The sequence below is a fragment of the Orbicella faveolata genome, unplaced genomic scaffold (genome assembly GCF_042242905.1).
Source record: "Orbicella faveolata isolate gen_17 unplaced genomic scaffold, um_ofav_v1 contig_1, whole genome shotgun sequence".
NCBI lineage: Eukaryota > Metazoa > Cnidaria > Anthozoa > Scleractinia > Merulinidae > Orbicella > Orbicella faveolata.
This window is the reverse complement of record NW_028301536.1, coordinates 39,946,319-40,087,623: the sequence shown is the minus strand read 5'-3', so window position 1 is coordinate 40,087,623 and position 141,305 is coordinate 39,946,319.

Here is a 141,305-nt window from a genome sequence, read left to right as displayed (position 1 = left end):
TGGCTAGTCTTTCAGTCTTAAAGTGAAGTGGGGCTCTATTTCGCCGCGGAAGCTCCAAAGTGAGCGCTGCAGAAAATTTGCTGTGTCCATTTCACTGCAAACCAAGGCCATCAGGAGTTAGTTTAGAGTCCCCGGGACTGCAATATATTCCCAAGTTCCGGAAACTCCAGAAGACGTTGGTCAAAATCACGATGCGCGCAAGACGGTCTTGGCTAGTCTTTCAGTCTTAAAGTGAAGTGGCGCTATATTTCGGCCCAGAAGCTCAAAAGTGACCTTCAAAAAGTTTTGCTGTATCCATTTCAATGCAAACGAAGGCCATCAGGGGTTACTCAAGAGTCTTCGGGACTGGAAAATATCGCCCAAGTTCAGGGAAATTTAGCCGAAGTTGCTCAAAATCACGGTGCGCGTTAGGCGGTCTCGCTTACTGTTTCAGTCTTAAAGTGAAGTGAGGCTTTATTCCTGCCCAGGAGCTTGAAAGTGAGCGTTCAAAAAGTTTGCCTGTGTTTATTTGACTGCAAACCAAAGCCATCAGGAGCTAGTTTAGAGTCACCGGGACTGGAAAATATCCCCCAACTTCCGGGAAATCGAGCCGAGGTTGGTCAAAATCACGATTTGCGTAAGGTAGTGTCGGCTACTCTTTCAGTCTTAGAGTGAAGTGGGGCTATATTTCAGGCGAGAAGCCCGAAAGTGAGCGTTCAAAAAGTTTTGCTGTCTTCATTTCACTGCAAACCAAGGCCATCAGGAGTTAGTTTAGCGTCCCCGGGACAAGAAAATATGCCCCAAGGTCCGGGAAATTGAGCCGAGGTTGGTCAAAATCACGATGCCCCTAAAGTGGTCTCGGCTACTCTTTCTGTCTTAAAGTGAAGTGGGGCTATATTTCGGGCCAGAAGCCCGAAAGTGAGCGTTCAAAAAGTTTTGCTGTGTCCATTTCACTGCAAACCAAGGCCATCACGGGTTAGTTTAGAGTCCCCGGGACTGAAAAATATTGCCCAAGTTCCGGGAATCGAGGCGAAGTTGATCAAAATCACGATGCGCGAAATGAGGTATCGGCTACTCTTTCAGTCTTAAAGTGAAGTGTGGCTATATTTCGGCCCACAAGCTCGATAGTGAGGCTTCAAAAAGTTTTGCTGTGTCCATTTCACTGGAAAACAAGGCCTTCAGGACTTAGTTTAGCGTCCAAGGGACTGGAAAATGTTTCCCAAGTTCCGGGAGATCCACCCAAAGTTTGTCAAAATCACAATGCGCGTAAGGTGGTCTCGCTTACTCTTTAAGTCTTAAAGTAAAGTGGGGCTTTATTTCGATCAGGAAGCTCGAAGGAGAGCGTTCAAAAAGTTTTGCTCTGTCCATTTCACTGCAAACCAAGGCCATGAGGAGTTAGTTTAGAGTTCCTAGGACTGGAAGATATCCCCCAAGTTCCGGAATATCGACCGGAAGTTTGTCAAACTCACGATGCGAGCAAGGCGGTCTCGGCTACTCTTTCAGTCTTAAGCGAAGTGGGGCTATATTTCGGCCCAGAATCTCGAAAGTGTGCGTTCAAAAAATTGTGCTGTGTCCATTTCAATGCAAACCAAGGCTATCAGGAGTTAGTTTAGAGTCCCCGGGACTGGAACATATCCCCCAAGTCCCGGGAATTGGAGCCGAAGTTGATCAAATTCATGATGCGCGTAACGTGGTGTCGGCTACTGTTTCAGTCTTAAAGTCAAGTGTGCCTATATTTCGGCCCACAAGCTCGAAAGTGAGCGTTCAAAAGGTTTTGCTCTGTCCATTTCAATGCAAAGCAAGGCGATCAGGAGTTAGTTTAGAGTCCCCGGGACTGGAAAATATCCCCAAGTTCCGAGAAATTGATCCGAAAATGGTCAAAATCACGATGCGCGTAAGGCGATCTCGGCTACTCTTTCAGTCTTAAAGTGAAGTGGGGCTATATTTCGGCCCAGAAGCTCCAAAGTGGGCGTTCAAAAATTTATGCTGTGCGCATTTCAGTGCAAACCAAGGCCATCCGGAGTTAGTTTAGAGTCCGCCGGACTGGAAAATATCCCAAAAGTTGCGTGAAATCGAGCTGAACTTGGTCTAACTCACGATGCGCGTGAGGCGATCTCGGCTACTATTTCAGTCTGAAAGTGAAGTGGGATTCTATTTCGGCCCAGAAGCTACAAAGCGAGTGCTCAAAAAGCTTTCCTTTTTCCATTTCACTGAAAACCAAGGCCATCAGGAGTTAGTTTAGAGCCCGCGGAAATGGAATATATCCCCCAAGCTCCGGGAAACCGATTCGAAGTCGGTCAAAATCACGATTTGCGCAAGACGGTCTCGACTACTCTTTCAGTCTTAAGGTAAAGTGGGGCGATATTTCGGTCCAGAAGCTCGAGAGTGAGCGTTCAAAAAGTTTCGCTGTGTCCATTTCACTGAAAACCAAGACAATCAGGAGTTAGTTTAGAGTCCCCGAGACTAGAAAATATCCCCCAAGTTCCGGCAAATCGAGCCGAAGTTGTTCAAAATCACGGTGCGCTTAAGGCGGTGTCATATAAGGGGTAAGTTAAGAGTCTTCGTTGGAGAATATCCCCCAAGTTGCGGTAAATCCAGCCGAAGTTGGTCAAAATCACGATGTCCGTAAGGTGGTCCCGGCTACTCCTTCAGTCTTAAAGTGAAGTGGGGCTATATTTCGGCCCAGAAGCTCGAAAGTGAGTGTTTAAAAAGTTTTGCTCTGTGACTTTCAGTGCAAACAAAGGCCATCAGAAGTTAGTTTAGAGTCCCCGGCACTGGAGAATATCTCCCAAGTCCCGGGAAATCCAGCCGAAGTTGATCAAATTCATGATGCGCGTAACGTGGTTTCGACTACTGTGTCAGTCCTAAAGTCAAGTGTGGCTATATTTCGGCCAACAAGCTAGAACGTGAGCGTTCAAAAAGTTTTGTTGTGTCCATTTGACTTCAAAACAAGGCCATCAGGACTTAGTTTAGCGTCCAAGGGACTGCAAAATATCCCCCAAGTTCCGGGAAATCCATTGGAAGTTCGTCAAAATTACGATGCGCGTAAGGCGGTCTCATCTACTGTTTCAGTCTTAAAGTAAAGTGGGGCTATATTTCTGCCCAGAAGCTCCTAAGTTGTGCTCTGTCCATTTCACTGAAAACCAAGGCCGTCAGCAGTTACTGTAGAGTCCCTTTGACTGGAATATATCCCCCAAGTCTCGGGAAATAAACGCGAAATTGCTCAAAATCACGATTCGCTCAAGACGGTCTTGCCTACTCTTTCAGTCTTAAAGTAAAATGGGGCTCTATTTCGGCCCAGAAGCTCGAGAGTGAGCGTTCAAAAACTTTCGCTGTGTCCATTTCACTGCAAACCAAGACAAGCAGGAGTTAGTTGAGAGTCCCCGGGACTGGAAAATATCCCCCAATTTCCGGGAAATCAACCCGAAGTTTGTCAAAATCACGATGCACGTAAGGCGGTGTCGGCCACTCTTTCAGTGTTAAAGTAATGGGTGGCTATATTTTGCCCCAGAAGCTCGACATTGAGCGTTCAAAAAGTTTTGCTGGGTCTATTTTACTGCAAACCAAGGCCATCAGGAATTAGTTTAGGGTCCTCAGAACTGGAATATATCTCCTTAGTTCCGGCAAATCGAGCCGAAGTTGCTCAAAATCACGATGCACGTAAGGCGGTCTCGGTTACTCTTTCAGTCTTCAAGTGAAGTGGGGTTCTATTTCGGTCCAGAAGCTCGAAAGTATGCGTTCAAAATCTTTTTCTGTTTCCGTTTCACTGCAAACCAAGACCAGCACGAGTTAGTTTAGAGTGCCCGGGACTGCAAAATGTTTCGCAAGCTCCGGGAAATCGAGCCGAAGTTGATCAAAATCACGATGCGCGAAACGTGGTCTCGGCTACTGTTTGAGTCTTAAAGTGAAGTATGGCTATATTTCGGCCCACAAGCTCGAAAGTGAGCGTTCAAAAAGCTTTGCTGTGTCCATTTCACTGCAAAACAAGGCCATCGGCACCTAGTTTAGCGTCCAAGGGACTGGAAAATATCCCTCAAGCTCCGGGAAATCCACCCGAAGTTTGTCAAAATCACGATGCACGTAAGGCGGTCTCGGCTACCTTTTCAGTATTAAAGTACGGTGGGCATATTTCGGCCCAGAAGCTTGAAGGTGAGCGTTCAAAAAGTTTTGCTGTCTCCATTTCACTGCAAACCAAGGCCATCAAGAGTTAGTTTAGAGTCCCTGGGACTGGAAAATATCCCCCAAGTTAAGGAATATCGACCCGAAGTTGGTCAAAATCACGATGCGCGCACGCCGGTCTCGGCTACTCTTTAAGTCGTAAGTGATGTGGGACTATATTTCGGCCTGAAAGCTCGAAAGTGTTCGTTCAAAAACTTGTGCTGTGTGAATTTCACTGCAAACCATGGCCATCAGGAGTTAGTTTAGAGTCCCCGGGACTGGAAAATATTCCCCAAGTTCCAGGAAAGCGAGCAGAAGTTGCTCAAAATCACGAAGCGCCTAACGCGGTCTCGGCTACTGTTTCAGTCTTAAGGTGAAGTGTGGCTATATTTAGGCCCACAAGCTCGAAAGTGAGCGTTCAAAAAGCTTTGCTGTGTCCATTTCACTGCAAACCAAGGCAATCAGGAGTTAGTTTAGAGTCCCTGCAACTGGAAAATATTCTCCAAGCTCCAGGAAATGGCGCCGAAGTTGATGAAAGTTACGATCCGCGTAACGGGCTCTCGGTTATTCTTTCAGTCTTAAATTTAAGTAGGGCTATATTGTGGCACTGAAGCTCGAAGGTGAGCGTTCAGAATGTTTTGCTGTGTTCATTAAACTGCAAACCAAGGTCATCGGGAGTTAGTTTAGCGTCCCCGGGACTTTAAATTATTCGCCAACTTGCGGGAAATCGAGCAAAAGTGGCCCAAAATCACGATGCGCGTAAGGCTGTCTCGGCTACTCTTTCAGTCTTAATATTAAGGGGGCCTATATTTCGACCTACAAGCTCGAGACCGGGCGTGCGCTAATTTTACCTGTGCCCATTTCACTAACATCTTAGGCCATCAGGAGTTAGTTTAGAGTCCTTGGGACTGGAAAATATTCCCCGACTTCCGGCAAATCGAGCCAAAGATACTCAAAATCACGATGCGCCTAAGGCGGTCTCGGCTACTCGTTTACTCCGAAAATGAAGTGGGGCTATATTTCGGTTCTACAAGCTCGACACCGAGCGTGCTCTCCTTTTACCTGTGTCCGTTTCACTAAGAACTAAGTCCATCAGGAGATAGTTTAGAATCCTCGAGACTGGAAGCTATCCTCCAAGTTTCGGCAAATTGAGCCATACTTTCTTAAAATTAGGATAGGCGTACGGCAGTTTCGTTTACTCTTTCAGTCTTAAAATGAACTGGGGCTACATTTCGGCCTAGAAGCTCGACACCGAGCGTGCCCTCCTGTTACCTGTGACCATTTTACTGAAAACTAAGGCCATCAAGAGTTAGGGTAGAGTCCCCGGGACTGGAAAATATCCCCCAAGTTTTGGCATATCGAGCCATAGTGGCTAAAAATTTCGATGCGCTTAAGGCGGTTTCGTGTACACTTTCAGTCTTAAAATAAAGTGGGGCTATATTTCGGCCTACAACCTGGTAACCGAGCGTGCGCTCCTTTTACCTGTGTCCATTTCACTAAAAACCAAGGCATTTAGGAGTTAGTTTAGAGCTTCCGGGACTGGAAAATATCCCCCAAGTCCCAGGAAATCAAGCCGAAGTTCGACAAAATTACCATGCGCGTAAGGCGGTGCCGGCTACTCTTTCAGTCTTAAAGTGAAGTGGGGCTATATTTCGGCCCAGAAGCTCGAAAGTAAAGGTTCAAAAAGTTTGGCTGTGTCCATTTCACTGAAAACCAAGGCCATCAGGAATTAGTTTAGAGTGCCCGGGACTGGCAATTATCTCCCAAGTTCCGGGAAATCGAGCCCAAGTAGCTCAAAATCACGATGCGCGTAAGGCGGTCTCGGCTAGTCTTTCAGTCTTAAAGTGAAGAAGGGCTATGCTTCGGCCCAGAAGCTCAAAAGTGAGCGTTCAAAAAGTTGTGCAGCGTCCATTTCACCGGAAACCGAGGAAATCAGGAGTTAGTTTAGAGTCCCCGGTACCGGAAAATATTCCCCATTTCCCGGGAAATCGAGCCAAAGTTGGTCAAAATCACGATGCGCGTAAGGCGGTCCCGGTTACTCTTTCATTCTTAAAGTGAACTGGGGCAATATTTCGCCCCAGAAGCTCGAAAGTGAGCCTTCAAAAAGTTGTCCTGTGTCCATTTCACTCCAGAGCAAGGCCATCAGGAGTTACTTTAGAGTCCGCGGGACTGGAAAATATCCCCCAAGTTGCGGGAAATCGAGCCGAAGTTGGTCAAAATTACGATGTGCGTAAGGCGGTCTCCGCTATTCTTTCACTCTTAAAGTGAAGTGGAGCTATATTTCGGCCCAGAAGCTCAAAAGTGAGCGTTCAAAAAGTTTTGCTGTGTCCATTTTACTGCAGACCAAGGACGTCGGGGCTCAGTTTAGAGTCCCCGGGACTGGAAAATATCCCCCAAGTTCCGGGAAATTTAATCGAAATTGGTCAAAATCACGATTCGCGTAAGACGGTCTCGGCTACTCTTTCAGTCTTAAAGTAAAGTGGGGCTATATTTCGGCCCCGAAGCTCGAAAGTGAACCTTTAAAAAGTTACGCTTTGTGCTTTTAACTACATACCAAGGCCATCAGGAGTTAGTTTAAAGTCCCCTGGACTGGAAAATATCCCCCAAGTTCCCGGAAATCGAGCTGAACTGGGTCAAAATCACGATGCTCGTAAGGAGGTCTCGGCTACTATTTCAGTCTTAAAGTAAAGTACGGTTGTATTTCGGCCAAGAAGCTCGAAACTGAGCGTTCAAAAAGTTTTCCTGCGTCCATTTCACATCAAACCAAGGCAATCAGGAGTTACTTTAGAGTCCCCGGGACTTGAAAATATCGCCAAAATTCTAGAAAATCGAGCGGAAGTTGCTCAAAATCACGATTCGCGTAAGGCGGTCTCGCCTACTCTTTCAGTCTTAAAGTGAAGTGGGACTATATTTCATCCCAGAAGCTCGAAAATAAGCGTTCAGAAAGTGTTACCTTGTTCATTTCACTGCAAACCAAGGCCATTAGGAGTTAGTTTAGACTGCTCGGGACTGGAAAATATCGCCCAAGTTCGGGGAAATCGAGCCGAATTTTGTCAAAATCACGATGCGCGTAAGGCGGTCTCGGCTACTCTTTGATTCTTAAAGTGAACTGGGGCTATATTTCCGCCGAGAAGCTAGAAAGTGAAAGTTCAAAAAGTTTTGCTGTGTTCATTTCACTGCAAACCAAGGCCATCAGGAGTTAGTTTAGACTCCTCGGGACTGGAAAATATCGCCCAAGTTAGGGGAAATCGAGCCGAATTTTGTCAAAATCACGATGCGCGTAAGGCGGTCTCGGCTATTCTTTCATTCTTAAAGTGAACTCGGGCTATATTTCGGCCGAGAAGCTCGAAAGTGAAAGTTCAAAAAGTTTTGCTGTGTCCATTTCACCGCGAACCAAGCCACATCAGCAGATAGTTTACAGTCTCCGGGACATCAAAATATCCCCCAAGTTCCGGGAAATCGAGTCGAAGTTTCTGAAAATCACGATTCGCGTAAAGCAGTCTCGGCTACTCTTTTAGTCTTAAAGTGACGTGGCTGTATATTTTGGCCCAGAAGCTCGAAAGTGAGCGTTCAAAAAGTTATGCTGTGCCCATTTCACTGCAAAGCAAGGCCCTCAGGAAGTAGTTTACAGTCCCCGGAACTGGAAAATATCCTCCAAGTTCCGCCAAATCGAGACGAAGTTGGTCAAAATAACGATTCGCGTAAGGCGGTCTCGGCTACTCTTTCAGTCTGAAAGTGAAGTAGGGCTATATTTCGGTCCAGAAGCTCGAAAGTGAGCGTTGAAAAAGTTTTGCTCTCTCAATTTCACTGAAAACCAAGGCCATCATGAGTTAGTTTAGAGTCCCCGGGAGTGGAAAATATCTTTTAAGTTCTGGCAACTCAAGCCGCAGTTGGTCAAAATCACGATGCGTCTAAGGCGGTCTCCGCTACTCTTTTTTAGTCTTAACGTGAAGTGGGGCTATATTTCGGCCCAGAATTTCAAAAGTAAGCCTTCAAAAAAATTTGCTGTGTCCATTTCACTGCAGACCAAGGCCATGAGGGGTTAGTTTAGGGTCCTTGGAACTTGAATATATATCCGACGTTTCGGGAAATCCAGCCGAAGTTGATCAAAATCACGATGCGCGTAAGACGGTCTCGGCTACTCTTTCAGTCTTAAACTGAAGTGGGGCTATATTTCGGCTCAGAAGCCCGAAGGGGAGCGTTGAAAAAGTTTTCCTCTCTCCATTTCAACGGAAACCAAGGCAATCAGGAGTTACTTTAGAGTCCCCGGTACCGGAAAATATTCCCCATTTCCTGGGAAATCGAGCCAAAGTTGGTCAAAATCACGTTGCGCGTAAGGCGGTCTCGGCTATTCTTTCATTTTTAAAGTGAACTCGGGCTATATTTTGGCCAAGAAGCTCGAAAGTGAAAGTTCAAAAAGTTTTGCTGTGTCCATTTCACCGCGAACTAAGCCACATCAGGAGATAGTTTACAGTCTCCGGGACATCAAAATATCCTCCAAGTTCCGGGAAATCGAGCCGAAGTTTGTCAAAATCACGATGCGCGTAAAGCAGTCTCGGCTACTCTTTTAGTCTTAAAGTGACGTGGCTGTATATTTTGGCCCAGAAGCTCGAAAATGAGCGTTCAAAAAGTTATGCAGTGCCCATTTCACTGCAAAGCAAGGCCCTCAGGAAGTAGTTTACAGTCCCCGGAACTGGAAAATATCCTCCCAGTTCCGCGAAATCGAGACGAAGTTGGTCAAAATAACGATGCGCGTAAGGCGGTCTCGGCTACTCTTTCAGTCTGAAAGTGAAGTAGGGCTATATTTCGGTCCAGAAGCTCGAAAGTGAGCGTTGAAAAAGTTTTGCTCTCTCAATTTCACTGAAAACCAAGGCCATCATGAGTTAGTTTAGAGTCCCCGGGAGTGGAAAATATCTTTTAAGTTCTGGCAACTCAAGCCGAAGTTGGTCGAAATCACGATGCGCCTAAGGCGGCCTCGGCTACTCTTTCAGTCTTAAAGTGAAGTGGGGCTCTATTTCGCCGCGGAAGCTCCAAAGTGAGCGCTGCAGAAAATTTGCTGTGTCCATTTCACTGCAAACCAAGGCCATCAGGAGTTAGTTTAGAGTCCCCGGGACTGCAATATATTTCCCAAGTTCCGGAAAATCGAGAAGACGTTGCTCAAAATCACGATGCGCGCAAGACGGTCTTGGCTAGTCTTTCAGTCTTAAAGTGAAGTGGCGCTATATTTCGGCCCAGAAGCTCAAAAGTGAGCTTCAAAAAGTTTTGCTGTATCCATTTCAATGCAAACGAAGGCCATCAGAGGTTACTTAAGAGTCTTCGGGACTGGAAAATATCGCCCAAGTTCAGGGAAATTTAGCCAAAGTTGGTCAAAATCACGGTGCGCGTTAGGCGGTCTCGCTTACTGTTTCAGTCTTAAAGTGAAGTGAGGCTTTATTCCTGCCCAGGAGCTTGAAAGTGAGCGTTCGAAAAGTTTACCTGTGTTTATTTGACTGCAAACCAAAGCCATCAGGAGCTTGTTTAGAGTCCCCGGGACTGGAAAATATCCCCCAACTTCCGGGAAATCGAGCCGAAGTTGGTCAAAATCACGATTTGTGTAAGGTAGTGTCGGCTACTCTTTCAGTCTTAGAGTGAAGTGACGCTATATTTCGGGTGAGAAGCCCGAAAGTGAGCGTTCAACAAGTTTTGCTGTGTTCATTTTACTGCAAACCAAGACAAGCAGGAGTTATTTGAGAGTCCCCGGGACTGGAAAATATCCCCCAAGGTCCGGGAAATCAACCCGAAGTTTGTCAAAATCACGATGCACGTAAGGCGGTCTCGGCTACTCTTTCAGTGTTGAAATAATGGGGGGCTATATTTTGGCCCAGAAGCTCGACATTGAGCGTTCAAAAAGTTTTGCTGGGTCTATTTTACTGCAAACCAAGGCCATCAGGAATTAGTTTAGAGGTCCAGAACTGGAATATATCCCCTTAGTTCCGGCAAATCGAGCCGAAGTTGCTCAAAATCACGATGCACGTAAGGCGGTCTCGGCTACTCTTTCAGTCTTCAAGTGAAGTGGGGTTCTATTTCGGTCCAGAAGCTCGAAAGTATGCGTTCAAAAACTTTTTCTGTTTCCGTTTCACTGCAAACCAAGACCAGCACGAGTTAGTTTAGAGTCCCCGGGACTGCAAAATATTTCGCAAGTTCCGGGAAATCGAGCCGAAGTTGATCAAAATCACGATGCGCGAAACGTGGTCTCGGCTACTGTTTGAGTCTTAAAGTGAAGTATGGCTATATTTCGGCCCAAAAGCTCGAAAGTGAGCGTTCAAAAAGCTTTGCTGTCTCCATTTCACTGCAAACCAAGGCCATCAAGAGTTAGTTTAGAGTCCCTGGGACAGGAAAATATCCCCCAAGTCCGGAATATCGACCCGAAGTTTGTCAAAATCACGATGCGCGCACACCAGTCTCGGCTACTCTTTAAGTCGTAAGTGATGTGGGACTATATTTTGTCCTAAAAGCTCGAAAGTGTTCGTTCAAAAACTTGTGCTGTGTGAATTTCACTGCAAACCATGGCCATCAGGAGTTAGTTTAGAGTCCCCGGGACTGGAAAATATTCCCCAAGTTCCAGGAAAGCGAGCAGAAGTTGCTCAAAATCACGATGCGCGTAACGCGGTCTCGGCTACTGTTTCAGTCTTAAGGTGAAGTGTGGCTATATTTAGGCCCACAAGCTCGAAAGTGAGCATTCAAAAAGTTTTGCTGTGTCCATTTCACTGCAAACCAAGTCAATCAGGAGTTAGTTTAGAGTCCCCGCAACTGGAAAATATTCTCCAAGCTCCAGGAAATGGCGCCGAAGTTGATGAAAATTACGATGCGCGTAACGGGCTCTCGGCTATTCTTTCAGTCTTAAATTTAAGTAGGGCTATATTGCGGCACTGAAGCTCGAAGGTGAGCGTTCAGAATGTTTTGCTGTGTTCATTAAACTGCAAACCAAGGTCATCGGGAGTTAGTTTAGCGTCCCCGGGACTTTAAATTATTCGCCAACTTGCGGGAAATCGAGCAAAAGTGGCCCAAAATCACGATGCGCGTAAGGCGGTCTCGGCTACTCTTTCAGTCTTAAAATTAAGGGGGGCTATATTTCGACCTAGAAGCTCGAGACCGGGCGTGCGCTTATTTTACCTGTGTCCATTTCACTGACATCTTAGGCCATCAGGAGTTAGTTTAGAGTCCTTGGGACTGGAAAATATTTCCCAACTTCTGGCATATCGAGCCAAAGTTGCTCAAAATCACGATGCGCGTAAGGCGGTCTCGGCTACTCTTTCATTCTTAAAATAAAGTGGGGCTATATTTCAGCCGAGAAGCTCAACACTGAGCGTGCGCTCCTTTTGCCTGTGTACATATCACTGAAAACTAAGTTCATCAGGAGTTAACATAGAGTCCTCGGGACTGGAAAATATTCCCCGAATTCCGGCAAATCGAGCCAAAGATACTCAAAATCACGATACGCGTAAGGCGGTCTCGGCTACTCGTTTACTCCGAAAATGAAGTGGGGCTATATTTCGGTTCTACAAGCTCGACACCGAGCGTGCTGTCCTTTTACCTGTGTCCGTTTCACTAAGAACTAAGTCCATCAGGAGATAGTTTAGAATCCTCGAGACTGGAAGCTATCCTCCAAGTTTCGGCAAATTGAGCCATACTTTCTTAAAATTAGGATAGGCGTACGGCAGTTTCGTTTACTCTTTCAGTCTTAAAATGAACTGGGGCTACATTTCGGCCTAGAAGCTCGACACCGAGCGTGCGCTCCTGTTACCTGTGACCATTTTACTGAAAACTAAGGCCATCAAGAGTTAGGGTAGAGTCCCCGGGACTGGAAAATATCCCCCAAGTTTTGGCATATCGAGCCATAGTGGCTAAAAATTTCGATGCGCTTAAGGCGGTTTCGTGTACACTTTCAGTCTTAAAATAAAGTGGGGCTATATTTCGGCCTACAACCTGGAAACCGAGCGTGAGCTCCTTTTACCTGTGTCCATTTCACTAAAAACCAAGGCATTCAGGAGTTAGTTTAGAGCTTCCGGGACTGGAAAATATCCCCCAAGTCCCAGGAAATCAAGCCGAAGTTCGACAAAATTACCATGCGCGTAAGGCGGTGCCGGCTACTCTTTTAGTCTTAAAGTGAAGTGGGGCTATATTTCGGCCCAGAAGCTCGAAAGTGAAGGTTCAAAAAGTTTGGCTGTGTCCATTTCACTGAAAACCAAGGCCATCAGGAACTAGTTTAGAGTGCCTGGGACTGGGAATTATCTCCCAAGTTCCGGGAAATCGAGCCCAAGTAGCCCAAAATCACGATGCGCGTAAGGCGGTCTCGGCTAGTCTTTCAGTCTTAAAGTGAAGTAGGGCTATGCTTCGGCCCAGAACATCAAACGTGAGCGTTCAAAAAGTTGTGCTGTGTCCATTTCACTGCAATCCGAGGAAATCAGGAGTTAGTTTAGAGTCCCCGGTACCGGAAAATATCCCCCATTTCCCGGGAAATCGAGCCAAAGTTGGTCAAAATCACGATGCGCGTAAGGCGGTCCCGGTTACTCTTTCATTCTTAAAGTGAACTGGGGCAATATTTCGCCCCAGAAGCTCGAAAGTGAGCCTTCAAAAAGTTGTGCTGTGTCCATTTGACTCCAGAGCAAGGCAACCAGGAGTTACGTTAGAGTCCGCGGGACTGGAAAATATCCCCCAAGTTGCGGGAAATCGAGCCGAAGTTGGTCAAAATTACGATGGGCGTAAGGCGGTCTCGGCTATTCTTTCACTCTTAAAGTGAAGTGGAGCTATATTTCGGCCCAGAAGCTCAAAAGTGAGCGTTCAAAAAGTTTTGCTGTGTCCATTTTACTGCAGACCAAGGACGTCGGGGCTCAGTTTAGAGTTCCCGGGACTGGAAAATATCCCAGAAGCTCCGGGAAATTTAACCAAAGTTGGTCAAAATCACGACGCGCGTAGGGCGGTCTCGGCTACTCTTTCAGTCTTAAAGTGAATTGGGGCAATATTTCGGCCCAGAGGGTTGAAACCGAGTGTTTAAAAAGTTTTTCTGTGTCCATTTCAGTGCAAAACAAGGCCATCACGACTTAGTTTAGCGTCAAAGGAACTGGAAATATCCCCCAAGTTACGGGAAATCCACCCGAAGTTAATCAAAATCACCATGCGCTTAAGGGGGTCTCGGCTACTCTTTCAGTCTTAAGGTAAAGTGGGCTTAGATTTAACTCCAGAAGCTCAAAAGTAAGGGTTGAAAAAATTTTGTCTATTTCACTCACATCTTAGACAATCAGGAGTGAGTTTAGAGACTTTGGGACTGGAAAATATCTCCCAAGTTTCGCCAGATCGAGCCAAAGATCCTCAAAATCACAATGCGCGTAAGACGGTCTCGGCTACTCTCTCAGTCTTAAAGTAAAGTAGGGCTATATTTCGGCCGAGAAGCTCGAAAGTGAGCGTTCAAAAAATGTGCTGTGTCCTTTTCACTGCAAACCAAGGCCATCAGCAGTTAGTTTAGAGTCCCCGGGACTGGAATATATCCCCGAAGTTCCGGAAAATCCAACGGAAGTTGGTCAAAATCGCGATGCGCGTAAGACGGTCTCGGCTACTCTTTCAGTCTTAAAGTAAAGTGGGGCTATATTTCGGCCCAGAAGCTCGAAAGTGAACGTTTAAAAAGTTACGCTTTGTGCATTTAATTGCAAACCAAGGCCATCAGGAGTTAGTTTAAAGTCCCCCGGACTGGAAAATATCCCCGAAGTCCCCGGAAATCCAGCCGAAGTTTGTCAAAATCACGATGCGCGTAAAGCAGTCTCGGCTACTCTTTTAGTCTTAAAGTGACGTGGGTGTATATTTCGGCCCAGAAGCTCGAAAGTGAGCGTTCAAAAAGTTGTGCTCTCTCAATTTAACTGAAAACCAAGGCCATCATGAGTTAGTTTAGAGTCCGCGAGACGAAAAAATATCCCTTAAGTTCTGGCAACTCAAGCCGAAGTTGGTCAAAATCACGATGCGTCTAAGGCGGTCTCGGCTACTATTTCAGTCTTAAAGTTAAGTGGGGCTATATTTCGGCCCAGAATTTCGAAAGTAAGCGTTCAAAAAAATTTGCTGTGTCCATTTCACTGCAGACCAAGGCCATCAGGTTTAGTTTAGAGTCCTTGAAACTTGAATATATCCCCGAAGTTTCGGGACATCCAACCGAAGTTGGTCAAAATCACGATGCGCGTAAGGCGGTCTCGGCTACTCTTTCAGTCTTAAACTGAAGTGGGGCTATATTTCGGCTCAGAAGCCCGAAGGGGAGCGTTGAAAAAGTTTTGCTGTGTCCATTTCACCGCGAACCAAGCCACATCAGGAGATAGTTTACAGTCTCCGGGACATCAAAATATCCCCCAAGTTCCGGGAAATCGAGCCGAAGTTTGTCAAAATCACGATGCGCGTAAAGCAGTCTCGGCTACTCTTTTAGTCTTAAAGTGACGTGGCTGTATGTTTTGGCCCAGAAGCTCGAAAGTGAGCGTTCAAAAAGTTATGCTGTGCCTATTGCACTGCAAAGCAAGGCCCTCAGGAAGTAGTTTACAGTCCCCGGAACTGGAAAATATCCTCCAAGTTCCGCCAAATCGAGACGAAGTTGGTCAAAATAACGATGCGCGTAAGGCGGTCTCGGCTACTCTTTCAGTCTGAAAGTGAAGTAGGGCTATATTTCGGTCCAGAAGTTCGAAAGTGAGCGTTCAAAAAGTTTTGCTGTATCCATTTCAATGCAAACCAAGGCCATCAGGGGTTAGTTAAGAGTCCTAGGGACTGGAAAATATCCCCCAAGTTCCGGTAAATCCAGCCGAAGTTGGTCAAAATCACGATGTGCGTAAGGTGGTCTCGGCTACTCTTTCAGTCTTAAGGTTAAGTGGGGCTCTATTTCGGCCCAGAAGCTCGAAAGTGAGTGTTTAAAACGTTTTGCTCTGTCACTTTCAGTGCAAACCAAGGCCATCAGAAGTTAGTTTAGAGTCCCTGGGACTGGAGAATATCCCCCAAGTCCCGGGAAATCCAGCCGAACTTGATCAAATTCATTATACGCGTAACGTGGTCTCGGCTACTGTGTCAGTCCTAAAGTCAAGTGTGGCTATATTTCGGCCAACAAGCTAGAACGTGAGCGTTCAAAAAGTTTTGTTGTGTCCATTTGACTTCAAAACAAGGCCATCAGGACCTAGTTTAGCGTCCAAGGGACTGCAAAATATCCCCCAAGTTCCGGGAAATCCATTGGAAGTTCGTCAAAATTACGATGCGCGTAAGGCGGTCTCATCTACTATTTCAGTCTTAAAGTAAAGTGGGGCTATATTTCTGCCCAGAAGCTCCAAATTTGTGCTCTGTCCATTTCACTGAAAACCAAGGCCATCAGGATTGACTGTAGAGTCCCTTTGACTGGAATATATCCCCCAAGTCTCGGGAAATAAACGCGAAATTGCTCAAAATCACGATTCGCTCAAGACGGTCCCGCCTACTCTTTCAGTCTTAAAGTAAAATTGGGCTCTATTTCGGCCCAGAAGCTCGAGAGTGAGCGTTCAAAAACTTTCGCTGTGTCCATTTCACTGCAAACCAAGACAAGCAGGAGTTAGTTGAGAGTCCCCGGGACTGGAAAATATCCCCCAATTTCCGGGAAATCCAGCCGAAGTTTGTCAAAATCACGATGCACGTAAGGCGGTCTCGGCTACTCTTTCAGTCTTCAAGTGAAGTGGGGTTCTATTTCGGTCCAGAAGCTCGAAAGTATGCGTTCAATAACTTTTTCTGTGTCCGTTTCACTGCAAACCAAGACCAGCAGGAGTTAGTTTAGAGTCCCCGGGACTGCAAAATATTTCGCAAGTTCCGGGAAATCGAGCCGAAGTTGATCAAAATCACGATGCGCGAAACGTGGTCTCGGCTACTGTTTGAGTCTTAAAGTGAAGTATGGCTATATTTCGGCCCAAAAGTTCGAAAGTGAGCGTTCAAAAAGCTTTGCTGTCTCCATTTCACTGCAAAACAAGGCCATCGGCACCTAGTTTAGCGTCCAAGGAACTGGAAAATATCCCCCAGGTTCCGCGAAATCCACCCGAAGTTTGTCAAAATCACGATGCGCGTAAGGTGGTCTCGGCTACTTTTTCAAAACTAAAGTAAAGTGGGCTATATTTCCGCCCAGAAACTTGAAGGTGGGCGTTCAAAAAGTTTTGCTGTCTCCATTTCACTGCAAACCAAGGCCATCAAGAGTTAGTTTAGAGTCCCTGGGACTGGAAAATATTCCCCAAGTTCCGGAATATCGATCCGAAGTTGGTCAAAATCACGATGCGCGTAACGCGGTCTCGGCTACTGTTTCAGTCTTAAAGTAAAGTGTGGCTATATTTAGGCCCACAAGCTCGAAAGTGAGCGTTCAAAAAGTTTTGCTGTGTCCATTTCACTGCAAACCAAGGCAATCAGGAGTTAGTTTAGAGTCCCCGGAACTGGAAAATATTCTCCAAGCTCCAGGAAATGGCGCCGAAGTTGATGAAAATTACGATGCGCGTAACGGGCGGTCTCGGCTACTTTTTCAGTCTTAAAATGAAGTGGGGCTATATTTCGGCCGAGGAGCTCAACACCGAGCGTGCGCTCCTTTCGCCTGTGTACATATCACTGAAAACTAAGTTCATCAGGAGTTAACATAGAGTCCTCGGGACTGGAAAATATTCCCCGAATTCCGGCAAATGGAGACAAAGCTGCTCAAAATCACGATGCGCCTAAGGCGGTCTCGGCTACTCGTTTACTCCGAAAATGAAGTGGGGCTATATTTCGGTTCTACAAGCTCGACACCGAGCGTGCTGTCCTTTTACCTGTGTCCGTTTCACTAAGAACTAAGTCCATCAGGAGATAGTTTAGAATCCTCGAGACTGGAAGCTATCCTCCAAGTTTCGGCAAATTGAGCCATACTTTCTTAAAATTACGATAGGCGTACGGCAGTTTCGTTTACTCTTTCAGTCTTAAAATGAACTGGGGCTACATTTCGGCCTAGAAGCTCGACACCGAGCGTGCGCTCCTGTTACCTGTGACCATTTTACTGAAAACTAAGGCCATCAAGAGTTAGGGTAGAGTCCCCGGGACTGGAAAATATCCCCCAAGTTTTGGCATATCGAGCCATAGTGGCTAAAAATTTCGATGCGCTTAAGGCGGTTTCGTGTACACTTTCAGTCTTAAAATAAAGTGGGGCTATATTTCGGCCTACAACCTGGAAACCGAGCGTGAGCTCCTTTTACCTGTGTCCATTTCACTAAAAACCAAGGCATTCAGGAGTTAGTTTAGAGCTTCCGGGACTGGAAAATATCCCCCAAGTCCCAGGAAATCAAGCCGAAGTTCGACAAAATTACCATGCGCGTAAGGCGGTCCCGGCTATTCTTTCAGTGTTAAAGTGAAGTGGGGTTATATTTCGGCCCAGAAGCTCGAAAGTGAACGTTCAAAAAGTTTGGCTGTGTCCATTTCACTGAAAACCAAGGCCATGAGGAATTAGTTTAGAGTGCCAGGGACTGGGAATTATCTCCCAAGTTCCGGGAAATCGAGCCGAAGTAGCCCAAAATCACGATGCGCGTAAGGCGGTCTCGGCTAGGCTTTTAGTCTTAAAGTGAAGTAGGGCTATGCTTCGGCCCAGAAGCTCAAAAGTGAGCGTTCAAAAAGTTGTGCTGTGTCCATTTCACTGGAAACCGAGAAAGTCAGGAGTTAGTTTAGAGTCCCCGGTACCGGAAAATATCCCCCATTTCCCGGGAAATCGAGCCAAAGTTGGTCAAAATCACAATGCGCGTAAGGCGGTCCCGGTTACTCTTTCATTCTTAAAGTGAAGTGGGGCAATATTTCCCCCCAGAAGCTCGAGAGTGAGCGTTCAAAAAGTTGTGCTGTGTCCATTTGACTCCAGAGCAAGGCCACCAGGAGTTACTTTAGAGTCCGCGGGACTGGAAAATTTCCCCAAGTTCCGGGAAATCGAGGCGAAGTTGGTCAAAATTACGATGGGCGTAAGGCGGTCTCGGCTACTCTTTTAGTCTTAAAGTTAAGTGGAGCTATATTTCGGCCCAGAAGCTCAAAAGTGAGCGTTCAAAAAGTTTTGCTGTGTCCATTTTATTGCAGACAGAGGACGTCGGGGGTCAGTTTAGAGTCCCCGGGACTGGAAAATATCCCCCAAGTTCCGGGAAATTTAATCGAAATTGGTCAAAATCAGGACGCGCGTACGGCGGTCTCGGCTACTCTTTCAGTATTAAAGTGAATTGGGGGAGTATTTCGGCCCAGAAGCTCGAAACTGAGTGTTTAAAAAGTTTTCCTGTGTCCATTTCACTGCAAAACAAGGCCATCACGACTTAGTTTAGCGTCAAAGGAACTGGAAATATCTCCCAAGTTACGGCAAATCCACCCGAAGTTAGTCAAAATCACCATGCGCTTAAGGGAGTCTCGGCTACTCTTTCAGTCTTAAGGTAAAGTGGGCTTAGATTTAACTCCAGAAGCTCGAAAGTAAGGCTTCAAAAATTTTTGTGTCTATATCACTCACATCTTAGACAATCAGGAGTGAGTTTAGAGACTTTGGGACTGGAAAATATCTCCCAAGTTTCGCCAGATCGAGCCGAAGATCCTCAAAATCACAATGCGCGTAAGGCGCTCCCGGCTACTCTTTCAGTCTTAAAAAGAAGTAGGGCTTGTTTCGGTCAGCAAGCTCGAAAGTGCGCGTTCAAAAAGTGTTCCTGTGTCCATTTCACTGCAAACCAAGGCCATCAGGAGTTAGTTTAGAGTCCCCGGGACTGGAAAATATCCCCCTATTTCCGGGAAATCGAGCCGAAGTATCCCAAAATCACGATGCGCGTAAGGCGGTCTCGGCTACTCTTTCAGTCTTAAAGTTAAGTGGGGCTATATTTCGAGCCATAAGCTCGAAAGTGAGCGTTCAAAAAGTTTTGCTGTGTCCATTTAACTGAAAACTAAGGCCTTCGGAAGTTAGTTTAGCTTCCCCGGGAATTAAAAATATTCGCCAAGTTCCGGGAAATCGAGCCGAAGTTGGTCAAAATCACGATGCGCGTAAGACGGTCTCGGCTACTCTTTCAGTCTTAAAGTAAAGTGGGGCTATATTTCGGCCCCGAAGCTCGAAAGTGAACCTTTAAAAAGTTACGCTTTGTGCATTTAACTGCAAACCAAGGCCATCAGGAGTTAGTTTAAAGTCCCCCGGACTGGAAAACATCACCCAAGTTCCGTGATATCGAGCTGAACTGGGCCAAAATCACGATGCTCGTAAGGAGGTCTCGGCTACTATTTCAGTCTTAAAGTGAAGTACGGTTGTATTTCGGCCCAGAAGCTCGAAACTGAGCGTTCAAAAAGTTTTCCTGCGTCCATTTCACATCAAACCAAGGCAATCAGGAGTTACTTTAGAGTATCTGGGACTTGAAAATATGGCCAAAATTCTAGAAAATCGAGCGAAAGTTGCTCAAAATCACGATGCGCGTAAGGCGGTCTCGCCTACTCTTTCAGTGTTAAAGTGAAGTGGGGCTATATTTCATCCCAGAAGCTCGAAAATAAGCGTTCAAAAAGTGTTACCTTGTTCATTTCACTGCAAACCAAGGCCATCAGGAGTTAGTTTACATTGCTCGGGACTGGAAAATATCGCCCAAGTTCGGGGAAATCGAGCCGAATTTTGTCAAAATCACGATGCGCGTAAGGCGGTCTCGGCTACTCTTTGATTCTTAAAGTGAACTGGGGCTATATTTCGGCCGAGAAGTTAGAAAGTGAAAGTTCAAAAAGTTTTGCTGTGTTCATTTCACTGCAAACCAAGGCCATCAGGTGTTAGTTTAGACTCCTCGGGACTGGAAAATATCGCCCAAGTTCGGGGAAATCGAGCCCAATTTTGTCAAAATCACGATGCGCGTAAGGCGGTCTCGGCTACTCTTTGATTCTTGAAGTGAACTGGGGCTATATTTCGGCCCAGAAGCTCGAAAGTGAAAGTTCAAAAAGTTTTGCTGTGTCCATTTCACCGCAAACCAAGCCACATCAGCAGATTGTTTACAGTGTCCGGGAATTCAAAATATCCCCCTAATCCTAGGAAATCAAGCCGAAGTGTGTCAAAATCACGATGCGCGTAAAGCAGTCTCGGCTACTCTTTTAGTCTTAAAGTGACGTGGCTGTATATTTCGGCCCAGAAGCTCGAAAGTGAGCGTTCAAAAAGTTTTGCTCTGTCAATTTAACCGAAAACCAAGGCCATCATGAGTTAGCATTATATTTCCCAAGTTCTGCAAAATCGAGAAGACGTTGGTCAAAATCACGATGCGCGCAAGACGGTCTTGGCTAGTCTTTCAGTCTTTAAGTGAAGTGGGGCTATATTTCGGCTCAGAAGCTGAAAAGTGAGCTTCAAAAAGTTTTGCTGTATCCATTTCAATGCAAACGAAGGCCATCACGGGTTACTTAAGAGTCTTCGGGACTGGAATATATCCCGCCAAGTTCAGGGAAATTTAGTCGAAGTTGGTCAAAATCACGGTGCGCGTTAGGCGGTCTCGCTTACTGTTTCAGTTTATAAGTGAAGTGAGGCTTTACTCCTGCCCAGGAGCTTGAAAGTGAGCGTTCGAAAAGTTTGCCTGTGTTTATTTGACTGCAAACCAAAGCCATCAGGAGCTAGTTTACAGTCCCCGGGACTGGAAAATATCCCCCAACTTCCGGGAAATCGAACCGAAGTTGGTCAAAATCACGATTTGCGTAAGGTAGGGTTGGCTACTCTTTCAGTCTTAGAGTGAAGTGAGGCTATATTTCGGGCGAGAAGCCCGAAAGTGAGCGTTCAAAAAGTTTTGCTGTGTTCTTTGACTGAAAAACAAGGCCATCACGAGTTAGTTTAGCGTCCCTGGGACTGGAAAATATTCCCCAAGTTCCGGTAAATCGAGCTGAAATTGGTCAAAATCACGATGCTCCCAAAGCGGTCTCGGCTACCCTTTCAGTCTTAAAGTCAAGTGGGGCTATATTTCTGTCCAGAAGCTCGAAAGTGAGCGTTCAAAAAGTTTTGCTGTGTGCATTTCACTGCAAACCAAAGCTATCAAAAGTTAGTTTAGGGTCCCCGGGACTGGAAAATATTCCCTAAGTTCCGGGAAAGCGAGCCGAAGTTGATCAAAATCACGGTGCGCGAAATGTGGTCTCGGCTACTGTTTGAGACTTAAAGTAAAGTGTGGCTATATTTCGGCCCACAAGCTCGAAAGTGAGCGTTAAAAAATTTTTGCTGTGTCCATTTCACTGGAAAACAAGGCCTTCAGGACTTAGTTTAGCGTCCAAGGGACTGGAAAATGTTCCCCAAGTTCCGGGAGATCGACCCGAAGTTTGTCAAAATCACAATGCGCGTAAGGTGGTCTCGGTTACTCTTTAAGTCTTAAAGTAAAGTGGGGCTTTATTTCGGCCAGGAAGCTGGAAGGTGAGCGTTAAAAAAGTTTTGCTCTGTCCATTTCACTGCAAACCAAGGCCATGAGGAGTTAGTTTAGAGTTCCTGGGACTGGAAAATATCCCCCAAGTTCCGGAATATCGACCGGAAGTTTGTCAAACTCACGATGCGAGCAAGGCGGTCTCGGCTAGTCTTTCAGTCTTAAGTGAAGTGGGGCTATATTTCGGCCCAGAATCTCGAAAGTGTGCGTTCAAAAAGTTGTGCTGTGTCTATTTCAATGCAAACCAAGGCCATCAGGAGTTAGTTTAGAGTCCCCGGGACTGGAACATATCCCCCAAGTCCCGGGAATTGGAGCCAAAGTTGATCAAATTCATGATGTGCGTAACGTGGTGTCGGCTACTGTTTCAGTCTTAAAGTCAAGTGTGCCTATATTTCGGCCCACAAGCTAGAAAGTGAGCGTTCAAAAACTTTTGCTGTGTCCGTTTCACTTCAAAACAAGGCCATCAGGACTTAGTTTAGGGTCCCCGGGACTGGAAAATATTCCCCAAGTTCCGGGAAAGCGAGCCGAAGTCGATCAAAATCTCGATGCGCGAAATGCGGTCTCGGCTACTGTTTCAGTCTTAATGTAAAGTGTGGCTATATTTCGGCCCACAAGCTAGGAAGTGAGCGTTCAAAAAGTTTTGCTGTGTCCATTTCAATGCAAAGCAAGGCGATCAGGAGTTAGTTTAGAGTCCCCGGGACAGGAAAATATCCCCCAAGTTCCGAGAAATCGATCCGAAAATGGTCAAAATCACGATGCGCGTAAGGCGATCTCGACTACTCTTTCAGTCTTAAAGTGAAGTGTGGCTATATTTCGGCCCACAAGCTCCAAAGTGGGCGTTCAAAAATTTATGCTGTGCGCATTTCAGTGCAAACCAAGGCCATCCGGAGTTAGGTTAGAGTCTCCGGGACTGGAAAATATCCCAAAAGTTGCGTGAAATCGAGCTGAACTTGGGCTAACTCACGATGCGCGTGAGGCGGTCTCGGCTACTATTTCAGTCTGAAAGTGAAGTGGGATTCTTATTACGGCCCAGAAGCTACAAAGAGAGTGTTCAAAAAGCTTTCCTTTGTCCATTTCACTCAAAACCAAGGCCATCAGGAGTTAGCTTAGAGCCCGCGGAAATGGAATATATCCGCGAAGTTCCGGGAAATCGACCCGAAGTTGGTCAAAATCACGATTTGCGCAAGACGGTCTCGGCTACTCTTTCTGTCATAAAGTAAAGTGGGGCTATATTTCGGTCCAGAAGCTCGAGAGAGAGCGTTCAAAAAGTTTCGCTGTTTCCATTTCACTGAAACCCAAGACGATCAGGAGTTAGTTTAGAGTCCCAGAGACTGGAAAATATCCCCCAAGTTCGGGCAAATCGAGCCGAAGTTGGTAAAAATCACGGTGCGCTTAAGGCGGTGTCGGGTACTCCTTCAGTCTTAAAGTGAAGTGGGGCTTTATTTCGGCCCACAAGCTCACAGCTCAAAAAAAATTACTGTGTCTATTTCACTGCAAACCAAGCCTATCAGTAGTTAGTTTACAGTCCCTGGGAGTGGAATGTATTTCCCAAGTTCCGAAAAATCGAGAAGACGTTGGTCAAAATCACGATGCGCGTAAGACGCTCTCGGCTACTCTTTCAGTCTTAAAGTGAAGTGGGGCTATATTTCGGCCCAGAAGCTCAAAAGTGAGCGTTCAAAAAGTTTTGCTGTATCCATTTCAATGCAAACCAAGGCAATCAGGGGTTACTTAAGAGATCTCGGGACTGGAAAATATCCCCCAAGTTCCGGTAAATCCAGCCGAAGTTGGTCAAAATCACGATGTGCGTAAGGTGGTATCGCCTACTCTTTCAGTCTTAAAGTGAAGTGGGGCTATATTTCGGCCCAGAAGCTCGAAAGTGAGTGTTTAAAACGTTTTGCTCTGTCACTTTCAGTGCAAACCAAGGCCATCAGAAGTTAGTTTAGAGTCCCTGGGACTGGAGAATATCCCCCAAGTCCCGGGAAATCCAGCCGAACTTGATCAAATTCACGATGCGCGTAACATGGTCTCGGCTACTGTGTCAGTCCTAAAGTGTAGTGTGACTATATTTCGGCCCACAAGCTAGAAAGTGAGCGTTCAAAAAGTTTTGTTGTGTCCATTTGACTTCAAAACAAGGCCATCAGGACTTAGTTTAGCGTCCAAGGGACTGCAAAATATCCCCCAAGTTCCGGGAAATCCATTGGAAGTTCGTCAAAATTACGATGCGCGTAAGGCGGTCTCATCTACTCTTTCAGTCTTAAAGTAAAGTGGGGCTATATTTCTGCCCAGAAGCTCCAAAGTTATGCTCTGTCCATTTCACTGAAAACCAAGGCCATCAGGAGTTTCTGTAGAGTCCCTTTGACTGGAATATATCCGCCAAGTCTCGGGAAATAAACGCGAAATTGGTCAAAATCACGATTCGCTCAAGACGGTCTCGCCTACTCTTTCAGTCTTAAAGTAAAATGGAGCTCTATTTCGGCCCAGAAGCTCGAGAGTGAGCGTTCAAAAACTTTCGCTGTGTCAATTTCACTGCAAACCAAGACAAGCAGGAGTTAGTTGAGAGTCCCCGGGACTGGAAAATATCCCCCAATTTCCGGGAAATCAACCCGAGGTTTGTCAAAATCACGATGCACGTAAGGCGGTCTCGGCTACTCTTTCAGTGTTAAAGTAATGGGGGGCTATATTTTGACCCAGAAGCTCGACATTGAGCGTTCAAAACGTTTTGCTGGGTCCATTTTACTGCAAACCAAGGCCATCAGGAATTAGTTTAGAGTCCTCAGAACTGGAATATATCCCCTTAGTCTCGGCAAATCGATCCGAAGTTGCTCAAAATCACGATGCACGTAAGGCGGTCTCGGCTACTATTTCAGTGTTAAAGTAATGGGGGGCTATATTTTGGCCCAGAAGCTCGACATTGAGCGTTCAAAACGTTTTGCTGGGTCCATTTTACTGCAAACCAAGGCCATCAGGAATTAGTTTAGAGTCCTCAGAACTGGAATATATCCCCTTAGTCTCGGCAAGTCGAGCCGAAGTTGCTCAAAATCACGATGCACGTAAGGCGGTCTCGGCTACTCTTTCAGTCTTCAAGTGAAGTGGGGTTCTATTTCGGTCCAGAAGCTCGAAAGTATGCGTTCAAAAACTTTTTCTGTTTCCGTTTCACTGCAAACCAAGACCAGCACGAGTTAGTTTAGAGTCCCCGAGACTGCAAAATATTTCGCAAGTTCCGGGAAATCGAGCCGAAGTTGATCAAAATCACGATGCGCGAAAGGTGGTCTCGGCTACTGTTTGAGTCTTCAAGTGAAGTATGGCTATATTTCGGCCCACAACCTCGAAAGAGAGCGTTCAAAAAGCTTTGCTGTGTCCATTTCACTGCAAAACAAGGCCATCGGCACCTAGTTTAGCGTCCAAGGGACTGAAAAATATCCCCCAAGTTCCGTGAAATCCACCCGAAGTTTGTCAAAATCACGATGCGCGTAAGGCGGTCTCGGCTACTTTTTCAGTATTAAAGTAAAGTGGGCTATATTTCGGCCCAGAAGCTTGAAGGTGAGCGTTGAAGAGTTTTGCTGTCTCCATTTCACTGCAAACCAAGGCCATCAAGAGTTAGTTTAGAGTCCCTGGGACTGGAAAATATTCCCCAAGTTCCGGAATATCGAACCGAAGTTGGTCAAAATCACGATGCGCGCACGCCAGTCTCGGCTACTCTTTAAGTCGTAAGTGATGTGGGACTATATTTCGGCCTAAAAGCTCGAAATTGTCGTTCAAAACCTTGTGCGGTGTGAATTTCACTGCAAACCATGGTCATCAGGAGTTAGTTTAGAGTCCCCGGGACTGGAAAATATTCTCCAAGCTCCAGGAAAGCGAGCAGAAGTTGCTCAAAATCACGATGCGCGTAACGCGGTGTCGGCTACTGTTTCAGTCTTAAAGTGAAGTGTGGCTTTATTTAAGGCCACAAGCTCGAAAGTGAGCGTTCAAAAAGCTTTGCTGTGTCCATTTCACTGCAAACCAAGTCAATGAGGAGTTAGTTTAGAGTCCCCGCAACTGGAAAATCTTCTCCAAGCTCCAGGAAATGGCGCCGAAGTTGATGAAAATTACGATGCGCGTAACGGGCTCTCGGCTATTCTTTCAGTCTTAAATTTAAGTAGGGCTATATTGCGGCACTGAAGCTCGAAGGTGAGCGTTCAGAATGTTTTGCTGTGTTCATTAAACTGCAAACCAAGGTCATCGGGAGTTAGTTTAGCGTCCCCGGGACTTTAAATTATTCGCCAACTTGCGGGAAATCGAGCAAAAGTGGCCCAAAATCACGATGCGCGTAAGGCGGTCTCGGCTACTCTTTCAGTCTTAAAATTAAGGGGGGCTATATTTCGACCTAGAAGCTCGAGACCGGGCGTGCGCTTATTTTACCTGTGTCCATTTCACTGACATCTTAGGCCATCAGGAGTTAGTTTAGAGTCCTTGGGACTGGAAAATATTTCCCAAATTCTGGCAGATCGAGCCAAAGTTGCTCAAAATCACGATGCGCGTAAGGCGGTCTCGGCTACTCTTTCAGTCTTAAAATGAAGTGGGGCTGTATTTCGCCCGAGAAGCTCAACACCGAGCGTTCGCTCCTTTTGCCTGTGTACATATCACTGAAAACTAAGTTCATCAGGAGTTAACATAGCGTCCTCGGGACTGGAAAATATTCCCCGAATTCCGGCAAATCGAGCCAAAGATGCTCAAAATCACGATACGCCTAAGGCGGTCTCGGCTACTCGTTTACTCCGAAAATGAAGTGGGGCTATATTTCGGTTCTACAAGCTCGACACCGAGCGTGCTGTCCTTTTACCTGTGTCCGTTTCACTAAGAACTAAGTCCATCAGGAGATAGTTTAGAATCCTCGAGACTGGAAGCTATCCTCCAAGTTTCGGCAAATTGAGCCATACTTTCTTAAAATTAGGATAGGCGTACGGCAGTTTCGTTTACTCTTTCAGTCTTAAAATGAACTGGGGCTACATTTCGGCCTAGAAGCTCGACACCGAGCGTGCGCTCCTGTTACCTGTGACCTTTTTACTGAAAACTAAGGCCATCAAGAGTTAGGGTAGAGTCCCCGGGACTGGAAAATATCCCCCAAGTTTTGGCATATCGAGCCATAGTGGCTAAAAATTTCGATGCGCTTAAGGCGGTTTCGTGTACACTTTCAGTCTTAAAATAAAGTGGGGCTATATTTCGACCTACAACCTGGAAACCGAGCGTGCGCTCCTTTTACCTAAAAACCAAGGCATTCAGGAGTTAGTTTAGAGCTTCCGGGACTGGAAAATATCCCCCAAGTCCCAGGAAATCAAGCCGAAAGTCGACAAAATTACCATGCGCGTAAGGCGGTGCCGGCTACTCTTTCAGTCTTAAAGTGAAGTGGGGCTATATTTCGGCCCAGAAGCTCGAAAGTCAACGTTCAAAAAGTTTGGCTGTGTCCATTTCACTGAAAACCAAGGCCATGAGGAATTAGTTTAGAGTGCCCGGGACTGGCAATTATCTCCCAAGTTCCGGGAAATCGAGCCCAAGTAGCCCAAAATCACGATGGCCTTAAGGCGGTCTCGGCTAGTCTTTCAGTCTTAAAGTGAAGTAGGGCTCTGCTTTGGCCCAGAAGCTCAAAAGTGAGCGTTCAAAAAGTTGTGCTGTGTCCATTTCACTGGAAACCAAGGAAATCAGGAGTTAGTTTAGAGTCCCCGGTACCGGAAAATATCCCCCATTTCCAGGGAAATCGAGCCAAAGTTGGTCAAAATCACGATGCGCGTAAGGGGATCCCGGTTACTCTTTCATTCCTAACGTCAACTGGGGCAGTATTTCCCCCCAGAAGCTCGAAAGTGAGCGTTCAAAAAGTTGTGCTGTGTCCATTTCACTCCAGAGCAAGGCCACCAGGGGTTACTTTAGAGTCCGCGTGACTGGAAAATATCCCCCAATTTCCAGGAAATCGAGGCGAAGTTGGTCAAAATTACGATGGGCGTAAGGCGGTCTCGGCTACTCTTTCACTCTTAAAGTGAAGTGGAGCTATATTTTGGCCCAGAAGCTTAAAAGTGAGTGTTCAAAAAGTTTTGCTGTGTCCATTTTACTGCAGACCAAGGACGTCGGGGCTCAGTTTAGAGTCCCCGGGACTGGAAAATATCCCCCAAGTTGCAGGAAATTTAACCGAAGTTGGTCAAAATCACGACGCGCGTACGGCGCTTTCGGCTACTCTTTCAGTCTTAAAGTGAATTGGGGCAATATTTCGGCCCAGAAGCTCGAAACTGAGTGTTTAAAAAGTTTTCCTGTGTCCATATCACTCCAAAACAAGGCCATCACGACTTAGTTTAGCGTCAAAGGAACTGGAAATATCCCCCAAGTTACGGGAAATCCACCCGAAGTTAGTCAAAATCACCATGCGCTTAAGGGGGTCTCGGCTACTCTTTCAGTCTTAAGGTAAAGTGGGCTTAGATTTAACTCCAGAAGCTCGAAAGTAAGGCTTCAAAAATTTTTGTGTCTATTTCACTCACATCTTAGACAATCAGGAGTGAGTTTAGAGACTTTGGGACTGGAAAATATCTTCCAAGTTTCGCTAGATCGAGCCGAAGATCCTCAAAATCACAATGCGCGTAAGGCGCTCCCGCCTACTCTTTCAGTCTTAAAAAGAAGTAGGGCTATATTTCGGCCAGCAAGCTCGAAAGTGCGCGTTCAAAAAGTGTTCCTGTGTCCATTTCACTAGAAACCAAGGCCATCAGAAGTTAGTTTAGAGTCCCCGGGACTGGAAAATATCCCCGTATTTCCGGGAAATCGAAACGAAGTATCCCAAAATCACGATGCCCGTAAGGCGGTCTTGGCTACTCTTTCAGTCTTAAAGTTAAGTCGGGCTATATTTCGAGCCATAAGCTCGAAAGTGAATGTTCAAAAAGTTTTGCTGTGTCCATTTAACTGCAAACTAAGGCCATCGGAAGTTAGTTTATCTTCCCCGGGAATTGACAATATTCGCCAACTTCCGGGAAATCGAGCCGAAGTTGGTCAAAATTACCATGCGCGTAAGGCGATCTCGGCTAGTCTTTCAGTCTTAAAGTGAAGTAGGGCTATATTTCGGCCGAGAAGCTCGAAAGTGAGCGTTCAAAGAAATGCGCTGTGTCTATTTCACTGCAAACCAAGGCCATCAGCAGTTAGTTTAGAGTCCCCGGGACTGGAATATATACCCGAAGTTCCGGGAAATCTAACGGAAGTTGGTCAAAATCACGATGCTCGTAAGACGGTCTCGGCTACTCTTTCAGTCTTAAAGTAAAGTGGGGCTATATTTCGGCCCAGAAGCTCGAAAGTGAACCTTTAAAAAGTTACGCTTTGTGCATTTAACTGCAAACCAAGGCCATCAGGAGTTAGTTTAAAGGCCCCCGGAGTGGAAAATATACCCCAAGTTCCGGGAAATCGAGCTAAACTGAGTCAAAATCACGATGCTCGTAAGGAGGTCTCGGCTACTATTTCAGTCTTAAAGTGAAGTACCGTTGTATTTCGGCCCAGAAGCTCGAAACTGAGCGTTCAAAAAATTTTCCTGCGTCCATTTCACATCAAACCAAGGCCATCAGGAGTTAGTTTAGAGTCCCCTGGACTTGAAAATATCGCCGAAATTGAAGAAAATCGAGCGGAAGTTAATCAAAATCACGATGCGCGTAAGGCGGTCTCGGCTACTCTTTGATTCTTAAAGTGAACTGGGGCTATACTTCGGCCGAGAAGCTAGAAAGTGAAAGTTCAAAAAGTTTTGCTGTGTTCATTTTACTGCAAACCAAGGCCATCAGGAGTTAGTTTAGACTCCTCGGGACTGGAAAATATCGCCCAAGTTCGGGGAAATCGAGCCGAATTTTGTCAAAATCACGATGCGCGTAAGGCGGTCTCGGCTACTCTTTGATTCTTAAAGTGAACTGGGGCTATTTTCGGCCCAGAAGCTCGAAAGTGAAAGTTCAAAAAGTTTTGCTGTGTCCATTTCACCGCAAACCAAGCCACATCAGCAGATTGTTTACAGTGTCCGGGACATCAAAATATCCCCCAAATCCTGGGAAATCCAGCCGAAGTTTGTCAAAATCACGATGCGCGTAAAGTAGTGTCGGCTACTCTTTTAGTCTTAAAGTGACGTGGCTGTATATTTCGGCCCAGAAGCTCGAAAGTGAGCGTTCAAAAAGTTTTGCTCTCTCAATTTAACTCAAAACGAAGGCCATCATGAGTTAGTTTAGAGTCCGTGGGACTAAAAAATATCCCTTAAGTTCCGGCAACTCAAGCCGAAGTTGGTCAAAATCACGATGCGTCTAAGGCGGTCTCGGCTACTATTTCAGTCTTAAAGTGAAGTGGGGCTATATTTCGGCACAGAATTTCGAAAGTAAGCGTTCAAAAAAATTTGCTGTGTCCATTTCACTGCAAACCAAGGCCATCAGGGGTTAGTTTAGAGTCCTTGCAACTTGAATATATCCCCTAAGTTTCGGGAAATCCACCCAAAGTTGGTCAAAATCACGATGCGCGTAAGACGGTCTCGGCTACTCTTTCAGTGTTAAACTGAAGTGGGGCTATATTTCGGCTCAGAAGCCCGAAGGGGAGCGTTGAAAAAGTTTTGCTCTCTCCATTTCAATGCAAACCAAGGCAATCAGGAGTTACTTTAGAGTCCCCAGTACCGGAAAATATTCCCCATTTCCTGGGAAATCGAGCCAAACTTGGTCAAAATCACGATGCGCGTAAGGCGGTCTCGGCTATTCTTTCATTCTTAAAGTGAACTCGGGCTATATTTAGACCGAGAGGCTCGAAAGTGAAATTTCAAAAAGTTTTACTGTGGCCATTTCACCGCGAACGAAGCCACATCAGGAGATAGTTTACAGTCTCCGGGACATCAAAATATCCCCCAAGTTCCGGGAAATCGAGCCGAAGTTTGTCAAAATCACGATGCGCGTAAAGCAGTCTCGGCTACTCTTTTAGTCTTAAAGTGACGTGGCTGTATATTTTGGCCCAGAAGCTCGAAAGTGAGCGTTCAAAAAGTTATGCAGTGCCCATTTCACTGCAAAGCAAGGCCCTCAGGAAGTAGTTTACAGTCCCCGGAACTGGAAAATATCCTCCAAGTTCCGCCAAATCGAGACGAAGTTGGTCAAAATAACGATTCGCGTAAGGCCGTCTCCGCTAATCTTTCAGTCTTAAAGTGAAGTAGGGCTGTATTTCGGCCCAGAAGCTCCAAAGTGAGCGCTGCAAAAAATTTGCTGTGTCCATTTCACTGCAAACCAAGGCCATCAGGAGTTAGCTCGAAAGTGAGCGTTCAAAAAGGTTTCCTCTCTCAATTTCACTGAAAACCAAGGCCATCATGAGTTAGTTTAGAGTCCCCGGGAGTGGAAAATATCTTTTAAGTTCTGGCAACTCAAGCCGAAGTTGGTCAAAATCACGATGCGCCTAAGGCGGCCTCGGCTACTCCTTCAGGCTTTAAGTGAAGTGGGGCTATATTTCGGCCCAGAAGCTCGAAAGTGGCCGTTCAAAAATTTATGCTGTGCGCATTTCAGTGCAAATTAAGGCCATCAGGAGTTAGTTTAGAGTCCCCCGGACTGGAAAATATCCCAAAAGTTGCGTGAAATCGAGCTGAACTTCGTCTAACTCACGATGTGCGTGAGGCGGTCACGGCTACTATTTCAGTCTGAAAGTGAAGTGGGATTCTATTTCGGCCCAGAAGCTACAAAGAGAGTGTTCAAAAAGCTTTCCTTTGTCCATTTCACTGAAAACCAAGGCCATCAGGAGTTAGTTTAGAGGCCGCGGAAATGGAATATATCCCACAAGTTCCGGGAAATCGACCCGAAGTTGGTCAAAATCACGATTTGCGCAAGACGGTCTCGGCTACTCTTTCAGTCTTAAAGTAAAGTGGGGCTATATTTCGGTCCAGAAGCTCGAGAGTGAGCGTTCAAAAAGTTTCGCTGTGTCCATTTCACTGAAAACCAAGAAAATCAGGAGTTAGTTTAGAGTCCCCGGGACTGGAAAAGATCCCCCAAGCTCCGGCAAATCGAGCCGAAGTTGGTCAAAATGACGGTGCGCTGAAGGCGGTGTCGGCTACTCCTTCAGTCTTAAAGTGAAGTGGGGCGCTATTTCGGCCCAGAAACTCGAAGCTCAAAACAATTACTGTGTCTGTTTCCCTGCAAACGAAGGCTATCAGTAGTTAGTTTACAGTCCCCGGGAGTGGAATGTATTTCCGAAGTTCCGGAAAATCGAGAAGACGTTGGTCAAAGTCACGATTCGCGTAAGATGGTCTCGCCTACTCTTTCAGTCTTAAAGTAAAATGGGGCTCTATTTCGGCCCAGAAGCTCGAGAGTGAGCGTTCAAAAACTTTCGCTGTGTCCATTTCACTGCAAACCAAGACAAGCAGGAGTTAGTTGAGAGTCCCTGGGACTGGAAAATATTCCCCAAGTTCCGGGAAATCAACCCGAAGTTTGTCAAAATCACGATGCACGTAAGGCGGTCTCGGCTACTCTTTCAGTGTTAAAGTAATGGGGGGCTATATTTTGGCCCAGAAGCTCGAAATTGAGCGTTCAAAAAGTTTTGCTGGGTCTATTTTACTGCAAACCAAGGCCATCAGGAGTTAGTTTAGAGTCCTCAGAACTGAAATATATCCCTTAGTTCCGGCAAATGGAGCCGAAGTTGCTCAAAATCACAATGCACGTAAGGCGGTCTCGGCTACTCTTTCAGTCTTCACGTGAAGTGGGGTTCTATTTCGGTCCAGAAGCTCGAAAGTATGCGTTCAAAAAGTTTTTCTGTTTCCGTTTCACTGCAAACCAAGACTAGCACGAGTTAGTTTAGAGTGCCCGGGACTGCAAAATATTTCGCAAGTTCCGGGAAATCGAGCCGAAGTTGATCAAAATCACGATGCGCGAAACGTGGTCTCGGCTACTATTTGAGTCTTAAAGTGAAGGATGGCTATATTTCGGCCCACAAGCTCGAAAGTGAGCGTTCAAAAAGTTTTGCTGTGTCCATTTCACTGCAAACCAAGGCAATCAGGAGTTAGTTTAGAGTCCCCGCAACTGGAAAATATTCTCCAAGTTCCAGGAAATGGAACCGAAGTTGATGAAAATTACGATGCGCGTAACGGGCTCTCGGTTATTCTTTCAGTCTTAAATTTAAGTAGGGCTATATTGGGGCACTGAAGCTCGAAGGTGAGCGTTCAGAATGTTTTGCTGTGTTCATTGAACTACAAACCAAGGTCATCGGGAGTTAGTTTAGCGTCCCCGGGACTTTAAATTATTCGCTAACTTCCGGGAAATCGAGCAAAAGTGGCCCAAAATCACGATGCGCGTAAGGCGGTCTCGGCTACTCTTTCAGTCTTAAAATTAAGGGGTCTATATTTCGACCTAGAAGCTCGAGACCGGGCGTGCGCTAATTTTACCTGTGTCCATTTCACTGATATCTTAGGCCATCAGGAGTTAGTTTAGAGTCCTTGGGACTGGAAAATATTTCCCAAATTCTGGCAGATCGAGCCAAAGTTGCTCAAAATCACCATGCGCGTAAGGCGATCTCGGCTACTCTTTCAGTCTTAAAATAAGGTGGGGCTATATTTCGGCCGAGAAGCTCAACACCGAGCGTGCGCTCCTTTTGCCTGCGTACATATCACTGAAAACTAAGTTCATCAGGAGTTAACATAGCGTCCTCGGGACTGGAAAATATTCCCCGAATTACGGCAAATCGAGCCAAAGATGCTCAAAATCACGATGCGCCTAAGGCGGTCTCGGCTACTCGTTTACTCCGAAAATGAAGTGGGGCTATATTTCGGTTCTACAAGCTCGACACCGAGCGTGCTCTCCTTTTACCTGTGTCCATTTCACTAAGAACTAAGTCCATCAGGAGATAGTTTAGAATCCTCGAGACTGGAAGCTATCCTCCAAGTTTCGGCAAATTGAACCATACTTTCTTAAAATTAGGATAGGCGTACGGCAGTTTCGTTTACTCTTTCAGTCTTAAAATGAACTGGGGCTACATTTCGGCCTAGAAGCTCGACACCGAGCGTGCGCTCCTGTTACCTGTGACCATTTTACTGAAAACTAAGGCCATCAAGAGTTAGGGTAGAGTCCCCGGGACTGGAAAATATCCCCCAAGTTTTGGCATATCGAGCCATAGTGGCTAAAACTTTCGATGCGCTTAAGGCGGTTTCGTGTACTCTTTCAGTCTTAAAGTGAAGTGGGGCTATATTTCGGCCCAGAAGCTTGAAAGTGAACGTTCAAAAAGTTTGGCTGTGTCCATTTCACTGTAAACCAAGGCCATCAGGAATTAGTTTAGAGTGCCCGGGACTGGCAATTATCTCCCAAGTTCCGGGAAATCGAGCCGAAGTAGCCCAAAGTCACGATACGCGTAAGGCGGTCTCGGCTAGTCTTTCAGTCTTAAAGTGAAGTAGGGCTATGCTTCGGCCCAGAAGCTCAAAAGAGAGCGTTCAAAAAGTTGTGCTTTGTCCATTTCACTGCAAACTTAGGAAATCAGGAGTTAGTTTAGAGTCTTCGGTACCGGAAAATATCCCCCATTTCCCGGGAAATCGTGCCAAAGTTGGTCAAAATCACGATGCGCGTAAGGCGGTCCCGGTTACTCTTTCATTCTTAAAGTGAACTGGGGCAATATTTCCCCCCAGAAGCTCGAAAGTGAGCGTTCAAAAAGTTGTGCTCTGTCCAGTTGACGCCAGAGCAAGGCCACCAGGAGTTACTTTAGAGTCCGCGGGACTGGAAAATATCCCCCAAGTTCCGGGAAATCGAGGCGAAGTTGGTCAAAATTACGATGGGCGTAAGGCGGTCTCGGCTACTCTTGCACTCTTAAAGTGAAGTGGAGCTATATTTCGGCCCAGAAGCTCAAAAGTGAGCGTTCAAAAAGTTTTGCTGTGTCCATTTTACTGCAGACCAAGGACGTCGGGGGTCAGTTTAGAGTCCCCGGGACTGGAAAATATCCCCCAAGTTGCAGGAAATTTAACCGAAGTTGGTCAAAATCACGACGCGCGTACGGCTCTTTCGGCTACTCTTTCAGTCGTAAAGTGAATTGGGGCAATATTTCGGCCTAGAAGCTCGAAACAGAGTGTTTAAAAAGTTTTGCTGTCTCCATTTCACTGCAAAACAAGGCCATCACGACTTAGTTTAGCGTCAAAGGAACTGGAAATATCTCCCAAGTTACGGCAAATCCACCCGAAGTTAGTCAAAATCACCATGCGCTTAAGGGGGTCTCGGCTACTCTTTCAGTCTTAAGGTAAAGTGGGCTTAGATTTAACTCCAGAAGCTCGAAAGTAAGGGTTGAAAAATTTTTGTGTCTATTTCACTCACATCTTAGACAATCAGGAGTGAGTTTAGAGACTTTGGGACTGGAAAATATCTCCCAAGTTTCGCCAGATCGAGCCGAAGATCCTCAAAATCACAATGCGCGTAAGGCGCTCCCGCCTACTCTTTCAGTCTTAAAAAGAAGTAGGGCTATATTTCGGCCAGCAAGCTCGAAAGTGCGCGTTCAAAAAGTGCTCCTGTGTCCATTTCACTGGAAACCAAGCCCATCAGCAGTCAGTTTAGAGTCCCCGGGACTGGAAAATATGCCCCTATTTCCGGGAAATCGAGCCGAAGTATCCCAAAATCACTTTGCGCGTAAGGCGGTCTCGGTTACTCTTTCAGTCTTAAAGTCAAGTGGGGCTATATTTCGAGCCATAAGCTCGAAAGTGAGCGTTCAAAAAGTTTTGCTGTGTCTACTTAACTGCAAACTAAGGCCATCGGAAGTTAGTTTAGCTTCCCCGGTAATTGAAAACAGTCGCCAACTTCCGGGAAATTCAGCCGAAGTTGGTCAAAATTACGATGCGGGTAAGGCGGTCTCGGCTACTCTATAAGTCTTAAAGTAAAGTGGGGCTATATTTCGGCCGAGAAGCTCGAAAGTGAGCGTTCAAAAAAATGTGCTGTGTCCATTTCACTGCAAACCAAGGCCATCAGGAGTTAGTTTAAAGTCCCCCGGACTGGAAAATATCCCCCAAGTTCCGGGAAATCGAGCTGAACTGGGTCAAAATCACGATGTGCGTAAGGAGGTCTCGGCTACTATTTCAGTCTTAAAGTGAAGTACGGTTGTATTTCGGCCCAGAAGCTCGAAACTGAGCGTTCAAAAAATTTTCCTGCGTCCATTTCCCATCAAACCAAGGCCATCAGGAGTTAGTTTAGAGTCCTCGGGACTTGAAAATATCGCCAAAATTCTAGAAAATCAAGTGGAAGTTGCTCAAAATCACGATGCGCGTAAGGCGGTCTCGCCTACTCTTTCAGTGTTAAAGTGAAGTGGGGCTATATTTCATCCCAGAAGCTCGAAAATAAGCGTTCAAAAAGTGTTACCTTGTTCATTTCACTGCAAACCAAGGCCATCAGGAGTTAGTTTAGACTGCTCGGGACTGGAAAATATCGCCCAAGTTCGGGGAAATCGAGCCGAATTTTGTCAAAATCACGATGCGCGTAAGGCGGTGTCGGCTACTCTTTGATTCTTAAAGTGAACTGGGGCTATATTTCGGCCCAGAAGCTCGAAAGTGAAAGTTCAAAAAGTTTTGCTGTGTCCATTTCACCGCAAACCAAGCCACATCAGCATATTGTTTAATGTGCCCGGGACATCAAAATATCCCCCAAGTTCCGGGAAATCGAGCTGAAGTTTGTCAAAATCACGATGCGCGTAAAGCAGTCTCAGCTACTTTTTTAGTCTTAAACTGACGTGGCTGTATATTTCGGCCCAGAAGCTCGAAAGTGAGCCTTCAAAAAGTTATGCTGTGCCCATTTCACTGCAAAGCGAGGCCTTCAGGAAGTAGTTTACAGTCCCCGGAACTGGAAAATGTCCTCCAAGTTCCGCGAAATCGACACGAAGTTGGTCAAAATAACGATTCGCGTAAGGCCGTCTCGGCTACTCTTTCAGTCTGAAAGTGAAGTAGGGCTATATTTCGGTCCAGAAGCTCGAAAGTGAGCGTTGAAAAAGTTTTGCTCTCTCAATTTCACTGAAAACCAAGGCCATCATGAGTTAGTTTAGAGTCCCCGGGAGTGGAAAATATCTTTTAAGTTCTGGCAACTCAAGCCGCAGTTGGTCAAAATCACGATGCGCGTGAGTCGGCCTCGGCTACTCTTTCAGTCTTAAAGTGAAGTGGGGCTCTATTTCGGCCCAGAAGCTCCAAAGTGAGCGCTGCAAAAAAATTGCTGTGTCCATTTCACTGCAAACCAAGGCCATCAGGAGTTAGTTTAGAGTCCTCGGGACTGCAATATATTTCCCAAGTTCCGGAAACTCCAGAAGACGTTGGTCAAAATCACGATGCGCGCAAGACGGTCTTGGCTAGTCTTTCAGTCTTAAAGCGAAGTGGGGCTATATTTCGGCCCAGAAGCTCAAAAGTGAGCTTCAAAAAGTTTTGCTGTTTCCATTTCAATGCAAACGAAGGCCATCAGGGGTTACTTAAGAGTCTTCGGGACTGGAAAATATTCCCCCAAGTTCAGGGAAATTTAGCCGAAGTTGGTCAAAATCACGGTGCGCGTGAGGCGGTCTCGCTTACTGTTTCAGTCTTAAAGTGAAGTGAGGCTTTATTCCTGGCCAGGAGCTTGAAAGTGAGCGTTCAAAAAGTTTGCCTGTGTTTATTTGACTGCAAACCAAAGCCATCAGGAGCTAGTTTAGAGTCCCTGGGACTGGAAAATATCGCCCAACTTCCGGGAAATCGAGCCGAAGTTGGTCAAAATCACGATTTGCGTAAGGTAGTGTTGGCTACTCTTTCAGTCTTAGAGTGAAGTGGGGCTATATTTCGGGCGAGAAGCCCGAAAGTGAGCGTTCAAAAAGTTTTGCTGTCTTTATTTCACTGCAAACCAAGGCCATCAGGAGTTAGCTTAGCGTCCCCGGGAAAAGAAAATATGCCCCAAGGTCCGGGAAATTGAGCCGAGGTTCGTCAAAATCACGATTTCCCTAAAGTGGTCTCGGCTACTCTTTCTGTCTTAAAGTGAAGTGGGGCTCTATTTCGGGCCAGAAGCCCGAAAGTGAGCGTTCAAAAAGTTTTGCTGTGTCCATTTCACTGCAAACCAAGGCCATCAGGGGTTAGTTTAGAGTCCGCGGGACTGAAAAATATTGCCCAAGTTCCGGGGAATCGAACCGAAGTTGATCAAAATCACGATGGGCGAAATGCGGTATCGGCTACTCTTTCAGTCTTAAAGTGAAGTGGGGCTATATTTCGTCCCAGAAGCCCGAAAGTCAACGTTCAAAAAGTTTTGCTGTGTTCTTTGACTGAAAAACAAGGCCATCACGAGTTAGTTTAGCGACCAAGGGACTGGAAAATATTCCCCAAGTTCCGGTAAATCGAGCTGAAGTTGGTCAAAATCACGATGCTCCCAAAGCGGTCTCGGCTACCCTTTCAGTCTTAAAGTGAAGTGGGGCTATATTTCTGTCAAGAAGCTCGAAAGTGAGCGTTCAAAAAGTTTTGCTGTGTGCATTTCACTGCAAACCAAAGCTATCAAAAGTTAGTTTTGGGTCCCCGGGACTGGAAAATATTCCCTATGTTCCGGGAAAGCGAGCGCAAGTTGATTAAAATCACGATGCGCGAAATGCGGTCTCGGCTACTGTTTCAGTCTTAAAGTCAAGTGTGGCTATATTTCGGCATACAAGCTCGAAAGTGAGCGTTCAAAAAGTTTTGCTGTGTCCATTTCACTGCAAAACAAGGCCATGAGGACTTAGCTTAGGGTTCCCGGGACTGGAAAATATTCCCCAAGTTCCGGGAAAGCGAGCCGAAATTTCTCAAAATCACGATGCGCGAAATGCGGTCTCGGCTACTGTTTCAGTCTTAAAGTAAAGTGTGGCTATATTTCGGCCCACAAGCTCGAAAGTGAGCGTTCAAAAAGTTTTGCTGTGTCCATTTCAATGCAAAGCAAGGCGATCAGGAGTTAGCTTAGAGTCCCCGTGACTGGAAAATATCCCCCAAGTTCCGAGAAATCGATCCGAAAATGGTCAAAATGACGATGCGCGTAAGGCGATCTCGGCTACTCTTTCAGTCTTAAAGTGAAGTGTGGCTATATTTCGGCCCACAAGCTCCAAAGTGGGCGTTCAAAAATTTATGCTGTGCGCATTTCAGTGCAAACCAAGGCCATCCGGAATTAGTTTAGAGTCCCCCGGACTGGAAAATATCCCAAAAGTTGCGTGAAATCGAGCTGAACTTGGTCTAACTCACGATGCGCGTGAGGCGGTCTCGGCTACTATTTCAGTCTGAAAGTGAAGTGGGATTCTATTTCGGCCCAGAAGCTACAAAGAGAGTGTTCAAAAAGCTTTCCTTTGTCCATTTGACTGAAAACCAAGGCCATCAGGAGTTAGTTTAGAGCCCGCGGAAATGGAATATATCCCCCAAGTTTCGGGAAACCGACCCGAAGTTGGTCAAAATCACGATTTGCGCAAGACGGTCTCGGCTACTCTTTCAGTCTTAAAGTAAAGTGGGGCTATATTTCGGTCCAGAAGCTCGAGAGTGAGCGTTCAAAAAGTTTCGCTGTGTCCATTTTACTGAAAACCAAGACAATCAGGAGTTAGTTTAGAGTCCCCGGGACTAGAAAATATCCCCCAAGTTGCGGCAAATCGAGCCGAAGTTGGTCAAAATCACGGTGCGCTTAAGACGGTGTCGGCTACTCCTTTAGTCTTAAAGTGAAGTGGGGCTCTATTTCGGCCCAGAAGCTCGAAAGTGAGTGTTTAAAAAGTTTTGCTCTGTTACTTTCAGTGCAAACCAAGGCCATCAGAAGTTAGTTTAGAGTCCCCGGCACTGGAGAATATCCCCCAAGTCCCGGGAAATCCAGCCGAAGTTGATCAAATTGATGATGCGCGTAACGTGGTCTCGGCTACTGTGTCAGTCCTAAAGTGAAGTGTGGCTATATTTCGGCCCACAACCTAGAAAGTGAGCGTTCAAAAAGTTTTCTTGTGTCCATTTTACTTCAAAACAAGGCCATCAGGACTTAGTTTAGCGTCCAAGGGACTGCAAAATGTCCCCCAAGTTCCGGGAAATCCATTCGAAGCTCTTCAAAATTATGATGCGCGTAAGGCGGTCACATCTATTCTTTCAGTCTTAAAGTAAAGTGGGGCTATATTTCTGCCCAGAAGCTCCAAAGTTGAGCTCTGTCCATTTCACTGAAAGCCAAGGCCATCAGAAGTTACTGTAGAGTCCCTTTGACTGGAATATATCCCCCAAGTCTCGGGAAATAAACGCGAAATTGCTCAAAATCACGATTCGCTCAAGACGGTCTCGCCTACTCTTTCAGTCTTAAAGTAAAATGGGGCTTTATTTCGGCCCAGGAGCTCGCGAGTGAGCGTTCAAAAACTTTCGCTGTGTCCATTTCACTGCAAACCGAGACAAGCAGGAGTTAGTTGAGAGTCCCCGGGACTGGAAAATATCCCCCAAGTTCCGGGAAATCAACCCGAAGTTTGTCAAAATCATGATGCACGTAAGGTGGTCTCGGCCACTCTTTCAGTGTTAAAGTAATGGGGGGCTATATTTTGGCCCAGAAGCTCGAAATTGAGCGTTCAAAAAGTTTTGCCGGGTCCATTTTACTGCAAACCAAGGCCATCAGGAATTAGTTTAGAGTCCTCAGAACTGGAATATATCTCCTTAGTTCCGGCAAATCGAGCCGAAGTTGCTCAAAATCACGATGCACGTAAGGCGGTCTCGGCTACTCTTTCAGTCTTCAAGTGAGGTGGGGTTCTATTTCGGTCCAGAAGCTCGAAAGTACGCGTTCAAAAACTTTTTCTGTTTCCGTTTCACTGCAAACCAAGACCAGCACGAGTTAGTTTAGAGTCCCTGGGACTGCAAAATATTTCGCAAGTTCCGGGAAATCGAGCCGAAGTTGATCAAAATCACGATTCGCGAAACGTGGTCTCGGCTACTGTTTGAGTCTTAAAGTGAAGTATGGCTATATTTCGGCCCACAACCTCGAAAGTGAGCGTTCAAAAAGCTTTGCTGTGTCCATTTCACTGCAAAACAAGGCCATCGGCACCTAGTTTAGCGTCCAAGGGACTGGAAAATATCCCCCAAGTTCCGGGAAATCCATTCGAAGCTCGTCAAAATTACGATGCGCGTAAGGCGGTCTCATCTACTCTTTCAGTCTTAAAGTAAAGTGGGGCTATATTTCTGCCCAGAAGCTCCAAAGTTGTGCTCTGTCCATTTCACCGAAAACCAAGGCCATCAGGAGTTACTTTAGAGTCCCTTTGACTGGAATATATCCCCCAAGTTTCGGGAAATAAACGCGAAATTGCTCAAAATCACGATTCGCTCAAGACGGTCTCGTCTACTCTTTCAGTCTTAAAGTAAAAGGGGGCTCTATTTCGGCCCAGAAGCTCGAGAGTGAGCGTTCAAAAACCTTCGTTGTGTCAATTTCACTGCAAACCAAGACAAGCAGGACTTCGTTGAGAATCCCCGGGATTGGAAAATATCCCCCAATTTCCGAGAAATCAACCCGAAGTTTGTCAAAATCACGATGCACGTAAGGCGGTCTCGGCTACTCTTTCAGTGTTAAAGTAATGGGGGGCTATATTTTGGCCCAGAAGCTCGAAATTGAGCGTTCAAAAAGTTTTGCTGGGTCCATTTTACTGCAAACCAAGGCCATCAGGAGTTAGTTTAGAGTCCTCAGAACTGGAATATATCCCCTTAGTTCCGGCAAATCGAGCCGAAGTTGCTCAAAATCACGATGCACGTAAGGCGGTCTCGGCTACTCTTTCAGTCTTCACGTGAAGTGGGGTTCTATTTCGGTCCAGAAGCTCGAAAGTATGCCTTCAAAAACTTTGTCTGTTTCCATTTCACTGCGAACCAAGACTAGCACGAGTTGGTTTAGAGTCCCCGGGACTGGAAAATATTTCGCAAGTTCCGGGAAATCGAACCGAAGTTGCTCAAAATCACGATGCGCGTAACGCGGTCTCGGCTACTGTTTCAGTCTTAAAGTGAAGTGTGGCTATATTTAAGCCCGCAAGCTCGAAAGTGAGCGTTCAAAAAGCTTTGCTGTGTCCATTTCACTGCAAACCAAGGCAATCAGGAGTTAGTTTAGAGTCCCCGGAACTGAAAAATATTCTCCAAGCTCCAGGAAATGGCGCCGAAGTTGATGAAAATTACGATGCGCGTAACGGGCTCTCGGTTATTCTTTTAGTCTTAAATTTAAGTAGGGCTATATTGCGGCACTGAAGCGCGAAGGTGAGCGTTCAGAATGTTTTGTTGTGTTCATTAAACTGGAAATCAAGGTCATCGGGAGTTAGTTTAGCGTCCCCGGGACTTTAAATTATTCGCCAACTTTCGGGAAATCGAGCAAAAGTGGCCCAAAATCACGATGCGCGTAAGGCGGTCTCGGCTACTCTTTCAGTCTTAAAATTAAGGGGGGCTATATTTCGACCTAGAAGCTCGAGACCGGGCGTGCGCTAAGTTTACCTGTGTCCATTTCACTGACATCTTAGGCCATCAGGAGTTAGTTTAGAGTCCTTGGGACTGGAAAATATTTCCCAAATTCTGGCAGATCGAGCCAAAGTTGCTCAAAATCACCATGCGCGTAAGGCGGTCTCGGCTACTCTTTCAGTCTTAAATTGAAGTGGGGCTATATTTCGGCCGACAAGCTCAACACCGAGCGTGCGCTCCTTTTGCCTGTGTACATATCACTGAAAACTAAGTTCATCAGGAGTTAACATAGAGCCCTCGGGACTGGAAAATATTCCCCGAATTCCGGCAAATCGAGCCAAAGATGCTCAAAATCACGATGCGCCTAAGGCGGTCTCGGCTACTCGTTTACTACGAAAATGAAGTGGGGCTATATTTCGGTTCTACAAGCTCGACACCGAGCGTGCTCTCCTTTTACCTGTGTCCGTTTCACTAAGAACTAAGTCCATCAGGAGATAGTTTAGAATCCTCGAGACTGGAAGCTATCCTCCAAGTTTCGGCAAATTGAGCCATACTTTCTTAAAATTACGATAGGCGTACGGCAGTTTGGTTTACTCTTTCAGTCTTAAAATGAACTGGGGCTACAATTCGGCCTAGAAGCTCGACACCGAGCGTGCGCTCCTGTTACCTGTGACCATTTTACTGAAAACTAAGGCCATCAAGAGTTAGGGTAGAGTCCCCGGGACTGGAAAATATCCCCCAAGTTTTGGCATATCGAGCCATAGTGGCTAAAACTTTCGATGCGCTTAAGGCGGTTTCGTGTACACTTTCAGTCTTAAAATAAAGTGGGGCTATATTTCGATTACAACCTGGAAACCGAGCGTGCGCTCCTTTTACCTGTGTCCATTTCACTAAAAACCAAGGCATTCAGGAGTTAGTTTGGAGCTTCCGGGACTGGAAATTATACTCCAAGTCCCAGGAAATCAAGCCGAAGTTCGACAAAATTACCATGCGCGTAAGGCGGTGCCGGCTACTCTTTCAGTCTTAAAGTGAAGTGGGGCTATATTTCGGCCCAGAAGCCCGAAAGTCAACGATCAAAAAGTTTTGCTGTGTTCTTTGAGTGAAAAACAAGGCCATCACGAGTTAGTTTAGCGTCCCTGGGACTGGAAAATATTCCCCAAGTTCCGGTTAATCGAGCTGAAGTTGGTCAAAATCACGATGCTCCCAAAGCGGTCTCCGCTACCGTTTCAGTCTTAAAGTGAAGTGGGGCTATATTTCTGTCAAGAAGCTCGAAAGTGAGCGTTCAAAAAGTTTTGCTCTGTCCATTTCAATGCAAAGCAAGGGGATCAGGAGTTAGTTTAGAGTCCCCGGGACTGGAAAATATCCCGCAAGTTCCGAGAAATCGATCAGAAAATGGTCAAAATCACGGTGCGCGTAAGGCGATCTCGGCTACTCTTTCAGTCTTAAAGTGAAGTGGGGCTATATTTCGGCCCACAAGCTCCAAAGTGGGCGTTCAAAAATTTATGCTGTGCGCATTTCAGTGCAAACCAAGGCAATCCGGAGTTAGTTTAGAGTCCCCCGGACTGGAAAATATCCCAAAAGTTGCGTGAAATCGAGCTGAACTTGGTCTAACTCACGATGCGCGTGAGGCAGTCTCGGCTACTATTTCAGTGTTAAAGTAATGGGGGGCTATATTTTGGCCCAGAAGCTCGAAATTGAGCCTTCGAAAAGTTTTGCTGGGTCCATTTTACCGCAAACCAAGGCCATCAGGAATTAGTTTAGAGTCCTCAGAACTGAAATATATCCCCTTAGTTCCGGCAAATCGGGCCGAAGTTGCTCAAAATCACGATGCACGTAAGGCGGTCTCGGCTACTCTTTCAGTCTTCAAGTGAAGTGGGGTTCTATTTCGGTCCAGAAGCTCGAAAGGATGCGTTCAAAAACTTTTTATGTTTCCGTTTCACTGCAAACCAAGACCAGCACGAGTTAGTTTAGAGTCCCTGGGACTGCAAAATATTTCGCAAGTTCCGGGAAATCGAGCCCAAGTTGATCAAAATCACGATGCGCGAAACGTGGTCTCGGCTACTGTTTCAGCCTTAATGTGAAGTATGGCTATATTTCGGCCCACAAGCTCGAAAGTGAGCCTTCAAAAAGCTTTGCTGTGTCTATTTCACTGCAAAACTAGGCCATCGGTACCTAGTTTAGCGTCCAAGGGACTGGAAAATATCCCCCAAGCTCCGGGAAATCCACCCGAAGTTTGTCAAAATCACGATGCGCGTAAGGCGGTCTCGGCTACTTTTTAAGTCGTAAGTGATGTGGGACTATATTTCGGCCTAAAAGCTCGAAAGTGTTCGTTAAAAAACTTGTGCTGTGTGAATTTCACTTCAAACCATGGCCATAGGGAGTTAGTTTAGAGTCCCCGGGACTAGAAAATATTCCCCAAGTTCCAGGAAAGCGAGCAGAAGTTGCTCAAAATCACGATGCGCGTAACGCGGTCTCGGCTACTGTTTCAGTCTTAAAGTGAAGTGTGGCTATATTTAGGCCCACAAGCTCGAAAGTGAGCGTTCAAAAAGATTCGCTGTGTCCATTTCACTGCAAACCAAGGCAATCAGGAGTTAGTTTAGAGTCCCCGGAACTGGAAAATATTCTCCAAGTTCCAGGAAATGGCGCCGATGTTGATGAAAACTACGATGCGCGTAACGCGCTCTTGGTTATTCTTTTAGTCTTAAATTTAAGTAGGGCTATATTGCGGCACTGAAGCTCGAAGGTGAGCGTTCGGAATGTTTTGCTGTGTTCATTAAACTGCAAACCAAGGTCATCGGGAGTTAGTTTAGCGTCCCCGGGACTTTAAATTATTCGCCAACTTGCGGGAAATCGAACAAAAGTGGCCCAAAATCACGATGCGCGTAAGGCGGTCTCGGCTACTCTTTCAGTCTTAAAATTAAGGGGGGCTATATTTCGACCTAGAAGCACGAGACCGGGCGTGCGCTAAGTTTACCTGTGTCCATTTCACTGACATCTTAGGCCATCAGGAGTTAGCTTAGAGTCCTTGGGACTGGAAAATATTTCCCAAATTCTGGCAGATCGAGCCAAAGTTGCTCAAAATCACGATGCGCGTAAGGCGGTCTCGGCTACTCTTTCAGTCTTAAATTGAAGTGGGGCTATATTTCGGCCGACAAGCTCAACACCGAGCGTGCGCTCCTTTTGCCTGTGTACATATCACTGAAAACTATGTTCATTAGGAGTTAACATAGAGTCCTCACGACTGGAAAATATTCCCCGAATTCTGGCAGATCGAGCCAAAGTTGCTCAAAATCACGATGCGCGTAAGGCGGTCTCGGCTACTCTTTTAGTCTTAAAATGAAGTGGGGCTATATTTCGGCCGACAAGCTCAACACCGAGCGTGCGCTCCTTTTGCCTGTGTACATATCACTGAAAACTAAGTTCATCAGGAGTTAACATAGAGTCCTCGGGACTGCAAAATATTCCCCGAATTGCGGCAAATCGAGCCAAAGATGCTCAAAATCACGATGCGCGTAAGGCGGTCTCGGCTACTCGTTTACTCCGAAAATGAAGTGGGGCTATATTTCGGTTCTACAAGCTCGACACCGAGCGTGCTGTCCTTATACCTGTGTCCGTTTCACTAAGAACTATGGCCATCAGGAGATAGTTTAGAATCCTCGAGACTGGAAGCTATCCTCCAAGTTTCGGCAAATTGAGCCATACTTTCTTAAAATTAGGATAGACGTACGGGAGTTTCGTTTACTCTTTCAGTCTTAAAATGAACTGGGGCTACATTTCGGCCTAGAAGCTCGACACCGAGCGTGCGCTCCTGTTACCTGTGACCATTTTACTGAAAACTAAGGCCATCAAGAGTTAGGGTAGAGTCCCCGGGACTGGAAAATATCCCCCAAGTTTTGGCATATCGAGCCATAGTGGCTAAAACTTTCGATGCGCTTAAGGCGGTTTCGTGTACACTTTCAGTCTTAAAATAAAGTGGGGCTATATTTCGATTACAACCTGGAAACCGAGCGTGCGCTCCTTTTACCTGTGTCCATTTCACTAAAAACCAAGGCATTCAGGAGTTAGTTTGGAGCTTCCGGGACTGGAAAATATCCCCCAAGTCCCAGGAAATCAAGCCGAAGTTCGACAAAATTACCAGGCGCGTAAGGCGGTGCCGGCTACTCTTTCAGTCTTAACGTGAAGTGGGGCTATTTTTCGGCCCAGAAGCTCGAAAGTGAACGTTCAAAAAGTTTCGCTGTGTCCATTTCACTGAAAACCAAGGCCATCAGGAATTAGTTTAGAGTGCCCGGGACTGGCAATTATCTCCCAAGTTCCGGGAAATCGAGCCGAAGTTGGCCAAAATCACCATGCGCGTAAGGCGGTCTCGGCTAGTCTTTCAGTCTTAAAGTGAAGTAGGGCTATGCTTCGGCCCAGAAGCTCAAAAGTGAGCGTTCAAAAAGTTGTGCTGTGTCCATTTCACTGCAAACCGAGGAAATCAGGAGTTAGTTTAGAGTCCCCGGTACCGGAAAATATCCCCCATTTCCCGGGAAATCGAGCCAAAGTTGGTCAAAATCACGATGCGCGTAAGGCGGTCGCGGTTACTCTTTCATTCCTAAAGTGAACTGGGGCAATATTTCCCCCCAGAAGCTCGAAAGTGAGCGTTCAAAAAGTTGTGCTGTGTCCATTTCACTCCAGAGCAAGGCCATCAGGAGTTACTTTAGAGTCCGCGGAACGGGAAAATATCCCCCAAGTTCCGGGAAATCGATTCGAAGTTGGTCAAAATCACGATGGGCGTAAGGCGGTCTCGGTTACTCTTTCACTCTTAAAGTGAAGTGGAGCTATATTTCGGCCCAGAAGCTCAAAAGTGAGCGTTCAAAAAGTTTTGCTGTGTCCATTTTACTGCAGACCAAGGACGTCGGGGGTCAGTTTAGAGTCCCTGGAATGGAAAATATCCCTCAAGTTCCGGGAAATTTAACCGAAGTTGGTCAAAATCACGACGCGCGTACGGTGGTCTCGGCTACTCCTTCATTCTTAAAGTGAATTGGGGCAATATTTCGGCCCAGAACCTCGAAACTGAGTGTTTAAAAAGTTTTGATGTGTCCATTTTACTGCAAAACAAGGCCATCACGACTTAGTTTAGCGTCAAAGGAACTGGAAATATCCCCCAAGTTACGGGAAATCCACCCGAAGTTAGTCAAAATCACCATGCGCTTAAGGGGGTCTCGGCTACTCTTTCAGTCTTAATGTAAAGTGGGTTTAGATTTAACTCCAGGAGCTCGAAAGTAAGGGTTGAAAAATTTTTGTGTCTATTTCACTCACATCTTAGACAATCAGGAGTGAGTTTAGAGACTTTGGGACTGGAAAATATCTCCCAAGTTTCGCCAGATCGAGCCGAAGATCCTCAAAATCACAATGCGCGTAAGGCGCTCCCGCCTACTCTTTCAGTCTTAAAAAGAAGTAGGGCTTGTTTCGGCCACCAAGCTCGAAAGTGCGCGTTCAAAGAGTGTTCCTATGTCCATTTCACTGGAAACCAAGGCCATCAGGAGTTAGTTTAGAGTCCCCGGAACTGGAAAATATCCCCCTATTTCCGGGAAATCGAGCCGAAGTATCCCAAAATCACGATGCGCCTAAGGCGATCTCGGCTACTCTTTCAGTCTTAAAGTTAAGTGGGGCTATATTTCGAGCCATAAGCTCGAAAGTGAGCGTTCAAAAGGTTTTGCTGTGTCCACCTAACTGCAAACTAAGGCCATCGGAAGTTAGTTTAGCTTCCCCGGGAATTGAAAATATTCGCCAACTTCCGGGAAATCGAGCCGAAGTTGGTCAAAATTACGATGCGGGTAAGGCGGCCTCGGCTACTCTTTCAGTCTTAAAGTGAAGTAGGGCTATATTTCGGCCGAGAAGCTCGAAAGTGAGCGTTCAAAGAAATGTGCTGTGTCCATTTCACTGCAAACCAAGGCCATCAGCAGTTAGTTTAGAGTCCCCGGGACTGGAATATATCCCCGAATTTCCGGGAAATCGAACGGAATTGGTCAAAATCACGATGCGCGTAAGACGGTGTCGGCTACTCTTTCAGTCTTAAAGTAAAGTGGGGCTATATTTCGGCCCAGAAGCTCGAAAGTGAACCTTTAAAAAGTTACGCTTTGTGCATTTAACTGCAAACCAAGGCCATCAGGAGTTAGTTTAAAGTCCCCCGGACTGGAAAATATCCCCCAAGTTCCGGAAAATCGAGCTGAACTGGGTCAAAATCACGATGCTCGTAAGGAGGTCTCGGCTACTATTTCAGTCTTAAAGTGAAGTACGGTTGTATTTCGGCCCAGAAGCTCGAAACTGAGCGTTCAAAAAGTTTTCCTGCGTCCATTTCACATTAAACCAAGGCAATCAGGAGTTACTTTGGAGTTCCGGGACTTGAAAATATCGCCAAAATTGTAGAAAATCGAGCGGAAGTTGCTCAAAATCACGATGCGCGTAAGGCGGTCTCGCCTACTCTTTCAGTCTTAAAGTGAAGTGGGGCTATATTTCTTCCCAGAAGCTCGAAAATAAGCGTTCAAAAAGTGTTACCTTGTTCATTTCACTGCAAACCAAGGCCATTAGGAGTTAGTTTAGACTGCTCGGGAGTGGAAAATATCGCCCAAGTTCGGGGAAATCGAGCCGAATATTGTCAAAATCACGATGCGGGTAAGGCGGTCTCGGCTACTCTTTGATTCTTAAAGTGAACTGGGGCTATAGTTCGGCCGAGAAGCTAGAAAGTGAAAGTTCAAAAAGTTTTGCTGTGTTCATTTCACTGCAAACCAAGGCCATCAGGAGTTAGTTTAGACTCCTCGGGACTGGAAAATATCGGCCAAGTTCGGGGAAATCGAGCCGAATTTTGTCAAAATCACGATGCGGGTAAGGCGGTCTCGGCTACTCTTTGATTCTTAAAGTGAACTAGGGCTATAGTTCGGCCGAGAAGCTAGAAAGTGAAAGTTCAAAAAGTTTTGCTGTGTTCATTTCACTGCAAACCAAGGCCATCAGGAGTTAGTTTAGACTCCTCGCGACTGGAAAATATCGGCCAAGTTCGGGGAAATCGAGCCCAATTTTGTCAAAATCACGATGCGGGTAAAGCGGTTTCGGCTACTCTTTGATTCTTAAAGTGAACTGGGGCTATGTTACTGCCCAGAAGCTCGAAAGTGAAAGTTCAAAAAGTTTTGCTGTGTCCATTTCACCGCAAACCAAGCCACATCAGCATATTGTTCACAGTGCCCGGGACATCAAAATATCCCCCAAGTCCCGGGAAATCGAGCCGAAGTTTGTCAAAATCACGATGCGCGTAAAGCAGTCTCGGCTACTCTTTTAGTCTTAAAGTGACGTGGCTGTATATTTCGGCCCAGAAGCTCGAAAGTTAGCGTTTAAAAAGTTTTGCTCTGTCAATTTAACTGAAAACCAAGGCCATCATGAGTTAGTTTAGAGTCCACGGGACTAAAAAATATCCCTTAAGTTCTGGCAACTCAAGCCGAAGTTGGTCAAAATCACGATGCGTCTAAGGCGGTCTCGGCTACTATTTCAGTCTTAAAGTGAAGTGGGGCTATATTTCGGCCAAGAATTTCGAAAGTAAGCGTTGAAAAAAATTTGCTGTGTCCATTTCACTGCAGACCAAGGCCATCAGGGGTTAGTTTAGAGTCCTTGGAACTTGAATATATCCCCGAAGTTTCGGGAAATCGAGGCGAAGTTGGTCAAAATCACGATGCGCGTAAGACGGTCTCGGCTACTCTTTCAGTCTTAAACTGAAGTGGGGCTATATTTCGGCTCAGAAGCCCGAAGGGGAGCGTTGAAAAAGTTTTGCTCTCTCCATTTCAATGCAAACCAAGGCAATCAGGAGTTACTTTAGAGTCCCCGGTACCGGAAAATATTCCCCATTTCCTGGGAAATCGAGCCAAAGATGGTCAAAATCACGATGCCCGTAAGGCGGTCTCGGCTATTCTTTCATTCTTAAAGTGAACTCGGGCTATATTTCGGCCCAGAAGCTCGAAAGTGAAAGTTCGAAAAGTTCTGCTGTGTCCATTTCACCGCGAACCAAACCACATCAGCAGATAGTTTACAGTCTCCGGGACATCAAAATATCCCCTAATTTCCGGGAAATCGAGCCGAAGTTTGCGAAAATCACGATGCGCGTAAAGCAGTCTCGGCTACTCTTTTAGTCTTAAAGTGACGTGGCTGTATATTTCGGCACAGAAGCTCGAAAGTGAGCGTTCAAAAAGTTATGCTGTGCCCATTTCACTGCAAAGCAAGGCCATCAGGAAGTAGTTTACAGTCCCCGGAACTGGAAAATATCCTCCAAGTTCCGCGAAATCGACACGAAGTTGGTCAAAATAACGATTCGCGTAGGGCCGTCTCGGCTACTCTTTCAGTCTGAAAGTGTAGTAGGGCTATATTTCGGTCCAGAAGCTCGAAAGTAAGCGTTGAAAAAGTTTTGCTCTCTCAATTTCACTGAAAACCAAGGCCATCATGAGTTAGTTTAGAGTCCCCGGGAGTGGAAAATATCTTTTAAGTTCTGGCAACTCAAGCCGAAGTTGGTCAAAATCACGATGCGCGTGAGTCGGCCTCGGCTACTCTTTCAGTCTTAAAGTGAAGTGGGGCTCTATTTCGGCCCAGAAGCTCCAAAGTGAGCGCTGCAAAAAATTTGCTGTGTCCATTTCACTGCAAACCAAGGCCATCAGGAGTTAGTTTAGAGTCCCCGGGACTGCAATATATTTCCCAAGTTCCGGAAAATCGAGAAGACGTTGGTCAAAATCACGATGCGCGCAAGACGGTCTTGGCTAGTCTTTCAGTCTTAAAGTGAAGTGGGGCTATATTTCGGCCCAGAAGCTCAAAAGTGAGCGTTGAAAAAGTTTTGCTGTATCCATTTCAATGCAAACGAAGGCCATCAGGGGTTACTTAAGAGTCTTCGGGACTGGAAAATATCTCCCCAAGTTCAGGGAAATTTAGCCGAAGTTGGTCAAAATCACGGTGCGCGTTAGGCGGTCTCGCTTACTGTTTCAGTCTTAAAGTGAAGTGAGGCTTTATTCCTGCCCAGGAGCTTGAAAGTGAGCGTTCAAAAAGTTTCCCTGTGTTTATTTGAATGCAAACCAAAGCCATATTGAGCTAGTTTAGAGTCCCCGGGACTGGAAAATATCGCCCAACTTCCGGGAAATCGAGCCGAAGTTTGCCAAATCAGGATTTGCGTAAGGTAGTGTCGGCTACTCTTTCAGTCTTAGAGTGAGGTGGGGCTATATTTCGGGCGAGAAGCCCGAAAGTGAGCGTTCAAAAAGTTTTGCTGTGTTCATTTCACTGCAAACCAAGACCATCAGGAGTTAGCTTAGCGTCCCCGGGACAAGAAAATATGCCCCAAGGTCCGGGAAATTGAGCCGAGGTTGGTCAAAATCACGATGCCCCTAAAGTGGTGTCGGCTACTCTTTCTGTCTTAAAGTGAAGTGGGGCTATATTTCGGGCCAGAAGCCCGAAAGTGAGCGTTCAAAAAGTTTTGCTGTGTCCATTTCACTGCAAATCAAGGCCATCAGGGGTTAGTTCAGAGTCCCCGTGACTGAAAAATATTGCCCAAGTTCCGGGGAATCGAACCGAAGTTGATACATACATCAAAATCACGATGCGCGAAATGCGGTATCGGCTACTGTTTCAGTCTTAAAGTAAAGTGTGGCTATATTTCGGCCCACAAGCTCGAAAGTGAGCGTTCAAAAAGTTTAGCTGTGTCCATTTCACTGCAAAACAAGGCCATCAGGACTTAGTTTAGCGTCCAAGAGACTGGAAAATGTTCCCCAAGTTCCGGGAGATTCGCCCGAAGTTTGTCAAAATCACAATGCGCGTAAGGTGGTCTCGGTTACTCTTTAAGTCTTAAAGTAAAGTGGGGCTTTACTTCGGCCAGGAAGCTCGAAGGTGAGCGTTCAAAAAGTCTTGCTCTGTCCATTTCACTGCAAACCAAGGCCATGAGGAGTTAGTTTAGAGCTCCTGGGACTAGAAAATATCCCCCAAGTTCCGGAATATCGACCGGAACTTTGTCAAACTCACGATGCGAGCAAGGCGGTCTCGGCTACTCTTTCAGTCTTAAGTGAAGTGGGGCTATATTTCGGCCCAGAATCTCGAAAGTGTGCGTTCAAAAAATTGTGGTGTGTCCATTTCAATGCAAACCAAGGCCATCAGGAGTTAGTTTAGAGTCCCTGGAACTGGAACATATCCCCCAAGTCGCGGGAATCGGAGCCGAAGTTGATCAAATTCATGATGCGCGTAACGTTGTGTCGGCTACTGTTTCAGTCTTAAAGTCAAGTGTGCCTATATTTCGGCCCACAAGCTAGAAAGTTAGCGTTCAAAAAGTTTTGCTGTGTCCATTTCACTTCAAAACAAGGGCATCAGGACTTAGTTTAGGGTCCCCGGGACTAGAAAATATTCCCCAAGTTCCGGGAAAGCGAGCCGAAGTTTCTCAAAATCACGATGCGCGAAATGTGGTCTCGGCTACTGTTTCAGTCTTAAAGTAAAGTGTGGCTATATTTCGGCCCACAAGCTCGAAAGTCAGCGCTCAAAAAGTTTTGCTCTGTCCATTTCAATGCAAAGCAAGGCGATCAGGAGTTAGTTTAGAGTCCCCGGGACTGGAAAATATCGCCCAAGTTCCGAGAAATCGATCCGAAAATGGTCAAAATCACGATGCGCGTAAGGCGATCTCGGCTACTCTTTCAGTCTTAAAGTGAAGTGGGGCTATATTTCGGCCCACAAGCTCCAAAGTGGGCGTTCAAAAATTTATGCTGTGCGCATTTCAGTGCAAACCAAGGCCATCCGGAGTTAGTTTAGAGTCCCCTGGACTGGAAAATATCCCAAAAGTTGCGTGAAATCGAGCTGAACTTGGTCTAACTCACGATGCGCGTGAGGCGGTCTCGGCTACTATTTCAGTCTGAAAGTGAAGTGGGGCTCTATTTCGGCCCAGAAACTACAAAGAGAGTGTTCAAAAAGCTTTCCTTTGTCCATTTCACTGAAAACCAAGGCCATCAGGAGTTAGTTTAGAGCCCGCGGAAATGGAATATATCCCCCAAGTTCCGGGAAACCGACCCGAAGTTGGTCAAAATCACGATTTGCGCAAGACGGTCTCGGCTACTCTTTCAGTCTTAAAGTAAATTGGGGCTATATTTCGGTCCAGAAGCTCGAGAGTGAGCGTTCAAAAAGTTTCGCTGTGTCCATTTCACTGAAAACCAAGACAATCAGGAGTTAGTTTAGGGTCCCCGGGACTGGAAAATATCCCCCAAGTTCCGGCAAATCGAGCCCAAGTTGGTCAAAATCACGGTGCGCTTAAGGCGGTGTCGGCTACTCCTTCAGTGTAAAAGTGAAGTGGGGCTCTATTTCGGCCCACAAGCTCAAAGCTCAAAAAAAATTACTGTGTCTATTTCACTGCAAACCAAGGCTATCAGTAGTTAGTTTACAGTCCCCGGGAGTAGAATGTATTTTCGAAGTTCCGGAAAATCGAGAAGACGTTGGTCAAAATCACGATGCGCGTAAGACGGTCTCGGCTACTCTTTCAGTGTTAAAGTGAAGTGGGGCTATATTTCGGCCCAGAAGCTCAAAAGTGAGCGTTCAAAAAGTTTTGCTGTATCCATTTCAATGCAAACCAAGGCCATCAGGGGTTACTTAAGAGTCCCCGGGACTGGAAAATATCCCCCAAGTTCCGGTAAATCCAGCCGAAGTTGGTCAAAATCACGATGTGCGTAGGGTGGTCTCGGCTACTCTTTCAGTCTTAAAGTGAAGTGGGGCTATATTTCGGCCCAGAAGCTCGAAAGTGAGTGCTTAAAAAGTTATGCTCTGTCACTTTCAGTGCAAACCAAGGCCATCAGAAGTTAGTTTAGAGTCCACGGGACTGGAGGATATCCCCCAAGTCCCGGGAAATCCAGCCGAAGTTGATCAAAATTCACGATGCGCGTAACATGGTCTCGGCTACTGTGTCAGTCCTAAAGTGTAGTGTGGCTATATTTCCGCCCACAAGCTCGAAAGTGAGCGTTCAAAAAGTTTTTTTGTGTCCATTTGACTTCAAAACAAGGTCATCAGGACTTAGTTTAGCGTCCAAGGGGCTGCAAAATATCCCCCAAGTTCCGGGAAATCCATTGGAAGTTCGTCAAAATTACGATGCGCGTAAGGCGGTCTCATCTACTCTTTCAGTCTTAAAGTAAAGTGGGGCTATATTTCTGCCCAGAAGCTCCAAAGTTATGCTCTGTTCATTTCACTGAAAACCAAGGCCATCAGCAGTTACTGTAGAGTCCCTTTGACTGGAATATATCCGCCAAGTCTCGGGAAATAAACGCGAAATTGCTCAAAATCACGATTCGCTCAAGACGGTCTCGCCTACTCTTTCAGTCTTAAAGTAAAATGGGGCTGTATTTCGCCCCAGAAGCTCGAGAGTGAGCGTTCAAAAACTTTCGCTGTGTCCATTTCACTGCAAACCAAGACAAGCAGGAGTTAGTTGAGAGTCCCCGGGACTGGAAAATATCCCCCAAGTTCCGGAAAATCAACCCGAAGTTTGTCAAAATCACGATGCACGTAAGGCGGTCTCGGCTACTCTTTCAGTGTTAAAGTAATGGGGGGCTATATTTTGGCCCAGAAGCTCGAAATTGAGCGTTCAAAAAGTTTTGCTGGGTCCATTTTACTGCAAACCAAGGCCATCAGGAATTAGTTTAGAGTCCTCAGAACTGGAATATATCCCCTTAGTTCCGGCAAATCGAGCCGAAGTTGCTCAAAATCACGATGCACGTAAGGCGGTCTCGGCTACTCTTTCAGTCTTCAAGTGAGGTGGGGTTCTATTTCGGTCCAGAAGCTCGAAAGTATGCCTTCAAAAACTTTTTCTGTTTCCGTTTCACTGAAAACCAAGACCAGCACGAGTTAGTTTAGAGTCCCCGGGACTGGAAAATATTTCGGAAGTTCCGGGAAATCGAGCCGAAGTTGATCAAAGTCACGATGCGCGAAACGTGGTCTCGGCTACTGTTCGAGCCTTAAAGTGACGTGTGGCTATATTTCGGCCCACAACCTCAGAAGTGAGCGTTCAAAAAGTTTTGCTGTGTTAATTTCACTGCAAACCAAGGCAATCGGGAGTTAGTTTAGAGTCCCCGGAACTGGAAAATATTCTCCAAGTTCCAGGAAATGGCGCCGAAGTTGATGAAAATTACGATGCGCGTAACGGGCTCTCGGTTATTCTTTCAGTCTTAAATTTAAGTAGGGCTATATTGCGGCACTGAAGCTCGAAGATGAGCGTTCAGAATGTTTTGCTGTGTTCATTGAACTGCAAACCCAGGCCATCGGGAGTTAGTTTAGCGTCCCCGGGACTTTAAATTATTCGCCAACTTCCGGGAAATCGAGCAAAAGTGGCCCAAAATCACGATGCGCGTAAGGCGGTCTCGGGTACTCTTTCAGTCTTAAAATAAGGTGGGGGTATATTTCGGCCGAGAAGCTCAACACCAAGCGTGCCCTCCTTTTGCCTGCGTACATATCACTGAAAACTAAGTTCATCAGGAGTTAATTTAGAGTCCTCAGGACTGGAAAATATTCCCCGAATTCCGGCAAATCGAGCCAAAGATGCTCAAAATCACGATGCGCCTAAGGCGGTCTCGGCTACTCGTTTACTCCGAAAATGAAGTGGGGCTATATTTCGGTTCTACAAGCTCGACACCGAGCGTGCTGTCCTTATACCTGTGTCCATTTCACTAAGAACTAAGTCCACCAGGAGATAGTTTAGAATCCTCGAGACTGGAAGCTATCCTCCAAGTTTCGGCAAATTGAGCCATACTTTCTTAAAATTACGATAGGCGTACGGCAGTTTCGTTTACTCTTTCAGTCTTAAAATGAACTGGGGCTACATTTCGGCCTAGAAGCTCGTCACCGAGCGTGCGCTCCTGTTACCTGTGACCATTTTACTGAAAACTAAGGCCATCAAGAGTTAGGGTAGAGTCCCCGGGACTGGAAAATATCCCCCAAGTTTTGGCATATCGAGCCATAGTGGCTAAAACTTTCGATGCGCTTAAGGCGGTTCCATGTACACTTAAAATAAAGTGGGACTATATTTCGGCCTACAACCTGGAAACCGAGCGTGCGCTCCTTTTACCTGTGTCCATTTCACTAAAAACCAAGGCATTCAGGAGTTAGTTTAGAGCTTCCGGGACTGGAAAAGATCCCCCAAGTCCCAGGAAACCAAGCCGAAGTTCGACAAAATTACCATGCGCGTAAGGCGGTGCCGGCTACTCTTTCAGTCTTAAAGTGAAGTGGGGCTATATTTCGGCCCAGAAGCTCGAAAGTGAACGTTCAAAAAGTTTCGCTGTGTCCATTCTACTGAGAACCAAGGCCATCAGGAATTAGTTTAGAGTGCCCGGGACTGGCAATTATCTGCCAAGTTCCGGGAAATCGAGCCGAAGTTGGCCAAAATCACCATGCGCGTAAGGCGGTCTCGGCTAGTCTTTCAGTCTAAAAGTGAAGTAGGGCTATGCTTCGGCCCAGAAGCTCAAAAGTGAGCGTTCAAAAAGTTGTGCTGTGTCCATTTCACTGCAAACCGAGGAAATTAGGAGTTAGTTTAGAGTCCCCGGTACCGGAAAATATCCCCCATTTCCCGGGAAATCGAGCCAAAGTTGGTCAAAATCACGATGCGCGTAAGGCGGTCCCGGTTACTCTTTCATTCTTAAAGTGAACTGGGGCAATATTTCCCCCCAGAAGCTCGAAAGTGAGCGTTCAAAAAGTTGTGCTGTGTCCATTTCACTCCAGAGCAAGGCCATCAGGAGTTACTTTAGAGTCCGCGGGACGGGAAAATATCCCCCATGTTCCGGGAAATCGAGCCGAAGTTGGTCAAAGTTACGATGGGCGTAAGGTGGTGTCGGCTACTCTTGCACTCTTAAAGTGAAGTGGAGCTATATTTCGGCCCAGAAGCTCAAAAGTGAGCGTTCAAAAAGTTTTGCTGTGTCCATTTTACTGCAGACCAAGGACGTCGGGGCTCAGTTTAGAGTCCCCGGGACTGGAAAATATCCCCCAAGTTCCGGGAAATTAAACCGAAGTTGGTCAAAATCACGACGCGCGTACGGCGGTCTCGGCTACTCTTTCAGTCTTAAAGTGAATTGGGGCAATATTTCGGCCCAGAAGCTCGAGTGTTTAAAAACTTTTGCTGTGTCCATTTCACTGCAAAACAAGGCCATCACGACTTAGTTTAGCGTCAAAGGAACTGGAAATATCTCCCAAGTTACGGGAAATCCACCCGAAGTTAGTCAAAATCACGATGCGCTTAAGGGGGTCTCGGCTACTCTTTCAGTCTTAAGGTAAAGTGGGCTTAGATTTAACTCCAGAAGCTCGAAAGTAAGGGTTGAAAAATTTTCGTGTCTATTTCACTCACATCTTAGACAATCAGGAGTGAGTTTAGAGACTTTGGGACTGGAAAATATCTCCCAAGTTTCGCCAGATCGAGCCGAAGATCCTCAAAATCACAATGCGCGTAAGGCGCTCCCGCCTACTCTTTCAGTCTTAAAAAGAAGTAGGGCTATATTTCGGCCACCAAGCTCGAAAGTGCGCGTTCAAAAAGTGTGCCTGTGTCCATTTTACTGGAAACCAAGGCCATCAGCAGTTAGTTTAGAGTCCCGGTGACTGGAAAATATCCCCCTATTTCCGGGAAATGGAGCCGAAGTATCCCAAAATCACGATGCGCGTAAGGCGGTCTCGGCTACTCTTTCAGTCTTAAAGTTAAGTGGGGCTATATTTCGAGCAATAAGCTCGAAAGTGAGCGTTCAAAAAGTTTTGCTGTGTCCATTTAACTGCAAACTAAGGCCATCGGAAGTTAGTTTAGCTTCCCCGGTAATTAAAAATAATCGCCAACTTCCGGAAAATCGAGCGGAAGTTGGTCAAAATTACGATGCGCGTAAGGCGGTCTCGGCTACTCTTTCAGTCTTAAAGTAAAGTAGGGCTATATTTCGGCCGAGAAGCTCGAAAGTGAGCGTTCAAAGAAATGTGCTGTGTCCATTTCACTGCAAACCAAGGCCATCAGCAGTTAGTTTAGAGTCCCCGGGACTGGAATATATCCCCGAAGTTCCGGGAAATCCAATGGCAGTTGGTCAAAATCACGATGCGCGTAAGACGGTCTCGGCTACTCTTTCAGTCTTAAAGTAAAGTGGGGCTATATTTCGGCCCAGAAGCTCGAAAGTGAACCTTTAAAAAGTTACGCTTTGTGCATTTAACTGCAAACCAAGGCCATCAGGAGTTAGTTTAAAGTCCCCCGGACTGGAAAATATCCCCCAAGTTCCGGAAAATCGAGCTGAACTGGGTCAAAATCACGATGCTCGTAAGGAGGTCTCGGCTACTATTTCAGTCTTAAAGTGAAGTACGGTTGTATTTCGGCCCAGAAGCTCGAAACTGAGCCTTCAAAAAGCTTTCCTGCGTCCATTTCACATCAAAGCAAGGCAATCAGGAGTTAGTTTAGAGTCCCCGGGACTTGAAAATATCGCCAAAATTGTAGAAAATCGAGCGGAAGTTGCTCAAAATCACGATGCGCGTAAGGCGGTCTCGCCTACTCTTTCAGTCTTAAAGTGAAGTGGGGCTATATTTCATCCCAGAAGCTCGAAAATAAGCGTTCTAAAAGTGTTACCTTGTTCATTTCAGTGCAAACCAAGGCCATCAGGTGTTAGTTTAGACTTCTCGGGTCTGGAAAATATCGCCCAAGTGCGGGGAAATCGAGCCGAATTTTGTCAAAATCACGATGCGCGTAAGGCGGTCTCTTCTACTCTTTGATTCTTGAAGTGAACTGGGGCTATATTTCGGCCGAGAAGCTAGAAAATGAAAGTTCAAAAAGTTTTGCTGTGTTCATTTCACTGCAAACCAAGGCCATCAGGAGTTAGTTTAGACTGCTCGGGACTGGAAAATATCGGCCAAGTTCGGGGAAATCGAGCCCAATTTTGTCAAAATCACGATGCGCGTAAGGCGGTCTCGGCTACTCTTTGATTCTTAAAGTGAACTGGGGCTATATTTCGGCCCAGAAGCTCGAAAGTGAAAGTTCACAAAGTTTTGCTGTGTCCATTTCACCGCAAACCAAGCCACATCAGCAGATTGTTTACAGTGTCCGGGACATCAAAATATCCCCGAAGTCCCGGGAAATCGAGCCGAAGTTTGTCAAAATCACGATGCGCGTAAAGCAGTCTCGGCTACTGTTTTAGTCTTAAAGTGACGTGGCTGTATATTTCGGCCCAGAAGCTCGAAAGTGAGCGTTTAAAAAGTTGTGCTCTCTCAATTTAACTGAAAACCAAGGCCATCATGAGTTAGTTTAGAGTCCCCGGGACTAAAAAATATCCCTTAAGTTCTGGCAACTCAAGCCGAAGTTGGTCAAAATCACGATGCGTCTAAGGCGGTCTCGGCTACTATTTCAGTCTTAAAGTGAAGTGGGGCTATATTTCGGCCAAGAATTTCGAAAGTAAGCGTTGAAAAAAATTTGCTGTGTCCATTTCACTGCAGACCAAGGCCATCAGGGGTTAGTTTAGAGTCCTTGGAACTTGAATATATCCCCGAAGTTTCGGGAAATCGAGCCGAAGTTGGTCAAAATCACGATGCGCGTAAGACGGTCTCGGCTACTCTTTCAGTCTTAAACTGAAGTGGGGCTATATTTCGGCTCAGAAGCCCGAAGGGGAGCGTTGAAAAAGTTTTGCTCTCTCCATTTCAATGCAAACCAAGGCAATCAGGAGTTACTTTAGAGTCCCCAGTACCAAAAAATATTCCCCATTTCCTGGGAAATCGAGCCAAAGTTGGTGAAAATCACGATGCGCGTAAGGCGGTCTCGGCTATTCTTTCATTCTTAAAGTGAACTCGGGCTATATTTCGGCCCAGAAGCTCGAAAGTGAAAGTTCAAGAAGTTTTGCTGTGTCTATTTCACCGCAAACCAAGCCACATCAGGAGATAGTTTACAGTCTCCGGGACATCAAAATATCCCCCAATTTCCGGGAAATCGAGCCGAAGTTTCTGAAAATCACGATGCGCGTAAAGCAGTCTCGACTACTCGTTTAGTCTTAAAGTGACGTGGCTGTATATTTTGGCCCAGAAGCTCGAAAGTGAGCGTTCAAAAAGTTATGCTGTGCCCATTTCACTGCAAAGCAAGGCCCTCAGGAAGTAGTTTACAATCCCCGGAACTGGAAAATATCCTCCAAGTTCCGCGAAATCGAGACAAAGTTGGTCAAAATAACGATTCGCGTAAGGCCGTCTCGGCTACTCTTTCAGTCTGAAAGTGAAGTAGGGCTATAGTTCGGTCCAGACGCTCGAAAGTGAGCGTTGAAAAAGTTTTCCTCTCTCAAGTTCACTGAAAACCAAGGCCATCATGAGTTAGTTTAGAGTCCCCGGGAGTGGAAAATATCTTTTAAGTTCTGGCAACTCAAGCCGAAGTTGGTCAAAATCACGATGCGCCTAAGGCGGCCTCGACTACCCTTTCAGTCTTAAAGTGAAGTGGGGCTCTATTTCGGCCCAGAAGCTCCAAAGTGAGCGCTGCAAAAAATTTGCTTTGTCCATTTCACTGCAAACCAAGGCCATCAGGAGTTAGTTTAGAGTCCCCGGGACTGCAATATATTTCCCAGGTTCCGGAAAATCGAGAAGACGTTGGTCAAAATCACGATGCGCGCAAGACGGTCTTGGCTAGTCTTTCAGTCTTAAAGTGAAGTGGGGCTATATTTCGGCCCAGAAGCTCAAAAGTGAGCGTTGAAAAAGTTTTGCTGTATCCATTTCAATGCAAACGAAGGCCATCAGGGGTTACTTAAGAGACTTCGGGACTGGAAAATATCCCCCCAAGTTCAGGGAAATTTAGCCGAAGTTGGTCAAAATCACGGTGCGCGTGAGGCAGTCTCGCTTACTGTTTCAGTCTTAAAGTGAAGCGAGGCTTTATTCCTGCCCAGGAGCTTGAAAGTGAGCGTTCAAAAAGTTTCCCTGTGTTTATTTGACTGCAAACCAAAGCCATCAGGACCTAGTTTAGAGTCCGTGGGACTAGAAAATATCCCCCAACTTCCGGGAAATCGAGCCGAAGTTGGTCAAAATCACGATTTGCGTAAGGTAGTGTCGGCTACTCTTTCAGTCTTAGAGTGAGGTGGGGCTATATTTCGGGCGAGAAGCCCGAAAGTGAGCGTTCAAAAAGTTTTGCTGTGTTCATTTCACTTAAAACCAAGGCCATTAGGAGTTAGTTTAGCCTCCCCGGGACAAGAAAATATGCCCCAAGGTCCGGGAAATTGAGCCGAGGTTGGTCAAAATCACGATGCCCCTAAAGTGGTCTCGGCTACTCTTTATGTCTTAAATTAAAATGGGGCTACATTTCGGGCCCGAAGCCCGAAAGTGAGCGTTCAAAAAGTTTTGCTGTGTCCATTTCACTGCAAACCAAGGCCATCAGGGGTTAGTTTAGGGTCCCTGGGACTGAAAAATATTGCCCAAGTTCCGAGGAATCGAACCGAAGTTGATCAAAATCACGATGCGCGAAATGCGGTATCGGCTACTCTTTCAGTCTTAAAGTGAAGTGGGGCTATATTTCGGCCCAGAAGCCCGAAAGTGAGGCTTCAAAAAGTTTTGCTGTGTTCTTTGACTGAAAAACAAGGCCATCACCAGTTAGTTTAGCGTCCCTGGGACTGGAAAATATTCCCCAAGTTCCGGTAAATCGAGCTGAAGTTGGTCAAAATCACGATGCTCCCAAAGCGGTCTCGGCTACCCTTTCAGTCTTAAAGTCAAGTGGGGCTATATTTCTGTCCAGAAGCTCGAAAGTGAGCGTTCAAAAAGTTTTGCTGTGTGCATTTCACTGCAAACCAAAGCTATCAAAAGTTAGTTTAGGGTCCCCGGGACTGGAAAATATTCCCCAAGTTCCGGGAAAGCGAGCCGAAGTTGTTCAAAATCACGATGCGCGAAGTGCGGTCTCGGCTACTGTTTCAGTCTTAAAGTAAAGTGTGGCTATATTTCGGTCCACAAGCTCGAAAGTGAGCGTTCAAAAAGGTTTTGCTGTGTGCGTTTCACTGCAAAACAAGGCCATCAGGACTTAGTTTAGCGTCCAAGGGACTGGAAAATGTTCCCCAAGTTCCGGGAGATCCACCCGAAGTTTGTCAAAATCACAATGCGCGTAAGGTGGTCTCGGTTACTCTTTAAGTCTTAAAGTAAAGTGGGGCTTTATTTCGGCCAGGAAGCTCGAAGGTGAGCGTTCAAAAAGTTTTGCTGTGTTCTTTGACTGAAAAGCAAGGGCATCACGAGTTAGTTTAGCGTCCCTGCGACTGGAAAATATTCCCAAAGTTCCGGTAAATCTAGCTGAAGTTGGTCAAAATTACGATGCTCCCAAAGCGGTCTCGGCTACTCTTTCAGTCTTAAAGTGAAGTGGGGCTTTATTTCGGCTAGGAGGCTCGAAGGTGAGCGTTCAAAAAGTCTTGCTCTGTCCATTTCACTGCAAACCAAGGCCATGAGGAGTTAGTTTAGAGTTCCTGGGACTGGAAAATATCCCCCAAGTTCCGGAATATCGACCGGAAGTTTGTCAAACTCACGATGCGAGCAAGGCGGTCTCGGCTACTCTTTCAGTCTTAAGTGAAGTGGGGCTATATTTCGGCCCAGAATCTCGAAAGTGTGCGTTCAAAAAATTGTGTTGTGTCCATTTCAATGCAAACCAAGGCCATCAGGAGTTAGTTTAGAGTCCCCGGGACTGGAACATATCCCCCAAGTCCCGGGAATCGGAGACGAAGTTGATCAAATTCATGATACGCGTAAGGTGGTTTCGGCTACTGTTTCAGTCTTAAAGTCACGTGTGCCTATATTTCGGCCCACAAGCTAGAAAGTGAGCGTTCAAAAAGTTTTGCTGTGTCCATTTCACTTCAAAATAAGGGCATCAGGACTTAGTTTAGGGTCCCCGGGACTGGAAAATATTCCCCAAGTTCCGGGAAAGCGAGCCGAAGTTTCTCAAAATCACGATGCGCGAAATGTGGTCTCGGCTACTGTTTCAGTCTTAAAGTAAAGTGGGCCTATATTTCGGCCCACAAGCTCGAAAGTGAGCGTTCAAAAAGTTTTGCTCTGTCCATTTCAATGCAAAGCAAGGCGATCAGGAGTTAGTTTAGAGTCCCCGGGACTGGAAAATATCGCCCAAGTTCCGAGAAATCGATCCGAAAATGGTCAAAATGACGATGCGCGTAAGGCGATCTCGGCTACTCTTTTAGTCTTAAAGTGAAGTGGGGCTATATTTCGGCCCACAAGCTCCAAAGTGGGCGTTCGAAAATTTATGCTGTGCGCATTTCAGTGCAAACCAAGGCCATCCGGAGTTAGTTTAGAGTCCCCTGGACTGGAAAATATCCCAAAAGTTGCGTGAAATCGAGCTGAACTTGGTCTGACTCACGATGCGCGTGAGGCGGTCTCGGCTACTATTTCAGTGTGAGAGTGAAGTGGGATTCTATTTCGCCCCAGAAGCGACAAAGAGAATGTTCAAAAAGCTTTCCTTTGTCCATTTCACTGAAAAGCAAGGCCATCAGGAGTTAGTTTAGAGCCCGCGGAAATGGAATATATTCCCCAAGTTCCGGGAAACCGACCCGAAGTTGGTCAAAATCACGATTTGCGCAAGTCGGTCACGGCTACTCTTTCAGTTTTAAAGTAAAGTGGGGCTATATTTCGGTCCAGAAGCTCGAGAGTGAGCGTTCAAAAAGTTTCGCTGTGTCCATTTCACTGAAAACCAAGACAATCAGGAGTTAGTTTAGAGTCCCCGAGACTGGAAAATATCCCCCAAGTTCCGGCAAATCGAGCCCAAGTTGGTCAAAATCACGGTACGCTTAAGGCGGTGTCGGCTACTCCTTCAGTCTTAAAGTGAAGTGGGGCTCTATTTCGGCCCACAAGCTCAAAGCTCAAAAAAATTACTGTGTCTATTTCACTGCAAACCAAGGCTATCAGTAGTTTGTTTAGAGTCCCCGGGAGTGGAATGTATTTCCCAGGTTCCGGAAAATCGAGAAGACGTTGGTCAAAATCACGATGCGCGTAAGACGGTCTCGGCTACTCATTCAGTCTTAAAGTGAAGTGGGGCTATATTTCGGCCCAGAAGCTCAAAAGTGAGCGTTCAAAAAGTTTTGCTGTATCCATTTCAATGCAAACCAAGGCATATCACGGGTAACTTAAGAGTCCTCGGGACTGGAAAATATCCCCCAAGTTCCGGTAAATCCAGCCGAAGTTGGTCAAAATCACGATGTGCGTAAGGTGGTCTCGGCTACTTTTTCAGTCTTAAAGTGAAGTGGGGCTATATTTCGGCCCAGAAGCTCGAAAGTGAGTGTTGAAAACGTTTTGCTCTGTCCCTTTCAGTGCAAACCAAGGCCATCAGAAGTTAGTTTAGAGTCCCTGGGACTGGAGAATATCCCCCAAGTCCCGGGAAATCCAGCCGAAGTTGATCAAATTCATGACGCGCGTAACGTGTTCTCGGCTACTGTGTGAGTCCAAAAGTGAAGTGTGGCTATATCTCGGCCCACAAGCTAGAACGTGAGCGTTCAAAAAGTTTTGTTGTGTCCATTTGACTTCAAAACAAGGCCATCAGGACTTAGTTTAGCGTTCTAGGGACTGCAAAATATCCCCCAAGTTCCGGGAAATCCATTGGAAGTTCGTCAAAATTACGATGCGCGTAAGGCGGTCTCATCTACTCTTTCAGTCTTAAAGTAAAGTGGGGCTATATTTCTGCCCAGAAGCTCCAAAGTTGTGCTCTGTCCATTTCACTGAAAACCAAGGCCATCAGCAGTTACTGTAGAGTCCCTTTGACTGGAATATATCCCCCAAGTTTCGGGAAATAAACGCGAAATTGCTCAAAATCACGATTCGCTCAAGACGGTCTTGCCTACTCTTTCAGTCTTAAAGTAAAAGGGGGCTCTATTTCGGCCCAGCAGCTCGAGAGTGAGCGTTCAAAAACTTTCGCTGTGTCCATTTCACTGCAAACCAAGACAAGCAGGAGTTAGTTGAGAGTCCCCGGGACTGGAAAATATTCCCCAAGTTCCGGGAAATCAACCCGAAGTTTGTCAAAATCACCATACACGTAAGGCGGTCTCGGCTTCTCTTTCAGTGTTAAAGTAATGGGGGGCTATATTTTGGCCCAGGAGCTCGAAATTGAGCGTTCAAAACGTTTTGCTGGGTCCATTTTACTGCAAACCAAGGCCATCAGGAATTAGTTTAGAGTCCTCAGAACTGGAATATATGCCCTTAGTTCCGGCAAATCGAGCCGAAGTTGCTCAAAATCACGATGCACGTAAGGCGGTCTCGGCTACTCTTTCAGTCTTCAAGTAAAGTGGGGTTCTATTTCGGTCCAGAAGCTCGAAAGTATGCGTTCAAAAACTTTTTCTGTTTCCGTTTCACTGCAAACCAAGACCAGCACGAGTTAGTTTAGAGTCACCGGGACTGGAAAATATTTCGCAAGTTCCGGGAAATCGAGTCGAAGTTGACCAAAATCACGATGCGCGAAACGTGGTCTCGGCTACTGTTTCAGTCTTAAAGTGAAGTATGGCTATATGTCGGCCCAAAAGCTCGAAAGTGAGCGTTCAAAAAGCTTTGCTGTGTATATTTCACTGCAAAACAAGGCCATCGGCACCTAGTTTAGCGTCCAAGGGACTGGAAAATATCCCCGAAGTTCTGGCAAGCCCACCCGAAGTTTGTCAAAATCACTATGCGCGTAAGGCGGTCTCGGCTACTTTTTCAGTATTAAAGTAAAGTGGGCTATATTTCGGCCCAGAAGCTTGAAGGTGAGCGTTCAAAAAGTTTTGCTGTCTCCATTTCACTGCAAACCAAGGCCATCAAGAGTTAGTTTAGAGTCCCTGGGACTGGAAAATATCCCCCAAGCTCCGGAATATCGACCCGAAGTTGGTCAAAATCACGATGCGCGCACGCCGGTCTCGGCTACTCTTTAAGTCGTAAGTGATGTGGGACCATATTTCGGCCTAAAAGCTCGAAAGTGTTCATTCAAAAACTTGTCCTGTATGAATTTCACTGCAAACCATGGCCATCAGGAGTTAGTTTAGAGTCCCCGGGACTGGAAATTATTCCCCAAGTTCCAGGAAAATAAGCAGAAGTTGCTCAAAATCACGACGCGGGTAACGCGGTCTCGGCTACTGTTTCAGTCTTAAAGTGAAGTGCGGCTATATTTAGGCCCACAAGCTCGAAAGTGAGCGTTCAAAAAGTCTTGCTGTGTCCATTTCACTGCAAACCAAGGCAATCAGGAGTTAGTTTAGAGTCCCCGGAACTGGAAAATATTCTCCAAGCTTCAGGAAATGGCGCCGAAGTTGATGAAAATTACGATGCGCGTAACGGGCTCTCGGTTATTCTTTCAGTCTTAAATTTAAGTAGGGCTATATTGGGGCACTGAAGCTCGAAGGTGAGCGTTCAGAATGTTTTGCTGTGTTCATTAAACTGCAAACCAAGGTCATCGGGAGTTAGTTTAGCGTCCCCGGGACTTTAAATTATTCGCCAACTTGCGGGAAATCCAGCAAAAGTGGCCCAAAAGCACGATGCGCGTAAGGCGGTCTCGGCTACTCTTTCAGTCTTAAAATTAAGGGGGACTATATTTCGACCTAGAAGCTCGAGACCGGGCGTGCGCTAAGTTTACCTGTGTCCATTTCACTGACATCTTAGGCCATCAGGAGTTAGTTTAGAGTCCTTGGGACTGGAAAATATTTCCCAAATTCTGGCAGATCGAGCCAAAGTTGCTCAAAATGACGATGCGCGTAAGGCGGTCTCGGCTACTCTTTCAGTCTTAAAATGAAGTGGGGCTATATTTCGGCCGAGAAACTCAACACCGAGCTTGCGGTCCTTTTGCCTGTGTACATATCACTGAGAACTAAGTTCATCAGGAGTTAACATAGAATCCTCGGGACTGAAAAATACTGCCCGAATTCCGGCAAATCGAGCCAAAGATGCTTAAAATCACGATGCGCGTAAGGCGGTCTCGGCTACTCGTTTACTACGAAAATGAAGTGGGGCTATATTTCGGTTCTACAAGCTCGACACCGAGCGTGCTCTCCTTTTACCTGTTTTCATTTCACTAAGAACTAAGTCCATAGAATCCTCGAGACTGGAAGCTATCCTCCAAGTTTCGGCAAATTGAGCCATACTTTCTTAAAATTACGATATGCGTACGGCAGTTTGGTTTACTCTTTCAGTCTTAAAATGAACTGGGGCTACATTTCGGCCTAGAAGCTCGATACCGAGCGTGCGCTCCTGTTACCTGTGACCATTTTACTGAAAAGTAAGGCCATCAAGAGTTAGGGTAGAGTCCCCGGGACTGGAAAATATCCCCCAAGTTTTGGCATATCGAGCCATAGTGGCTAAAAATTTCGACGCGCTTAAGGCGCTTTCGTGTACACTTTCTGTCTTAAAATAAAGTGGGGCTATATTCCGGCCTACAACCTGGAAACCGAGCGTGCGCTCCTTTTACCTGTGTCCATTTCACTAAAAACCAAGGCATTCAGGAGTTAGTTTAGAGCTTCCGGAACTGGAAAATATCTCCCAAGTCCCAGGAAATCAAGCCGAAGTTCGACAAAATTACCATTACCAAAATTACTCTTTCAGTCTTAAAGTGAAGTGGGGCTATATGTGAAATGTTCAAAAAGTTTGGCTGTGTCCATTTCTCTGAAAACCAAGGCCATCAGGAATTAGTTTAGAGTGCCCGGGACTGGCAATTATCTCCCAAGTTCCGGAAAATCGAGCCGAAGTAGCCCAAAATCACGATGCGCGTAAGGCGGTCACGGCTAGTCTTTCAGTGTTAAAGTGAAGTAGGGCTATGCTTCAGCCCAGAAGCTTAAAAGTGAGCGTTCAAAAAGTTGTGCTGTGTCCATTTCACTCCAGAGCAAGGCCATCAGGAGTTAGTTTAGAGGCCCCGGTATCGGAAAATATCCCCCATTTCCCGGGAAATCGAGCCAAAGTTGATCAAAATCACGATGCGCGTAAGCCGGTCCCGGTTACTCTTTCATTCTTAAAGTCAACTGGGGCAATATTTCCCCCCAGAAGCTCGAAAGTGAGCGTTCAAAAAGTTATGCTGTGTCCATTTCACTCCAGAGCAAGGCCATCAGGAGTTACTTTAGAGTCCGCGGGACTGGAAAATATCCCCCAATTTCCGCGAAATCGAGCCGAAGATGGTCAAAATTACGATGGGCGTAAGGCGGTCTCGGCTACTATTTCACTCTTAAAGTGAAGTGGAGCTATATTTCGGCCCAGAAGCTCAAAAGTGAGCGTTCAAAAAGTTTTGCTGTGTCCATTTTACTGCAGACCAAGGACGTCGGGGGTCAGTTTAGAGTCCCCGGAACTGGAAAATATCCCTCAAGTTCCGGGAAATTTAACCGAAGTTGGTCAAAATCACGACGCGCGTACGGCGGTCTCGGCTACTCTTTTAGTCTTAAAGTGACGTGAGGCTATATTTCGGCCCAGAATTTCGAAACTAAGCGTTCAAAAAAATTTGCTGTGTCCATTTCACTGCAGACCAAGGCCATCAGGGGTTAGTTTAGAGTCCTTGGAACTTGAATATATCCCCGAAGTTTCGGGAAATCCAGCCGAAGTTGGTCAAAATCACGATGCGCGTAAGACGGTCTCGGCTACTCTTTCAGTCTTAAACTGAAGTGGGGCTATATTTCTGCTCAGAAGCCCGAAGGGGAGCGTTGAAAAAGTTTTGCTCTCTCCATTTCAATGCAAACCAAGGCAATCAGTAGTTACTTTAGAGTCCCCGGTACCGGAAAATATTTTCCATTTCCTGGGGAATGGAGCAAAAGTTGGTCAAAATCACGATGCGCGTAAGGTGGTCTCGGCTATTCTTTCATTCTTAAAGTGAACTCGGGCTATATTTCGGCCTAGAAGCTCGAAAGTGAAAGTTCAAAAAGTTTTGCTGTGTCCATTTCACCGCGAACCAAGCCACATCAGGAGATAGTTTACAGTCTCCGGGACATCAAAATATCCCCCAAGTTCCGGGAAATCGAGCCGAAGTTTGTGAAAATCACGATGCGCGTAAAGCAGTCTCGGCTACTCTTTTAGTCTTAAAGTGACGTGGCTGTATATTTTGGCCCAGAAGCTCGAAAGTGAGCGTTCAAAAAGTTATGCTGTGCCCATTTCACTGCAAAGCAAGGCCCTTGGGAAGTAGTTTACAGTCCCCAGAACTGGAAAATATCCTCCAAGTTCCGCCAAATCGAGACGAAGTTGGTCAAAATAACGATTCGCGTAAGGCGGTCTCGGCTACTCTTTGAGTATGAAAGTGTAGTAGGGCTATATTTCGGTCCAGAAGCTCGAAAGTGAGTGTTCAAAGAGTTTTCGTCTCTCAATTTCACTGAAAACCAAGGCAATCATGAGTTAGTTTAGAGTCCCCGGGAGTGGAAAATATCTTTTAAGTTCTGGCAACTCAAGCCGAAGTTGGTCAAAATCACGATGCGCCTAAGGCGGCCTCGGCTACTCTTTCAGTCTTAAAGTGAGGTGGGGCGCTATTTCGGCCCACAAGCTCCAAAGTGAGCGCTGCAAAAAATTTGCTGTGTCCATTTCACTGCAAACCAAGGCTATCAGGAGTTAGTTTAGAGTCCCCGGGACTGCAATATATTTCCCAAGTTCCGGAAAATCGAGAAGACGTTGGTCAAAATCACGATGCGCGCAAGACGGTCTTGGCTAGTCTTTCAGTCTTAAAGTGAAGTGGGGCTATATTTCGGCCCAGAAGCTCAAAACTGAGCTTCAAAAAGATTTGCTGTATCCATTTCAATGCAAACGCAGGCCATCACGGGTTACTTACGAGTCTTCGGGACTGGAAAATATCCCCCCAAGTTCAGGGAAATTTAGCCGAAGTTGGTCAAAATCACGGTGCGCGTTAGGCGGTCTCGCTTACTGTTTCAGTCTTAAAGTGAAGTGAGGCTTTATTCCTGCCCAGGAGCTTGAAAGTGAGCGTTCAAAAAGTTTCCCTGTGTTTATTTGACTGCAAACCAAAGCCATCAGGAGCTAGTTTAGAGTCCCCGGGACTGGAAAATATCCCCCAACTTCCGAGAAATCGAGCCGAAGTTGGTCAAAATCACGATTTGCGTAAGGTAGTGTCGGCTACTCTTTCAGTCTTAGAGTGAAGTGGGGCTATATTTCGGGCGAGAAGCCCGAAAGTGAGCGTTCAAAAAGTTTTGCTGTGTCCATTTCACTGCAAACAAAGGCCATCAGGGGTTAGTTTAGAGTCCCCGGGGCTGAAAAATATTGCCCAAGTTCCGGGAAATCGAGGCGAAGTTGATCAAAATCACGATGCTCCCAAAGCGGTCTCGGCTACCCTTTTAGTCTTAAAGTGAAGTGGGGCTATATTTCTGTCAGAAGCTCGAAAGTGAGCGTTCAAAAAGTTTTGCTGTGTGCATTTCACTGCAAACCAAAGCTATCAAAAGTTAGTTTAGGGTGCCCGGGACTGGAAAATATTCCCCAAGTTCTGGTAAATCGAGCTGAAGTCGGTCAAAATCACGATGCTCCCAAAGCGGTCTCGGCTACCCTTTCAGTCTTAAAGTGAAGTGGGGCTATATTTCGGTCCAGAAGCTCGAGAGTGAGCGTTCAAAAAGTTTCGCTGTGTCCATTTCACTGAAAACCAAGACAATCAGGAGCTAGTTTAGAGTCCCCGGGACTGGAAAATATCCCCCAAGTTCCGGCAAATCGAGCCGAAGTTGGTCAAAATCATGGTGCGCTTAAGGCGGTGTCGGCTACTCCTTCAGTCTTGAAGTGAAGTGGGGCTCTATTTCGGCCCACAAGCTCAAAGCTCAAAAAAAATTACTCTGTCTATTTCACTGCAGACCAAGGCTATCAGTAGTTAGTTTAGAGTCCCCGGGAGTGGAATGTATTTCCCAAGTTACGGAAAATCGAGAAGACGTTGGTCAAAATCACGATGCGCGTAAGACGGTCTCGGCTACTCTTTCAGTCTTAAAGTGAAGTGGGGCTATATTTCGGCCCAGAAGCTCAAAAGTGAGCGTTCAAAAAGTTTTGCTGTATCCATTTAAATACAAACCAAGGCCTTAAGGGTTACTTAAGAGTCCTCGGGACAGGAAAGTATCCCCCAAGTTGCGGTAAATCGAGCCGAAGTTGGTCAAAATCACGATGTGCGTAAGGTGGTCTCGGCTACTCTTTCAGTCGTAAAGTGAAGTGGGGCTATATTTCGGCCCAGAAGCTCAAAAGTGAGCGTTCAAAAAGTTTTGCTGTATCCATTTCAATGCAAACCAAGGCCATCAGGGGTTACTTAAGAGTCCTCGGGACGGGAAAATATCCCCCATGTTCCGGTAAATCGAGCCGAAGTTGGTCAAAATCACGATGTGCGTAAGGTGGTCTCGCCTACTCTTTCAGTCGTAAAGTGAAGTGGGGCTATATTTCGGCCGAGAAGCTCCAAAGTGAGTGTTTAAAAAGTTTTGCTGTGTCACTTTCAGTGCAAACCAAGGCCATCAGAAGTTAGTTTAGAGTCCCCGGGACTGGAAAATATCCCCCAAGTCCCGGGAAATAGAGCCGAAGTTGATCAAATTGATGATGTGGGTAACGTAGTCTCGGCTACTGTGTCAGTCCTAAAGTGAAGTGTGGCTATATTTCGGCCCACAAGCTAGAAAGTGAGCGTTCAAAAAGTTTTGTTGTGTCCATTTTACTTCAAAACAAGGCCATCAGGACTTAGTTTAGCGTCCAAGGGACTGGAAAATATCCCAAAAGTTCCGGGAAATCCATTGGAAGTTCGTCAAAATTACGATGCGCGTAAGGCGGTCTCATCTACTCTTTCAGTCTTAAAGTAAAGTGGGGCTATATTTCTGCCCAGAAGCTCCAAAGTTGTGCTCTGTCCATTTCACTGAAAACCAAGGCTATCAGGAGTTACTGTAGAGTCCCTTTGACTGGAATATATGCCCCAAGTTTCGGGAAATAAACGCGAAATTGGTCAAAATCACGATTCGCTCAAGACGGTCTCGCCTACTCTTTCAGTCTTAAAGTAAAATGGGGCTCTATTTCGGCCCAGAAGCTCGAGAGTGAGCGTTCAAAAACTTTCGCTGTGTCCATTTCACTGCAAACCAAGACAAGCAGGAGTTAGTTGAGAGTACCCGGGACTGGAAAATATCCCCCAAGTTCCGGGAAATCAACCCGAAGTTTGTCAAAATCACGATGCACGTAAGGCGGTCTCGGCTACTTTTTCAGTGTTAAAGTAATGGGGGGCTATATTTTGGCCCAGAAGCTCGAAATTGAGCGTTCAAAAAGTTTTCCTGGGTCCATTTTACTGCAAACCAAGGCCATCAGGAATTAGTTTAGAGTCCTCAGAATTGGAATATATCCCCTTAGTTCCGGCATATCGAGCCGAAGTTGCTCAAAATCACGATTCACGTAAGGCGGTCTCGGCTACTCTTTCAGTCTTAAAGTGAAGTGTGGTTCTATTTCGGTCGAGAAGCGCGAAAGTATGCGTTCAAAAACTTTTTCTCTTTCCGTTTCACTGCAAACCAAGACCAGCACGAGTTAGTTTAGAGTCCCGGGACTGGAAAATATTTCGCAAGTTCCGGGAAATCGAGCCGAAGTTGATCAAAATCACGATGCGCGAAACGTGGTCTCGGCTACTGTTTGAGTCTTAAAGTGAAGTATGGCTATATTTCGGCCCACAACCTCGAAAGTGAGCGTTCAAAAAGCTTTGCTGTGTCCATTTCACTGCAAAACAAGACCATCGGCACCTAGTTTAGCGTCCAAGGGACTGGAAAATATCCCCCAAGCTCCGGGAAATCCACCCGAAGTTTGTGAAAATCACGATGCGCGTAAGGCGGTCTCGGCTAATTTTTCAGTATTAAAGTAAAGTGGGCTATATTTCGGCCCAGAAGCTTGAAGGTGAGCGTTCAAAAACTTTTGCTGTCTCCATTTCACTGCAAACCAAGGCCATCAAGAGTTAGTTTAGAGTCCCTGGGACTGGAAAATATCCCCCAAGCTCCGGAATATCGACCCGAAGTTGGTTAAAATCACGATGCGCGCACACCGGTCTCGGCTACTCTTTAAGTCGTAAGTGATGTGGGACTATATTTCGGCCTAAAAGCTCGAAAGTGTTCGTTCAAAAACTTGTGCTGTGTGAATTTCACTGCAAACCATGGCCATCAGGAGTTAGTTTAGAGTTCCCGGGACTGGGAAAGACTCCCCAAGTTCCAGGAAAGCGAGCAGAAGTTGCTCAAAATCACGGAACGCGGTCTCGGCTACTGTTTCAGTCTTAAAGTGAAGTGCGGCTATATTTAGGCCCACAAGCTCGAAAGTGAGCGTTCAAAAAGTTTTGCTGTGTCCATTTGACTGCAAACCAAGGCAATCAGGAGTTAGTTTAGAGTCCCCGCAACTGGAAAATATTCGCCAAGTTCCAGGAAATGGCGCCGAAGTTGATGAAAATTACGATGCGCGTAACGGGCTCTCGGTTATTCTTTCAGTCTTAAATTTAAGTAGGGCTATATTGCGGCACTGAAGCTCGAAGGTGAGCGTTCAGAATGTTTTGCTGTGTTCATTAAACTGCAAACCAAGGTCATCGGGAGTTAGCTTAGCGTCCCCGGGACTTTAAATTATTCGCCAACTTGCGGGAAATCGAGCAAAAGTGGCCCAAAAGCACGATGCGCGTAAGGCGATCTCGGCTACTCTTTCAGTCTTAAAATTAAGGGGGGCTATATTTCGACCTAGAAGCTCGAGACCGGGCGTGCGCTAAGTTTACCTGTGTCCATTTCACTGACATCTTAGGCCATCAGGAGCTAGTTTAGAGTCCTTGGGACTGGAAAATATTTCCCAAATTCTGGCAGATCGAGCCAAAGTTGCTCAAAATGACGATGCGCGTAAGGCGGTCTCGGCTACTCTTTCAGTCTTAAAATGAAGTGGGGCTATATTTCGGCCGAGAAGCTCAACACCGAACGTGCGCTCCTTTTGCCTGTGTACATATCACTGAAAACTAAGTTCATCAGGAGTTAATATAGAGGCCTCGGGACTGGAAAATATTGCCCGAATTCCGGCAAATCGAGCCAAAGATGCTCAAAATCACGATGGGCGTAAGGCGGTCTCGAATACTCTTTCAGTCTTAAAATGAAGTGGGGCTATATTTCGGCCGAGAAGCTCAACACCGAACGTGCGCTCCTTTTGCCTGTGTACATATCACTGAAAACTAAGTTCATCAGGAGTTAATATAGAGGCCTCGGGACTGGAAAATATTGCCCGAATTCCGGCAAATCGAGCCAAAGATGCTCAAAATCACGATGCGCGTAAGGCGGTCTTGGCTACTCGTTTACTCCGAAAATGAAGTGGGGCTATATTTCGGTTCTACAAGCTCGACACCGAGCGTGCTCTCCTTTTACCTGTGTCCGTTTCACTAAGAACTAAGTCCATCAGGAGAGAGTTTAGAATCCTCGAGACTGGAAGCTATCCTCCAAGTTTCGGCAAATTGAGCCATACTTTCTTAAAATTACGATAGGCGTACAGCAGTTTGGTTTACTCTTTCAGTCTTAAAATGAACTGGGGCTACATTCCGGCCTAGAAGCTCGATACCGAGCGTGCGCTCCTGTTACCTGTGACCTTTTTACTGAAAACTAAGGCCATCAAGAGTTAGGTTAGAGTCCCCGGGACTAGAAACTATCCACCAAGTTTTGGCATATCGAGCCATAGTGGCTAAAAATTTCGATGCGCTTAAGGCGGTTTCGTGTACACTTTCAGTCTTAAAATAAAGTGGGGCTATATTTCGGCCTACAACCTGGAAACCGAGCGTGCGCTCCTTTTACCTGTGTCCATTTCACTAAAAACCAAGACATTCAGGAGTTAGTTTAGAGCTTCCGGAACTGGAAAATATCCCCCAAGTCCCAGGAAATCAAGCCGAAGTTCGACAGAATTACCATGCGCGTAAGGCGGTCCCGGCTACTCTTTCAGTCTTAAAGTGAAGTGGGGTTATATTTCGGCCCAGAAGTGCGAAAGTGAACGTTCCAAAAGTTTCGCTGTGTCCATTTCACTGAAAACCAAGGCCATCAGGAATTAGTTTAGAGTGCCCGAGACTGGCAATTATCTCCCAAGTTCCGGGAAATCGAGCCGAAGTAGCCCAAAATCACGATGCGCCTAAGGCGGTCTCGGCTAGTGTTTCAGTCTTAAAGTGAAGTAGGGCTATGCTTCGGCCCAGAAGCTCAAAAGTGAGCGTTCAAAAAGTTGTGCTGTGTCCATTTCACTGCAAACCGAAGAAATCAGGAGTTAGTTTAGAGTCCACGGTACCGGAAAATATCCCCCATTTCCCGGGAAATCGAGCCAAAGTTGGTCAAAATCACGATGCGCGTAAGCCGGTCCCGGTTACTCTTTCATTCTTAAAGTCAACTGGGGCAATATTTCCCCCCAGAAGCTCGAAAGTGAATGTCCAAAAAGTTGTGCTGTGTCCATTTCACTCCAGAGCAAGGCCATCAGGAGTTACTTTAGAGTCCGCGGAACTGGAAAATATCCCCCAATTTCCGCGAAATCGAGCCGAAGTTGGTCAAAATTACGATGGGCGTAAGGCGGTCTCGGCTACTCTTTCACTCTTAAAGTGAAGTGGAGCTATATTTCGGCCCAGAAGCTCAAAAGTGAGCGTTCAAAAAGTTTTGCTGTGTCCATTTTACCGCAGACCAAGGACGTCGGGGGTCAGTTTAGAGTCCCTGGGACTGGAAAATATCCCCCAAGTTCCGGGAAATTTAACCGAAGTTGGTCAAAATCACGACGCGCGTACGGCGGTCTCGGCTACTCTTTCAGTCTTAAAGTGAATTGGGGCAATATTTCGGCCCAGAAGCTCCAAACTGAGTGTTTAAAAAGTTTTGCTGTGTCCATTTCACTGCAAAACAAGGCCATCACGACTTAGTTTAGCGTCAAAGGAACTGGAAATATCCCCCAAGTTACGGCAAATCCACCCGGAGTTACTCAAAATCACCATGCGCTTAAGGGGGTCTCGGCTACTCTTTCAGTCTTAAGGTAAACTGGGCTTAGATTTAACTCCAGAAGCTCGAAAGTAAGGGTTCAAAAATTTTTGTGTCTATTTCACTCACATCTTAGACAATCAGGAGTGAGTTTAGAGACTTTGGGACTGGAAAATATCTCCCAAGTTTCGCCAGATCGAGCCGAAGATCCTCAAAATCACAATGCGCGTAAGGCGCTCCCGCCTACTCTTTCAGTCTTAAAAAGAAGTAGGGCTATATTTCGACCAGCAAGCTCGAAAGTGCGCGTTCAAAAAGTGTGCCTGTGTCCATTTCACTGGAAACCAAGGCCATCAGTAGTTAGTTTAGAGTCCCCGGGACTGGAAAATATGCCCCTATTTCCGGGAAATCGAGCCGAAGTATTCCAAAATCACGATGCGCGTAAGGCGGTCTCGGCTACTCTTTCAGTCTCAAAGTTAAGTGGGGCTATATTTCGAGCCATAAGCCCGAAAGTGAGCGTTAAAAAAGTTTTGCCGTGTCCATTTAACCTCAAAATAAGGCCATCGGAAGTTAGTTTAGCTTCCCCGGGAATTGAAAATATTCGCCAACTTCCGGGAAATCGAGCCGAAGTTGGTCAAAATTACGATGCGCGTAAGGCGGTCTCGGCTACTCTTTCAGTCTTAAAGTGAAGTAGGGCTATATTTCGGCCCAGAAGCTCGAAACGGAGCGTTCAAAAAGTTTTCCTGCGTCCATTTCAAATCAAACCAAGGCCATCAGGAGTTAGTTTAGAGTCCCCGGGACTTGAAAATATCGCCAAACTTCCAGAAAATTGAGCGGAAAATGCTCAAAACCACGATGCACGTAAGGCGGTCTCGCCTACTTTTTCAGTCTTAAAGTAAAGTGGGGCTATATTTCATCCCAGAAGCTCGAAAATAAGCGTTCAAAAAGTGTTACCTTGTTCATTTCACTGCAAACCAAGGCCATGAGGAGTTAGTTTGGACTGCTCGGGACTGGAAAATAGCGCCCAAGTTCGGGGAAATCGAGCCGAATTTTGTCAAAATCACGATGCGCGTAAGGCGGTCTCGGCTACTCTTTGATTCTTAAAGTGAACTGGGGCTATATTTCGGCCCAGAAGCTCGAAAGTGAAAGTTCAAAAAGTTTTGCTGTGTCCATTTCACCGCGAACCAAGCCACATCAGCAGATAGTTTACAGTCTCCCGGACATCAAAATATCCCCAAAGTTCCGGGAAATCGAGCCGAAGTTTGTGAAAATCACGATGCGCGTAAAGCAGTCTCGGCTACTCTTTTAGTCTTAAAGTGACGTGGCTGTATATTTTGGCCCAGAAGCTCGAAAGTGAGCGTTCAAAAAGTTATGCTGTGCCCATTTCACTGCAAAGCAAGGCCCTTGGGAAGTAGTTTACAGTCCCCAGAACTGGAAAATATCCTCCAAGTTCCGCCAAATCGAGACGAAGTTGGTCAAAATAACGATTCGCGTAAGGCGGTCTCGGCTACTCTTTGAGTATGAAAGTGTAGTAGGGCTATATTTCGGTCCAGAAGCTCGAAAGTGAGTGTTCAAAAAGTTTTCGTCTCTCAATTTCACTGAAAACCAAAGCAATCATGAGTTAGTTTAGAGTCCCCGGGAGTGGAAAATATCTTTTAAGTTCTGGCAACTCAAGCCGAAGTTGGTCAAAATCACGATGCGCCTAAGGCGGCCTCGGCTACTCTTTCAGTCTTAAAGTGAAGTGGGGCGCTATTTCGGCCCACAAGCTCCAAAGTGAGCGCTGCAAAAAATTTGCTGTGTCCATTTCACTGCAAACCAAGGCTATCAGGAGTTAGTTTAGAGTCCCCGGGACTGCAATATATTTCCCAAGTTCCGGAAAATCGAGAAGACGTTGGTCAAAATCACGATGCGCGCAAGACGGTCTTGGCTAGTCTTTCAGTCTTAAAGTGAAGTGGGGCTATATTTCGGCCCAGAAGCTCAAAACTGAGCTTCAAAAAGATTTGCTGTATCCATTTCAATGCAAACGCAGGCCATCACGGGTTACTTACGAGTCTTCGGGACTGGAAAATATCCCCCCAAGTTCAGGGAAATTTAGCCGAAGTTGGTCAAAATCACGGTGCGCGTTAGGCGGTCTCGCTTACTGTTTCAGTCTTAAAGTGAAGTGAGGCTTTATTCCTGCCCAGGAGCTTGAAAGTGAGCGTTCAAAAAGTTTCCCTGTGTTTATTTGACTGCAAACCAAAGCCATCAGGAGCTAGTTTAGAGTCCCCGGGACTGGAAAATATCCCCCAACTTCCGGGAAATCGAGCCGAAGTTGGTCAAAATCACGATTTGCGTAAGGTAGTGTCGGCTACTCTTTCAGTCTTAGAGTGAAGTGGGGCTATATTTCGGGCGAGAAGCCCGAAAGTGAGCGTTCAAAAAGTTTTCCTGTGTTCATTTCACTGCAAACCAAGGCCATCAGGAGTTAGTTTAGCGTCCCCGGGACAAGAAAGTATGCCCCAAGGTCCGGGAAATTGAGCCGAGGTTGGTCAAAATCACGATGCCCCTAAAGTGGTCTCGGCTACTCTTTCTGTCTTAAAGTGAAGTGGGGCTATATTTCGGGCCAGAAGCCCGAAAGTGAGCGTTCAAAAAGTTTTGCTGTGTCCATTTCACTGCAAACAAAGGCCATCAGGGGTTAGTTTAGAGTCCCCGGGGCTGAAAAATATTGCCCAAGTTCCGGGAAATCGAGGCGAAGTTGATCAAAATCACGATGCTCCCAAAGCGGTCTCGGCTACCCTTTTAGTCTTAAAGTGAAGTGGGGCTATATTTCTGTCAGAAGCTCGAAAGTGAGCGTTCAAAAAGTTTTGCTGTGTGCATTTCACTGCAAACCAAAGCTATCAAAAGTTAGTTTAGGGTGCCCGGGACTGGAAAATATTCCCCAAGTTCTGGTAAATCGAGCTGAAGTCGGTCAAAATCACGATGCTCCCAAAGCGGTCTCGGCTACCCTTTCAGTCTTAAAGTGAAGTGGGGCTATATTTCGGTCCAGAAGCTCGAGAGTGAGCGTTCAAAAAGTTTCGCTGTGTCCATTTGACTGAAAACCAAGACAATCAGGAGCTAGTTTAGAGTTCCCGGGACTGGAAAATATCCCCCAAGTTCCGGCAAATCGAGCCGAAGTTGGTCAAAATCATGGTGCGCTTAAGGCGGTGTCGGCTACTCCTTCAGTCTTGAAGTGAAGTGGGGCTCTATTTCGGCCCACAAGCTCAAAGCTCAAAAAAAAATTACTCTGTCTATTTCACTGCAAACCAAGGCTATCAGTAGTTAGTTTAGAGTCCCCGGGAGTGGAATGTATTTCCCAAGTTACGGAAAATCGAGAAGACGTTGGTCAAAATCACGATGCGCGTAAGACGGTCTCGGCTACTCTTTCAGTCTTAAAGTGAAGTGGGGCTATATTTCGGCCCAGAAGCTCAAAAGTGAGCGTTCAAAAAGTTTTGCTGTATCCATTTAAATACAAACCAAGGCCTTAAGGGTTACTTAAGAGTCCTCGGGACAGGAAAGTATCCCCCAAGTTGCGGTAAATCGAGCCGAAGTTGGTCAAAATCACGATGTGCGTAAGGTGGTCTCGGCTACTCTTTCAGTCTTAAAGTGAAGTGGGGCTATATTTCGGCCCAGAAGCTCAAAAGTGAGCGTTCAAAAAGTTTTGCTGTATCCATTTCAATGCAAACCAAGGCCATCAGGGGTTACTTAAGAGTCCTCGGGACGGGAAAATATCCCCCATGTTCCGGTAAATCGAGCCGAAGTTGGTCAAAATCACGATGTGCGTAAGGTGGTCTCGGCTACTCTTTCAGTCGTAAAGTGAAGTGGGGCTATATTTCGGCCGAGAAGCTCCAAAGTGAGTGTTTAAAAAGTTTTGCTGTGTCACTTTCAGTGCAAACCAAGGCCATCAGAAGTTAGTTTAGAGTCCCCGGGACTGGAAAATATCCCCCAAGTCCCGGGAAATAGAGCCGAAGTTGATCAAATTGATGATGTGGGTAACGTAGTCTCGGCTACTGTGTCAGTCCTAAAGTGAAGTGTGGCTATATTTCGGCCCACAAGCTAGAAAGTGAGCGTTCAAAAAGTTTTGTTGTGTCCATTTTACTTCAAAACAAGGCCATCAGGACTTAGTTTAGCGTCCAAGGGACTGGAAAATATCCCAAAAGTTCCGGGAAATCCATTGGAAGTTCGTCAAAATTACGATGCGCGTAAGGCGGTCTCATCTACTCTTTCAGTCTTAAAGTAAAGTGGGGCTATATTTCTGCCCAGAAGCTCCAAAGTTGTGCTCTGTCCATTTCACTGAAAACCAAGGCTATCAGGAGTTACTGTAGAGTCCCTTTGACTGGAATATATGCCCCAAGTTTCGGGAAATAAACGCGAAATTGGTCAAAATCACGATTCGCTCAAGACGGTCTCGCCTACTCTTTCAGTCTTAAAGTAAAATGGGGCTCTATTTCGGCCCAGAAGCTCGAGAGTGAGCGTTCAAAAACTTTCGCTGTGTCCATTTCACTGCAAACCAAGACAAGCAGGAGTTAGTTGAGAGTACCCGGGACTGGAAAATATCCCCCAAGTTCCGGGAAATCAACCCGAAGTTTGTCAAAATCACGATGCACGTAAGGCGGTCTCGGCTACTTTTTCAGTGTTAAAGTAATGGGGGGCTATATTTTGGCCCAGAAGCTCGAAATTGAGCGTTCAAAAAGTTTTCCTGGGTCCATTTTACTGCAAACCAAGGCCATCAGGAATTAGTTTAGAGTCCTCAGAATTGGAATATATCCCCTTAGTTCCGGCATATCGAGCCGAAGTTGCTCAAAATCACGATTCACGTAAGGCGGTCTCGGCTACTCTTTCAGTCTTAAAGTGAAGTGTGGTTCTATTTCGGTCGAGAAGCGCGAAAGTATGCGTTCAAAAACTTTTTCTCTTTCCGTTTCACTGCAAACCAAGACCAGCACGAGTTAGTTTAGAGTCCCGGGACTGGAAAATATTTCGCAAGTTCCGGGAAATCGAGCCGAAGTTGATCAAAATCACGATGCGCGAAACGTGGTCTCGGCTACTGTTTGAGTCTTAAAGTGAAGTATGGCTATATTTCGGCCCACAACCTCGAAAGTGAGCGTTCAAAAAGCTTTGCTGTGTCCATTTCACTGCAAAACAAGACCATCGGCACCTAGTTTAGCGTCCAAGGGACTGGAAAATATCCCCCAAGCTCCGGGAAATCCACCCGAAGTTTGTCAAAATCACGATGCGCGTAAGGCGGTCTCGGCTAATTTTTCAGTATTAAAGTAAAGTGGGCTATATTTCGGCCCAGAAGCTTGAAGGTGAGCGTTCAAAAACTTTTGCTGTCTCCATTTCACTGCAAACCAAGGCCATCAAGAGTTAGTTTAGAGTCCCTGGGACTGGAAAATATCCCCCAAGCTCCGGAATATCGACCCGAAGTTGGTTAAAATCACGATGCGCGCACACCGGTCTCGGCTACTCTTTAAGTCGTAAGTGATGTGGGACTATATTTCGGCCTAAAAGCTCGAAAGTGTTCGTTCAAAAACTTGTGCTGTGTGAATTTCACTGCAAACCATGGCCATCAGGAGTTAGTTTAGAGTTCCCGGGACTGGGAAAGACTCCCCAAGTTCCAGGAAAGCGAGCAGAAGTTGCTCAAAATCACGGAACGCGGTCTCGGCTACTGTTTCAGTCTTAAAGTGAAGTGCGGCTATATTTAGGCCCACAAGCTCGAATGTGAGCGTTCAAAAAGTTTTGCTGTGTCCATTTGACTGCAAACCAAGGCAATCAGGAGTTAGTTTAGAGTCCCCGCAACTGGAAAATATTCGCCAAGTTCCAGGAAATGGCGCCGAAGTTGATGAAAATTACGATGCGCGTAACGGGCTCTCGGTTATTCTTTCAGTCTTAAATTTAAGTAGGGCTATATTGCGGCACTGAAGCTCGAAGGTGAGCGTTCAGAATGTTTTGCTGTGTTCATTAAACTGCAAACCAAGGTCATCGGGAGTTAGCTTAGCGTCCCCGGGACTTTAAATTATTCGCCAACTTGCGGGAAATCGAGCAAAAGTGGCCCAAAAGCACGATGCGCGTAAGGCGATCTCGGCTACTCTTTCAGTCTTAAAATTAAGGGGGGCTATATTTCGACCTAGAAGCTCGAGACCGGGCGTGCGCTAAGTTTACCTGTGTCCATTTCACTGACATCTTAGGCCATCAGGAGCTAGTTTAGAGTCCTTGGGACTGGAAAATATTTCCCAAATTCTGGCAGATCGAGCCAAAGTTGCTCAAAATGACGATGCGCGTAAGGCGGTCTCGGCTACTCTTTCAGTCTTAAAATGAAGTGGGGCTATATTTCGGCCGAGAAGCTCAACACCGAACGTGCGCTCCTTTTGCCTGTGTACATATCACTGAAAACTAAGTTCATCAGGAGTTAATATAGAGGCCTCGGGACTGGAAAATATTGCCCGAATTCCGGCAAATCGAGCCAAAGATGCTCAAAATCACGATGGGCGTAAGGCGGTCTCGAATACTCTTTCAGTCTTAAAATGAAGTGGGGCTATATTTCGGCCGAGAAGCTCAACACCGAACGTGCGCTCCTTTTGCCTGTGTACATATCACTGAAAACTAAGTTCATCAGGAGTTAATATAGAGGCCTCGGGACTGGAAAATATTGCCCGAATTCCGGCAAATCGAGCCAAAGATGCTCAAAATCACGATGCGCGTAAGGCGGTCTTGGCTACTCGTTTACTCCGAAAATGAAGTGGGGCTATATTTCGGTTCTACAAGCTCGACACCGAGCGTGCTCTCCTTTTACCTGTGTCCGTTTCACTAAGAACTAAGTCCATCAGGAGAGAGTTTAGAATCCTCGAGACTGGAAGCTATCCTCCAAGTTTCGGCAAATTGAGCCATACTTTCTTAAAATTACGATAGGCGTACAGCAGTTTGGTTTACTCTTTCAGTCTTAAAATGAACTGGGGCTACATTCCGGCCTAGAAGCTCGATACCGAGCGTGCGCTCCTGTTACCTGTGACCTTTTTACTGAAAACTAAGGCCATCAAGAGTTAGGTTAGAGTCCCCGGGACTAGAAACTATCCACCAAGTTTTGGCATATCGAGCCATAGTGGCTAAAAATTTCGATGCGCTTAAGGCGGTTTCGTGTACACTTTCAGTCTTAAAATAAAGTGGGGCTATATTTCGGCCTACAACCTGGAAACCGAGCGTGCGCTCCTTTTACCTGTGTCCATTTCACTAAAAACCAAGACATTCAGGAGTTAGTTTAGAGCTTCCGGGACTGGAAAATATCCCCCAAGTCCCAGGAAATCAAGCCGAAGTTCGACAGAATTACCATGCGCGTAAGGCGGTCCCGGCTACTCTTTCAGTCTTAAAGTGAAGTGGGGTTATATTTCGGCCCAGAAGTGCGAAAGTGAACGTTCCAAAAGTTTCGCTGTGTCCATTTCACTGAAAACCAAGGCCATCAGGAATTAGTTTAGAGTGCCCGAGACTGGCAATTATCTCCCAAGTTCCGGGAAATCGAGCCGAAGTAGCCCAAAATCACGATGCGCCTAAGGCGGTCTCGGCTAGTGTTTCAGTCTTAAAGTGAAGTAGGGCTATGCTTCGGCCCAGAAGCTCAAAAGTGAGCGTTCAAAAAGTTGTGCTGTGTCCATTTCACTGCAAACCGAAGAAATCAGGAGTTAGTTTAGAGTCCACGGTACCGGAAAATATCCCCCATTTCCCGGGAAATCGAGCCAAAGTTGGTCAAAATCACGATGCGCGTAAGCCGGTCCCGGTTACTCTTTCATTCTTAAAGTCAACTGGGGCAATATTTCCCCCCAGAAGCTCGAAAGTGAATGTCTAAAAAGTTGTGCTGTGTCCATTTCACTCCAGAGCAAGGCCATCAGGAGTTACTTTAGAGTCCGCGGAACTGGAAAATATCCCCCAATTTCCGCGAAATCGAGCCGAAGTTGGTCAAAATTACGATGGGCGTAAGGCGGTCTCGGCTACTCTTTCACTCTTAAAGTGAAGTGGAGCTATATTTCGGCCCAGAAGCTCAAAAGTGAGCGTTCAAAAAGTTTTGCTGTGTCCATTTTACTGCAGACCAAGGACGTCGGGGGTCAGTTTAGAGTCCCTGGGACTGGAAAATATCCCCCAAGTTCCGGGAAATTTAACCGAAGTTGGTCAAAATCACGACGCGCGTACGGCGGTCTCGGCTACTCTTTCAGTCTTAAAGTGAATTGGGGCAATATTTCGGCCCAGAAGCTCGAAACTGAGTGTTTAAAAAGTTTTGCTGTGTCCATTTCACTGCAAAACAAGGCCATCACGACTTAGTTTAGCGTCAAAGGAACTGGAAATATCCCCCAAGTTACGGCAAATCCACCCGGAGTTACTCAAAATCACCATGCGCTTAAGGGGGTCTCGGCTACTCTTTCAGTCTTAAGGTAAACTGGGCTTAGATTTAACTCCAGAAGCTCGAAAGTAAGGGTTCAAAAATTTTTGTGTCTATTTCACTCACATCTTAGACAATCAGGAGTGAGTTTAGAGACTTTGGGACTGGAAAATATCTCCCAAGTTTCGCCAGATCGAGCCGAAGATCCTCAAAATCACAATGCGCGTAAGGCGCTCCCGCCTACTCTTTCAGTCTTAAAAAGAAGTAGGGCTATATTTCGACCAGCAAGCTCGAAAGTGCGCGTTCAAAAAGTGTGCCTGTGTCCATTTCACTGGAAACCAAGGCCATCAGTAGTTAGTTTAGAGTCCCCGGGACTGGAAAATATGCCCCTATTTCCGGGAAATCGAGCCGAAGTATTCCAAAATCACGATGCGCGTAAGGCGGTCTCGGCTACTCTTTCAGTCTCAAAGTTAAGTGGGGCTATATTTCGAGCCATAAGCCCGAAAGTGAGCGTTAAAAAAGTTTTGCCGTGTCCATTTAACCTCAAAATAAGGCCATCGGAAGTTAGTTTAGCTTCCCCGGGAATTGAAAATATTCGCCAACTTCCGGGAAATCGAGCCGAAGTTGGTCAAAATTACGATGCGCGTAAGGCGGTCTCGGCTACTCTTTCAGTCTTAAAGTGAAGTAGGGCTATATTTCGGCCCAGAAGCTCGAAACGGAGCGTTCAAAAAGTTTTCCTGCGTCCATTTCAAATCAAACCAAGGCCATCAGGAGTTAGTTTAGAGTCCCCGGGACTTGAAAATATCGCCAAACTTCCAGAAAATTGAGCGGAAAATGCTCAAAACCACGATGCGCGTAAGGCGGTCTCGCCTACTTTTTCAGTCTTAAAGTAAAGTGGGGCTATATTTCATCCCAGAAGCTCGAAAATAAGCGTTCAAAAAGTGTTACCTTGTTCATTTCACTGCAAACCAAGGCCATGAGGAGTTAGTTTGGACTGCTCGGGACTGGAAAATAGCGCCCAAGTTCGGGGAAATCGAGCCGAATTTTGTCAAAATCACGATGCGCGTAAGGCGGTCTCGGCTACTCTTTGATTCTTAAAGTGAACTGGGGCTATATTTCGGCCCAGAAGCTCGAAAGTGAAAGTTCAAAAAGTTTTGCTGTGTCCATTTCACCGGGAACCAAGCCACATCAGCAGATAGTTTACAGTCTCCGGGACATCAAAATATCCCCAAAGTTCCGGGAAATCGAGCCGAAGTTTGTGAAAATCACGATGCGCGTAAAGCAGTCTCGGCTACTCTTTTAGTCTTAAAGTGACGTGGCTGTATATTTTGGCCCAGAAGCTCGAAAGTGAGCGTTCAAAAAGTTTTGCTCTCTCAATTTAACATAAAACCAAGGCCATCATGAGTTAGGTTAGAGTCTGCTGGACTAAAAAATATCCCTTAAGTTCTGGCAACTCAAGCCGAAGTTGGTCAAAATCACGATGCATCTAAGGCGGTCTCGGCTAATATTTCAGTCTTAAAGTGAAGTGGGGCTCTATTTCGGCCCAGAATTTCGAAAGTAAGCGTTCAAAAAAATTTGCTGTGTCCATTTCACTGCAGACCAAGGCCATCAGGGGTTAGTTTAGAGTCCTTGGAACTTGAATATATCCCCGAGGTTGCGGGAAATCGAGCCGAAGTTGGTCAAAATCACGATGCGCGTAAGACGGTCTCGGCTACTCTTTCAGTCTTAAACTGAAGTGGGGCTATATTTCTGCTCAGAAGCCCGAAGGGGAGCGTTGAAAAAGTTTTGCTCTCTCCATTTCAATGCAAACCAAGGCAATCAGGAGTTACTTTAGAGTCCCCGGTACCGGAAAATATTTTCCATTTCCTGGGAATTCGAGCCAAAGATGGTCAAAATCACGATGCGGGTAAGGCGGTCTCGGCTATTCTTTCATTCTTAAAGTGAACTCGGGCTATATTTCGGCCTAGAAGCTCGAAAGTGAAAGTCCAAAAAGTTTTGCTGTGTCCATTTCACCGCGAACCAAGCCACATCAGGAGATAGTTTACAGTCTCCGGGACATCAAAATATCCCCCAAGTTCCGGGAAATCGAGCCGAAGTTTGTGAAAATCACGATGCGCGTAAAGGAGTCTCGGCTACTCTTTTAGTCTTAAAGTGACGTGAAGTGTATATTTTGGCCCAGAAGCTCGAAAGTGAGCGTTCAAAAAGTTATGCAGTGCCCATTTCACTGCAAAGCAAGGCCCTCAGGAAGTAGTTTACAGTCCCCGGAACTGGAAAATATCCTCCAAGTTCCGCCAAATCGAGACGAAGTTGGTCAAAATAAGGATTCGCGTAAGGCGATCTCGGCTACTCTTTGAGTCTGAAAGTGAAGTAGGGCTATATTTCGGTCCAGAAGCTCGAAAGTGAGCGTTCAAAAAGTTTTCGTCTCTCAATTTCACTGAAAACCAAGGCCATCATGAGTTAGTTTAGAGTCCCCGGGAGTGGAAAATATCTTTTAAGTTCTGGCAACTCAAGCCGAAGTTGGTCAAAATCACGATGCGCTTAAGGCGGCCTCGGCTACTCTTTCAGTCTTAAAGTGAAGTGGGGCTCTATTTCGGCCCAGAAGCTCCAAAGTGAGCGCTGCAAAAAATTTGCTGTGTCCATTTCACTGCAAACCAAGGCTATCAGGAGTTAGTTTAGAGTCCCCGGGACTGCAATATATTTCCCAAGTTCCGGAAAATCGAGAAGACGTTGGTCAAAATCACGATGCGCGCAAGACGGTCTTGGCTAGTCTTTCAGTCTTAAAGTGAAGTGGGGCTATATTTCGGCCCAGAAGCTCAAAAGTGAGCTTCAAAAAGTTTTGCTGTATCCATTTCAATGCAAACGAAGGCCATCAGGGGTTACTTAAGAGTCTTCGGGACTGGAAAATATCCCCCCAAGTTCAGGGAAATTTAGCCGAAGTTGGTCAAAATCACGGTGCGCGTTAGGCGGTCTCGCTTACTGTTTCAGTCTTAAAGAGAAGCGAGGCTTTATTCCTGCCTAGGAGCTTGAAAGTGAGCGTTCAAAAAGTTTCCCTATGTTTATTTGACTGCAAACCAAAGCCATCAGGAGCTAGTTTAGAGTCCCCGGGACTGGAAAATATCCCCCAACTTACGGGAAATCGAGCCGAAGTTGGTCAAAATCACGATTTGCGTAAGGTAGTGTCGGCTACTCTTTCAGTCTTAGAGTGAAGTGGGGCTATATTTCGGGCAAGAAGCCCGAAAGTGAGCGTTCAAAAAGCTTTGCTGTGTTCATTTCACTGCAAACCAAGGCCATCAGGAGTTAGTTTCACGTCCCCGGGACAAGAATATATGCCCCAAGGTCCGGGAAATTTAGCCGAGGTTGGTCAAAATCACGATGCGCGTAAGGCGGTCCCGCTTGCTCTTTCATTCTTAAAGTGAAGTGGGGCTATATTTCGGCCCAGAAGCTCGAAAGTGAACGTTCAAAAAGTTTGGCTGTGTTTATTTCACTGAAAACCAAGGCCATCAGGATTTAGTTCAGAGTGCCCGGGACTGGGAATTATCTCCCAAGTTCCGGGAAATCGAGCCGAAGTAGCCCAAAATCACGATGCGCGTAAGGCGGTCTGGGCTACTCTTTCAGTCTTAAAGTGAAGTAGGGCTATGCTTCGGCCCAGAAGCTCAAAAGTGAGCGTTCAAAAAGTTGTGCTGTGTCCATTTCACTGCAAACCGAGGCAATCAGGAGTTAGTTTAGAGTCCCCGGTAGCGGAAAATATCCCCCAAGTTCCGGGAAATCGAGCCAAAGTTGGTCAAAATCACGATGCACGTGAGGCGGTCCCGGTTGCTCTTTCATTCTTAAAGTGACCTGGGGCAATATTTCCCCCCAGAAGCTCGAAAGTGAGGGTTCAAAAAGTTGTGCTGTGTCCATTTCACTCCAGAGCAAGGCCATCAGGAGTTACTTTAGAGTCCGCGGGACTGGAAAATATCCCCCAAGTTCCGGGAAATCGAGCCGAAGTTGGTCAAAATTACGATGGGCGTAAGGCGGTCTCGGCTACTCTTTCACTCTTAAAGTGAAGTGGAACTATATTTCGGCCCAGAAGCTAAAAAGTGAGCGTTCAAAAAGTTTTGCTGTGTCCATTTTACTGCAGACCAAGGACGTCGGGGGTCACTTTAGAGTCCCCAGGACTGGAAAATATCCCCCAAGTTCCAGGAAAACGAGCAGACGCTGCTCAAAATCACGATGCGCGTAACGCGGTCTCGGCTACTGTTTCAGTCTTAAAGTGAAGTGTGGCTATATTTAGGCCCACAAGCTCGAAAGTGAGCGTTCAAAAAGTTTTGTTGTGTCCATTTGACTGCAAACCAAGGCAATCAGGAGTTAGTTTAGAGTCCCCGGAACTGGAAAATATTCTCCAAGTTCCAGGAAATGACGCTCTCGGTTATTCTTTCAGTCTTAAATTTAAGTAGGGCTATATTGCGGCACTGAAGCTCGAAGGTGAGCGTTCAGAATGTTTTGCTGTGTTCATTAAACTGCAAACTAAGGTCATCGGGAGTTAGTCTGGCGTCCCCGGGACTTATTATTCGCCAACTTCCGGGAAATCGAGCAAAAGTGGCCCAAAATCACCATGCGCGTAAGGCGGTCTCGGCTACTCTTTTAGTCTTAAAATGAAGTGGGGCTATATTTCGACCTAGAAGCTCGAGACCGGGCGTGCGCTAATTTTACCTGTGTCAATTTCACTGACATCTTAGGCCATCAGGAGTTAGTTTAGAGTCTTTGGGACTGGAAAATATTTCCCAAATTCTGGCAGATCGAGCCAAAGTTGCTCAAAATGACGATGCGCGTAAGGCGGTCTCGGCTACTCTTTCAGTCTTAAAATGAAGTGGGGCTATATTTCGGTTCTACAAGCTCGACACCGAGCGTGCGCTCCTTTTACCTGTGTCCATTTCACTAAGAACTAAGTCCACCATGAGATAGTTTAGAATCCTCGAGACTGGAAGCTATCCTTCAAGTTTCGGCAAATTGAGCCATACTTTCTTAAAATTACGATAGGCGTACGGCAGTTTGGTTTACTCTTTCAGTCTTAAAATGAACTGGGGCTACATTTCGGCCTAGAAGCTCGACACCGAGCGTGCGCTCCTGTTACCTGTGACCATTTTACTGAAAACTAAGGCCATTAAGAGTTAGGGTAGAGTCCCCGGGACTGGAAAATATCCCCTAAGCTTAGGCATATCGAGCCATAGTGGCTAAAAATTTCGATGCGCTTAAGGCGGTTTCGTGTACACTTTCAGTCTTAAAATAAAGTGGGGCTATATTTCGGCCTACAACCTTGAAACCGAGCGTGCGCTCCTTTTACCTGTGTCCATTTCACTAAAAACCAAGGCATTCAGGAGTTAGTTTAGAGCTGCCGGGACTGGAAAATATCCCCCAAGTCCCAGGAAATCAAGCCGAAGTTCGACAAAATTAGCATGCGCGTAAGGCGGTCCCGGCTACTCTTTCAGTCTTAAGGTGAAGTGGGGCTATATTTCGGCCCAGAAGCTCGAAAGTGAACGTTCAAAAAGTTTGGCTGTGTCCATTTCACTGAAAACCAAGGCCATCAGGAATTAGTTTAGAGTGCCCGGGACTGGGAATTATCTCCCAAGTTCCGGGAAATCGAGCCGAAGTAGCCCAAAATCACGATGCGCGTAAGGCGGTCTCGGCTAGTGTTTCAGTCTTAAAGTGAAGTAGGGCTATGCTTCGGTCCAGAAGCTCAAAAGTGAGCGTTCAAAAAGTTTTGCTGTGTCCATTTTACTGCAGACCAAGGACGTCGGTAGTCAGTTTAGAGTCCCCGGGACTGGAAAATATCCCCCAAGTTCCGGGAAATTTAACCGAAGTTGGTCAAAATCACGACGCGCGTACGGCGGTCTCGGCAACTCTTTCAGTCTTAAAGTGAATTGGGGCAATATTTCGGCCCAGAAGCTCGAAACTGAGTGTTTAAAAAGTTTTGCTGTCTCCATTTCACTGCAAAACAAGGCCATCACGACTTAATTTAGCGTCAAAGGAACTGGAAATATCCCCCAAGTTACGGGAAATCCACCCGAAGTTAGTCAAAATCACTATTGGCTTAAGGGGGTCTCGGCTACTCTTTCAGTCTTAAGGTAAAGTGGGCTTAGATTTAACTCCAGAAGCTCGAAAGTAAGGCTTCAAATATTTTTGTGTCTATTTCACTCACATCTTAGACAATCAGGAGTGAGTTTAGAGACTTTGGGACTGGAAAATATCTCCCAAGTTTCGCCAGATCGAGCCGAAGATCCTCAAAATCACAATGCGCGTAAGGCGCTCCCGCCTACTCTTTCAGTCTTAAAAAGAAGTAGGGCTATATTTCGGCCAGCAAGCTCGAAAGTGCGCGTTCAAAAAGTGTTCCTGTGTCCATTTCACTGGAAACCAAGGCCATCAGGAGTTAGTTTATAGTCTCCGGGACTGGGAATTATCCCCCTATTTCCGGGAAATCGAGCCAAAGTATACCAAAATCACGATGCGCGTAAGCCGGTCTCGGCTACTCTTTCAGTCTTAAAGTTAAGTGGGGCTATATTTCGAGGCATAAGCTCGAAAGTGAGCGTTCAAAAAGTTTTGCTGTGTCCATTTAACTGCAAACTAAGGCCATCGGAAGTTAGTTTAGCTTCCCCGGGAATTGAAAATATTCCCCAACTTCCGGCAAATCGAGCCGAAGTTGGTCAAAATTACGATGCGCGTAAGGCGGTCTCGGCTACTCTTTCAGTCTTAAAGTGAAGTAGGGCTATATTTCGGGCGAGAAGCTCGAAAGTAAACGTTCAAAAAAATGTGCTGTGTCCATTTCACTGCAAACCAAGGCCATCAGCAGTTAGTTTAGAGTCCCCGGGACTGGAATATATCCCCGAAGTTCCGGGAAATCCAAGGGAAGTTGGTCGAAATCACGATGCGCGTAAGACGGTCTCGGGTACTCTTTCAGTCTTAAAGTAAAGTGGGGCTATATTTCGGCCCAGAAGCTCGAAAGTAAACCTTTAAAAAGTTACGCTTTGTGCATTTAACTGGAAACCAAGGACATCTGGAGTTAGTTTAAGGTCCCCCGGACTGGAAAATATCCCCCAAGTTCCGGGAAATCGAGCTGAACTGGGTCAAAATCACGATGCTCGTAAGGAGGTCTCGGCTACTATTTCAGTCTTAAAGTGAAGTACGGTTGTATTTCGGCCCAGAAGCTCGAAACTGAGCGTTCAAAACGTTTTACTGCGTGCATTTCACATCAAATCAAGGCCATCAGGAGTTAGTTTAGAGTCCCCGGGACTTGAAAATATCGCCAAACTTCTAGAAAATCGAGCGGAAGTTGCTCAAAATCACGATGCGCGTAAGGCCGTCTCGCCTACTCTTTCAGTCTTAAAGTGAAGTGGGGCTATATTTCACCCCAGAAGCTCGAAAATAAGCGTTCAAAAAGTGTCACTTTGTTCATGTCACTGCAAACCAAGGCCATCAGGAGTTAGTTTAGACTGCTCGGTACTGGAAAATATCGCCCAAGTTCGGGGAAATCGAGCCGAATTTGTCAAAATCACGATTCGCGTGAGGCGGTCTCGCCTACTCTCTCATTCTTAAAGTGAACTGGGGCTATATTTCGGGCCAGAAGCTCGAAAGTGAAAGTTGAAAAAGTTTTGCTGTGTTCATTTCACTGCAAACCAAGGCCATCAGCAGTTACTTTAGACTCCTCGGGACCGTAAAATATCGCCCAAGTTCGGAGAAATCGAGCCGAAGTTTGTCAAAATCACGATGCGCGTAAGCCGGTCTCGCCTACTCTCTCATTCTTAAAGTGAACTGGGGCTATATTTCGGCCCAGAAGCTCGAAAGTGAGCATTCAAAAAGTTTTGCTCTCTCAATTTAACTGAAAACCAAGGCCATCATGAGTTAGTTTAGAGTCCGCGGGACTAAAAAATATCCCTTAAGTTCTGGCAACTCAAGCCAAAGTTGTCAAAATCACGTTGCGTCTAAGGCGGTCTCGGCTACTATTTCAGTCTTAAAGTGAAGTGGGGCTATATTTCGGCCCAGAATTTCGAAAGTAAGCGTTCAAAAAAATTTGCTGTGTCCATTTCACTGCAGACCAAGGCCATCAGGGGTTAGTTTAGAGTCCTTGGAGCTTGAATATATCCCCGAAGTTTCTGGAAATCGAGCCGAAGTTGGTCAAAATCACGATGCGCGTAAGACGGTCTCGGCTACTCTTTCAGTCTTAAACTGAAGTGGGGCTATATTTCTGCTCAGAAGCCCGAAGGGGAGCGTTGAAAAAGTTTTGCTCTCTCCATTTCAATGCAAACCAAGGCAATCAGGAGTTACTTTAGAGTCCCCGGTACCGGAAAATATATCCCATTTCCTGGGAAATCGAGCCAAAGTTGGTCAAAATCACGATGCGCGTAAGGCGGTCTCGGCTATTCTTTCATTCTTAAAGTGAACTCGGGCTATATTTCGGCCCAGAAGCTTCAAAGTGAAAGTTCAAAACGTTTTGCTGTGTCCATTTCACCGCGAATCAAGCCACATCAGGAGATTGTTTACAGTCTCAGGGACATCAAAATATCCCCCAAGTCCCGGGAAATCGAGCCGAAGTTTGTGAAAATCACGATGCGCGTAAACCAGTCTCGGCTACTCTTCTAGTCTTAAAGTGACGTGGCTGTATATTTTGGCCCAGAAGCTCGAAAGTGAGCCTTCAAAAAGTTATGCTGTGCCCATTTTACTGAAAAGCAAGGCCCTCAGGAAGTAGTTTACAGTCCCCGGAACTGGAAAAAATCCTCCAAGGTCCGCCAAATCGAGACGAAGTTGGTCAAAATAACGATTCGCGTAAGGCGGTCTTGGCTACTCTTTGAGTCTGAAAGTGAAGTAGCGCTATATTTCGGTCCAGAAGCTCGAAAGTGAGCGTTCAAAAAGTTTTCCTCTCTCAATTTCACTGAAAACCAAGGCCATCATGAGTTAGTTTAGAGTCCCCGGGAGTGGAAAATATCTTTTAAGTTCTGGCAACTCAAGCCGAAGTTGGTCAAAATCACGATGCGCCTAACGCGGCCTCGGCTACTCTTTCAGTCTTAAAGTGAAGTGGGGCTATATTTCGGCCCAGAAGCTCAAAAGTGAGCTTCAAAAAGTTTTGCTGTATCCATTTCAATGCAAACGAAGGCCATCAGGGGTTACTTAAGAGTCTTGGGGACTGGAAAATATTCCCCCAAGTTCAGGAAAATTTAGCCGAAGTTGGTCAAAATCACGGTGCGCGTTAGGCGGTCTCGCTTACTGTTTCAGTCTTAAAAGGAAGTGAGGCTTTATTCCTGCCCAGGAGCTTGAAAGTGAGCGTTCACAAAGTTTCCCTGTGTTTATTTGACTGCAAACCAAAGCCATCACGAGCTAGTTTAGAGTCCCCGGGACTGGAAAATATCCCCCAACTTCCGGGAAATCGAGCCGAAGTTGGTCAAAATCACGATTTGCGTAAGGTAGTGTCGGCTACTCTTTCAGTCTCAGAGTGAAGTGGGGCTATATTTCGGGCCAGAAGTCCGAAAGTGAGCGTTCAAAAAGTTTTGCTGTGTTTATTTCACTGCAAACCAAGGCCATCAGGAGTTAGTTTAGCGTCCCCGGGACAAGAAAATATGCCCCAAGTGCCGGGAAATTGAGCCGAGGTTGGTCAAAATCACGATGTCCCTAAAGTGGTCTCAGCTACTCTTTCTGTCTTAAAGTGAAGTGGGGCTATATTTCGGGCCAGAAGCCCGAAGGTGAACGATTAAAAAGTTTTGCTGTGTCCATTTCACTGCAAACCAAGGCCATCAGGGGTTAGTTTAGAGTCCCTGGGACTGAAAAAGATTGCCCAAATTCCGGGGAATCGAGCCGAAGTTGATCAAAATCACGATACGCGAAATGCGGTATCGGCTACTGTTTCAGTCTTAAAGTGAAGTTCGGCTATATTTCGGCCCAGAAGCCCGAAAGTGAGCCTTCAAAAAGTTTTGCTGTGTTCTTTGACTGAAAAACAAGGCCATCACGAGTTAGTTTAGCGTCCCTGGCACTGGAAAATATTCCCCAAGTTCCGGTAAATCGAGCTGAAGTTGGTCAAAATCACGATGCTCCCAAAGCGGTCTCGACTACCCTTTCAGTCTTAAAGTCAAGTGGGGCAATATTTCTGTCCAGAAGCTCGAAAGTGAGCGTTCAAAAAGTTTTGCTGTGTGCATTTCACTGCAAACCAAACCTATCAAAAGTTAGTTTAGAATCCCCGGGACTGGAAAATATTCCTCAAGTTCCGGGAAAGCGAGCCGAAGTTTATCAAAATCACGATGCGCGAAATGCGGTCTCGGCTACTGTTTCAGTCCTAAAGTAAAGTGTGGCTATATTTCGGCCCACAAGCTCGAAAGTGAGCGTTCAAAAAGTTTTGCTGTGTCCATTTCACTGCAAAACAAGGCCATCAGGACTTAGTTTAGCGTCCAAGGGACTGGAAAATGTTCCCAAGTTCCGGGAGATCCACCCGAAGTTTGTCAAAATCACAATGCGCGTAAGGTGGTCTCGGTTACTCTTTAAGTCTTAAAGTAAAGTGGGGCTTTATTTCGGCCAGGAAGCTCGAAGGTGAGCGTTCAAAAAGTTTTGCTCTGTCCATTTCAATGCAAAGCAAGGCGAGCAGGAGTTAGTTTAGAGTCCCCGGGACTGGAAAATATCCCCCAAGTTCCGAGAAAGCGAGCCGAAAATGGTCAAAATCACGATGCGCGTAAGGCGATCTCGGCTACTCTTTCAGTCTTAAAGTGAAGTGGGGCTATATTTCGGCCCAGAAGCCCCAAAGTGGGTGTTCAAAAATTTATGCTGTGCGCATTTCAGTGCAAACCAAGGCCATCCGGAGTTAACTTAGAGTCCCTCGGACTAGGAAATATCTCAAAAGTTGCGTGAACTCGAGCTGAACTTGGTCTAACTCACGATGCGCGTGAGGCGGTCTCGGCTACTGTTTCAGTCTGAAAGTGAAGTGGGATTCTATTTCGGCCCAAAAGCTACAAAGAGAGTGTTCAAAAAGCTTTCCTTTGTCCATTTCACTGAAAAACAAGGCCATCAGGAGGTAGTTTACAGCCCGCGGAAATGGAATATATCCCCCAAGTTCCGGGAAACCCACCCGAAGTTGGTCAAAATCACGATGTGCGCAAGACGGTCTCGGCTACTCTTTCAGTCTTAAAGTGAAGTGGGGCTATATTTCGGCCATGAAGCTCAAAAGTGAGCGTTCAAAATGTTTTGCTCTGTCACTTTCAGTGCAAACCAAGGTCATCAGCGGTTACTTAAGAGTCCCCAGGACTGGAGAATATCCCCCAAGTCCCGGGAAATCCAGCCGAAGTTGATCACATTCATGATGCGCGTAACGTGGTCTCCGCTACTGTGTCAGTCCTAAAGTGAAGTGTGGCTATATTTCGGCCCACAAGCTCGAAAGTGGCCGTTCAAAAAGTTTTGTTGTGTCCATTTTACTTCAAAACAAGGCCATCAGGACTTAGTTTAGCGTCCAAGGGACTGCAAAATATCCCCCAAGTTCCGGGAAACCCATTCGAAGTTCGTCAAAATTACGATGCGCGTAATCCGGTCTCATCTACTCTTTCAGTCTTAAAGTAAAGTGGGGCTATATTTCTGCCCAGAAGCTCCAAAGTTGTGCTCTGTCCATTTCACTAAAAAACAAGGCCATCAGGAGTTACTGTAGAGTCCCTTTGACTGGAATATATCCCCCAAGTTTCGGGAAATAAATGCAAAATTGGTCAAAATCACGATTCGCTCAAGACGGTCTCGCCTACTCTTTCAGTCTTAAAGTAAAATGGGGCTCTATTTCGGCCCAGAAGCTCGGGAGTGAGGGTTCAAAAACTTTCGCTGTGTCCATTTCACTGCAAACCAAGACAAGCAGGAGTTAGTTGAGAGTCCCCGGGACTGGAAAATATCCCGCAAGTTCCGGGAAATCAACCCGAGGTTTGTCAAAATCACGATGCACGTAAGGCGATCTCGGCTACTCTTTCAGTGTTAAAGTAATGGGGGGCTATATTTTGGCCGAGAAGCTGGAAATTGAGCGTTCAAAAAGTTTTGCTGGCTCCATTTTACTGCAAACCAAGGCCATCAGGAATTACTTTAGAGTCCTCAGAACTGGAATATATCCCCTTAGTTCCGGCAAATCGAGCCGAAGTTGCTCAAAATCACGATTCACGTAAGGCGGTCTCGGCTACTCTTTCAGTCTTCAAGTGAAGTGGGGTTCTATTTCGGTCCAGAAGCTCGAAAGTATGCGTTCAAAAACTTTTTCTGTTTCTGTTTCACTGCAAACCAACACCAGCACGAGTTAGTTTAGAGTCCCCGGGACTGGAAAATATTTCGCAAGTTCCGGGAAATCGAGCCGAAGTTGATCAAAATCACGATGCGCGAAACGTGGTCTTGGCTACTGTTTCAGCCTTAATGTGAAGTATGGCTATATTTCGGCCCACAACCTCGAAAGTGAGCCTTCAAAAAGCTTTGCTGTGTCTATTTCACTGCAAAACAAGGCCATCGGCACCTAGTTTAGCGTCCAAGGGACTGGAAAATATCCCCCAAGCTCCGGGAAATCCACCCGAAGTTTGTCAAAATCACGATGCGCGTAAGGCGGTCTCGGCTACTTTTTCAGTATTAAAGTAAAGTGGGCTATATTTCGGCCCAGAAGCTTGAAGGTGAGCGTTCAAAGAGTTTTGCTGTCTCCATTTCACTGGAAACCAAGGCCATCAAGAGTTAGTTTAGAGTCCCTGGGACTGAAAAATATCCCCAAGTTCCGGATTATCGACCCGAAGTTGGTCAAAACCACGATGCGCGCACACCGGTCTCGGCTACTCTTTAAGTCGTAAGTGATGTGGGACTATATTTCGGCCTAAAAGCTCGAAAGTGTTCGTTAAAAAACTTGTGCTGTGTGAATTTGACTGCAAACCATGGCCATCAGGAGTTAGTTTAGAGTCCCCGGGACTGGAAAATATTCCCCAAGTTCCAGGAAAGCGAGCAGAAGTTGCTCAAAATCACGATGCGCGTAACGCGGTCTCGGCTACTGTTTCAGTCTTAAAGTGAAGTGTGGCTATATTTAGGCCCACAAGCTCGAAAGTGAGCGTTCAAAAAGTTTTGCTGTGTCCATTTGACTGCAAACCAAGGCAATCAGGAGTTAGTTTAGAGTCCCCGGAACTGGAAAATATTCTCCAAGTTCCAGGAAATGGCGCCGAAATTGATGAAAATTACAATGCGCGTAACGGGCTCTCGGTTATTCTTTCAGTCTTAAATTTAAGTAGGGCTATATTGCGGCACTGAAGCTCGAAGGTGAGCGTTCAGAAAGTTTTGCTGTGTTCATTAAACTGCAAACCAAGGTCATCGGGAGTTAGTTTAGCGTCCCCGGGACTTTAAATTATTCGCCAACTTCCGGGAAATCGAGCAAAAGTGGCCCAAAATCACGATGCGCGTAAGGCGGTCTCGACTATTCTTTCAGTCTTAAATGAAGTGGGGCTATATTTCGGCCGAGAAGCTCAACACCGAGCGTGCGCTCCTTTTGCCTGTGTACATATCACTGAAAACTAAGTTGATCAGGAGTTAGCATAGAGTCCTCGGGACTGGAAAATATTGCCCGAATTCTGGCAAATCGAGCCAAAGATGCTCAAAATCACGATGCGCGTAAGGCGGTCTCGGCTACTCGTTTACTCCGAAAATGAAGTGGGGCTATATTTCGGTTCTACAAGCTCGACACTGAGCGTGCTCTCCTTTTACCTGTGTCCATTTCACTAAGAACTAAGTCTATCAGGAGATAGTTTAGAATCCTCGAGACTGGAAGCTATCCTCCAAGTTTCGGCAAATTGAGCCATACTTTCTTAAAATTACGATAGGCGTACGGCAGTTTGGTTTACTCTTTCAGTCTTAAAATGAACTGGGGCTACATTTCGGCCTAGAAGCTCGACACCGAGCGTGCGCTCCTGTTACCTGTGACCATTTTACTGAAAAGTAAGGCCATCAAGAGTTAGGGTAGAGTCCCTGGGACTGGAAAATATCCCCCAAGTTTTGGCATATTCAGCCATAGTGGCTAAAAATTTCGATGCGCTTAAGGCGGTTTCGTGTACACTTTCAGTCTTAAAATAAAGTGGGGCTATATTTCGGCCTACAACCTGGAAACCGAGCGTGCGCTCCTTTTACCTGTGTCCATTTCACTAAAAACCAAGGCATTCAGGAGTTAGTTTAGAGCTGCCGGGACTGGAAAATATCCCCCAAGTCCCAGGAAATCAAGCCGAAGTTCGACAAAATTAGCATGCGCGTAAGGCGGTCCCGGCTACTCTTTCAGTCTTAAAGTGAAGTGGGGCTCTGCTTCGGCTCAGAAGCTCGAAAGTGAACGTTCAAAAAGTTTGGCTGAGTCCATTTCACTGCAAACCGAGGCCATCAGGGGTTAGTTTAGAGTCCCCGGTACCGGAAAATATCCCCCATTTCCCGGGAAATCGAGCCAAAGTTGGTCAAAATCACGATGCGCGTAAGGCGGTCCCGGTTACTCTTTCATTCTTAAAGTGAACTGGGGCAATATTTCCCCCCAGAAGCTCGAAAGTGAGCGTTCAAAAAGTTGTGCTGTGTCCATTTCACTCCAGAGCAAGGCCATCAGGAGTTACTTTAGAGTCCGCGGGACTTGAAAATATCCCCCAAGTTTCGGGAAATCGAGCCGAAGTTGGTCAAAATTACGATGGGCGTAAGGCGGTCTTGAATACTATTTCACTCTTAAAGTGAAGTGGAGCTATATTTCGGCTCAGAAGCTCAAAAGTGAGCGTTCAAAAAGTTTTGCTGTGTCCATTTTACTGCAGACCAAGGACGTCGGGGGTCAGTTTAGAGTCCCCGGGACTGGAAAATATCCCCCAAGTTCCGGGAAGTTTAATAGAAGTTGGTCAAAATCACGACGCGCGTACGGCGGTCTCGGCTACTCTTTCAGTCTTGAAGTGAATTGGGGCAATATTTCGGCCCAGAAGCTCGAAACTGAGTGTTTAAAAAGTTTTGCTGTGTACATTTCGCTGCAAAACAAGGCCATCACGACTTAGTTTAGCGTCAAAGGAACTGGAAATATCCCCCAAGTTACGGCAAATCCACCCGAAGCTACTCAAAATCACCATGCGCGTAAGGGGGTCTCGGCTACTCGTTCAGTCTTATGGTAAAGTGGGCTTAGATTTAACTCCAGAAGCTCGAAAGTAAGGCTTCAAAAATTTTTGTGTCTATTTCACTCACATCTTAGACAATCAGGAGTGAGTTTAGAGACTTTGGGACTGGAAAATATCTCCCAAGTTTCGCCAGATCGAGCCGAAGATCCTCAAAATCACAATGCGCGTAAGGCGCTCCCGCCTACTCTTTCAGTCTTAAAAAGTAGTAGGGCTATATTTCGGCCAGCAAGCTCGAAAGTGCGCGTTCAAAAAGTGTTCCTGTGTCGATTTCACTGGAAACCAAGGCCATCAGGAGTTAGTTTAGAGTCCCCGGGACTGGAAAATATCCCCCTATTTCCGGGAAATCGAGCCGAAGTATACCAAAATCACGATGCACGTAAGCCGGTCTCGGCTACTCTTTCAGTCTTAAAGTTAAGTGGGGCTATATTTCGAGCCATAAGCTCGAAAGTGAGCGTTCAAAAAGTTTTGCTGTGTCCATTTAACTGCAAGCTAAGGCCATCGGAAATTAGTTTAGCTTTTCCGGGCATTGAAAATATTCCCCAACTTCCGGCAAATCGAGCCGAAGTTGGTCAAAATTACGATGCCCGTAACGCGGTCTCGGCTACTCTTTCAGTCTTAAAGTGAAGTAGGGCTATATTTCGGCCGAGAAGCTCGAAAGTAAGCGTTCAAAAAAAATGTGCTGTGTCCATTTCACTGCAAACCAAGGCCATCAGCAGTTAGTTTAGAGTCCCCGGGACTGGAATATATCGCCGAAGTTCCGGGAAATCCAACGGAAGGTGGTCAAAATCACGATGCGCGTAAGACGGTCTCGGCTACTCTTTCAGTCTTAAAGTAAAGTGGGGCTATATTTCGGCCCAGAATCTCGAAAGTGCACCTTTAAAAAGTTACGCTTTGTGCATTTAACTGCAAACCAAGGCCATCAGGAGTTAGTTTAAAGTCCCCCGGACTGGAAAATATCCCCCAAGTTCCGGGAAATAAAGTTGAACTGGGTCATAATCACGATGCCCGTAAGGAGGTCTCGGCTACTATTTCAGTCTTAAAGTGAAGTACGGTCGTATTTCGGCCGAGAAGCTCGAAACTGAGCGTTCAAAAAGTTTTCCTGCGTCCATTTCACATCAAACCAAGGCCATCAGGAGTTAGTTTAGAGTCCCCGGGACTTGAAAATATCGCCAAAATTCTAGAAAATCAAGCGTAAGTTGCTCAAAATGACGATGCGCGTAAGGCGGTCTCGCCTACTCTTTCAGTCTTAAACTGACGTGGGGCTATATTTCATCCCAGAAGCTCGAGAATAAGCGTTCAAAAAGTGTTACCTTGTTCATTTCACTGCAAACCAAGGCAATCACGAGTTAGTTTAGACTGCTCGAGACTGAAAAATATCGCCCAAGTTCGGGGAAATCGAGCCGAATTTTGTCAAAATCACGATGCGCGTAAGGCGGTCTCGGCTACTCTTTGATTCTTAAAGTGAACTGGGGCTATATTTCGGCCCAGAAACTCGAAAGTGAAAGTCCAAAAAGTTTTGCTGTGTCCATTTCACCGCGAACCAAGCCACATCAAGAGACAGTTAACAGTCTCCGGGACATCAAAATATCCCCCAAGTCCCGGGAAATCGAGCCGAAGTTTGTGAAAATCACGATGCGCGTAAACCAGTCTCGGCTACTCTTTTAGTCTTAAAGTGACGTGGCTGTATATTTTGGCCCAGAAGCTCGAAAGTGAGCCTTCAAAAAGTTATGCTGTGCCCATTTCACTGCAAAGCAAGGCCCTCAGGAAGTAGTTTACAGTCCCCGGAACTGGAAAATATCCTCCAAGTTCCGCCAAATCGAGACGAAGTTGGTCAAAATAAGGATTCGCGTAAGGCGGTCTCGGCTACTCTTTGAGTCTGAAAGTGAAGTAGGGCTATATTTCGGTCCAGAAGCTCGAAAGTGAGCGTTCAAAAAGTTTTCCTCTCTCAATTTCACTGAAAACCAAGGCCATCATGAGTTAGTTTAGAGTCCCCGTGAGTGGAAAATATCTTTTAAGTTCTGGCAACTCAAGCCGAAGTTGGTCAAAATCACGATGCGCCTAAGGCGGCCTCGGCTACTCTTTCAGTCTTAAAGTGAAGTGGGGCTCTATTTCGGCCCAGAAGCTCAAAAGTGAGCGTTCAAAAAGTTTTGCTGTATCCATTTCAATGCAAACGAAGGCCATCAGGGGTTACTTAAGAGTCCTCGGGACGGGAAAATATCCCCCATGTTCCGGTAAATCGAGCCGAAGTTGCTCAAAATCACGATGTGCGTAAGGTGGTCTCGGCTACTCTTTCAGTCTTAAAGTGAAGTGGGGCTATATTTCGGCCCAGAAGCTCGAAAGTGAGTGTTTAGAAAGTTTTGCTCTGTCACTTTCAGTGCAAACCAAGGCCAGCAGAAGTTAGTTTAGAGTCCCCGGGACTGGAACATATCCCGCAAGTCCCGGGAAATCGAGCCGAAGTTGATCAAATTCATGATGCGCGTAACGTGGTCTCGGCTACTGTGTCAGTCCTAAAGTGAAGTGTGGCTATATTTCGGCCCACAAGCTCGAAAGTGGCCGTTCAAAAAATTTTGTTGTGTCCATTTTACTTCAAAACAAGGCCATCAGGACTTAGTTTAGCGTTCAAGGGACTGCAAAATATCCCCCAAGTTCCGGGAAATCCATTCGAAGTTCGTCAAAATTACGATGCGCGTAAGGCGGTCTCATCTACTCTCTCAGTCTTAAAGGAAAGTGGGGCTATATTTCTGCCCAGAAGCTCCAAAGTTGTGGTCTGTCCATTTCACTGAAAACCAAGGCCATCAGGAATTACTGTAGAGTCCCTTTGATTGGAATATATCCCCCAAGTCTCGGGAAATAAATGCAAAATTGGTCAAAATCACGATTCGCTCAAGACGGTCTCGGCTACTCTTTCAGTCTTAAAGTAAAATGGGGCTCTATTTCGGCCCAGAAGCTCGAGAGTGAGCGTTCAAAAACTTTCGCTGTGTCCATTTCACTGCAAACCAAGACAAGCAGGAGTTAGTTGAGAGTCCCCGGGACTGGAAAATATCCCCCAAGTTCCGGGAAATCCACCCGAAGTTTGTCAAAATCACGATACACGTAAGGCGGTCTCGGCTACTCTTTCAGTGTTAAAGTAATGGGGGACTATATTTTGGCCCAGAAGCTCGAAATTGAGCGTTGAAAAAGTTTTGCTGGCTCCATTTTACTGCAAACCAAGGCCATCAGGAATAAGTTTAGAGTTCTCAGAACTGGAATATATGCCCTTAGTTCCGGCAAATCGAGCCGAAGTTGCTCAAAATCACGATGCACGTAAGGCGGTCTCGGCTACTCTTTCAGTCTTCAAGTGAAGTGGGGTTCTATTTCGCTCCGGAAGCTCGAAAGTATGCGTTCAAAAACTTTTTCTGTTTCCGTTTCACTGCAAACCAAGACCAGTACGAGTAAGTTTAGAGTCCCCGGGACTGGAAATATTTCGCAAGTTCCGGGCAATCCAGCCGAAGTTGATCAAAATCACAATGCGCGAAACGTGGTCTCGGCTGCTGTTTCATACTTAAAGTGAAGTATGGCTATAGTTCGGCCCACAACCTCGAAAGTGAGCCTTCAAAGAGCTTTGCTGTGTCCATTTCACTGCAAAACAAGGCCATCGGCACCTAGTTTAGCGTCCAAGGGACTGGAAAATATCCCCCAAGCTCCGGGAAATCCACCCGAAGTTTGTCAAAATCACGAATCGCGTAAGGCGGTCTTGGCTACTTTTTCAGTATTAAAGTAAAGTGGGCTATATTTCGGCCCAGAAGCTTGAAGGTGAGCGTTCGAAAAGTTTTGCTGTCTCCATTTCACTGCAAACCAAGGCCATCAAGCGTTAGTTTAGAGTCCCTGGGACTGGAAAATATCCCCCAATTTCCGGATTATCGACCCGAAGTTGGTCAAAATCACGATGCGCGCACACCGGTCTCGGCTACTATTTAAGTCGTAAGTGATGTGGGACTATATTTCGGCCTAAAAGCTCGAAAGTGTTCGTTCAGAAACTTGTGCTGTATAAATTTCACTGCAAATCATGGCCATCAGGAGTTAGTTTAGAGTCCCCGGGACTGGAAAATATTCCCCAAGTTCCAGGAAAGCGAGCAGAAGTTGCTCAAAATCACGATACGCGTAACGCGGTCTCGGCTACTGTTTCAGTCTTAAAGTGAAGTGTGGCTATATTTAGGCCCAGAAGCTCGAAAGTGAGCGTTCAAAAAGTTTTGCTGTGTCCATTTGACTGCAAACCAAGGCAATCAGGATTTAGTTTAGAGTCCCCGGAACTGGAAAATATTCTCCAAGTTCCAGGAAATGGCGCCGAAGTTGATGAAAATTACGATGCGCGTAACTGGCTCTCGGTTATTCTTTCAGTCTTAAATTTAAGTAGGGCTATATTGCGGCACTGAAGCTTGAAGGTGAGCGTTCAGAATGTTTTGCTGTGCTCATTAAACTGCAAACCAAGGTCGTCGGGAGTAAGTTTAGCGTCCCCGGGACTTTAAATTATTCGCCAACTTCCGGGAAATCGAGCAAAAGTGGCCCAAAATCACGATGCGCGTAAGGCGGTCTCGGCTACTCTTTCAGTCTTAAAATGAAGTGGGGCTATATTTCGGCCGAGAAGCTCAACACCGAGCGTGCGCTCCTTTTGCCTGTGTACATATCACTGAAAACTAAGTTGATCAGGAGTTAACATAGAGTCCGCGGGACTGGAAAATACTGCCCGAATTCCGGCAAATCGAACCAAAGATGCTCAAAATCACGATGCGCGTAAGGCGGTCTCGGCTACTCGTTTACTCCGAAAATGAAGTGGGGCTATATTTCGGTTCTACAAGCTCGACACCGAGCGTGCGCTCCTTTTACCTGTGTCCATTTCACTAAGAACTAAGTCTATCAGGAGATAGTTTAGAATCCTCGAGACTTGAAGCTATCCTCCAAGTTTCGGCAAATTGAGCCATACTTTCTTAAAATTACGATAGGCGTACGGCAGTTTGGTTTACTCTTTCAGTCTTAAAATGAACTGGGGCTACATTTCGGCCTAGAAGCTCGACACCGAGCGTGCGCTCCTGTTACCTGTGACCATTTTACTGAAAAGTAGGGCCATCAAGAGTTAGCGTAGAGTCCCCGGGACTGGAAAATATCCCCCAAGTTTTGGCATATCGAGCCATAGTGGCTAAAAATTTCGATGCGCTTAAGGCGGTTTCGTGTACACTTTCAGTCTTAAAATAAAGTGGGGCTATATTTCGGCCTACAACCTGGAAACCGAGCGTGCGCTCCTTTTACCTGTGTCCATTTCACTAAAAGCCAAGGCATTCAGGAGTTAGTTTAGAGCTTCCGGGACTGGAAAATATCCCCCAAGTCCCAGGAAATCAAGCCGAAGTTCGACAAAATTAGCATGCGCGTAAGGCGGTCCTGGCTACTCTTTCAGTCTTAAAGTGAAGTGGGGCTATGTTTTGGCCCAAAAACTCGAAAGTGAACGTTCAAAAAGTTTGGCTGTGTCCATTTCAGTGAAAACAAGGCCATCAGGAATTAGTTTAGAGTCCCCGGTACCGGAAAATATCCCCCATTTCCCGGGAAATCGAGCCAAAGTTGGTCAAAATCACGATGCGCGTAAGGCGGTCCCGGTTACTCTTTCATTTTTAAAGTGAACTGGGGCAATATTTCCCCCCAGAAGCTCGAAGGTGAGCGTTCCAAAAGTTGTGCTGTGTCCATTTCACTCCAGAGCAAGGCCATCAGGAGTTACTTTAGAGTCCGCAGGACTGGAAAATATCCCCCAAGTTCCGGGAAATCGAGCCGAAGTTGGTCAAAATTACGATGGGCGTAAGGCGGTCTCGGCTACTCTTTCACTCTTAAAGTTAAGTGGAGCTATATTGCGGCCCAGAACGCTCAAAAGCGAACGTTCAAAACGTTTTGCTGTGTCCATTTTACTGCAGACCAAGGACGTCGGGGGTCAGTTTAGAGTCCCTCGGGACTGGAAAACATCCCCCAAGTTCCGGGAAATTTAACCGAAGTTGGTCAAAATCACGACGCGCGTACGGCAGTCCCGGCTACTCTTTCAGGCTTAAAGTGAATAGGGGCAATATTTCGGCCCAGAAGCTCGAAACTGAGTGTTTAAAAACTTTTGCTGTGTCCATTTCACTGCAAAACAAGGCCATCACGACTTAGTTTAGCGTCAAAGGAACTGGAAATATCCCCCAAGTTACGGCAAATCCACCCGAAGCTACTCAAAATCACCATGCGCTTAAGGGGGTCTCGGCTACTCTTTCAGTCTTAAGGTAAAGTGGGCTTAGATTTAACTCCAGAAGCTCGAAAGTAAGGCTTCAAAAATTTTTGTGTCTATTTCACTCACATCTTAGACAATCAGGAGTGAGATTAGAGACTTTGGGACTGGAAAATATCTCCAAGTTTCGCCAGATCGAGCCGAGGATCCTCAAAATCACAATGCGCGTAAGGCGCACCCGCCTACTCTTTCAGTCTTAAAAAGAAGTAGGGCTATATTTCGGCCAGCAAGCTCGAAAGTGCGCGTTCAAAAAGTGTTCCTGTGTCCATTTCACATCAAACCAAGGCCATCAAGAGTTAGTTTAGAGTGTCCGGGACTTGAAAATATCGCCAAAATTCTAGGAAATCGAGCGGAAGTAGCTCAAAATCACGATGCGCGTAAGGCGGTCTCGGCTACTCTTTCAGTCTTAAAGTGAAGTGGGGCTATATTTCATCCCAGAAGCTCGAAAATAAGCGTTCAAAAAGTGTTACCTTGTTCATTTCACTGCAAACCAAGGCCATCAGGAGTTAGTTTAGACTGCTCGGGACTGGAAAATATCGCCCAAGTTCGGGGAAATCGAGCCGAGTTTTGTCAAAATCACGATGCACTTAAGGCGGTCTCGGCTACTCTTTCATTCTTTAACTTAACTGGGGTTATATTTCGGCCGAGAAGCTAGAAAGTGAACGTTCAAAAAGTTTTGCTGTGTTCATTTCACTGCAAACCAAGGCCATCAGCAGTTAGTTTCGACTCCTCGGGACTGGAAAATATCGCCCAAGTTCGGGGAAATCGAGCCGAAGTTTGTCAAAATCACGATGCGCGTAAGGCGGTCTCGGCTACTCTTTGATTCTTAAAGTGAACTGGGGCTATATTTCGGCCCAGAAGCTCGAAAGTGAAAGTTCAAAAAGTTTTGCTGTGTCCATTTCACCGCGAACCAAGCCACATCAGCAGATAGTTTACAGTCTCCGGGACATCAAAATATCCCCAAAGTTCCGGGAAATCGAGCCGAAGTTTGCGAAAATCACGATGCGCGTAAAGCAGTCTCGGCTACTCTTTTAGTCTTAAAGTGACGTGGCTGTATATTTTGGCCCAGAAGCTCGAAAGTGAGCCTTCAAAAAGTTATGCTGTGCCCATTTCACTGCAAAGCAAGGCCCTCAGGAAGTAGTTTACAGTCCCCGGAACTGGAAAATATCCTCCAAGTTCCGCCAAATCGAGACGAAGTTGGTCAAAATAACGATTCGCGTAAGGCGGTCTCGGCTACTCTTTGAGTCTGAAAGTGAAGTAGGGTTATATTTCGGTCCAGAAGCTCGAAAGTGAGCATTCAAAAAGTCTTCTTCTCTCAATTTCACTGAAAACCAAGGCCATCATGAGTTAGTTTAGAGTCCCCGGGAGTGGAAAATATCTTTTAAGTTCTGGCAACTCAAGCCGAAGTTGGTCAAAATCACGATGCGCCTAAGGCGGCCTCGGCTACTCTTTCAGTCTTAAAGTGAAGTGGGGCTCTATTTCGGCCCAGAAGCTCCAAAGTGAGCGCTGCAAAAAATTTGCTGTCTGGATTTCACTGCAAACCAAGGCCATCAGGAGCTAGTTTAGAGTCCCCGGGACTGCAATATATTTCCCAAGTTCCGGAAAATCGAGAAGACGTTGGTCAAAATCACGATGCGCACAAGACGGTCTTGGCTAGTCTTTCAGTCTTAAAGCGAAGTGGGGCTATATTTCGGCCCAGAAGCTCAAAAGTGAGCTTCAAAAAGTTTTGCTGTATCCATTTCAATGCAAACGAAGGCCATCAGGAGTTACTTAAGAGTCTTCGGGACTGGAAAATATCCCCCCAAGTTCAGGAAAATTTAGCCGAAGTTGGTCAAAATCACGGTGCGCGTTAGGCGGTCTCGCTTACTGTTTCAGTCTTAAAGTGAAGTGAGGCTTTATTCCTGCCCAGGAGCTTGAAAGTGAGCGTTCAAAAAGTTTCCCTGTGTTTATTTGACTGCAAACCAAAGCCATCAGGAGCTAGTTTAGAGTCCCCGGGACTGGAAAATATCCCCCAACTTCCGGGAAATCGAGTCGAAGTTGTTCAAAATCACGATTTGCGTAAGGTAGTGTCGGCTACTCTTTCAGTCTTAGAGTGAAGTGGGGCTATATTTCGGGCCAGAAGCCCGAAAGTGAGCGTTCAAAAAGTTTTGCTGTGTGCATTTCACTGCAAACCAAAGCTATCAAAAGTTGGTTTAGGGTCCCCGGGGCTGGAAAATATTCCCCAAGTTCCGGGGAATCGAACCGAAGTTGATCAAAATCACGATGCGCGAAAGGCGGTATCGGCTACTGTTTCAGTCTTAAAGTGAAGTGCGGCTATATTTCGGCCGAGAAGCCCGAAAGTGAGCGTTCAAAAAGTTTTGCTGTGTTCTTTGACTGAAAAACAAGGCCATCACGAGTTAGTTTAGCGTCCCTGGCACTGGAAAATATTCCCCAAGTTCCGGTAAATCGAGCTGAAGTTGGTCAAAATCACGATGCTCCCGAACCGGTCTCGGCTAACCTTTCAGTCTTAAAGTGAAGTGGGGCTATATTTCTGTCCAGAAGCTCGAAAGTCACGTTCAAAAAGTTTTGCTGCGTGCATTTCACTGCAAACCAAACCTATCAAAAGTTAGTTTAGGGTGCCCGGGACTGGAAAATATTCCCTAAGTTCCGGGAAAGCGAGCCGAAGTTGATCAAAATCACGATGCGCGAAATGCGGTCTCGGCTACTCTTTAAGTCTTAAAGTAAAGTGGGGCTTTATTTCGGCCAGGAAGCTCGAAGGTGAGCGTTCAAAAAGTTTTGCTCTGTCCATTTCACTACAAACCAAGGCCATGAGGAGTTAGTTTAGAGCTCCTGGGACTGGAAAATATCCCCCAAGTTCCGGAATATCGACCGGAAGTTTGTCAAACTCACGATGCGAGCAAGGCGGTGTCGGCTACTCTTTCAGTCTTAAGTGAAGTGGGGCTATATTTCGGCCCAGAATCTCGAAAGTGTGCATTCAAAAAATTGTGCTGTGTCCATTTCAATGCAAACCAAGGCCATCAGGAGTTAGTTTAGAGTCCCCGGGACTGGAACATATTCCCCAAGTCCCGGGAATTGGAGCCGAAGTTGATCAAATTCATGATGCGCGAAATGCGGTCTCGGCTACTGTTTCAGTCTTTAAGTAAAATGTGGCTATATTTCGGCCCACAAGGTCGAAAGTGAGCGTTCAAAAAGTTTCGCTCTGTCCATTTCAATGCAAAGCAAGGCGATCAGGAGTTAGTTTAGAGTCCCCGGGACTGGAAAATATCTCCCAAGTTCCGGAAAATCGAGAAGACCTTGGTCAAAATTACGATGCGCGTAAGACGGTCTCGGCTACTCTTTCAGTCTTAAAGTGAAGTGGGGCTATATTTCGGCCCAGAAGCTCAAAAGTGAGCGTTCAAAAAGTTTTACTGTATCCATTTCAATGCAAACCAAGGCCATCAGGGGTTACTTAAGAGTCCTCGGGACTGGAAAATATCCCCCAAGTTCCGTTAAATCGAGCCGAAGTTGGTCAAAATCACGATGTGCGTAAGGTGGTCTCGGCTACTCTTTCAGTCTTAAAGTGAAGTGGGGCTATATTTCGGCCTAGAAGCTCGAAAGTGAGTGTTTAAAAAGTTTTGCTCTGTCACTTTCAGTGCAAACCAAGGCCATCAGAAGTTAGTTTAGAGTCCCCGGGACTGGACAATATCCCCCAAGTCCCGGGAAATCGAGCCGAAGTTGATCAAATTCATGATGCGCGTAACGTGGTCTCGGCTACTGTGTCAGTCGTAAAGTGAAGTGTGGCTATATTTCGGCCCACAAGCTAGAAAGTGAGCGTTCAAAAAGTTTTGTTGTGTCCATTTTACTTCAAAACAAGGCCATCAGGACTTAGTTTAGCGTTCAAGGGACTGCAAAATATCCCCCAAGTTCCGGGAAATCCATTCGAAGTTCGTCAAAATTATGATGCGCGTAAGGCGGTCTCATCTACTCTTTCAGTCTTAAAGTAAAGTGGGGCTATATTTCTGCCCAGAAGCTGCAAAGTTGTGGTCTGTCCATTTCACTGAAAACCAAGGCCCTCAGGAGTTACTGTAGAGTCCCTTTGACTGGAATATATACCCCAAGTTTCGGTTAATATACGCGAAATTGGTCAAAATCACGATTCGCTCAAGACGGTCTCGCCTACTCTTTCAGTCTTAAAGTAAAATGGGGCTCTATTTCGGCCCAGAAGCTCGAGAGTGTGCGTTCAAAAACTTTCGCTGTGTCCATTTCACTGCAAACCAAAGCAAGCAGGAGTTAGTTAAGAGTCCCCGGGACTGGAAAATATCCCCCAAGTTCCGGGAAATCAACCCGAAGTTTGTCAAAATCACGATGCACGTAAGGCGGTCTCGGCTACTCTTTTAGTGTTAAAGTAATGGGGAGCTATATTTTCGCCGAGAAGCTGGAAATTGAGCATTCAAAAAGTTTTGCTGGGTCCATTTTACTGCAAACCAAGGCCATCAGGAATTAGTTTAGAGTCCTCAGAACTGGAATATATCCCCTTAGTTCCGGCATATCGAGCCGAAGTTGCTCAAAATTACGATGCACGTAAGGCGGTCTCGGCTACTCTTTCAGTCTTCAAGTGAAGTGGGGTTCTCTTTCGCTCCGGAAGCTCGAAAGTATGCTTTCAAAAACTTTTTCTGTTTCCGTTTCACTGCAAACCAAGACCAGCACGAGTTAGTTTAGAGTCCCCGGGACTGGAAAATATTTCGCAAGTTCCGGGAAATCGAGCCGCAGTTGATTAAAATCACGATGCCCGAAACGTGGTCTCGGCTACTATTTCATACTTAAAGTGAAGTATGGCTATAGTTCGGCCCACAACGTCGAAAGTGAGCCTTCAAAAAGCTTTGCTGTGTCTATTTCACTGCAAAACAAGGCCATCGGCACCTAGTTTAGCGTCCAAGGGACTGGAAAATATCCCCCAAGCTCCGGGAAATCCACCCGAAGTTTGTCAAAATTACGATGCGCGTAAGGCGGTCTCGGCTGCTTTTTCAGTATTAAAATAAAGTGGGCTATATTTCGGCCCAGAAGCTTGAAGGTGAGCGTTGAAAAAGTTTTGCTGTCTCCATTTCACTGCAAACCAAGGCCATCAAGAGTTAGTTCAGAGTCCCTGGGACTGGAAAATATCCCCCAAGTTCCGGTTTATCGACCCGAAGTTGGTCAAAATCACGATGCGCGCACGCCGGTCTCGGCTACTCTTTAAGTCGTAAGTGATGTGGGACTAAATTTCGGCCTAAGTTTCGGCCTAAGTTTTGGGACTAAATTTCGGGCCCAAGTTCCAGGAAAGCCAGCAGAAGTTGCTCAAAATCACCATGCGCGTAACGCGGTTTCGGCTACTGTTTCAGTCTTAAAGTGAAGTGTGGCTATATTTAGGCCCACAAGCTCGAATGTGAGCGTTCGAAAAGTTTTGCTGTGTCCATTTGACTGCAAACCAAGGCAATCGGGAGTTAGTTTAGAGTCCCCGGAACTGGAAAATATTCTCCAAGTTCCAGGAAATGGCGCCGAAGTTGATGAAAATTACGATGTGCGTAACGGGCTCTCGGTTATTCTTTCAGTCTTAAATTTAAGTAGGGCTATATTGCGGCACTGAAGCTCGAAGGTGAGCGTTCAGAATGTTTTGCTGTGTTCATTAAACTGCAAACCAAGGTCATCGGGAGTTAGTTTAGCGTCCCCGGGACTTTAAATTATTCGCCAACTTGCGGGAAATCGAGCAAAAGTGGCCCAAAAGCACGATGCGCGTAAGGCGGTCTCGGCTACTCTTTCAGTCTTAAAATTAGGGGGGGCTATATTTCGACCTAGAAGCTCGAGACCGGGCGTGCACTAATTTTACCTGTGTCCATTTCACTGACATCTTAGGCCATCAGGAGTTAGTTTAGAGTCCTTGGCACTGGAAAATATTTTACCAAATTCTGGCAGATCGAGCCAAAGTTGCTCAAAATCACGATGCGCGTAAGGCGGTCTCGGCTACTCTTTCAGTCTTAAAATGAAGTGGGGCTATATTTCGGCCGAGAAGCTCAACACTGAGCGTGCGCTCCCTTTGTCTTTGTACATATCACTGAAAAGTAAGTTCATCAGGAGTTAACATAGAGTCCTCGGGACTGGAAAATATTGCCCGAATTCCGGCAAATCGAGCCAAAGATGCCCAAAATCACGATGCGCGTAAGGCGGTCTCGGCTACTCGTTTACTCCGAAAATGAAGTGGGGCTATATTTCGGTTCTACAAGCTCGACACCGAGCGTGCTCTCCTTTTACCTGTGTCCATTTCACTAAGAACTAAGTCCATCAGGAGATAGTTTAGAATCCTCGAGACTGGAAGCTATCCTCCAAGTTTCGGCAAATTGAGCCATACTTTCTTAAAATTACGATAGGCGTACGGCAGTTTGGTTTACTCTTTCAGTCTTAAAATGAACTGGGGCTACATTTCGGCCTAGAAGCTCGACACCGAGCGTGCCCTCCTGTTACCTGTGACCATTTTACTGAAAAGTAAGGCCATCAAGAGTTAGGGTAGAGTCCCCGGGACTGGAAAATATCCCCCAAGTTTTGGCATATCGAGCCATAGTGGCTAAAAATTTCGATGCGCTTAAGGCGGTTTCGTGTACACTTTCAGTCTTAAAATAAAGTGGGGCTATATTTCGGCCTACAACCTGGAAACCGAGCGTGCGCTCCTTTTACCTGTGTCCATTTCACTAAAAACCAAGGCATTCAGGAGTTAGTTTAGAGCTTCCGGGACTGAAAAATATCCCCCAAGTCCCAGGAAATCAAGCCGAAGTTCGACAAAATTAGCATGCGCGTAAGGCGGTCCCGGCTACTCTTTCAGTCTTAAAGTGAAGTGGGGCTATATTTCGCCCCGGAAGCTCGAAAGTGAACGTTCAAAAAGTTTGGCTGTGTCCATTTCACTGAAAACCAAGGCCATCAGGAATTAGTTCAGAGTGCCCGGGACTGGGAATTATCTCCCAAGTTCCGGGAAATCGAGCCGAAGTAGCCCAAAATCACGATGCGCGTAAGGCGGTCTCGGGTAGTCTTTCAGTCTTAAAGTGAAGTACGGCTATGCTTCGGCCCAGAAGCTCAAAAGTGAGCGTTCAAAAAGTTGTGCTGTGTCCATTTCACTGGAAACCGAGAAAACCAGGGGTTAGTTTAGAGTCCCCGGTACCGGAAAATATCCCCCATTTCCCGGGAAATCGAGCCAAAGTTGATCAAAATCACGATGCGCGTAAGGCGGTCCCGGTTACTCTTTCATTCTTTTAGTGAACTGGGACAATATTTCCCCCCAGAAGCTCGAAAGTGAGCGTTCAAAAAGCTGTGCTGTGTCCATTTCACTCCAGAGCAAGGCCATCAGGAGTTACTTTAGAGTCCGCGGGACTGGAAAATATCCCCCAAGTTCCGGGAAAACGAGCCGAAGTTGGTCAAAATTACGACGGGCGTAAGGCGGTCTCGGCTACTCTTTCACTCTTAAAGTGAAGTGGAGCTATATTTCGGCCCAGAAGCTCAAAAGTGAGCGTTCAAAACGTTTTGCTGTGTCCATTTTACTGCAGACCAAGGACGTCGGGGGTCAGTTTAGAGTCCCCGGGACTGGAAAATATCCCCCAAGTTCTGGGAAATTTAACCGAAGTTGGTCAAAATCACGACGCGCGTACGGCGGTCTCGGCTACTCTTTCAGTCTTAAAGTGAATTGGGGCAATATTTCGGCCCAGAAGCTCCAAACTGAGTGTTTAAAAAGTTTTGCTGTCTCCATTTCACTGCAAAACAAGGCCATCACGACTTGATTTAGCGTCAAAGGAACTGGAAATATCCCTCAAGTTACGGGAAATCCACCCGAAGTTAGTCAAAATCACCATGCGCTTAAGGGGGTCTCGGCTACTCTTTCAGTCTTAAGGTAAAGTGGGCTTAGATTTAACTCCAGAAGCTCGAAAGTAAGGCTTCAAAAACTTTTGTGTCTATTTCACTCACATCTTAGACAATCAGGAGTGAGTTTAGAGACTTTGGGACTGGAAAATATCTCCCAAGTTTCGCCAGATCGAGCCGAAGATCCTCAAAATCACAATGCGCGTAAGGCGCTCCCGCCTATTCTTTCAGTCTTGAAAAGAAGTAGGGCTATATTTCGGCCAGAAAGCTCGTAAGTGCGCGTTCAACAAGTGTTCCTGTGTCGATTTCACTGGAAACCAAGGCCATCAGCAGTTAGTTTAGAGTCCCCGGGACTGGAAAATATCCCCCTATTTCCGGGAAATCGAGCCGAAGTATTCCCAAAATCACGATGCGCGTAAGGCGGTCTCGGCTACTCTTTCAGTCTTAAAGTTAAGTGGGGCTATATTTCGAGCCATAAGCTCGAAAGTGAGCGTTCAAAAAGTTTTGCAGTGTCTACTTAACTGCAAACTAAGGCCATCGGAAGTTAGTTTAGCTTCCCCGGGAATTGAAAATATTCGCCAACTTCCGGCAAATCGAGCCGAAGTTGGTCAAAATTACGATGCGCGTAAGGCGGTCTCGGCTACTCTTTCAGTCTTAAAGTGAAGTATGGCTATATTTCGGCCGAGAAGCTCGAAAGTGAGCGATCAAAAAAATGTGCTGTGTCCATTTCACTGCAAACCAAGGCCATCAGGAGTTAGTTTAGAGTCCCAAGGACTGGAATATGTCCCCGAAGTTCCGGGAAATCGAACGGAAGTTGGTCAAAATCAGGATGCGCGTAGGACGGTCTCGGCTACTCTTTCAGTCTTAAAGTAAAGTAGGGCTATATTTCGGACCAGAAGCTCGAAAGTGAACCTTTAAAAAGTTACGCTTTGTGCATTTAACTGCAAACCAAGGACATCAGGAGTTAGTATAAAGTCCCCCGGACTGGAAAATATCCCCCAAGTTCCGGGAAATCGAGCTGAACTGGGTCAAAATCACGATGCTCGTAAGGAGGTCTCGGCTACTATTTCAGTCTTAAAGTGAAGTACGGTTGTATTTGGGCCCAGAAGCTCGAAACTGAGCGTTCAAAAAGTTTTCCTCCGTCCATTTCACATCAAACCAAGGCCACCAGGAGTTAGTTTAGAGTCCCCGGGACTTGAAAATATCGCCAAAATTCCAAAAAATGGAGCGCAAGTTGCTCAAAATCACGATGCACGTAAGGTGGTCTCGCCTACTCTTTTAGTCTTAAAGTGAAGTGGGGCTATATTTCATCCCAGAAGCTCGAAAATAAGCGCTCAAAAAGTATTACCTTGTTCATTTCACTGCAAACAAAGGCCATCAGGAGTTAGTTTAGACTGCTCGGGACTGGAAAATATCGCCCAAGTTCGGGGAAATCGAGCCGAATTTTGTCAAAATCACGATGCGCGTGAGGCAGTCTCGGCTACTCTTTGATTCTTAAAGTGAACTGGGGCTATATTACGGCCCAGAAGCTCGAAAGTGAAAGTCCAAAAAGTTTTCCTGTGTCCATTTCACCGCAAACCAAGCCACATCATCAGATTGTTTACAGTGTCCGGGACATCAAAATATCCCCCAAGTCCAGGGAAATCGAGCCGAAGTTTGTCAAAATCACGATGCGCGTAAAGCAGTCTCGGCTACTCTTTTAGTCTTAAAGTGACGTGGCTGTATATTTCGGCCCAGAAGCTCGAAAGTGAGCGATCAAAAAGTTTTCCTCTCTGAATTTAACTGAAAACCAAGGCCATCATGAGTTAGTTTAGAGTCCGCGGGACTAAAAAATATCCCTTAAGTTCTGGCAACTCAAGCCGAAGTTGGTCAAAATCACGATGCGTCTAAGGAGGTCTCGGCTACTATTTCAATCCTAAAGTGAAGTGGGGCTATATTTCGGCTCAGAAGCCCGAAGGGGAGCGTTGAAAAAGTTTTGCTCTCTCCATTTCAATGCAAACCAAGGCAATCAGGGGTTACTTTAGAGTCCCCGGTACCGGAAAATATTCCCCATTTCCTGGGAAATCGAGCCAAAGTTGGTCAAAATGACGATGCGCGTAAGGCGTCTCGGCTATTCTTTCATTCTTAAAGTGAACTCGGGCTAAATTTCGGCCCAGAAGCTCGAAAGTGAAAGTTCAAAAAGTTTTGCTGCGTCCATTTCACCGCGAACCAAGCCACATTAGGAGATAGTTTACAGTCTCCGGGACATCAGAATATTCCCGAAGTTCCGGGAAATCGAGCCGAAGTTTGTGAAAATCACGATGCGCGTAAAGCAGTCTCGGCTACTCTTTTAGTCTTAAAGTGACGTGAAGTGTATATTTTGGCCCAGAAGCTCGAAAGTGAGCCTTCAAAAAGTTATGCTGTGCCCATTTCACTGCAAAGCAAGGCCCTCAGGAAGTAGTTTACAGTCCCCGGAACTGGAAAATATTCTCCAAGGTCCGCCAAATCGAGACGAAGTTGGTCAAAATAACGATTCGCGTAAGGCGGTCTCGGCTACTCTTTGAGTCTGAAAATGAAGTAGGGCTATATTTCGGTCCAGAAGCTCGAAAGTGAGCGTTCAAAAAGTTTTCGTCTCTCAATTTCACTGAAAACCAAGGCCATCATGAGTTAGTTTAGAGTCCCCGGGAGTGGAAAATATCTTTTAAGTTCTGGCAACTCAAGCCGAAGTTGGTCAAAATCACGATGCGCCTAAGGCGGCCTCGGCTACTCTTTCAGTCTTAAAGTGAAGTGGGGCACTATTTCGGCCCAGAAGCTCCAAAGTGAGCGCTGCAAAAAATTTGCTGTCTCCCTTTCACTGCAAACCAAGGCCATCACGAGTTAGTTTAGAGTCCCTGGGACTGCAATATATTTCCCAAGTTCCGGAAAATCGAGAAGACGTTGGTCAAAATCACGATGCGCGCAAGACGGTCTTGGCTAGTCTTTCAGTCTTAAAGTGAAGTGGGGCTATATTTCGGCCCAGAAGCTCAAAAGTGAGCTTCAAAAAGTTTTGCTGTATCCATTTCAATGCAAACGAAGGCCATCAGGGGTTACTTAAGAGTCTTCGGGACTGGAAAATATCCCCCCAAGTTCAGGGAAATTTAGCCGAAGTTGGTCAAAATCACGGTGCGCGTTAGGCGGTCTCGCTTACTGTTTCAGTCTTAAAGTGAAGTGAGGCTTTATTCCTGCCCAGGAGCTTGAAAGTGAGCGTTCAAAAAGTTTCCCTGTGTTTATTTGACTGCAAACCAAAGCCATCAGGAGCTAGTTTAGAGTCCCCGGGACTGGAAAATATCCCCCAACTTCCGGGAAATCGAGCCGAAGTTGGTCAAAATCACGATTTGCGTAAGGTAGTGTCGGTTACTCTTTCAGTCTTAGAGTGAAGTGGGGCTAAATTTCGGGCAAGAAGCCCGAAAGTGAGCGTTCAAAAAGTTTTGCTGTGTTCATTTCACTGCAAACCAAGGCCATCAGGAGTTAGTTTAGCGTCCCCGGGACAAGAAAATATGCCCCAAGGTCCGGGAAATTGAGCCGAGGTTGGTCAAAATCACGATATCGCTAAAGTGGTCTCGGCTACTCTTTCTGTCTTAAAGTGAAGTGGGGCTATATTTCGGGCCAGAAACCCGAGAGTGAGCGTTCAAAAAGTTTTGCTGTGTCCATTTCACTGCAAACCAAGGCCATCAGGGGTTAGTTTAGAGTCCCCGGGAATGAAAAATATTGCCCAACTTCCGGGGAATCGAACCGAAGTTGATCAAAATCACGATGCGCGAAATACGGTATCGGCTACTGTTTCAGTCTTAAAGTGATGTGGGGCTATATTTCGGCCCAGAAGCTCGAAAGTGAGCGTTCAAAAAGTTTTGCTGTGTTCTTTGACTGAAAAACAAGGCCATCACGAGTTAGTTTAGCGTCCCTGGCACTGGAAAATATTCCCCAAGTTCCGGTAAATCGAGCTGAAGTTGGTCAAAATCACGATTCTCCTAAAGCGGTCTCGGCTACCCTTTCACTCTTAAAGTCAAGTGGGGCTATATTTCTGTCCAGAAGCTCGAAAGTAAGCGTTCAAAAAGTTTTGCTGTGTGCATTTCACTGCAAACCAAAGCTATCAAAAGTTAGTTTAGGGTCCCCGGGACTGGAAAATATTCCCCAAGTTCCGGGAAAGCGAGCCGAAGTTGATCAAAATCACGAAGCGCGAAATGCGGTCTCGGCTACTCTTTCAGTCTTAAAGTAAAGTGTGCCTATATTTCGGCCCACAAGCTCGAAAGTGAGCGTTCCAAAAGTTTTGCTGTGTCCATTTCACTGCAAAACAAGGCCATCAGGACATAGTTTAGCGTCCAAGGGACTGGAAAATGTTCCCGAAGTTCCGGTAGATCCACCCGAAGTTTGTCAAAATCAGAATGCGCGTAAGGTGGTCTCGGTTACTTTTTAAGTCTTAAAGTAAAGTGGGGCTTTATTTCGGCCAGGAAGCTCAAAGGTGAGCGTTCAAAAAGTTTTGCTCTGTCCATTTCACTGCAAACCAAGGCCATGAGGAGCTAGTTTAGAGCTCCTGGGACTGGAAAATATCCCCCAAGTTTCGGAATATCGACCGGAAGTTTGTCAAACTCACGATGCGAGCGAGGCGGTCTCGGCTACTCTTTCAGTCTTAAGTGAAGTGGGGCTATATTTCGGCCCAGAATCTCGAAAGTGTGCATTCAAAAAATTATGCTGTGTCCATTTCAATGCAAACCAAGGCTATCAGGAGTTAGTTTAGAGTCCCCGGGACTGGAACATATCCCCCAAGTCCCGGGAATTGGAGCCGAAGTTGATCAAATTCATGATGCGCGTAACGTGGTCTCGGCTACTCTTTCAGTCTTAAAGTCAAGTGTGCCTATATTTCGGCCCGCAAGCTAGAAAGTGAGCGTTCAAAAAGTTTTGCTGTGTCCATTTCACTTCAAAACAAGGCCATCAGGACTTAGTTTAGGGTCACCGGGACTGGAAAATATTCCCCAAGTTCCGGGAAAGCGAGCCGAAGCTGATCAAAATCACGATGGGCGAAATGCGGTCTCGGCTACTGTTTCAGTCTTAAAGTAAAGTGTGGCTATATTTCGGCCCACAAGCTCCAAGGTGAGCGTTCAAAAAGTTTTGCTCTGTCCATTTCAATGCAAAGCAAGGCGATCAGGAGTTAGTTTAGAGTCCCCGGGACTGGAAAATATCCCCCAAGTTCCGAGAAATCGATCCGAAAATGGTCAAAATCACGATGCGCGTAAGGCGATCTCGGCTACTCTTTCAGTCTTAAACTGAAGTGGGGCTATATTTCGGCCCAGAAGCTCCAAAGTGGGCGTTCAAAAATTTATGCTGTGCGCATTTCACTGCAAACCAAGGCCATCCGGAGTTAGTTTAGAGTCCCGCGGACTGGAAAATATCCCAAAAGTTGCGTGAAATCGGGCTGAACTTGGTCTAACTCACGATGCGCGTGAGGCGGTCTCGGCTGCTATTTCAGTCTGAAAGTGAAGTGGGATTCTATTTCGGCCCAGAAGCTACAAAGAGAGTGTTCAAAAAGCTTTCCTTTGTCCATTTGACTGAAAACCAAGGCCATCAGGAGTTAGTTTAGAGCCCGCGGAAATGGAATATATCCCCCAACTTCCGGGAAACCGACTCGAAGTTGGTCAAAATCACTATTTGTGCGAGCCGGTCTCGGCTACTCTTTCAGTCTTAAAGTAAAGTGGGGCTATATTTCGGTCCAGAAGCTCGAGAGTGAGCGTTCAAAAAGTTTCGCTGTGTCCATTTCACGGAAAAACAAGACAATTAGGAGTTAGTTTAGAGTCCCCGGGACTGGAAAATATCCCCCAAGTTCCGGCAAATCGAGCCGAAGTTGGTCAAAATCACGATGTGCGTAAGGTGGTCTCGGCTACTCTTTCAGTCTTAAAGTGAAGTCGGGCTATATTTCGGCCCAGAAGCTCGAAAGTGAGTGTTTAGAAAGTTTTGCTCTGTCAGTTTCAGTGCAAACCAAGGCCATCAGAAGTTAGTTTAGAGTCCCTGGGACTGGAGAATGTCCCCCAAGTCCCGGGAAATCCAGCCGAAGTTGATCAAATTCATGATGCGCGTAACGTGGTCTCGGCTACTGTGTCAGTCCTAAAGTGAAGTGTGGCTATATTTCGGCCCACAAGCTAGAAAGTGAGCGTTCAAAAAGTTTTGTTGTGTCCATTTTACTTCGAAACAAGGCCATCAGGACTTAGTTTAGCGTCCAAGGGACTGCAAAATATCCCCCAAGTTCCGGGAAATCCATTCGAAGTTCGTCAAAATTACGATGCGCGTAAGGCGGTCTCATCTACTCTTTCAGTCTTAAAGTAAAGTGGGGCTATATTTCTGCCCAGCACCTCGAAAGTTGTGCTCTGTCCATTTCACTGAAAACCAAGGCCATCAGGAGTTACTGTAGAGTCCCTTTGACTGGAATATATCCCCAAGTTTCGGGAAATAAACGCGAAATTGGTCAAAATCACGATTCGCTCAAGACGGTCTCGCCTACTCTTTCAGTCTTAAAGTAAATGGGGCTCTATTTCGGCCCAGAAGCTCGGGAGTGAGCGTTCAAAAACTTTCGCTGTGTCCATTTCACTGCAAACCAAGACAAGCAGGAGTTAGTTGAGAGGTCCCGGGACTGGAAAATATCCCCCAAGTTCCGGGAAATCAACCCGAAGCTTGTCAAAATCACGATGCACGTAAAGCGGTCTCGGCTACTCTTTCAGTGTTAAAGTAAAGGGGAGCTATATTTTGGCCCAGAAGCTGGAAATTGAGCGTTCAAAAAGTTTTGCTGCATCCATTTTACTGCAAACCAAGGCCATTAGGAATTAGTTTAGACTCCTCAGAACTGGAATATATCTCCTTAGTTCCGGCAAATCGAGCCGAAGTTGCTCAAAATCACGATGCACGTAAGACGGTCTCACCTACTCTTTCAGTCTTCAAGTGAAGTAGGGTTCTATTTCGGTCCAGAAGCTCGAAAGTATGCGTTCAAAGACTTTTTCTGTTTCCGTTTCACTGCAAACCAAGACCAGCACGAGTTAGTTTAGAGTCCCCGGGACTGGAAAATATTTCGCAAGTTCCGGGAAATCGAGCCGAAGTTGATCAAAATCACGATGCGCCAAACGTGGTCTCGGCTACTGTTTCAGTCTTAAAGTGAAGTATGGCTATATTTCGGCCCACAACCTCGAAAGTGAGCCTTCAAAAAGCTTTGCTGTGTCCATTTCACTGCAAAACAAGGCCATCGGCACCTAGTTTAGCGTCCAAGGGACTGGAAAATATCCCCCAAGTTCCGGGAAATCCACCCGAAGCTTGTCAAAATCACGATGCGCGTAAGGCGGTCTCGGCTGCTTTTTCAGTATTAAAGTAAAGTGGGCTATATTTCGGCCCAGAAGCTTGAAGGTGAGCGTTCAAAACGTTTTGCTGTCTCCATTTCACTGCAAACCAAGGCCATCAAGAGTTAGTTTAGAGTCCCTGGGACTGGAAAATATCCCCCAAGTTCCGGAATATCGACCCGAAGTTGGTCAAAATCACGATGCGCGCACGCCGGTCTCGGCTACTCTTTAAGTCGCAAGTAGTGTGGGACTATATTTCGGCCTAAGAGCTCGAAAGTGTTCGTTCAAAAACCTGTGCTGTGTGAATTTGACTTCAAACCATGGCCATCAGGAGTTAGTTTAGAGTCCCCGGGACTGGAAAATATTCCCCAAGTTCCAGGAAAGCCAGCAGAAGTTGCTCAAAATCACGATGCGCGTAACGCGGTTTTGGCTACTGCTTCAGTCTTAAAGTGAAGTGTGGCTATATTTAGGCCCACAAGCTCGAAAGTGAGCGTTCAAAAAGTTTTGCTGTGTCCATTTGACTGCAAACCAAGGCAATCAGGAGTTAGCTTAGAGTCCCCGGAACTGGAAAATATTCTCCAAGTTCCAGGAAATGGCGCCGAAGTTCATGAAAATTACGATGCGTGTAACGGGCTCTCGGTTAATCTTTCAGTCTTAAATTTAAGTAGGGCTATATTGCGGCACTGAAGTTCGAACGTGAGCGTTCAGAATGTTTTGTTGTGTTCATTAAACTGCAAACCAAGGTCATCGGGAGTTAGTTTAGCGTCCCCGGGACTTTAAATTATTCGCCAACTTCCGGGAAATCAAGCAAAAGTGGCCCAAAATCACGATTTGCGTAAGGCGGTCTCGGCTACTCTTTCAGTCTTAAAATTAAGGGGGGCTATATTTCGACCTAGAAGCTCGAGACCGCGAGTGCGCTAATTTTACCTGTGTCCATTTCACTGACATCTTAGGCCATCAGGAGTTAGTTTAGAGTCCTTGGGACTGGAAAATATTTCCCAAATTCTGGCAGATCGAGCCAAAGTTGCTCAAAATCACGATGCGCGTAAGGCGGTCTCGGCTACTCTTTCAGTCTTAAAATGAAGTGGGGCTATATTTCGGCCGAGAAGCTCAACACCGAGCGTGCGCTCCTTTTGCCTGTGTACATATCACTGAAAACTAAGTTCATCAGGAGTTAACATAGAGTCCTCGGGACTGGAAAATATTGCCCGAATTCCGGCAAATCGAGCCAAAGATGCTCAAATTCACGATGCGCGTAAGGCGGTCTCGGCCACTCGTTTACTCCGAAAATGAAGTGGGGCTATATTTCGGTTCTACAAGCTCGACACCGAGCGTGCTCTCCTTTTACCTGTGTCCGTTTCACTAAGAACTAAGTCCATCAGGAGATAGTTTAGAATCCTCGAGACTGGAAGCTATCCTCCAAGTTTCGGCAAATTGAGCCATACTTTCTTAAAATTACGATAGGCGTACGGCAGTTTCGTTTACTCTTTCAGTCTTAAAATGAACTGGGGCTACATTTCGGCCTAGAAGCTCGACACCGAGCGTGCCCTCCTGTTACCTGTGACCATTTTACTGAAAACTAAGGTCATCAAGAGTTAGGGTAGAGTCCCTGGGACTGGAAAATATCCCCCAAGTTTTGGCATATCGAGCCATAGTGGCTAAAAATTTCGATGCGCTTAAGGCGGTTTCGTGTACACTTTCAGTCTTAAAATAAAGTGGGGCTATATTTGGGCCTACAACCTTGAAACCGAACGTGTGCTCCTTTTACCTGTGTCCATTTCACTAAAAGCCAAAGCATTCAGGAGTTAGTTTAGAGCTTCCGGGACTGGAAAATATCCCCCAAGTCCCAGGAAATCAAGCCGAAGTTCGACAAAATTAGCATGCGCGTAAGGCGGTCCCGGCTACTCTTTCAGTCTTAAAGTGAAGTGGGGCTATATTTCGGCCCAGAAGCCCGAAAGTCAACGATCAAAAAGTTTTGCTGTGTTCTTTGAGTGAAAACCAAGGCCATCAGGAATTAGTTTAGAGTGCCCGGGACTGGGAATTATCTCCCAAGTTCCGGGAAATCGAGCCAAAGTAGCCCAAAATCACGATGCGCGTAAGGCGGTCACGGCTAGTCTTTCAGTCCTAAAGTGAAGTAGGGCTATGCTTCGGCCCAGAAGCTCAAAAGTGAGCGTTCAAAAAGTTGTGCTGTGTCCATTTCACTGCAAACCGAGGAAATCAGGAGTTACTTTAGAGTCCCCAGTACCAGAAAATATCCCCCATTTCCCGGGTAATCAAGCCAAAGTTGGTCAAAATCACGACGGGCGTAAGGCGGTCCCGGTTACTCTTTCATTGTTAAAGTGAACTGGGGATATATTTCCCCCCAGAAGCTCGAAAGTGAGCGTTCAAAAAGTTGTGCTGTGTCCAATTCACTCCAGAGCAAGGCCATCAGGAGTTACTTTAGAGTCCGCAGGACTGGAAAATATCCCCCAAGTTCCGGGAAATCGAGCCGAAGTTGGTCAAACTTACGATGGGGGTAAGGCGGTCTCGGCTACTCTTTCACTCTTAAAGTGAAGTGGAGCTATATTTCGGCCCAGAAGCTCAAAAGTGAGCGTTCAAAAAGTTTTGCTGTGTCCATTTTCCTGCGGACCAAGGACGTCGGGGGTCAGTTTAGAGTCCCTGGGACTGGAAAATATCCCCCAAGTTCCGGGAAATTTAACAGAAGTTGGTCAAAATCACGACGCGCGTACGGCGGTCTCGGCTACTCTTTCAGTCTTAAAGTGAATTGGGGCAATATTTCAGCCCAGAAGCTCGAAACTGAGTGTTCAAAAAGTTTTGCTGTCTCCATTTCACTGCAAAACAAGGCCATCACGACTTAGTTTAGCGTCAAAGGAACTGGAAATATCCCCCAAATTACGGGAAATCCACCCGAAGTTACTCAAAATCGCGATCCGCTTAACGGGGTCTCGGCTACTCTTTCAGTCTTAAGGTAAAGTGGGCTTAGATTTAACTCCAGAAGCTCGATAGTAAGGGCTCAAAAACTTTTGTGTCTATTTCACTCACATCTTAGACAATCAGGAGTGAGTTTAGAGACTTTGGAACTGGAAAATGTCTCCCAAGTTTCGCCAGATCGAGCCGAAGATCCTCAAAATCACAATGCGCGTAAGGCGCTCCCGCCAACTCTTTCAGTCTTAAAAAGAAGTAGGGCTATATTTCGGCCAGCAAGCTCGAAAGTGCGCGTTCAAAAAGTATTCTTGTGTCCATTTGACTGGAAACGAAGGCCATCAGCAGTTAGTTTAGAGTCCCCGGGACTGGAAAATATCCCCCTATTTCCGGGAAATCGAGCCAAAGTATCCCAAAATCACGATGCGCGTAATGCGGTCTCGGCTACTCTTTCAGTCTTAAAGTTAAGTGGGGCTATATTTCGAGCCATAAGCTCGAAAGTGAGCGTTCAAAAAGTTTTGCCGTGTCCACTTAACTGCAAACTAAGGCCATCGGAAGTTAGTTTAGCTTCCCCGGAAATTGAAAATATTCGCCAACTTCCGGCAAATCGAGCCGAAGTTGGTCAAAATTACGATGCGGGTAAGGCGGTCTCGGCTACTCTTTCAGTCTTAAAGTGAAGTAGGGTTATATTTCGGCCGAGAAGCTCGAAAGTGAGCGTTCAAAAAAATGTGCTGTGTCCATTTCACTGCAAACCAAGGCCATCAGCAGTTAGTTTAGAGTCCCCGGGACTGGAATATATCGCCGAAGTTCCGGGAAGTCGAACGGAAGTTGGTCAAAATCACGATGCGCGTAAGACGGTCTCGGCTACTCTTTCAGTCTTAAAGTAAACTGGGGCTATATTTCGGCCCAGAAGCTCGAAAGTGAACCTTTAAAAAGTTACGCTTTGTGCATTTAACTGCAAACCAAGGAAATCAGGAGTCAGTTTAAAGTCCCCCGGACTGGAAAATATCCCCCAAGTTCCGGGAGATCAAGCTTAACTGGGTCAAAATCACGATGCTCGTAAGGAGGTCTCGGCTACTATTTCAGTCTTAAAGTGAAGTAGGGTTGTATTTCCGCCCAGAAGCTCGAAACTGTGCGTTCAAAAAGTTTTCCTGCGTCCATTTCACATCAAACCAAGGCCACCAGGAGTTAGTTTAGAGTCCCCGGGACTTGAAAATATCGCCAAAATTCTAAAAAATCGAGCGGAAGTTGCTCAAAATCACGCTGCGCGTAACGCGGTCTCGCCTACTTTTTCAGTCTTAAAGTGAAGTGGGGCTATATTTCATCCCCGAAGCTCGAAAATAAGCGTTCAAAAAGTGTTACTTTGTTCATTTCACTGCAAACCAAGGCCATCAAGAGTTAGTTTAGACTGCTCGGGACTGGAAAATATCGCCCAAGTTCGGGGAAATCGAGCCGAATTTGTCAAAATCACGATGCGCGTGAGGCGGTCTCGGCTACTCTTTGATTCTTAAGGTGAACTGGGGCTATATTTCGGCCGAGAGGCTAGAAAGTGAAAGTTCAAAAAGTTTTGCTGTGTCCATTTCACTGCAAACCAAGGCAATCAGCAGTTAGTTTAGACTCCTCGGGACTGGAAAATATCGCCCAAGTTCGGGGAACCGAGCCGAATTTTGTCAAAATCACGATGCGCGTAAGGCGGTCTCGCCTACTCTTTGATTCTTAAAGTAAAGTGGGGCTATATTTCGGCCCAGAAGCTCGAAAGTGAAAGTCCAAAAAGTTTTCCTGTGTCCATTTCACCGCAAACCAAGCCACATCAGCAGATTGTTTAAAGTGTCCTTGACATTAAAATATCCCCCAAGTCCCGGGAAATCCAGCCAAAGTTTGTGAAAATCACGATGCGCGTAAAGCAGTCTCGGCTACTCTTTTAGTCTTAAAGTGACGTGGCTGTATATTTCGGCCCAGAAGCTCGAAAGTGAGCGTTCAAAAACTTTTGCTCTCTCAATTTAACTGAAAACCAAGGCCATCATGATTTAGTTTAGAGTCCGCGGGACTAAAAAATATCCCTTAAGTTCTGGCAACTCAAGCCGAAGTTGGTCAAAATCACGATGCGTCTAAGGAGGTCTCGGCTACTATTTAAGTCTTAAAGTGAAGTGGGGCTATATTTCGGCCCAGAATTTCGAAAGTAAGCGTTGAAAAAAATTTGCTGTGTTCATTTCACTGCAGACCAAGGCCATCAGGGGTTATGTTTAGAGTCCTTGGAACTTGAATATATCCCCGAAGTTTCGGGAAATCGAGCCGAAGTTGGTCAAAATCACGATGCGCGTAAGACGGTCTCGGCTACTCTTTCAGTCTTAAACTGAAGTGGGGCTATATTTCGGCTCAGAAGCCCGAAGGGGAGCGTTGAAAAAGTTTTGCTCTCTCCATTTCAATGCAAACCAAGGCAATCAGGAGTTACTTTAGAGTCCCCGGAACCGGAAAATATTCCCCATTTCCTGGGAAATCGAGCCAAAGTTGGTCAAAATCACAATGCGCGTAAGGCGGTCTCGGCTATTCTTTCATTCTTAAAGTGAACTCGGGCTATATTTCGGCCCAGAAAGTCAAAAGTGAAAGTTCAAAAAGTTTTGCTGCGTCCATTTCACCGCGAACCAAGCCACATCAGGAGATAGTTTACAGTCTCCGGGACATCAAAATATTCCCCAAGTTCCGGGAAACCGAGCCGAAGTTTGTGAAAATCACGATGCGCGTAAAGCAGTCTCGGCTACTCTTTTAGTCTTAAAGTGACGTGGCTGTATATTTTGGCCCAGAAGCTCGAAAGTGAGCCTTCAAAAAGTTATGCTGTGCCCATTTCACTGCAAAGCAAGGCCCTCAGGAAGTAGTTTACAGTCCCCGGAACTGGAAAATATCCTCCAAGTTCCGCGAAATCGAGACGAAGTTGGTCAAAATAACGATTCGCGTAAGGCGGTCTCGGCTACTCTTTGAGTCTGAAAGTGAAGTAGGGCTATAGTTCGGTCCAGACGCTCGAAAGTGAGCGTTCAAAAAGTTTTCCTCTCTCAATTTCACTGAAAACCAAGGCCATCATGAGTTAGTTTATAGTCCCCGGGAGTGGAAAATATCCTCCAAGTTCCGCGAAATCGAGACGAAGTTGGTCAAAATAACGATTCGCGTAAGGCGGTCTCGGCTACTCTTTTAGTCTTAAAGTGACGTGGCTGTATATTTTGGCCCAGAAGCTCGAAAGTGAGCGTTCAAAAAGTTATGCTGTGCCCATTTCACTGCAAAGCAAGGCCCTCAGGAAGTAGTTTACAGTCCCCGGAACTGGAAAATATCCTCCAAGTTCCGCCAAATCGAGACGAAGTTGGTCAAAATAACGATTCGCGTAAGGCGGTCTCGGCTACTCTTTGAGTCTAAAAGTGAAGTAGGGCTATATTTCGGTCCAGAAGCTCGAAAGTGAGCGTTCAAAAAGTTTTCGTCTCTCAATTTCACTGAAAACCAAGGCCATCATGAGTTAGTTTAGAGTCCCCGGGAGTGGAAAATATCTTTTAAGTTCTGGCAACTCAAGCCGAAGTTGGTCAAAATCACGATGCGCCTAAGGCGGCCTCGGCTACTCTTTCAGTCTTAAAGTGAAGTGTGGCTCTATTTCGGCCCAGAACCTCCAAAGTGAGCGCTGGAGAAAATTTGCTGTGTCCATTTCACTGCAAACCAAGGCCATCAGGAGTTAGTTTAGAGTCCCTGGGACTGCAATATATTTCCCAAGTTCCGGAAAATCGAGAAGACGTTGGTCAAAATCACGATGGGCCTAAGGCGGCCTCGGCTACTCTTTCAGTCTTAAAGTGAAGTGGGGCTATATTTCGGCCCAGAAGCTCAAAACTGAGCTTCAAAAAGTTTTGCTGTATCCATTTCAATGCAAACGAAGGCCATCAGGGGTTACTTAAGAGTCTTCGGGACTGGAAAATATCCCACCAAGTTCAGGGAAATTTAGCCGAAGTTGGTGAAAATCACGGTGCGCGTTAGGCGGTCTCGCTTACTGTTTCAGTCTTAAAGTAAAGTGAGGTTTTATTCCTGCGCAGGAGCTTGAAAGTGAGCGTTCAAAAAGTTTCCCTGTGTTTATTTGACTGCAAACCAAAGCCATCAGGAGCTAGTTTAGAGACCCCGGGACTGGAAAATATCCCCCAACTTCCGGGAAATCGAGCCGAAGTTGGTCAAAATCACGACTTGCGTAAGGTAGTGTCGGCTACTCTTTCAGTCTTAGAGTGAAGTGGGGCTATATTTCGGGCGAGAAGCCCGAAAGTGAGCGTTCAAAAAGTTTTGCTGTGTTCATTTCACTGCAAACCAAGGCCATCAGGAGTTAGTTTAGCGTCCCCGGGACAAGAAAATATGCCCCAAGGTCCGGGAAATTGAGCCGAAGTTGGTCAAAATCACGATGTCCCTAAAGTGGTCTCGGCTACTCTTTCTGTCTTAAAGTGAAGTGGGGCTATATTTCGGACCAGAAGCCCGAAAGTGAGCGTTCAAAAAGTTTTGCTGTGTCCATTTCACTGCAAACCAAGGCAATCAGGGCTTAGTTTAGAGTCCCCGGGACTGAAAAATATTGCCCAAGTTCCGGGGAATCGAACCGAAGGTGATCAAAATCACGATGCGCGAAATGCGGTATCGGCTACCGTTTCAGTCTTAAAGTGAAGTGGGGCTATATTTCGGCCCAGAAGCTCGAAAGTGAGCCTTCAAAAAGTTTTGCTGTGTTCTTTGACTGAAAAAGAAGGCCATCACGAGTTAGTTTAGCGTCCCTGGCACTGGAAAATATTCCCCAACTTCCGGTAAATCGAGCTGAAGTTGGTCAAAATCACGATGCTCCCAAAGCGGTCTCGGCTACCCTTTCAGTCTTAAAGTGAAGTGGGGCTATATTTCTGTCCAGAAGCTCGAAAGTGAGCGTTCAAAAAGTTTTGCTGTGTGCATTTCACTGCAAACCAAAGCTATCAAAAGTTAGTTTAGGGTCCCCGGGACTGGAAAATATTCCCCAAGTTCCGGGAAAGCGAGGCGAAGTTGATCAAAATCACGATGCGCGAAATGCGGTCTCGGCTACTGTTTGAGACTTAAAGTAAAGTGTGGCTATATTTCGGCCCACAAGCTCGAAAGTGAGCGTTCAAAAAGTTTTGCTGTGTTTATTTCACTGCAAAACAAGGCCATCAGGATTTAGTTTAGCGTCCAAGAACTGGAAAATGTTCCCCAAGTTCCGGGAGATCCACCCGAAGTTTGTCAAAATCACAATGCGCGTAAGGTGGTCTCGGTTACTCTTTAAGTCCTAAAGTAAAGTTGGGCTTTATTTCGGCCAGGAAGCTCGAAGGTGAGCGTTCAAAAAGTTTTGCTGTGTCCATTTCACTGCAAACCAACGCCATGAGGAGTTAGTTTAGAGCTCCTGGGAGTGGCAAATATCCCCCAAGTTCCGGAATATCGACCGGAAGTTTGTCAAACTCACGATGCGAGCAAGGCGGTTTCGGGTACTCATTCAGTCTTAAGTGAAGTGGGGCTATATTTCGGCCCAGAATCTCGAAAGTGTGCGTTCAAAAAATTGTGCTGTGTCCATTTCAATGCAAACCAAGGCCATTAAGAGTTAGTTTAGAGTCCCCGGGACTGGAAAATATCCCCCAAGTTCCGGTAAATCGAGCTGAAGTTGATCAAAATCACGATGCGCGTTAGGCGGTCTCGCTTACTGTTTCAGTCTTAAAGTGAAGTGAGGCTTTATTCCTGCCCAGGAGCTTGAAAGTGAGCGTTCAAAAAGTTTCCCTGTGTTTATTTGACTGCAAATCAAAGCCATCAGGAGCTAGTTTAGAGTCCCCGGGACTGGAAAATATCCCCCAACTTCCGGGAAATCGAGCCGAAGTTGGTCAAAATCACGATTTTCGTAAGGTAGTGTCGCCTACTCTTTCAGTCTTAGAGTGAAGTGGGGCTATATTTCGGGCGAGAAGCCCGAAAGTGAGCGTTTAAAAAGTTTTGCTGTGTTCATTTCACTGCAAACCAAGGCCATCAGGAGTTAGTTCAGCGTCCCCGGGACAAGAAAATATGCCCCAAGGTCCGGGAAATTGAGCCGAGGTTGGTCAAAATCACGATGCCGCTAAAGTGGTCTCGGCTACTCTTTCTGTCTTAAAGTGAAGTGGGGCTATATTTCGGTCCAGAAGCCCGAAAGTGAGCGTTCAAAAAGTTTTGCTGTGTTCTTTGACTGAAAAACAAGGCCATCACGAGTTAGTTTAGCGTCCCAGGGACTGGAAAATATTCCCCAAGTTCCGGTAAATCGAGCTGAAGTTGGTCAAAATCACGATGCTCCCAAAGCGATCTTGGCTATCCTTTCAGTCTTAAAGTGAAGTGGGGCTATATTTCTGTCCAGAAGCTCGAAAGTGAGCGTTCAAAAAGTTTTGCTGTGTGCATTTCACTGCAAACCAAAGCTATCAAAAGTTAGTTTAGGGTAAGGTGGTCTCGGTTACTCTTTAAGTCTTAAAGTAAAGCGGGGCTTTATTTCGGCCAGGAAGCTCGAAGGTGAGCGTTCAAAAAGTTTTGCTGTGTCCATTTCACTGCAAACCAAGGCCATGAGGAGTTAGTTTAGAGTTCCTGGGACTAGAAAATATCCCCCAAGTTCCTGCATATCGACCGGAAGTTTGTCAAACTCACGATGCGAGCAAGTCGGTCTCGGTTACTCTTTCAGTCTTAAGTGAAGTGGGGCTATATTTCGGCAAAGAATCTCAAAAGTGTGGGTTCAAGAAATTGTGCTGTGTCCATTTCAATGCAAACCAAGGCCATCAGGAGTTAGTTTAGAGTCTCCGGGACTGGAACATATCCCCCAAGTCCCGGGAATACGAGCCGAAGTTGATCAAATTCATGATGCGCGTGACGTGGTCTCGGCTACTGTTTCAGTCTTAAAGTCAAGTGTGCCTATATTTCGGCCCACAAGGTAGAAAGTGAGCGTTCAAAAAGTTTTGCTGTGTCCCTTTCACTTCAAAACAAGGCCATCAGGACTTAGTTTAGGGTCCCCGGGACTGGAAAATATTCCCCAAGATCCGGGAAAGAGAGCCGAAGTTGATCAAAATCACGATGCACGAAATGCGGTCTCGGCTACTGTTTCAGTCTTAAAGTAACGTGTGGCTATATTTCGGCCCACAAGCTCGAAAGTGAGCGTTCAAAAGGTTTTCCTCTGTGCATTTCAATGCAAAGCAAGGCGATCAGGAGTTAGTTTAGAGGCCCCGGGACTGGAAAATATCCCCCAAGTTCCGAGAAATCGATCCGAAAATGGTCAAAATCACGATGCGCGTAAGGCGATCTCGGCTACTCTTTCAGTCTTAAAGTGAAGTGGGGCTATATTTCGGCCCAGAAGCTCCAAAGTGGGCGTTCAAAAATTTATGCTGTGCGCATTTCAGTGCAAACCAAGGCAATCCGGAGTTAGTTTACAGTACCCCCGGACTGGAAAATATCCCAAAAGTTGCGTGAAATCGGGCTGAACTTGGTCTAACTCACGATGCGCGTGAGGCAGTCTCGGCTACTATTTCAGTCTGAAAGTGAAGTGGGATTCTATTTCGCCCCAGAAGCTACAAAGAGAGTGTTCAAAAAGCTTTCCTTTGTCCATTTCACTGAAAACCAAGGCCATCAAGAGTTAGTTTACAGCCCGCGGAAATGGAATATATCCCGAAGTTGATCAAAATCACGATTTGCGCAAGACGGTCTCGGCTACTCTTTCAGTCTTAAAGTGAAGTGCAGCTATATTTCGGCCCAGAAGCTCAAAAGTGAGCGTTCAAAAAGGTTTGCTGTATCCATTTCAATGCAAACCAAGCCCATCAGGGGTTACTTAAGAGTCCTCGGGACTGGAAAATATCCCCCATGTTCCGGTAAATCGAGCCGAAGTTGCTCAAAATCACGATGTGCGTAAGGTGGTCTCGGCTACTCTTTCAGTCTTAAAGTGAAGTAGGGCTATATTTCGGCCCAGAAGCTCGAAAATGAGTGTTTAGAAAGTTTTGCTCTGTCACTTTCAGTGCAAACCAAGGCCATCAGAAGTTAGTTTAGAGTCCCCGGGACTGGAGAATATCCCCCAAGTCCCGGGAAATCGAGCCGAAGTTGATCAAAATCATGATGCGCGTAACGTGGTCTCGGCTACTGTGTCAGTCCTAAAGTGAAGTGTGGCTATATTTCGGCCCACAAGCTCGAAAGTGGCCGTTCAAAAAATTTTGTTGTGTCCATTTTACTTCAAAACAAGGCCATCAGGACTTAGTTTAGCGTCCAAGGGACTGCAAAATATCCCCCAAGTTCCGGGAAATCCATTGGAAGTTCGTCAAAATTACGATGCGCGTAAGGCGGTCTCATCTACTCTCTCAGTCTTAAAGTAAAGTGGGGCTATATTTCTGCCCAGAAGCTCCAAAGTTGTGCTCTGTCCATTTCACTGAAAACCAAGGCCATCAGGAGTTACTGTAGAGTCCCTTTGACTGGAATATATCCCCCAAGTCTCGGGAAATAAATGCAAAATTGGTCAAAATCACGATTCGCTCAAGACGGTCTCGCTTACTCTTTCAGTCTTAAAGTAAAATGGGGCTCTATTTCGGCCCAGAAGCTCGAGAGTGTGCGTTCAAAAACTTTCGCTGTGTCCATTTCACTGCAAACCAAGACAAGCAGGAGTTAGTTGAGAGTCCCCGGGACTGGAAAATATCCCTCAAGTTCCGGGAAATCAACCCGAAGTTTGTCAAAATCACCATGCACGTAAGGCGGTCTCGGCTACTCTTTTAGTGTTAAAGTAATGGGGGACTATATTTTGGCCCAGAAGCTCGAAATTGAGCGTTCAAAAAGTTTTGCTGGGTCCATTTTACTGCAAACCAAGGCCATCAGGAATTAGTTTAGAGTTCTCAGAACTGGAATATATGCCCTTAGTTCCGGCAAATCGAGCCGAAGTTGCTCAAAATCACGATGCACGTAAGGCGGTCTCGGCTACTCTTTCAGTCTTCAAGTGAAGTGGGGTTCTATTTCGCTCCGGAAGCTCGAAAGTATCCGTTGAAAAACTTTTTCTGTTTCCGTTTCACTGCAAACCAAGACCAGTACGAGTAACTTTAGAGTCCCCGGGACTGGAAATATTTCGCAAGTTCCGGGCAATCCAGCCGAAGTTGATCAAAATCACGATGCGCGAAACGTGGTCTCGGCTACTGTTTCATACTTAAAGTGAAGTATGGCTATATTTCGGCCCACAACCTCGAAAGTGAGCCTTCAAAAAGCTTTGCTGTGTCCATTTCACGGCAAAACAAGGCCATCGGCACCTAGTTTAGCGTCCAAGGGACTGGAAAATATCCCCCAAGCTCCGGGAAATCCACCCGAAGTTTGTCAAAATCACGATGCGCGTAAGGCGGTCTCGGCTACTTTTTCAGTATTAAAGTAAAGTGGGCTATATTTCGGCCCAGAAGCTTGAAGGTGAGCGTTCGAAAAGTTTTGCTGTCTCCATTTCACTGCAAACCAAGGCCATCAAGCGTTAGTTTAGAGTCCCTGGGACTGGAAAATATCCCCCAAGTTGCGGAATATCGACCCGAAGTTGGTCAAAATCACGATGCGCGCACGCCGGTCTCGGCTACTCTTTAAGTCGTAAGTGATGTGGGACTATATTTCGGCCTAAAAGCTCGAAAGTGTTCGTTCAGAAACTTGTGCTGTGTAAATTTCACTGCAAACCATGGCCATCAGGAGTTAGTTTAGAGTGCCCGGGACTGGAAAATATTCCCCAAGTTCCAGGAAAGCGAGCAGAAGTTGCTCAAAATCACGATGCGCGTAACGCGGTCTCGGCTACTGTTTCAGTCTTAAAGCGAAGTGTGGCTACATTTAGGCCCACAAGCTCGAAAGTGAGCGTTCAAAAAGTTTTGCTGTGTCCATTTGACTGCAAACCAAGGCAATCAGGATTTAGTTTAGAGTCCCCGGAACTGCAAAATATTCTCCAAGTTCCAGGAAATTGCGCCGAAGTTGATGAAAATTACGATGCGCGTAACGGGCTCCCGGTTATTCTTTCAGTCTTAAATTTAAGTAGGGCTATATTGCGGCACTGAAGCTTGAAGGTGAGCGTTCAGAATGTTTTGCTGTGTTCATTAAACTGCAAACCAAGGTCATCGGGAGTAAGTTTAGCGTCCCCGGGACTTTAAATTATTCGCCAACATCCGGGAAATCGAGCAAAAGTGGCCCAAAATCACGATGTGCGTAAGGCGGTCTCGGCTACTCTTTCAGTCTTAAAATGAAGGGAGGCTATATTTCAACCTAGAGGCTCAACACCGAGCGTGCGTTCCTTTTGCCTGTGTACATATCACTGAAAACTAAGTTCATCAGGAGTTAACATAGAGTCCGCGGGACTGGAAAATATTGCCCGAATTCCGGCAAATCGAGCCAAAGATGCTCAAAATCACGATGCGCGTAAGGCGGTCTCGGCTACTCGTTTACTCCGAAAATGAAGTGGGGCTATATTTCGGTTCTACAAGCTCGACACCGAGCGTGCTCTCCTTTTACCTGTGTCCATTTCACTAAGAACTAAGTCCATCAGGAGATAGTTTAGAATCCTCGAGACTGGAAGCTATCCTCCAAGTTTCGGCAAATTGAGCCAAACTTTCTTAAAATTACGATAGGCGTACGGCAGTTTGGTTCACTCTTTCAGTCTTAAAATGAACTGGGGCTACATTTCGGCCTAGAAGCTCGACACCGAGCGTGCGCTCCTGTTACCTGTGACCATTTTACTGAAAACTAAGGCCATCAAGAGTTAGGGTAGAGTCCCCGGGACTGGAAAATATCCCCCAAGTTTTGGCATATCGAGCCATAGTGGCTAAAAATTTCGATGCGCTTAAGGCGGTTTCGTGTACACTTTCAGTCTTAAAATAAAGTGGGGCTATATTTCGGCCTACAACCTGGAAACCGAGCGTGCGCTCTCTTTTACCTGTGTCCATTTCACTAAAAGCCAAGGCATTCACGAGTTAGTTTAGAGCTTCCGGGACTGGAAAATATCCCCCAAGTCCCAGGAAATCAAGCCGAAGTTCGACAAAATTACCATGCGCGTAAGGCGGTCCCGGCTACTCTTTCAGTCTTAAAGTGAAGTGGGGCTATATTTTGGCCCAAAAACTCGAAAGTGAACGTTCAAAAAGTTTGGCTGTGTCCATTTCAGTGAAAACCAAGGCCATCAGGAATTAGTTCAGAGTGCCCAGGACTGGGAATTATCTCTCAAGTTCCGGGAAATCGAGCGGAAGTAGCTCAAAATCACGATGCGCGTAAGGCGGTCTCGGCTAGTCTTTCAGTCTTAAAGAGAAGTAGGGCTATGCTTCGGCCCAGAAGCTCAAAAGTGAGCGTTCAAAAAGTTGTGCTGTGTCCATTTCACTGCAAACCGAGGCAATCAGGCGTTAGTTTAGAGTCCACGGTACCGGAAAATATCCCCCATTTCCCGGGAAATCGAGCCAAAGTTGGTCAAAATCACGATGCGCGTAAGGCGGTCCCGGTTACTCTTTCATTTTTAAAGTGAACTGGGGCAATATTTCCCCCCAGAAGCTCGAAAGTGAGCGTTCAAAAAGTTGTGCTGTGTCCAATTCACTCCAGAGCAAGGCCATCAGGAGTTACTTTAGAGTCCGCAGGACTGGAAAATATCCCCTAAGTTCCGGGAAATCGAGCCGAAGTTGGTCAAAATTACGATCGGCGTAAGGCGGTCTCGGCTACTCTTTAACTCTTAAAGTGAAGTGGAGCTATATTTCGGCCCAGAACGCTCAAAAGCGAGCGTTCAAAACGTTTTGCTGTGTCCATTTTACTGCAGACCAAGGACGTCGGTAGTCAGTTTAGAGTCCCCCGGGACTGGAAAACATCCCCCAAGTTCCGGGAAATTTAACCGAAGTTGGTCAAAATCACGACGCGCGTACGGCAGTCCCGGCTACTCTTTCAGGCTTAAAGAGAATAGGGGCAATATTTCGGCCCACAAGCTCGAAACTGAGTGTTTAAAAAGTTTTGCTGTGTCCATTTCAGTGCAAAACAAGACCATCACGACTTAGTTTAGCGTCAAAGGAACTGGAAATATCCCCCAAGTTACGGCAAATCCACCCGAAGTTACCCAAAATCACCATGCGCTTAAGGGGGTCTCGGCTACTCTTTCAGTCTTAAGGTAAAGTGGGCTTAGATTTAACTCCAGAAGCTCGAAAGTAAGGCTTCAAAAATTTTTGTGTCTATTTCACTCACATCTTAGACAATCAGGAGTGAGTTTAGAGACTTTGGGACTGGAAAATATCTCCCAAGTTTCGCCAGATCGAGCCGAGGATCCTCAAAATCACAATGCGCGTAAGGCGCACCCGCCTACTCTTTCAGTCTTAAAAAGAAGTAGGGCTATATGTCGGCCAGCAAGCTCGAAAGTGCGCGTTCAAAAAGTGTTCCTGTGTCCATTTCACATCAAACCAAAACCATCAAGAGTTAGTTTAGAGTCTCCGGGACTTGAAAATATCGCCAAAATTCTAGGAAATCGAGCGGAAGTTGCTCAAAATCACGATGCGCGTAAGGCGGTCTCGCCTACTCTTTCAGTCTTAAAGTGAAGTGGGGCTATATTTCATCCCAGAAGCTCGAAAATAAGCGTTCAAAAAGTGTTACCTTGTTCATTTCACTGCAAACGAAGGCCATCAGGAGTTAGTTTAGACTGCTCGGGACTGGAAAATATCGCCCAAGTTCGGGGAAATCGAGCCGAATTTTGTCAAAATCACGATGCACGCAAGGCGGTCTCGGCTACTCTTTTATTCTTTAACTTAACTGGGGTTATATTTCGGCCGAGAAGCTAGAAAGTGAAAGTTCAAAAAGTTTTGCTCTCTCAATTTAACTGAAAACCAAGGCCATCATGAGTTAGTTTAGAGTCCGCGGGACTAAAAAATATCCCTTAAGTTCTGGCAACTCAAGCCGAAGTTGGTCAAAATCACGATGCGCGTAAGACGGTCTCGGCTACTCTTTCAGTCTTAAACTGAAGTGGGGCTATATTTCGGCTCAGAACCCCGAAGGGGAGCGTTGAAATAGTTTTGCTCTCTCCATTTTAATGCAAACTAAGGCAATCACGAGTTACTTTAGAGTCCCCGGTACCAAAAAATATTCCCCATTTCCTTGGGAATCGAGCCAAAGTTGGTCAAAATCACGATGCCCGTAAGGCGGTCTCGGCTATTCTTTCATTCTTAAAGTGAACTCGGGCTATATTTCGGCTCAGAAGCTCGAAAGTGAAAGTTCAAAGAGTTTTGCTGTGTCCATTTCACCGCGAACCAAGCCACATCAGCAGATAGTTTACAGTCTCCGGGACATCAAAATATCCCCCAAGTTCCGGGAAATCGAGCCGAAGTTTGTGAAAATCACGATGGACGTAAAGCAGTCTCGGCTACTCTTTTAGTCTTAAAGTGACGTGGCTGTATATTTTGGCCCAGAAGCTCGAAAGTGAGCGTTCAAAAAGTTATGCTGTGCCCATTTCACTGCAAAGCAAGGCCCTCAGGAAGTAGTTTACAGTCCCCGGAACTGGAAAATATCCTCCAAGTTCCGCCAAATCGAGACGAAGTTGGTCAAAATAACGATTCGCGTAAGGCGGTCTCGGCTACTCTTTGAGTCTGAAGGTGAAGTAGGGTTATATTTCGGTCCAGAAGCTCGAAAGTGAGCGTTCAAAAAGTTTTCGTCTCTCAATTTCACTGAAAACCAAGGCCATCATGAGTTAGTTTAGAGTCCCCGGGAGTGGAAAATATCTTTTAAGTTCTGGCAACTCAAGCCGAAGTTGGTCAAAATCACGATGCGCCTAAGGCGGCCTCGGCTACTCTTTCAGTCCTAAAGTGAAGTGGGGCTCTATTTCGGCCCAGAAGCTCCAAAGTGAGCGCTGCAAAAAATTTGCTGTGTCCATTTCACTGCAAACCAAGGCCATCAGGAGTTAGTTTAGAGTCCCCGGGACTGCAATATATTTCCCAAGTTCCGGAAAATCGAGAAGACGTTGGTCAAAATCACGATGCGCACAAGACGGTCTTGGCTAGTCTTTCAGTCTTAAAGTGAAGTGGGGCTATATTTCGGCCCAGAAGCTCAAAAGTGAGCTTCAAAAAGTTTTGCTGTATCCATTTCAATGCAAACGAAGGCCATCAGGAGTTACTTAAGAGTCTTCGGGACTGGAAAATATCCCCCCAAGTTCAGGGAAATTTAGCCGAAGTTGGTCTAAATCACGGTGCTCGTTAGGCGGTCTCGCTTACTGTTTCAGTCTTAAAGTGAAGTGAGAATTTATTCCTGCCCAGGAGCTTGAAAGTGAGGGTTCAAAAAGTTTCCCTGTGTTTATTTGACTGCAAACCAAGGCCATCAGGAGCTAGTTTAGAGTCCCCGGGACTGGAAAATATCCCCCAACTTCCGGGAAATCGAGCCGAAGTTGGTCAAAATCACGATTTTCGTAAGGTAGTGTCGGCTACTCTTTCAGTCTTAGAGTGAAGTGGGGCTATATTTCGGGCCAGAAGCCCGAAAGTGAGCGTTCAAAAAGTTTTGCTGCGTTCATTTCACTGCAAACCAAGGCCATCAGGAGTTAGTTTAGCGTCCCCGGGACAAGAAAATATGCCCCAAGGTCCGGGAAATTGAGCCGAGGTTGGTCAAAATCACGATGCCCCTAAAGTGGTCTCGGCTACTCTTTCTGTCTTAAAGTGAAGTGGGGCTATATTTCGGGCCAGAAGCCCGAAAGTGAGCGTTCAAAAAGTTTTGTTGTGTGCATTTCACTGCAAACCAAAGCTATCAAAAGTTGGTTTAGGGTCCCCGGGAATGGAAAATATCCCCCAAGTTCCGGGGAATCGAGCCGAAGTTGATCAAAATCACGATGCGCGAAATGCGGTATCGGCTACTGTTTCAGTCTTAAAGTGAAGTGCGGCTATATTTCGGCCCAGAAGCCCGAAAGTGAGCGTTCAAAAAGTTTTGCTGTGTTCTTTGACTGAAAAACAAGGCCATCACGAGTTAGTTTAGCGTCCCTGGCACTGGAAAATATTCCCCAAGTTCTGGTAAATCGAGCTGAAGTTGGTCAAAATCACGATGCTCCCGAAGCGGTCTCGGCTACCCTTTCAGTTTTAAAGTGAAGTGGGGCTATATTTCTGTCGAGAAGCTGGAAAGTGAGCGTTCAAAAAGTTTTGCTGTGTGCATTTCACTGCAAACCAAAGCTATCAAAAGTTAGTTTAGGGTCCCCGGGACTGGAAAATATTCCCTAAGTTCCGGGAAAGCGAGCCGAAGTTGATCAAAATCACGATGCGCGAAATGCGGTCTCGGCTACTCTTTCAGTCTTAAAGTAAAGTGTGGCTATATTTCGGCCCACAAGCTCGAAACTGAAAGTTCGAAAAGTTTTGCTGTGTCCATTTCACTGCAAAACAAGGCCATCAGGACTTAGTTTAGCGTCCAAGGGACTGGAAAATGTTCCTCAAGTTCCAGGAGATCCACCCGAAGTTTGTCTTAATCACAATGCGCGTAAGGTGGTCTCGGTCACTCTTTAAGTCTTAAAGTAAAGTGGGGCTTTATTTCGGCCAGGAAGCTAGAAGGTGAGCGTTCAAAAAGTTTTGCTCTGTCCATTTCACTACAAACTAAGGCCATGAGGAATAAGTTTAGAGCGCCTGGGACTGGAAAATATCCCCCAAGTTCCGGAATATCGACCGGAGGTTTGTCAAACTCACGATGCGAGCAAGGCGGTTTCGGGTACTCATTCAGTCTTAAGTGAAGTGGGGCTATATTTCGGCCCAGAATCTCGAAAGTGTGCATTCAAAAAATTGTGCTGTGTCCATTTCAATGCAAACCAAGGCCATCAGGAGTTAGTTTAGAGTCCCCGGGACTGGAACATATTCCGCAAGTCGCGGGAATTGGAGCCGAAGTTGATCAAATTCATGATGCGCGTAACGTGGTCTCGGCTACTGTTTCAGTCTTAAAGTCAAGTGTGCCTATATTTCGGCCCACAAGCTCGAAAGTGAGCGTTCAAAAAGTTTTGCTCTGTCCATTTCAATGCAAAGCAAGGCGATCAGGAGTTAGTTTAGAGTCCCCGGGACTGGAAAATATCCCCCAAGTTCCGAGAAATCGATTCGAAAATGGTCAAAATCACGATGCGCGTAAGGCGATCTCGGCTACTCTTTCAGTCTTAAAGTGAAGTGGGGCTATATTTCGGCCCAGAAGCTCCAAATTGGGCGTTCAAAAATTTATGCTGTGCGCCTTTCAGTGCAAACCAAGGCCATCCGGAGTTAGTTTAGAGTCCCCCGGACTGGAAAATATCCCTAAAGTTGCGTGAAATCGAGCTGAACTTGGTCTAACTCACGATGCGCGTGAGGCGGTCTCGGCTACTATTTCAGTCTGAAAGTGAAGTGGGATTCTATTTCGGCCAAGAAGCTACAAAGAGAGTGTTCAAAAAGCTTTCCTTTGTCCATTTCACTCAAAACCAAGGCCATCAGGAGTTAGTTTAGAGCCCGCGGAAATGGAATATATCCCCCAAGTTCCGGGAAACGGACCCGAAGTTGGTGAAAATCACGATTTGCACAAGACGGTCTCGGCTACTCTTTCAGTCTTAAAGTAAAGTGTGGCTATATTTCGGCCCACAAGCTCGAAAGTGAGCGTTCAAAAAGTTTTGCTGTGTCCATTTCACTGCAAAACAAGGCCATCAGGACACAGTTTAGCGTCCAAGGGACTGGAAAATCTTCCCGAAGTTCCGGGAGATCCAACCGAAGTTTGTCTAAATCACAATGCGCGTAAGGTGGTCTCGGTTACTCTTTAAGTCTTAAAGTAAAGTGGGGCTTTATTTCGGCCAGGAAGCTCGAACGTGAGCGTTCAAAAAGTTTTGCTCTGTCCATTTCACTGCAAACCAAGGCCATGAGGAATTAGTTTAGAGCTCCTGGGACTGGAAAATATCCCCCAAGCTCCGGAATATCGACCGGAAGTTTGTCAAACTCACGATTTGAGCAAGGCGGTCTCGGCTACTCTTTCAGTCTTAAGTGAAGTGGTGCTCTATTTCGGCCCACAAGCTCAAAGTTCAAAAAAAAATACTGTGTCTATTTCACTGCAAACCAAGGCGATCAGTAGTTAGTTTAGAGTCCCCGGGAGTGGAATGTGTTTCCCAAGTTCAGGAAAATGGAGAAGACGTTGGTCAAAATCACGATGCGCGTAAGACGGTCTCGGCTACTCTTTCAGTCTTAAAGTGAAGTGGGGCTATATTTCGGCCAAGAAGCTCAAAAGTGAGCGTTCAAAAAGTTTTGCTGTATCCATTTCAATGCAAACCAAGGCCATCAGGGGTTACTTAAGAGTCCTCGGGACTGGAAAATATCCCCCAAGTTCCGGTAAATCGAGCCGAAGTTGGTCAAAATCACGATGTGCGTAAGGTGGTATCGCCTACTCTTTCAGTCTTAAAGTGAAGTGGGGCTATATTTCGGCGCAGAAGCTCGAAAGTGAGTGTTTAAAATGTTTTGCTCTGTCACTTTCAGTGCAAACCAAGGCCATCAGAAGTTAGTTTAGAGTCCCCGGGACTGGAGAATATCCCCCAAGTCCCGGGAAATCGAGCCGAAGTTGATCAAATTTATGATGCGCGTAACGTGGTCTCGGTTACTGTGTCAGTCCTAAAGTGAAGTGTGGCTATATTTCGGCCCACAAGCTCGAAAGTGAGCGTTCAAAAAGTTTTGTTGTGTCCATTTTACTTCGAAACAAGGCCATCAGGACTAAGTTTAGCGTCCAGGGGACTGCAAAATATCCGCCAAGTTCCGGGAAATCCATTCGAAGTTCGTCAAAATTACGATGCGCGTAAGGCGGTCTCATCTACTCTTTCAGTCTTAAAGTAAA